The following is a 132,692-nucleotide window of genomic DNA, read 5'->3' as shown; positions in this document are numbered from 1 at the left end:
GAGGAACTTCTTAGGAAGAAAGATAAGAAGTTAGCGATATCCTTTAACTCTACTTTCTGCTATATGGATGATGTTCTTTCACTAAATAATTCAAATTTGGTGACTATGTGGAACGCATCTATCCCATCGAACTAGAGATAAAGGATACTACAGATACAGTTAAGTCGGCCTCATATCTTGACTTACATCTAGAAATTGACAATGAGGGTCGGTTGAAAACACAACTTTACGACTAAAGAGATGATTTCAGCTTTCCAATTGTGAACTTTCCATTTCTAAGTAGCAACATTCCAGCAGCACCTGCATACGGATTATATCTCCCAATTGATACGATTTTCCGGTGCTGGCATTCCCTATCATAATTTTCTTGATAGAGGGTTGCTGCTCACAAGGAAGCTATTAAACCAAGAGTTCCAAATGGTGAAGTTGAAATCATAACTTCGTAAATTTTGCGGACGCCATCACGAGTTGGTTGACCGTTATGGAATAACCGTTTCACAAATGATATCGGATATGTTCCTTACGTCGTAACTACAATCCCCTTCCCTTTCATGAATGTGACCTACCGAATTAGACTATTTACCGGATTTGTTATCAAATAAGCAACACGACGGGTGCCACATGTGGAGCAGGATCTGCTTACCCTTCCGGAGCACCTGAGATCACCCCCCTAGTTTTTGGTGGGGTACGTGTTGTTTATTCTTTAGTTTTCTATGTTGTGTCATGTGTACCATTGTTTGTTTGTTTGTCTTTTTCATTTTTAGCTATGGCGTTGTCAGTTTATTTTCGATTTATGAGTGTGACTGTCCCTTTGGTATCTTTCGTCCCTCTTTTAAAACGGAGAAATTAATACAAACATGCAAAAGGTATGAAAAAAACATATGTATCTAAACAAATTACATTAATCGATTACCAGTAGAAAAAGCAACTGTCGTTTCATCTTTTTATCATCTCTGAATAAAAAGGGAAAAAAACACCAATCAGACAGCGAAATAAATGTACCAACAAAAGTTTACTACAACGACATTTAGAAGCCACACCACGACAAAACTAAACAGAGCCCATACTTCTCAAATTAACATACTTTCCTCCTAATTAACTATACAAATATAGATCAACGTGCCCATACTACTGAGATCGACAGACCTTTATCTTATTTAACTCTATAGGAATGTATAATAACGGGTCATACTACCTTGAATCAACAGGCCCATACTACTAAGATAATCAGACTTGACTCCTTCGTAACTCAACTACGGGCCCATACTACTCCGATCAACAGACTTTTGTCCTATGAAACTCTATACAAATATAGCTTAACGAGCCAATATTACTCAGGTCAACACACTTGTTTCCGATTTAACTCTGTACACATGTATATCAACGGATCCATATTACATCATATCAACGGGTCCATATTACATCATATCAACGGGTCCATGGTACATCATATCAACGGGTCCATATTACATCATATCAACGGGTCCATACTACTCAGATCAACACACTTTTTTCATTTTTAACTATATACCAATGTAGCTCAACGGGCCAATACTTCTCATATAAACAACTTTTCTCCTTTTTCACTCTTAACAAATTTATACAAAAAGGTCCTTTCTACCACAGATCAACAGATCTTCCTGCTATTTAACTCTATACAAGTGTTCACCAGCCGGTTTCTAAAAGTCATTTCTAAAGAATTGTAACCTCTGCATCCAAAACAACAATAGTAAATAACTGTATTGTATTTTATTGCATTGTCTATTATTTTGTATTGTATTGTATTGTATTGTATTGTATTGTATTGTATTGTATTGTATTGTATTGTATTGTATTGCAGTATAGTGTATTGTATTGTAGTGTAGTGTAGTGTATTATATTGTATTGTATCGTATTGTATTGTATTGTATTGTATTGTATTGTATTGTAGTGCAGTGTATTGTTGTATTGTTATGTATTGTATTGTATTGAAAATGTGTATCATAATACGCTAGTGCAAAATAAAGTGCTTCAAATAATTGACAAAACTATAGTTTCAAATCAGTTTGCTATTTGAGGGTTATTGCATGAATAATGGTGTAAAATGTTCAGATTTGATTGTTATATATTTGAATTGCAAGAGCTGAAAATTGAATACCATTACAGTAACATCGATCTAAATGAATTGAAAAAAATATACACGAAATAGGTATCAAATCGCACTAAGTGATATAGCTTCAGGTTGTAACTTTAAGAAATGGTCAAAACAGACTTGTGTAACGTAAACGATGATAAGTAATCATCATCAATACGAAAAGATGGTGTTATGATCTTTTATGATGAGTCTTATGTAGACGAAACGCGCGTCCTGGGAAAATATAAAGTTTCAATACAGGTATCTATAATGAGATTATTTATACATCTTTATTCTCATATTCGCCAACATATACAGGCCATACATTATACCGCTTAGTGCAAGTGTAATTCCACAACCGGTTATATATTTACAAAATACAATGGGTAATAGATAGTTTTGCGTAAACAACTTTGATTCTTTTAATATCGTAAAAGAATTTAGATTTAAATTACTTTTTTGGTTTTTATTTTTAATGGTTAGATAACAGAATAACAAATATGGCTAATTTGTTTGGTATCCACTTCCAGTAATTCTATTCACTATCATCAGAAGTCCATACTCAAGTAATGGACTTCAGATATCATAAATTGTGATACAAACCTAAAGTATTTATACTTTTTTTATATGATTGGCAAAATTTCATCAAAATATATTATTGAAACGTCGTTCTTTACTACCACTAGATAATTTAGATGAATCAAAGGGGACAATGCCATATCAAAATGAATCAGATAAGAAAGAAACAATCGGCATAAATTCAGTTTTATTGTATCAAAAACATTTCTGGCAGTAAATTTTTATAAACTTATATTTATCTATACCGGCTACTGTTTCAACTTGTATATGTTTTATTTCTTATCAATGTTGTAATAGGAAACCGCATGGTCTTTGTCTAAGAATTATGCAAGTTGGATTTCAGGCAGTCAAGGTCAGCATGGTCATGTCATGATCAGGGTCAATACAAATTATCATTGGCCACAAATATTTTAATTAACTAATGAGAATAAAGTGCATGCTAACTTTTAACAAGCGTCTAGTCGCGGCCGCATTATCGCAATTGCACTGAATGCTACCAGACACTATTTTTGTTTTGCCAGAAAAGTGAAGATTTTCAATTTTCCACCAAGTTTATTTTTATTTTTTTATTTTATCTAATGTCTATTGTATAAATTTGTTTGTTTATGTTTTGTAATTTGTTTATTGATGGGAGGCGGTATTTATTCCCCACATTTGCAATTGTTGTCAATGATTCAGTTTTGTTTTATGACATAATTGTCCATCACTGTCAGTTGTATATTGCTTTATGATATTCTGAATAAATGACATATTTCACAAATCTTGAATTAGATATTCTACAGATCAACTCGCATCCTTTGTATCCCTTTACATGTCGATATTTGAACAAGAAGAAAAATTTAGCTGACAAAAATATTTGTCTTATTCCCTCTACAATTCCACGAGTATCAATTTTTGACAACAAAGTGTCTGTGGTGTTTTTCTAGTCACAACGAATGAGTCTCAGTCGATGCACATATTTGTTACCTTTGTCCATGAAATTCGTCGTTTACCGATTCGTTCATTCTGACATTCCAAAATGCAATCGATGAATACAAATGCCATTGTCTTCCTATCAACATTATGGAATACTTTCTCCACATGTTAAGGAGTGTTTATCCCCTCTTGAAAAGATGAACGGAGGATATATTGTGCTACTCTGTGTACACCATTTTGGTTTCGGTGCTCTTTTAACATTTATCTGTTTGGTTTTTATCATTTATGGTTAAATAAACGAAATAAAAATATAGCTTATTTGTTTAGTATCCGCCTCCAATAAGTCTATTTACTATCATCAGAAGTCTATACTCAAGTAATGGACTTCTGTTTCATAAATTGTGATACAAACCAAAAGTATTTAAACCTTTTCTAAGTGATTGGCCAAAATTTCTTAAATATAGTTTAATGAAACGTCTTTCTTCGCTACCCTAGATCATCTTGATGTATCAAAGCGGACAATGCCGTACAAAAAAGAAGTAGATACGAAATAAGAAATCGTCATAAATTTCTCTCTTGATCTCTCTATGATTCCATGATAGATATAAGAATATGAGACAACCATTCCTCGAAGTTACAATTTGTAAAAGTAAACCATTGTTAATGTATGTATCATTGTCATGTTGCTTAGTTTCTTTTTTTTTATCTATTCTAACATTGGACTCGGACTTCTTTTAAACTGAGTATTAATGTGCTTATTGCTATGTGTTTGTTTAATCTATATTGGCTAGAGGTATAAGGGTGAGGGGTAAGATCGCACTAAACATGTTTAACCATGCTGCATTGTTTGCGCCTGTCCCAAGTCAGGAGCCTTTGGCCTTTGTTAGTCTTGTATGGGTTCTTTTGATTTAAGTTCATTCATATTTTTACTAGTATACTGTGTATTCATTATTATTCGTCGGTTACCAATTTTCAATGGTAATGTGGGTACAGGTGAACCATAAATAAAAAAATTCAACGAATAGCATACTTTCAACAGGCTTTGTATACAGAGATAAGCAAAACCACGAAATCAAATGTATTCGATGCATGAATTTCATATAAAGTGTTGGTTTTTTTTTAAGCTGTCGTAACCCTAAACTCGTCTTCTTTTGCTCGAATGAGACCTACGGAATATGACTTGTTACTGGGATTGTACTTACATGAGCAACATGACACATGCCATATTTGGAGCTAAATATGCATACCCTATGGAAGCACCTGATATCACACCCGAATTTTTTTTTGGATTCGTGATTCTCAGTTTTTAGGTGTTTTTTTTAAACTTTATGTGTTTAGTTCGCTTTCCGTGTTTTACCATAGAATTTGTCCATGTCAATTATTTTTTTTAATTTCAGTTTTTATATTACAATTGCATAAGCCCCATAATTAGCATTCAAATAATACTACCCATAGTTAGATAAAACAAAAACAAAAAACACCGACATCATAAAAGATAACAAATATGGCACGCCTTATAACGTTGCAAGTTCAGTCTTAATAAAAATAATAAATTCTGACTCTATTAATAAAATATAACATAAAAAAGTATAACCTAAATACCAAACTCCTAGGAAACTGCATAAAGGCAACAGCCATAAAAAAAAACCTGACGAAATCAAACTTTTTATATTTTCATCTAACGGAACGAGTGGAAACAACTGTCATAATCCTGACCTGTGTTAAACCTGTTCTATAACTAGCTACATCGATATATATCTCCCATTTGTAATAAAATTATTACAGTTCGGTTATTTTTTGACAAAATTGGGTGAGCAACCAAAACATACATAATAGGTTGATGTGACACCTATAAGGATTCAGCAGGTATAACTGCATAAACATATATTACAAACAATACAAATCAAGTGATTCAAAATTCAAACAAACATACAAATAAATCTGACAGAGAAGGCACCAAAAATTGATAGTTGAATATCGAAGGAATATTGAATCACTTAGCCTGGTACCTTTGATAACTATTCACACTGGTAAACAGTAGATTATATGTAATCGTAATGAAATTGTTGACAATGTCAATATCATGACTTAGTGTAGATAGTGCAGGCTTATGAACATATTTCAAGATAAAACCTTTTTAAATCTCAATTCTCATCTTTTTAAGTAGGATTTTGAGGGAAAATTAATTTACTTTGATAAAATGACTGGCTAACCGAAATGAGGTGTATATAGACTAAGTTTAATGACCTAGTATATAAATCATCAATCACTTCCGTAACTGTATTGATCCTTTAAATATGTCATTAAATGGTGATAAATATAAAATAGGCCTAGTTCAAAAGACGAAAAAAAATATTGCCATTATGTACTTTTTGAATAGATTTTGCTCTTATTTAATGAACCAATTTGAGGGTGGGGCGTATTTCAAACTTAAATACCAAAAAATCTAACGGTTAAATTTTGAAAAAAATTGCAAGAACAACCGACTAGTTAGCACTCCAAATGCTTAGTTTTATGAAAAAATTAAACGACACACTTTTTTTCATTAAAAAAAAAAATCTTCTTCAAATACTAGAAGAACAGCATTCACTTTTCGGGGCTGATTCTGGTACCCCCCCTATTAAATTTCGGACAAAATTTTAAATCCGGAATAAAAAAACTTACAAGTAAAGGTATCAGTGAACTAATATTCACCTCAGCTATCATTATTAACTATGCTATTGTCAAATTAGGATTAAATTTTAAAGATTTAACATATTTAACCCTATACCCATATTTTAGAAACTTCCAATTTTGGCCGATACTAGTATGTAAAAGATGCCATATTTGAGTTGCCAAATATTTTCCGGTTGAATATTGTTATGTTTTATCAAATATGCCTATATATGTTTATTTTTTATATTCTTATTCGATTTTTTGTGTCTTAGAACAAATATCGTTTTTTATAACAGCAAATTCACCGACGGATATTTTTAGTGACTGAAATTCCACACTTATTCGTCAAGTACATTACATATTTGCGCTCTAAAATTTCATTGTTTCTAAGTACAACCTTTTCCATATATATAACGTTAGATTACTATCAATTTCGAACAAGATGATCGAATATCAAAAGAGGTCAACCCCATTACCAGGTGTTTTTCCAATTAATAAGTAATAGTTATCTAAGTTTTGTTTCCAAATATAATTCTTGAAAAAGAAACGAAAATAAACATTGCTTTTGATTCATGAAAATTTTCCCATTTATCACAACCTTTAAAAATACCAAATGCACTATTAGATTAATAATTAACTTGCTCTAGCTAGATTTTTACCCATCTCAAATTATAAAATGTATTTGTGCAAAATGACATTGACTGCATCTATAGTACACGTAAACACTTGCCATAAATATATTGCTTATAGATAAAGGCAACAGTAGTATACCGCTGTTCGAAAGTCATAAATCGATTGCGAGAAAACAAATCCGGGTTAGGTAACTAAACTAAAACTAATAGAGGAAAACAACGAAAAAACAGAAACACTGAAGTGCAACAAAAGCAAAACGACAATGCAACACACACAGAAACGAACTACAAGTACAAACCTGCTTCTAAATTAAATAAGTGTCTTGTAAAATCACTCCATATTGATGTAATGTTAAGAAAGCACTGATTTTAAGCACCTTTAAAAAAAGATAGACGTCTATATAAACCACCTTTATCGACTCTCTAAAATTTGGCTACAATTACTCCACAATGTCAAAATCCGTTGTCTCGATTATAATCGAATTGTGGACAACGAATCTTTATTAAAATCAGATTAGATTAACAAGTCTATAAGTAGTACAAAATGTCAAATTAGCTACTTAAGTATGGAGATCTATTTTCATTTTGTCGCATTCTATGGCGTGTACATTTGTTTACTGATATATTTTTTCCGCTTTTTAAAATGACCCAGATTTCATTAACTAACACAAAACTGTTACAGGATTAGAGATCCCACCGATGTTTTCACACTATAAAAATATATTCGATGTTTTCAATCTGTCGATTTTAAGTTTGTTGTGGTCTTCCACAAATACTTCCGAATTCAATTGATTTCATAATTAGTTTTTCATAAACATGTTACAAGTGTTGTTTCTCTTTTTTTTTTTATCTTATATCTAGCTGGTTTCTAAATAAATGAACACGTCTTAAAATATTTTTCAATGTAGGAGTTGTCTTTTCGACTGTATTTGGCAAAACCTTTCGAAAAGTTGGTTCCTCAATACTCTTCAACTTCCCACATCATTTCGAAATTTTCATTTTTAAAATCGAGCGTCACTGTAAAGAAACGCGCGTCTGTTGTAAATATTTTCAGCCTGATATCTATGATGACTTAATATTCAATGTAGCACTTCTTTGTTCCATTTTATTGGTGATTATATTGATAGCTAGAATTTGAATATGTGTATTACATTGCAAGTTTTACTGATGCCATATAAGGTATATAAAACCAAAAGTTGAGGATTGTGTGCATTTAACCTTCCCACCACTATCAACACCATAACACACACACACATATTGTATGAGTACCAAGTCAGATTCGGACGTCAAATCAATCTCGGACTATCTTTGACTTACGGTGTTGATTGGACCTTTGATATCTCCTGCTGAACTAAAGAATCAGTAGAACCATGCATAGTACTAAACACCTGTTAAAGATGAAATTATTTCTCAGAACACAAGCTTATTATTGCAGTATATTTTTATTCGTCTTACAGTTTATGTGTTTCCCTCGATTTTGGTTTGCAACCCGGGTTTGTTTTCTCTCAATCGGTTTATGACTTTTAAACACCGGTACTGCTGTTGCCTTTTTTTGTAAAACACTGTGAAACATCGACATAATTTGAAGTTATCAAGTGTGTCAACATTTCGTTATTACAGAAAGGTCCTTCAAGGAAAGATTTATTGGGAGATGTATTGAATTAAACTCATTACCGATATATTATATATAGGGATACTTAAAAGATGCTTAAATTTTGTATGATGTTGAATTCCCCGAAATAACAATATATTGTCTGCCAAACAATTATGCTTTATTTCTAAATATCTATGTCATATCGTCTCTGGTAGAGATTTTTCTCTTTGGCAATCATACCACCTTTTTTTATTTTTATATTTAGAATAATTTATCAAAATATCATTACTAAATCAAACAGAAAAGCCGGATTGTTTAGTCATGTTCTTTCAATTATAAGAAAAGGGAAAAGCTATAAAGTCAATTAATATTTGGTCGATTTGACATGCCAGTAAGATGTTTACAGATAAATTTTAATTTTCATTTGTTGCTTTTAAATCTGAAACGGTCCTTCAACTATGTCATTAGGATGCAATAAAAAAGAGCGACTTTTTTAAAACTCCAATCAAAGTGAAAACCGATTCAGCGCAGGTAAGTTTGTAAAATAATAGTTTGCTCAATAGTCAAAGATAAAGGAGGAAAAGTATAGCATACCTTAACCATAAAGATTTTAAATGATTAATAACAGTCTATTTTAGAGCAAATTTATCATTTCGGCTCAGAATCTAAGGCCACAAAGAGCCTCATATTTTCTATTTTTTATAGTGTCCATTAAACGAAAAGGTTCAAAAGCATCTGTTACGCCCTTTTTGTTGCCCTTTTGTCGTTTTTAACAATTTCAAACAATAGCGGATTTACTTTTAAAATTCATCAGTACTAGTATCAAAATAAGGAGATTTCCAATAATACAACTATTCATATTGATGAGATGACAAAAAGAATGATGAAATTAAACATGTTGAAAATATCTTTTTCTTTTCAAAATTCTAAGAACTAAATTACTCAAAAGACTTTCATCATATTTATTATTTATTCAAACAACTCGTGAATGATAATAGAAATGACGAGCTTTGCGATGTAGAATATTTTGAATTAGTTAATCAATCCCACTACCCCAGTCTCTAGAAAATTATTGCAATCGACACCCATGTTTCAATAATTAAATTACATGTATGTTTCATTCTAATACGTTATTTTGATTGGCTAACAATAATTTCGCGTCATTCTTAAATTAACGGCTTTATTTCAAAATTAAATGTAACATTCATGATGACAGGAGCTTCTACAATAAAGTGTAAATGTAAATAAAAGAAAAACTTGATACACATTGTGTATCCATTATCCTAGCAAACAAGTAATTAATAGGAATAGAATGCTTCTTTTGGTAATTTTATAGGGTTGTAATAGCGTTGACCGTGTGCATATTTTTAGAATGAAGCGCTTCCGCGAATCATACAAATTGTACTTCAGTCGACGCTTTTACATCCCAATAAATTTACAAAGACAAGCATTCAATTCTTAATTGAATGTTCTTTTTCTAATAAAAATATTTCTTACAAACGGCTAAATCTGAAATAAAATGTTTACAAACGGGATATGGTCATCGATGTAAATGGCAATCTCAAATAAAATAATAATATTTTTGTAACTTCAATGATGCGATCTTTCCTTACAGTTTCCTTTGTTGCATTTCTCGTTAGTTTCTCATTTTTCTATATAGATTAGACAGTTGGTTTTCTTGTTTGGATTGTTTTACACTAATCATTATTTAGGCCCTTTATAGCTTGCTGTTCGGTGTGAGCCAAGGCTCTATTACTTTGACCTATTATTGTATTACTTTTACAAATTGTGACTTAGATGGAGAGTTGTCTCATTGGCACTCGTACCACATCTTATAATATTTTTTAACATCGTAGTTATTTATCCACTAATTACAATTAACATGTTGTCTTTTCGCATTTTCATCCCATATGTCGTCATCACTACATATTGACATAGATTATCATTAATATGGTCAAAATGTTAAATAATCTGTTAAAAAAACTTTGAAATTTTTGGAAAAGATAAATATATAGTCTTTGCTGCTGTATTCTGCAAAACTTTTTGGAGTTAAGGGTCCTCGGTGCTCTTCAACTTCGGCGTTTGTTTTCTTTATTTGGTTTTTTTATTATTTTTATTCGTTGTTCACTAATGAGTGTTCTCTAAACAACACGCGCGCCTGTATACAATTTATATTCAGTTTATTCATACATATAACTATATAGAAATGTTTTTCATATTACCATAGACGGGTTAATAGATCCGACGTTATTAAAAATACAGTTGTGTTTATATCAAAAACATTTGTAGATACTTATAAACCCATTAAAATCTTTGCAACTACCTTAACGAATATTACTTATTTCATTTCGATCATTTACTGCATCTGCTTGTACAGATTTCCTTCGAAAGTATGCCATGTATATAAGTTTAAAGATTCTTTCAATTAAAATATTGTTATTGTAAAATAAAAGAAAATAAAATCAATTAGTACTACGTATAAGGTACGAGCTGGTTCGAGCTGGTACGATCTGGCATAATAACGGATACAGTAAAATTTCACTATCTGCTTTAAAAATTTGTGTAATTCCTCATCGAAAGGATTTATTTGTGTTTTTTTTTTAACCAAAGATAAAGTAAAAATAACTTCAATGCGACCTATACAAAAAAACAGCACTTAATACATTGCATGCGCATTAGCGTTTTCTGGATTTACCTTCATCAATTACGATGAAAACAAATTTGAAAGCCAAGGATATATTAGAACCTAAACATTGACGAGCTATATGACGAATAATAACCTAAAATGATAGCAAAATTCATCTAAGGTCAACTGTGCTGGGGAGAGTTAAAACTGGGCTTGTTATTTATTACCATTTTTTAAGGACAATTTAAGAACGACTTACGTTATGTTATATTGACTACTGAGCTGATGACACTAAGGGACTAATAGTTCATCTGCATCGATATGAAATTTTTTTTTTTTGAAATATGAAAAAATCAAATTATTCTACCACTCGTAGTATAGGTTTTGTTGATTTTTCATTGAAATCTCGATCAAGTGTTTCGGGGTGATCTGACACACCAAGTCCGAAAAGGATAACTAATTTACATCCCAGCTGTTTTAGATTAGACGAAAACCATTTACAATTCATAAAATTTAGTTTAGAACGCCACACAACCATTATAATATACTTTATATATATGTATACCCTTTATGGCCCCCGAACACGATGATTAAATATGAATAATGTCAACTCGCCCCACTGGCTAATCAGCCCGCACAATATCGCCACTTCATAAAAAATCGCCACACTCTTGTTTACCGACTCGCCCCACTTTTGAAAAAGTGTAAAATCAAATTGAAGAATTAGTCTGACAACTCACCTATTTACGAAAAGGGGTAAAACCCCACTGAATAAAGGTCTGCCAACTTGCTCAACTTATAAAAATATCTTGCTTCCTTTAAATATGTTAAATTACTGACAGTATCCAGTCATCCTTGTGTAGTGGTATGTGTCGTTGGTTGATATGCTAAAGGTCTTGAGTTTGAATTCCAGCATAGACACTGGATTTTTTCTACGTAAATTTGAATAGATAGTCTTTCCGTATAATTAATTATAAGTTTTATATTGGATTTGACATTCCCGCCAAAATGTCACAGATCAAAGGGAAGCATGCAAAACAAAGTAACTTAAGCTGGGGTGATCCGGGTCAGATCACCCCTGGTAGAACAAATGAGCTGGGATGTGATGATAAAGTTTGCGTTTCATTCATTCAAAATCTAAATGCAATTAGCAAATCATGTGCAAAGTTCAAACTGAACACGAGGGAACAAAAGCAACATCGCCATTAAAAAAGTTAAAAAAAGAGGAGAGGTCAACAAACAGATTTCGTTGGGTTGCACTCCTCGTCGAAGTTGCCATGCCGTCTTTGTTTCGAAAGATTTTCTTAATCAATTAGCACTATTTTAAGTTTAAACCAATGATACTTTATGCTATGTAAATGTAAATAACATTTTTTATTGAGAACTGAGAATGTCAAAAAGTCTTAATTTTTGGAATGATTATTCGTTAGTATGTTTGTATATATATAATAGTTTAATTATTGTATTTGTTTTTACTATTATAAAACCTCCCTATGAGATGTTCTGAAAAGATGCACTCTTTTCTAATCCTATTATGACAATTTTATGGAATTTAAGCAAATATATATACTTATAACCTACTGTGTTTGTGTTTCTTTTTACAAATTAGATATAAACAATGCCAGATGATATCTTCACTATACAACGTGAACAAACCACCATAGTGTCCCTCTCTTACAGTGTCCTAACTTTTGACCATTAATTCTTTTTTTTATCATTATTTTTTTATTATTATATATACAGTTTCCAAGTCTTTTTTGCTTGCCTGAAATAACATCAGTTAAAATTATTTCAATATTGTTTACACTATGAATCTAATTCACGGCCTTCCAATGTTGAAGGTAAATTTTAATACTGCTCATCTCTTTTTTAAAAGGTAAACTTATCTATACCACAATGTCTGGATCAATACCGAGTCTGTCAGCAGTCAGTAATAACAAGGTCCATTCTACAGAATCACCTACCGCATGGGGAACCAAGCCTAAACAACCTAAGGATTTATCGGTGCTTGTATTCATAGTTACTGTATTGTTTAATCACATATGTGGATTCTTCGCATACCATTTCAACGGTAAGATCATGATTCAATTCATTTTATTTTATTTTCAAGTGTAAACATATTATAAGTTTTATCCTAATGAACATCCACTTACTTTAGATAGACGTATGTGACCATAGATGTGGAATTCAACTGCCACTTTTAAACATTTTGTTTCCTTAGATTCGTAACCAATGTAAGATGAAACCAGTTTATTTGTCATTTGCCTGGGGTTTTATGTTCACCTGACCCTAGTCACCACTCGGCATTCATCGTCTGTCGTCGTCGTTTAAACTTTTACGAAGATTATATTATTATCTATTTTGAAACTATTTGGTCAAATCTTACAAAACTATACTAGGTAATCTCTCATTGACAATCATACCACATCTTTTTATATATATTCTACTTCAAACAAATATGTATCTAATGACCCTGCTGTCCGACCGACATGGCTAAAAATAGAACATAGGGGTAGAATGCGTTTTATTCAATTATTGAAAATTATTTTCAAGAGAGAAATCTGGCAGAGGCAAATATTTCGATCTTTTTTTATATCAACACTGTCAGACGTTATCAGGTAGTTATAGCTGCCCATAAATGGCGAATTGTATCATATGTTTTTAATATTAATCATGAAAATTATTATCGATAGACATAATTTATGATTCAAATTGATTAACACGACAAATTCAACAAATAAGTCCGAAAGAGCCAATCGGCTTATTATAACAAGTTCCTTTTAATAATGATTTTTACTAGTTCCTTTTTCTTTTCTTTTCTTTTTCTCTTTTTTCCTTTGACACTAATATAGATGTAAATATATATAAGTCAAATTGCGGAAATTGTCTCCCTAACAAATTACGATTTTTACCATTTTATATTTGGCGTTTTGTTGATATTGCTGAAATCGTTAGTTGATTCTTTATATTTATACCATCTTGTGTCGGTTGTAGTTATAGTGGTTTTAATGTGTGTTTCTGCATTTTAATCATAGGCTACGCTTCAGAACAGAAGATGATCAAATCTCGGATATGGGTTAACACTTAGTTTACATTGGAATTGCCCGCACCTGACCACTATGGTATAAGACAAATAATAGATTATTAACCGAAAAACTAATTGATGAATTAAAATGCATAGTTAGAACGATTGGTCCACACAAACGCATGAGTTAACCATCCGATAAATCGAGGCGCGTAGCTGCCTTTACGCAAAAAATCATTTGCTTGCACATGTTTTTCACAAAAAAAAAAATTTGAATTTCGGATAGTGTCTATATACTTTAGTTTAAGTCTTACATGCAGTATTAACATTTATTTATACAGGCTCAATAAAATCACCTTGAAAACATCTTAGATTTATTTCCCTTACTTATAAGTCAAGACTTAAAAGTAGCCGTTCGATTTCGTATTCCCATTGTCATTTCGTCCAAAAGACTATTGATTCACCTAGGGTATCTGTGTTACAAATGACCTTCTACCGTTGTCGTAGAAACCTCTCATTTGATTTTAAAATGACCCTCGTGAGAAACACCACGGGTGTCTTGCAAGAAGCAGGACCTGCTTACCTTCGGAGCACCGGAGGTCGCCACATTTTTTCGTGGTCCGTGTTTTTCATCTGTAGTTAGTTTTCAATGTTGAAAGTTTTTGCTTGTCATTTTGTGTCTTATCTGTTCCCGGGTTTCCAAATTACGAAACCCACTAGGATGTTACTATCGTTTCTTGAAATATGGTATAGTAAGAAACAGATAGGGTATTTATCATTTTCATCATAAAATGGTCCAAAAAAAATTTCGCCTCGATCCGCTCAGCGATATATGCTTGCACTTTATTTCAACTCAGCCACGCCCCTGTGTTTTATATATATTTATATATTTTAAGTGTAAGGTAAAGGATATAGAGGTAAATTTCTCTTAATTTGTACGTTAGCATCTGCCATGATTGATTGAACTTCAAGGGAACGTTCGGAGAATCAGCAGAACCTGTTACTTCTTTCTTAAATTTTATCCAAATAATTTCTGGCGGTTGCCATTACACATACAAAAAAGGGTTCAAACTAATAACCACAACCCTTCCTAAACAACTGGCTAAATTAAGATCAACATAATCAGTTTAAAATGCACCTTAAATTTTACTCTTTAAGCGGATTAATTTTAGGATCAAAGACTTTAAGTATCTTTACAAATTGGTAAATTTGTGTTTGCTATTAACAAATTTTAGTAGTTTATTCTAAAAAAAGGTTCTTTTTTGTCATTGCAATATTTTTTAAGAAGAAGTTAGTAATTGCACTAACAAATATTTCATAGTTTCAGCAAAGCACAGTTGGCACCTCCATGATTACAAAAAGGCAAGACGTCATTCCAAATACTCGGTTGCTCTGATCATCATTGGTATAATCATTGGACTGGCTACTTACGCTTTAGCATTCTCTCTATATTTCACTCTACATGGAGACAAAGCTTGTCCAGTTGGACAGTCGAATGACAATAACTCAGGACTAAACAACAACAATGTGCAAACTAAATGCTGTCAGTATGATCCAAGTAATCAGTTTAATAACCCAAATGAAGGTTCCCGAAACTTGTCATCGCCTACAGAAATTGAACTTTATTGTGCAACATCCGGAGATGGACCGATATATCCGGATCCGAACTTAAAATATTCTAGTTGTTGTTTTCATTTGGGCTGTTTTTTTGGGGCCAAATAATTCAGCATTGCTCGTGAAAAAAAGAAGTATGTTAATGGAGAATATTTTAAACGGAAAAATTAATACGGTCATGCAAAATGTATGAGAAAAAACATATTTTCTAAAATAAACATTAATTGATTACCATTAGAAAAATTAACTGTCGTTTTCATTTTTTTTTCATTTTTTTTTCTGAATAAAGGGGAAAAAACCAACAACTTTGATAGCGAAATAAATGCATAACCGAAAGTTTATCACAATGACATTTGGAAGCCACAACAAGACAAAAAAAAGAAAGACGTAGCCTATATTTCTGACTTTTCTCCTAAGTAAAAATACAGAAGTATAGATCAACTTGCACATACTCCTAAGTTAATCAGACGTGTCTCCTATTTACTATACAAATGTATATCCACGCGCCCATTCAATGAGACTACTTTTTCTGTTTAGTCTGTTTTTTATGATATACATTTGACGTGAAACTGTACTTATGTATCCCGTCATACTTTGAACCACACCATTATTTTATTTATTATTATTACTTTTACTGTTACATCTGGTTTTTGTTATATCTACTTTACGTGAGTCTGCATTTATGTATGCCGTCATACGACAAAATTATTTTTATGTCTACCTGTGCGAATTTCAAACGCGCAATTTTACACCAGTAATGAAAACCTTCTATCATTTATGGGTAGACTTTACATAGATAAATTCAGCCGTATAAGAAAAGCAAAATGAGAATGTTAAATTTGATGTATGCCTTTTTGTGCTACTTTGTTACATTTATTGTTTATGTAGTGATATTAAGATGATAACACAATATTGACTGTTGTACCCCTATTTTTGACATTTTTACTCTTTGAGTATGTTTGTTTTGTTCATGCATCGTTGACAATGTAATGGAATTTGATGCGACTGTCATACAAGTGAGAGGTTTAGCTAGCTATAAAACCAGGTTCAATCCACCATTTTCTACATAAGAAAATGCCTGTACCAAGTCAGGAATATGACAGTTGTTATCCATTCGTTTGATGTGTTTGGACTTTTGATTTTGCCTTTTGATTTTTGATTTTCCTTTTTGAATTTTCCTCGGAGTTCAGTATTTTTGTGTTTTTACTTTATACTACCACAGATAATCAGACTTTTCTCCTTTTAACTCTATACAAATGTATATCAACAGATTTTCCTCCTATGTAACTCTATACAAATGTACATCAACGGGTCTTTAAAAGTCGTTTCTAAAGAATTTTAACCCCTGCATCACAAACAGCAATAATAAATAACTGTATTGTTTTGTATAATTTATATATTGTATATTGTATTGTATTGTATTGTATTGTATTGTATTGTATTGTATTGTATTGTATTGTATTGTATTGTATTGTATTGTATTGTATTGTATTGTATTGTATTGTATTGTATTGTATTGTATTGTATTGTATTGTATTGTATTGTATTGTATATTGTATTGTATTGTATTGTATTGTATTGCACTGTATTATATTTAATAGGTACCAACCTTCACCCTTATCTGAAACAATAGTGTAACATCCCAACATAAAAAGACACACTACTTGTATAAAATATCAATTGAAATGGCTTAACTCATTCAAAAGACATATTAACACCAGTGAACATACACTGGAAGAATAGATTTGATCTATGATACAATGTAAATACAAAATCAATAAAATAAAATAAGGGATGAATAAATAAAGGCAACAGTAGTATATCACTGTGAGATGTTAAACAATTTAAAAGAATAACAATAACCTTGAACAAAAAGTCGCCAGTTTGCTATTTGGGGGTTATAGTATGAATAATTTTGAAAATTGTCCAAGAGTTGATTGTTATACATTTCTATTGCACGAGCTGAAAATAAAAAAAAACCATAACAGAAACATGTATCTAAATTAATTGAAAAAATAGACAAAAATTAAGAGGTATCAAAACGCACTAAGTGATATAGCATCAAGTTGTAACAAAACAGACTTGTGTAACGTAAACGCTGGTTTGTAATCATCATCAATACAAAAAGATGATTGGTTGATCTTTCACGATGAGCCTTTTGTTGACGAAACGCGCGTTAGGGGCAAATATATAATTGCAATCCAAGTATCTATGATGGGATTATTTATACATCTTTATTCTCTATTCCTCAACATAATCAGGTCATACATTTTACCGGTTTGTGCAATTTAAATGTATCTATCAAGTATAATGGGTAATAGGTATTTTCACATAAACAACTTTTTCTTCTTTAAAAACATCGTAAAAAATAGAATTTAAATTTAAATTACTTTTAGTTTTTATCATTTATGGTTAGAAAACTGAAATAAAAATATAGCTATTTTGTTTGGTATCCACTTCCAGTAAATTTATTTACTGTACTCTTGTAATAAACTTCTGCTTTCATAAATTGTGATACAAACCCAAAATATTTAAACCTTTTCAATATGATTGGCCGAAATTTCATCAAAATAAATTATTGAAACGCCTTTCTTCACTTCCCAGATCATCTAAAAGAGGGGCGAAAGATATCAGAGGTCAGTCAAACTCATAAATCTAAAATAAACTGACAACGCCATGTATCAAACGGTACAATGCCGTACCGAAATAAATTTAAAAAAAGAAGGGAGCAATCGGCATAAATGTTTTCCTCACTCTCTATAATTCCATGGGTATCAATTTTTGACAACATAGAGTATGTGGTGTTTTTCTCGTCCCATTGAGTCTCAAACGATGCACACAAATTTACCTTTGTCCATGACATTTGTTATTTCCAGATTCATTGATTCCGTCATTCTTAAATGCAATTGATGAATTCAAATGTCGTTTTCTTACCTATCAACATTATGAAATACGTTTGTCCCAAGTTCAGGAATTTTAATGACAACAGTAAACTTAAAGATGTTATCCCCTCTGGTAAAGATGAACGGAGGACAGATTGTGCTACTTAGTGTAGACCTTTTTGGTTTAAATGCTCTCTTAAAATTCATCTGTTTATGATTTTCAAACTTTTTGCCTTCGAGATCCTTGTTGAATTGCTTTCCATATTTCCAGATTTCGTGTGCTTGGGAATAAGTGTATGTGTATCCTTTACAACTAGGCTGAACCAAGTTCTTGTGAAATTGCATGATGACATATCACAACGCAATCTTGGACTAATGGCAAGACTTAAGAACACTGAAAAAAATTGAAAATGTATGGTTTTACAACTGTAATGTGTATGCCAAAACTTAAACTAGTAGCAGAATAGGATTTGGTCTATTTGGCAATATAGAAGAAAAAATGAAAAAGAAATTAAAAGATTGAAATTAATTAGTTATCATTTTAGTCTATTACACCTGTTAATATTTTTGGAAAATGTACAGCTTTTATAAATATAAATAGATAGATATAAATGTAAATTATGTTCTAATTCGCCAGACTTAAACGAACATAAATTATTAATACAATAAAACTCAACAACACATGTATCAGAAATGAGCTCTACTTGTGAGGGTAGCATGCTTTTTATTAACGAATATATTATAAATCTAAATCAAACAGTTCGTTTCAAAGTCATTCAAGCACACTACTGCTTATTTTCATTATTGAGACACTAAAAAACAGTCATACTGGCTCGATCACAGTCAGCCATCCATAATAAATACAAATATTAGCATATTAATCTATTGCAATAAAAAATCATAATATCTAATAAAATTTGTAGATTTAGCTAACAAAGTCCTTATATTTGTATAAAGTAACATTCGTTTATAGTGGAAAATTGTTTTAACGTTGAATAGGCTACAATTAAAAATTGCTTGCTGGTCACTCTCTGTGATTACCATTATATTACGCTGGTTCATTTTCCAATCAATCTGTCACCAAGGGAAGATAAATAATTCGATTGTCGTTCATAGTCTTTTTCAAAAATGATGAACGGTTCTTTATATTGGTATGTAATCATTTTAAACGTTTCAAATTTATGAAATTATATTCGTACATCAATGTTTTTGATACATCAATAACAAAAACTGAAATATATTGAATTGATACATTTTGTAATTATTCAAAATTATATCAGAACCCTAAACTTAATTATAAAATAATGAACCTGTTAAGGGGAGAGAATACTCGCATAACTTTTTCGAATTGGCACATAATACAACGAAATGTCACTCTTGCATACAAATGGCACATCAATATAATTAATTATCTGCGAAATCGTCCCCCACCTTCAATGATGATTCTAAATTATTAATATAACCAAAAGTTGTTAATCTATAGATAGTTAAGACTAATGAAAGCTAACCCAATGTAAAAATATTTCTTTGCAATTTTTTAAAACTTCCTCAGGAAAATACTCGAGCCACTTGACTTTCATAGCTCAAAATTAACATTTTTACACAATATTTGAATAAAGTAGTTGAAGATTATTCGCTTCTCAAAGTGTAAGACGCAATAAAAATCGTATGCTTGCACCATCCTACCGAAATACGGATTTAATTAAGTCCTGAACCTGAGTCCTGAACATTTCGACATTTCTTCGTATATTTTGAACAAAACCGGTTTTACCAAATCACAAGTACGTGTTAAGATCCGACTAAATACCTATTTTCCTATATGGTCAGGTAAAGTTGCTACAAATACACACCAATCTACAAAACAAAAATACAAGTTAAACGAATCATTGTAAATAAATCACTACTTTCAACATAAAAATAATAGATGGTCTTGTTGATAGTGGGTTGGGGGGGGGGGGGGGGGGGGTAATACAGGCAATACAGTAGTACGGCGTATGCTAACCGGCGTAAGGCAGAACTTCGAATAATAACATTATAAATTCCATTTAATGTATATTAAACAACAAGCACGAGAAACACGAGCCAAAATCATACGATACCTAGAATATATAGTGTTATATAAAGCCTTTAAGGTATATAGTGAAACCAAATTCTGAGACGAGTGCCTGTGGGTGTCATTCACAAATTTCTTATGATTAAGATTTGTCAAACTGTCTGACCAAAATCTCATTTCTGCTAATACACACTCAGTGAAAGCAATATCTAAAAATACTATCCCATGACTTTTTGTTCTCAATTGCAAAATATAAATGCCTCGTCATCAGGCTAGTGACATTGCCCATAACTGGGGACATAGCAATAAGTCTAGCTATGGACTGTGCTAACTGACGAGCACTTATAATGGGAATTTTTTTCAAAATATTGTCAAGCGATTCTTTTGCATCATTTAATCTACGTTCGGACACTGCTAAACTAAAGTTTACCGAATCCCAAATTAATCCAAGCCATTCCAAGCGTTGAACTGGATCAAAGATAAATTTTTGTTCATTTATCAAAAACCCAGCTAATTCTAATGAGGACTTTATGAATTCAGATATATTTTGACATTCTGAATAACCTTCTGACATACCTAAACCATCATCTAGATAAAGCACTATATCTACACCATTTTCACGCCAGTATTTAACCATAGGTCGTAAACATTTTTGTAAAAATGTAATGCGCTGAACTTAAACCAAAAGCTAAAACTGAAAAACAATAAAACTTTCCTTTCCAAGAGAACCCTAAATATGTATGTTGCTCTTTGCAGATATCCAAATGAAAATATCCAGATTTTAAATCAAATTTTATCAGGTATATATATTTCTTAAAAAAAATGCTAAGCGACTTTCCAATCTTTGAATTTTATTTTATTTTTCAAGACGTATAAATTCAATTCAGATAGATTTAATATCAATCTCTTTTTCCTTGACTTTTGAATGGCAACACTTAATGTATTTACTACAAAAGGCTGAAATGGTACTTCGTGTACGCATCCGTTTTTCGAAAGTTCAAGAACAGCTTCGTTTACAAAATCAGCATTATCAACTGCAGCTTTATTATTGCGGAATTTCATAGGGGTGGTAAACTCACAAAAGGAATCATATACCCTGATTTTATAGTATCAATAACAAATTTGCTTGCTCCAATGTGCTCCCAAAATGCTACATTTTTCGATAAACTACTTTTGACGCCTTTGGCCAATTTTGAAAAAACAACTTTATCAAAATACTTAGCATGTTCGAAAAGTATATGCATGTGCTCATGCAACACATATTCATCTACTAAATTAAGATACTTATCTTTCATCTTATGTGGCTGGGTTGTTTCTTGTTGTAAATTGTTTGCTACTTCTATTAGGACAGTTTGTCCTCCAGTGACCAAACTGGTGGCATTCATAACACATGTCATATGAAGACGCCTCACGGCGACTGTTTCTCCGAAAGAGCTGATTGTACTGATGATGAGACACATCTGTAGTATTAGTAGGAGGTCTGGAAACAGTAGCTGAAGGCTAAGGGTAAGGTTTTGTACGACTCTTCTTCTCCTTGATAGTTTTGAGTGCTCTGCTTTCAGCTTGACGTAGTCTTTTTCTCGTCATCGGAATCTGATGCTATTTCGTCACTCTCGTACTCACGAACTGTGGTCCAACAAGCAGGAGATTTATCGGCTATTCTGATGAGCTTATTTCTTTTGTTCAATTTTAAGATAAGTCAAGAAATTAAATTGATAGAAACGAAATCTTCCTGCAAAAGACAACCTTGCAGCTTATGTAGGTTAGCAAGGACTTCGGAATTGAAAGTAAATTGGATTTGGTTACCTTCACTCTTTAGTTGCCCGACACTAACTCGTTATTCAGTGCTGAAATCTTAGAATCGAAGTACGACGTAAACAGTTGAAAGGTGCTGTCACTTATCTGTGGCTGTGGTGTTCTTTGTTGGGTTGCTGTCGACAGTACTGGTACTGGCAAACTAGAAAGTGCAGCTTCTCTGTTAAGAACTGAAGGACTTGTGTAGTAACAATTCGTCTTCGTCTTCGGAACGGTGGTCTGTCATGGTGTTAATACAGGCAATGCAGTAGTACGGCGTATGCTTACCAGCATAAGGCAGAACTTTGAATAATAACATTATAAATTCCATTTAATTTATATCAAACAATTCCATTTAATTTATATCAAACAACAAGCACGAGAAACACGAGCCAAAATCATACGATACCTAGAATACCTGTTTTTAAGTCGCAAAGCGACACAATATTGTCCAATGGAATACATTGTAAATATTACAGGTATTCTAAAACACGTGTTGATGTAAACATTAGACAAACACACGTGTTTTACCAAAACAAATACATGTGCTCCCGTACTATTATTAAATATATAGATAAATACTGAAAAATCCTATATTTAGTAAATAATATAAGAGATGTTTTCTTTTTTTCTTAATATAAATTATACTGTCACTATAAAGTATATGGGAAATAACTCTAACATTTATTATGAAATAAATATGTAATCTTATCTCCCCTTAAAACATCTATTCCTTTGCTAGATTTATTAATAGCTATATAATGCCATACTGTAAATTAGTTTATACATTCAATGTTGAATGAAGAAAATAATATGCGACATCTTATGTTTGTAGTATGTGTGTATGTGTGTGTATGTCTAATTGTATATTTGTACTTATGAACTTGCTTATATGTTTTATAAATCATCACTTCAGATATAATCATGGATAATAATGTAACGATATTATCAATGAATGTGAGGGGTCTTTTTTCAAACTCCAAAAAGAGGGCAGATGTTTTTGATTGGGCTAGGAGTAATAATACTTCAACAGTGTGTTTTCAGGAAACTCATAGCAATAAAGACATTGAAAATACTGGTGGGATGAATGGGGAAATAAGTGCTTTTTCAGTCATAAAGACAGTAAAAGTGCAGGTGTCTCTGTTATGTTTAAAAAGGGTCTGGATTTTGTTGTGCATAATTCTATTATTGATGATAATGGTGGTTTCATTATTTTAGATATAACAATTTTTTCACAAAGATTAAGTTTTGCATGTTTGTATGGTTATAATACAGATGAACCTTCATTCTTTGACACAATAATGCAGAATATTTTTACCTTTAAAAACACCAGTGTTTTATTATGTGGTGACTGGAATGTTGTATTAGATAAATTTATGGATACATATAATATCAAACATTATAGAAACCCTAACTCCCGTAAAAACAATGATGAAATCATTCATGTTTTTGAACTACTTGATCCTTGGCGTGCATGCTATCCAGAAGATAGGAAATATACCAATAAAACAAAGTCGCCTTGATTATTTTTTAATTTCAGAAGACCTTTTTTCACTTTTTCCGGGTTATATAACATACCATTCGGCAATTCTTTTCACCTTCTCAGCTTGGTTAGAGAAACGGGGCAAAAGTTATTGGAAATTTAACTCTCAGTTACTTAGAGATGCAGATTATATACAAAAGGTTAAATCATGCATTAATGATACTATTTTGGAATACGATATGAAAAATCTTCTTTCTGTTGAGTTGTCATGTAATGATAAAACATTTTTTGAAATATTGAAAATGAAGATTAGATCCTTGTCCATAAATTACAGCATTAATAAATCCAGGAAAGAAAAAAATGTCACTCTCAAACTTCAAAAAGGATATTTTATATTTTGAAAGATATTCATTTGAAAAAAAACTTGAACTAGAAAATGGTTGACAAAAGAAAGTTGAAGGCTTGCTGCTTAGATCCCGAGCTAACTGGCATGAGAATAGTGAAAAGTGTACAAATTATTTTTGTAAATTATAAAAGAAAATTTTTATTAAGAAACCCATAACAGAAATAATAGATGATAAAGATCAGCATATTTCAGAGCAATCAAAAACTCTGTTGGAACAACAAAATTTTTATAAAATTTTTTACTCAAACAAAATTTGGATTGCAATGATACATCATTTTTAAAACATAAAATTAAGCTTACAGAAAAAAAAAAGAGATCTTTGTGAAGGAAATTTAACTTTTGAAGAATGTGCTGAATCTTTAAAGTTTATGACAAATGGTAAAAGTCCTGGTTCTGATGGGTATTCTTTAGATTTTTTATAATTTTTTTTTTGAAAGATATTGGCCTTTTTTTCTTTCGATCTCTTCACTTTGGATATGCCGGGGGGGGGGGGGGGGGGGGGGGGGGGGGGGGGGATTTCTGATTTTCAGTATCAAAGTATAATAAAAGAGGGACGAAAGATACCAAAGGGACAGTCAAACTCATAAATCTAAAACAAACTGACAACGCCATGGCTAAAAATAAAAAAGACAAACAGAAAAACAATATTACACATGACACAACATAGAAAACTAAAGAATAAACAACACGAACCCCACCAAAAACTAGGGGTGATCTCAGGTGCTCCGGAAGGGTAAGCAGATCCTGCTCCACATGCGGCACCCGTCGTGTTGCTTATGTGATAACAAATCCGGTAAATAGTCTAATTCGGTAGGTCACATTCAGGAAAGGGAAGGGGATTGTAGTTACGACGTAAGGAACATATCCGATATCATTTGTGAACGGTCAACCAACTCGTGATGGCGTCCGTAAAATTTACGAAGGGATGATTTCAACTTCACATTTGGAACTCTTGGTTTAATAGCTTCCTTGTGAGCAGCAACCCTCTATCAAGAAAATCATGATAGGAAATGCAAGCACGGGAATATCGTATCAATTGGGAGATATATACCCCGTATGCAGGTGCTGCTGGAATGTTGCTACTTAGAAATGGAAAGTTCACAATTGGAAAGCTGAAATCATCTCTTTTGTCGTAAAGTTTTGTTTTCAACCGACCCTCATTGTCAATTTCTAGATGTAAGTCAAGATATGAGGCCGACTTAACTGTATCTGTAGTATCCTTTATCTCTAGCTCGATTGGATAGATGCGTTCCACAAAGTCACCAAATTTTGAATTATTTAGTGAAAGAACATCATCTATATAGCGAAACGTAGAGTTAAAGGATAGTGCTAACTTCTTATCTTTCTTCCTAAGAAGTTCCTGCATGAAGTCAGCCTCATAATAATAAAGAAACAAGTCGGCAAGTAGAGGGGCACCGTTTGTTCCCATTGGAATGCCGACAGTCTGTTGAAAAACACGTCCTCCGAACGTAACAAATATGGTGTCAATCAAGAAATCAAGCATCTTGATAATATCAGTTTCAGAGAATTTTTTGTTCGAATCAGAGTGATCCTTTACAAAGTAGGATTTATCCCTCCCTAAGACAAGATACTTGTATCTACGTTGGTCATTCTTTTTTACGAAGCAAAGCAATACCAACTCTTTCAATTTGTCTTTTAGTTTGGAATGTGGAATACTAGTGTACAGAGTAGAAAAGTCAAATGTTTTAATACTGTTACAAGATGAAAGAGAGTTAGATTGTATGTACTCTAAAAGATCTTTGGAATTTTTAAGTATCCACATCTGATTCACGCCCCCTCTAGAATAGGCAGTTTCACAATAACTTTGAAGCCCGTCTTTGATTGCTGATAAAATAGATGTTAATAATTTAGAAAGAAGTTTCGTGGAGCACTTGGAAGACCCAGCAATATACCGTTGTTTGTAAGGACACTTATGTAGTTTAGGTATCCAATACAGTGATGGCAGATCCAGTTCTTCATCTTTGGTTGAAATTCCAAAGGAACACAGAACAGACCTATGATTATCCAGGATTTCCTCTTTGGTAAGTGTCGTGAGTGTATATGTTGAGTTTCCAAGTGAATTGTCAATACCTAATTCGTTTATCAAGCAGTTAATGTAATGAGTTTTACATACAAAAACGATGTTGTTTGGGGCTTTATCTGCGGGGACAACAACATATTTGTCATGGAGGTAGGATAGGTGTTTTGCAACATTTGGGTCTTTAAAGATTGACGTAGCATGGGCATTGATAGACCCATTCAGTTTCTTAATTCTGATTTGTATCAACGACCTCACTGCCTTGATCCATTCGGAAAGAGTGTCTATGTCTTCCTTCTCGCGTTTAGCCCATTGCCTGGCATAATCCTCAACTGAATCCATCAAAATTTTAAAGTTAAATTTCCAATTGATGGATTTAGGCTCACGATATTTCGGACCTTTCGATAACACATTTCGTAGAGAAGTGTTATTAAAAATGTTGAGGTCACCGGTAATAACGTGGCCAGCGGGATTATAAGTGAATTGGGAACTAGCACAAGTGCAATCGGGAGATTTAGACTTGAAGTCGTCAATATCGAGATCCTGCAAAACGTGTTTGTAATTGAAAATTTTAGTTGCAATAGGTTTGGTATAGGTATAAGAAATGATTGGTACAGACTGGTCTTTGAAATAAGGAGGTATTTTCGATTGAACTAATTTATGATGAAGGATATTGCCTAAGTTGACGCCATCGATACCTTTGTTGGCAAAGGAAAGATTAAGGAAAGATCTTTTCTCTTTTTCATCTTTGCCAATGCGGACTGGCTTGAAAAGTCTGTGACTTGCAATATCCGAAATTATAGCTGTAATTTTGTATAGGTTTGAATGAGGGTTTGTAACAGTGGATTCCAAACATAAATTGAACAGAGAATGAAGTTTTGAAAGGGGTAATGAATAAAGTTTCGTGCGAATGTGATGAATACCTAACGGCTTTCGTATAAATGGCAGCAAGTCATTAATAGAGACATCATGCAGAGAAGGTGATGTATAATGACGATGACCATGACTGCGTCTACGTCGAGGAGTCGAGTTGAAAATATTCATCACATTCACCGAGTTACACGAAGGACTAGATAGAATACCTATACCATCAATTTTGTCATTGCAGCCATACGGTGTTGCAGTTCCCAATAGTCTAATCCAGTATTCTTCTTTTTGTCTACGGAGAGTCGTTGAAAGATTAGGATTGTTAGAGCTATGGTATATCTTTTCGATAATGCGAACTGTCATAGAAACGATGGAATGATCGGGCTGATTAAAATGCTGGTATAGAATGTCGTTAGCATTGAGGTTAATGTCTGATCTATGACCGCACATACGTTTGTTTAGCCTTCCTTTCGTTTCACCGACGTATACCAATCCGCAAAGGTTGCACTCTAATCCGTAGACGACATTTATCGATTTACAATTCAGATCATCGTAACTTTTGGTAAAATATGACTTCTTGGTCAAATTGCTAGTGAATTCAGCATCTGTAATTAAAATAGCACAAGTTTTGCAGCCTTTGGTCTCACATTTTGAAATGCGACAGTGTTGTACTGTGTCATCAAAAACCAAAATGTCTTTAAGGAGAACTGAACATTGCTGTATATGTGTAATATTGCTATTGTCACTAGGACGATGATCTGAATGAGTCGTGTTTGAGATATTTGTCATGTCTGGTGATGAGGGGACACCTGCCATATCAGACGACACCGTGTCCATGGTGACGTCTGTTTCGGACCTTTTTATACTGGGCGACTTGCATTCCTAAAGAGGGAAAAGACAGACAGTATATTAGTAACTGGCGTCCTATTAGTCTGTTGAATACTGATATGAAAATAGCTTCTGCTGTTATAACTAATAGACTTAAACCCGTTTTACCATTTATCATAAGTGACACACAAAAAGGTTTCATTAAAGACAGATTTATGGGTGAGAACACACGCCTTTTATATGATTTGATGCACTATCTTGAGGAAAAATAATAAGACAGGTCTTTTATTACTTGTTGATTTTGAAAAAGCATTTGATTCCTTGGTTGTTTTTTTTATTCTTTGAAAAGCTTTAATTTTGGGCCTTCTATATGTAGATGGTTTGAAACTTTATACTCAGGGGCATCAAGTTGTGTTATAAATAATGGACACATGTCTAAGTTTTTTTTCATTTAGAAAGAGGTTGCAGACAAGGAGATCCTCTTTCTCCCTATATATTCATAATTGGGGTTGATTTATTATCTTTAAAACTAAAAGGTAATTCTGACATAAGAGGAATTACTATCAATGATAGTAAATCACTTTTAAGCATGTACGCAGATGACACATTCCTTATGTTAGATGGAAGGTAAGTATAATTGGAGGAAACACTTTCATGTTTTGAATCTTTTTATAAAATTTCAGGTTAGAAAATAGATGCTTCAAAGGACAAAAGCACTATGGGTTGGAAGTAAAAAATATTCTGATCTTATTTTATATCCCAACTTAAAACTTCATTGGTCACATTCAAATTTTAAACTTTTGGGGATTGAATTTTCTTTAGATTCAAGCTGTATCACAGAAATTAATTTTGCTAAGAAAATTAAAGAGGTCTCTGTAATTCTGAAGAGCTGGCAACATCGAAAACTCACATTATTTGGGAAAATTACAGTAATTAAATCACTTGCTCTTTCAAAGTTTTTTTATTTATTGACTGCATTACCAAACCTACCACACTCCATGTTAACAGAGCTCACTTCATTATTTTATGATTTCATATGGATGGAAAACCAGACAGAATTAAGCCAAACACACTTATTAGTGATAGTTCTCAAGGTGGACTTAATATGGTACGTCTTCATTCCTTTAATTATCTATTTGAAAATTAGTTGGATAAAAAGACTGCTGGCAAACCCTAGTGGTGGTTGGCAGCAGTTGTTACTGGCAGACCCTATGCAGTATGGAGGCGAAAGGGTTTTAAATCTTCAGAAGAAAAAGCTGATTGAGATTTCTAAAAGATATAAAAATTCTTTCTGGAAGGATGTTTTACTATGCTTTTCCGCTGCAAAACCTATTACTGAGATTTCTGTCAGTGACATTTTATTCTTAGATATTTTGAACTTTCCTTCTTTGGATGATTTCCCATATTACATTCAACGGGAAAAGGGGTGTGTGCAGTCAGTAAGTGACCTTATTAATCGTGAAAATATGATTTTTTTTTATAAATTTGAGCAATTTCAAGAAAAAGTACAAACCAACAATTTTATTAAATATTATGGTCTGATTTCAAAAATCCCTATATACACTATGAAAAAATGCTTTAAAGAGAACTGTCTAAATCAAGATTTAGATAAGTCTAACACTGGTGATACTTTCTTAAAAAAAATAGGTGTATTGTGAAAGCCAAATTTGTATATAAAAAGTTAGTACGTGAAGTTATTCCACTATCAACAATCAAATCTTTTAAATGGGAAGAACTGTTAGTTATTGATACTACAGAATGGTCAGAATATTTCATGATAACAAAAAAATCTTGTAGAGATGCTTATTTAAGAACCTTTCAATATAAACTTTTGCATAGAATTATATACTAATACCTTTTTGTACAAAATCCAATTAAAAGATACCAAGTCATGTACTTTTTGTAAACTTGGAGAAGAAACCATTGAACACCTGTTTTTTGAATGCCCAATAACTTTTCAATTGTGGCAGTCTTTTTCCAATATTGGGAAACCTTTTTTTGTAATCTTTGATCTCAACAAAGAGAATGTGTTTCTTGGTTGCATGCATGAAAGTTTATTATTGAATCTGCTAATCATAATTACAAAGAATTATGTATATAAATGTAAATTAAATGAAACAAAACCAAATATTCTTATTGTTAAAAATTAATTAGTCAGAGATACATTTCGTATATTAGTTTTTTTTTCTTTTTTTCCTGTATTTACTCCTTGATACCATTGTCAGGTGGTAGTGTAATGGGGGGGGGGGTAGAATCCTGACTATTGAAAAACAAATAACAGATTAAAAAAAATAAGTTCTTGTGGTACTATCCACCTAGAAAATCAGCAACACGTTCATTAAGGCTCTCCCTGAAAATGATCAGCATTTACGCTTGTGCTGTATCTAATTCTAAGGTATTTTTTGTAATCAAAGCTGATGGATAAATTGCAATTGTCTGCATTAAGACACCAACCCTGTGTTGGTTTTCCTGATAATGACATGAGTCCGTGGCGCAGGAAAATTGGTACCGTTAATGTCATTACTGCATTACTGCATACCATGTGTTTAGTAGACGGAGTATAATCCGATTTGTGATCTTTAAGAAATTGCTGTAGAAGAAATAGATGTATGTGCCTGTAGTATTCACAGTGGCGATTTTTGTAAAATAATGGAAATAAAATCAGTCTATAAATGCTGCTGTGATCCCCTTAACCATTGACCTAGTTGCTTAAAAACCAATAGGATTTCATGCCTTGACAATTATTAACCAAAATTGGTATAAACCGGATATATGGCTCATCAGATATTGTTTGGGATAAACTTTTCCAGCCTTACCTGATTTATACATTTTTAATTATTATAAACCTTTTTGCAATATGTTATGGAAAATACATTCAGAATGCTACTATGGATACACAAAAGAAGCTTTATATTTCACAGTATCAACTATTGGAAATCATACCTATGGAATATACTGTGAATCTAGAATTTTCTTAAAGGGAGAGGGAAATTCTAGAAAACTGAATATATTCATTATCCCTAAAAACCATTTTAATCATCAGAAACGTGTTCGTCAAAGAGGAGTGGTACACCGTTTAAGTCTTCCACTGTGCATATGTATGACACCAACAGTAACCTTTATTGTTTGAAGCCCAACAAAAAGAGGATGGAATATTTCCCCTTATTTCATCAGTAGCAGTTTTATCTGTTATATTTTACCCCAATTCAGCATTTTTTTCATGTTTGGTATAAGTTAATGTTGGAAAATTTGTTCAAAAGAAAAGTCTATAAATAGCTGCAATTACTTTTGACCTTTTATCAATTGCCCTAAAAATAAAAGACATCTTCGTCGTCTCTCAGGCATTATAATGCCAAGTTTGGTAGATAATTATTTTTTGCATAAAAGATTTCATCCTGAAACCAAAATGTTGTTGCCTGGACATGATACTAGTAGCATATTTCAAATATTTGAAAATTAAAATTAGCGTTTTCATTGCTTGATAAATAATGTAAGAGGGACAAATGAAACCAAAGGAACATTCAAACTCATAAGTCAAAAATAAACTGAGAACATCATGGCAAAACAAAAGACAAAACACAACACAACATAAATCAAAGTGTTTGTATTCACTGAAGTGTGAAAATTGCTTGAATTTATTAGTGAGAAGTTAAATTAAGCATTGCATCGTATAAAGCATTGGATGTCCTACAATTATGGACAAAGGAAGATAACTGTAATTTTAAAAATTACTTTAACAATGATATCATTGATATTCTTTTAACAGATATTAAATTACTGCACGAGTAATGTTATGTTCTTGGCAAGTATAATATCACTTTGTTACCTTAATATCTGAGCATATATTTCATTGATAAATATCTGGCAATCTTCATGGATAGGATGAATAGAATGTTATGATCAATGCACTATATTTTGTGTATCTCAAAAGTTATGATTAACCTTTGAAGATTTAGATATCAAGTCAGTTCTATAGGGTGTGATTGCATGTTACGCAATCTTTACCCAAAAATTACCTGAAATAGAATCAGCAACACAAAACCCCATCAAAAACAGCTGGAATGTCGTGTGCTCTATTATATGTGATTCATCAAATTCTAATTAAGACTAGTTTCAACAATGTCTTCTTTTGAAGTTTTTTTTAATTTACATAATGGGAATTTACATTCACATTAAGTACATAATAATATAAATTAATACACTAATATACTTAACTACCACATGTATATCACATTAAATATATTCATAATACTGCCATGAGTTTATTTATTCATCATTGTACTAAATGTAGAGATTAAAAAAAATATTATTGGGTGTCTAAAAATCTAGGGGAGTATAAAATGTCAGAACCAATTTATCAAAATGTTATTAATTTTTATTCATATGAAAATCTTTAGATCTTAACACTTGACTTTTTTTCATTGTCACAATAATTTTTATATATCTAAAAATTCTAAAAAAAAAAAAAAAGGGAGGGAACTCCAATTAACTTATTATGAACATATATTATTTTCATGTTTTTTTTTCTGAAGTCATGATGATTTCTTTATTGATAACACACATCTTAAGTTTGAAAATGAAAATTTACATTAACTAAGTTTTTTCTATATAAGACTATAGTAAAAAATATAGATTGAACTGCACTATCTTAAAAGGTTTTGACTCCATATTAAAACCATGACGAGGAATAAGGGTAATTTTTTTGCTAATTACAATTATACAAATTGATAAAAAAGCAAAACAAACAAAACGAGCTGAACCACTGACTCCAATTTTCAGTTGGTAGAGTTCCCTTAATAAATGGATAATGTTGGTATGCAAAATGTCAAACAAAAACAATTAAATGTCGCCAGATTGACAACACTTAAGCATGTTAAAAACTGCAATTTGAAAATGTAAATTTAGTGAGATAAAACTTAATGCAGTAAAGTGTATATCTTGTAAGGTAGTGTTGGACATGAAAAAGCAATGTACCAAAATAGTAATAATGTAATCAGGTGTATATGTAATTGTTATTGTTTTTTTTTGTTTTTTTAGCAATATCACCTTTAGGTAAGCATATACAGAGACCTGGAAACCTGCCAATAAAGTTTCTACTGTAGCATTATAAAGCAATATCTGGTATAAATTGATACACAATGATTTCACATATAATTTTGATAATAAACTCATGATCTATTACTTCCTTTTAAACAATAAAATTTCATATCACATAAATAATTCACTTCAAGTCACATACTTACAATGCAAAACTTTATTCTTTTAAAATGATATGACCCTGTGAGCATCATGCAAATTAGCATCAATAAAACATTGGTTTTTTTTCATACTTCACAGTGCTTTATAAGATATAGTAAAATGTGCTTATTATTACTCAACATTAAAAATTCTTTGAATGAATTTAGCAAAATTGTTGATACTGGTGTTAACAGCAATTAACCCAATCTGTCAAATCATAACTATTTTTTAAATGTGTAACTTAATTATATGACAAATAGTGTATGCAAAACTACTTCATGTATACATTTTGTATCTTTAGGAAAAACATTGAACTTATTCAAATAAACAACTGCTGTGTAAATACAAAATGATATGTTAACTATTACTTAACACACATGATTCATGTTGTAACAATATATAGACTATGTCAATAAATATTATGGTAACTTGATTTTCAGGAATTTTAGTTGAGATTAATCTAACAATCCCCAAGAAAAATCAAAAGTTTCCAATGAACTATTGAGTATGTAGCAAATCAATGTGTGTAGCATGTAACTGTGTTAATCCCAATAATGAGTATGAATATGAATATGAATGTGCATATAATTCCCACGTGTACATACATGTAATTACATTGCATGTATGTTTCATTATCATACGTAACAGCCATCTTATGTCCGTCTGAAATTCAAATTTTATCACACAATGAAATGTTACATTCATGATGACACAAGGTTGAACATTAAAGCGCACAGGTAAATTTTTAAAAAATTGATAGAAATCGTGTTTTCATGATCCTAGCAAAGCAATGATATTATAAGTATTGAATGTCTCTTTTTGTAATTTCATAGGGTTGAAAAAGAGTTGACCATGCACACATTTTAAGAATGTACTGCTTCCGTGCTTCATACAAAATGTACTTCAGTCAACGCTTTTACACCCCAATGAATTTACAAAAAGAAGCTTTCAATTCTTAAATGCAGTATCATATTATCTTCTATGAAGATCTTTTAGTATTATTCTGCAATTGTTTTATAAGCATCACTGTATACATTTTCTTTTAATTATCTTTCAATTTTAATGACAACTATTAGATCTGTTCACACAAAAATTATATAACTATGTTATTTTCAAAATATATCTTATTTAGACCTCTGAAAATCTTAACGGCTATTCCAGAAAAAAAGTATATGGGGGTTTGGATGGCACTTTGATTATTTTTGTATGGGTGGGGGCAGGTCACAACGTTCAAATTATTGTGTGGTTATGTATGCAAAATAATCTGCAATTGTATGGGTGATGCCTTTAAACCCAAACCCCCTACATTTCTTTTTCTGGAATGGCACAGTTTTCCACATTATTAAACACTCTTAAAATGTTAGTAGTTCTACAATAACACAATTTATACTACTAACATCTAATGGATTAAAAACAAATAGTTCTATGAAACAATGTTTATATATTATTATTTATTTCTTTGAACTTACTGACTGATAATTTTCTTTCTCAGCCCAGTAGAGTGATATGAAATATTATCGCTGGAAACTAAGGGTCCAAGTGTCGTTGTCAATGAAATTAGGTAAAATACTGATAAACAGATTATCATTGTCCAAATAAGTTGAAGCCCACTGCACTCATTAACCAGATGCTCCGCAGGGCGCAGCTTTATAAGACCGCAGAGGTTGAACCCTGAACGGTTGGGGCAAGTATGGACACAACATTCAAGCTGGATTCAGCTCTAAATTTGGATTGTGATTAAATAGTTGACACAGCATAGGTTTGGGACACAGAATGAATGGGGTCTAATGAACTTAAAATATTTTTTTTGCCTCTGAGCAATTCACTATGCTGTTGAATATTAATCCTCTCAAAAAAATGTTTGAAGAAATTTTCTTTTTATTTATGAAATCTGTAATGAGAAAAATTCCCCCCCCCCCATTTTTTTTCACACCCCCCTTTCCCTTTTTCCAAAACTGATCTCAATTCAAATTTCTAATGGAGTTTGCAACAATAACTGCTCATTTAAATACATCATAAAATATTAAAATGTAACAAAAGGTGCTTGTTATCACTGAATGGTAAAGATTGTTTTAATTTATCAATTGGTAGTAAAAGTGAATAAACATTGTATATTATATAAAACAATGATTTAAGTTGATTCAACTACTATTCTGGACAAAGAAAGATAACTCCAATCAATTGAAAATTTCTTGCTATTGCACAATATTGTACAATTAGATATTTCTTGCTATTGCGCAATACTGTGCAATTGAAAATATTTGCTATTGCACAATACTGTGCAATTGAAGATTTCTTGCTATTGTCCAATACTGTGCAATTGAACATTTCTTGCTATTGCACAATACTGTGCAATTGAAGATTTCTTGCTATTGCTGAATACTGTGCAATCGAAAATTTCTTGCTATTGCACAATACTTAATATAATAATTTTGGATATTGATTTGAACCAACTTGAAAACTGGGCCAATAATCAAAAATCTAAGTACATTTTTAGATTCAGCATATCAAAGAACCCCAACGATTCATTTTTTGTTAAAATCAAACTAATTTTAATTTTGGACCCTTTGGACCTTTATGTAGACCAATTTGAAAACGGGACCAAAATTTAAGAATCTACATACACAGTTAAATTCGGCATATCAAAGAACCCCAATTATTCAATTTTTGATGAAATCAAACAAAGTTCAATTTTGGACCCTTTGGGCCCCTTATTCCTAAAAATCAATTCCAACCTTCCTTTTATGGTCATAAACCTTGTGTTTAAATTTCATAGATTTCTATTTACTTATACTAAAGTTATGGTGCGAAAACCAAGAATAATGCTTCCTTGGACCCCTTTTTGGCCCCTAATTCCTAAACTGTTCAGACATCAACTCCTAAAATCAATCCCAACCTTCCTTTTGTGGTCATAAACCTTGTGTTTAAATTTCATTGATTTCTATTTACTTATACTAAAGTTATTGTGCAAAAACCAAGAATAATGCTTATTTGGGCCCTTTTTTGGCCCCTAATTCCTAAACTGTTTGAACTCAAACTCCCAAAATCAATTCCAACCTTCCTTTTGTGGTCATAAACCTTGTGTCAAAATTTCATTGATTTCTATTTACTTAAACTAAAGTTATAGTGCAAAAACCAAGAAAATGCTTATTTGGGCCCTTTTTGGCCCCTAATTCCTAAAATGTTGGGACCAAAACTCCCAAAATCAATCCCAACCTTCCTTTTGTGGTCATAAACCTTGTGTTAAAATTTCATAGATTTCTTTTCACTTATACTAAAGTTATAGTGCGAAAACTAAAAGTATTCGGACGCCGTCGACGACGATGTAGACAACGACACCAACGTGATACCAATATATTACCAAAAAATTTTCAATTTTTGCAGTCGTATAATAAATTAGAAATTAACTTTTGAAATAGTTATACTAACGATTTTCACATTTATAAAACTCATCTTACTTTTAAAAAGTGTTTTTACTACAATTCTGAGAAAAGTGAAGGAATTTAACATGGTATAATACACATTTAGTACTATATTTACTAAAGTTTGGACTAATATTATTTAATTGCTAAAAACAAACATCTCAAAACACTTAAATTAAACAAACTATATCTATTACAAACATCTGAAAACACTTAATTCTAACAAAATATTACTATTTTTAACAAGCCTTATACCATTAAATTTGGCAGCAATGGCAGAGGAATATTATTATTATTATTATTATAAACAAAGAAGGAGGTATGACCAGAGCCACTACCTTCCTCATTACAATAAATTTGTATTAATATCTCATTTACAGATTAATATTTTCTGTGACTATAAGATATCTTTTTGATAGATTTATGACACTTGGCATTTTATCTATTTTTTAACTCCCAAGCCAAAAAGTGGTGTCAATTTACAGGCCAAAAAGTGGAGTTATCATGTTTCTCTTTGTAGCAATCTAATTTCATGATTAAAAAAAAATAAAAATCATTTCAGATTGTATTTTGTAAACAGATTTTATTTTTTTAACATAAAAAATATAATGCAGGCACAAATAGGTAAAAAGCTGCTTCATTCAAATAAACACAGGTTAACTATGATTACAATCGTCTACGTTTCATCCCTACCACTGACATATTTTGGTATATTCACTCAATAACAATTAAACTATTCCTGAAGCTAACATCAATTATATATATAATAAAAGACTTAAAAGTTGCTCATAATTTCTATATGTGTGCCAGTATTTGTGATTTGATTGAAGCTAAAGTTACTCATTAATTACATTCAAAAATCTAAAGGGGGTTCCTAAAATAAAAATTTGTTTGTGACCTTTGATTGTTATATGGACAGTAAAATTTGATCTGTCTTATTTTTTAGGATAATGTCAAAATAATTGTCTAAAGGACTTTTGTGTTGGAATGTAAAAAAAACTAATCTAAAAAAATTAATTATCAATAATACTTATGAAAGACAAATTGATGCTTCAGTGTGCCATTCATTTTCCTATTAGTAAGTTATTCTTTTAAATAGTTCATATCCTTTGTTTTCCAATATAAAGCATTCTTATGCATGTAAATTGTATTATTATGTATAATTGAAAAAGAAAAAGGATAAACAAAAGTTTGCAGATGTGCAAGGATGCTTCAAAAACGAAGATTGAATATATTATGTCATACAGTTTTTACTTCAAATCTTTTAATGATCTAATTAGCACAGTAATATAACACAAACCTACAGGAAAATATGATTTTTTTTTCACAAACATAAACAAGTTTAAGCTTTACTATTTATAGCTGACAGTTTCAGAGATTACCCTGTATCAAAAGGATTAAACCTTTTACTGAATAGGAATGAAAAAAATGACAGGAATTCAACAAATAAATAGGATTTAATACAATATATAACACCTTGTCCCCTATCCCAAATCATGGCATCCAGTTACCAAAATCATGTACAGCCTTTTCTTCTTTAACTTTATGTTGGTGACTAGGTAACTGGAAACAGTCAACAGGGAATGCACTAACAGTACGATTATATAACATCAAACTGAACTCTAAACATCCCACCACATGAAGTTTATGATCTTCTTGTATACTAACTATTGATGTCACATTTAAAAATCTGGTACATATTGCTCCTACTTTAGATATTGATCCTAAGCAAACTGTTGGTGGCTGTTCAGCTGTAAGAGATAAACAATAAGTACATTGTAAAACAATTTGTACATTTTAAAACTATAAGTACATTGTAAAACAATTTGTACATTTTAAAACTATAAGTACATTGTAAAACAATTTGTACATTGTAAAACATAATGAACAAAGTTCGAATTATGTCCCTGTACTTTGACAACTTGTGATTTTTTTATGCCTCCACAACTGAAAGTTGGAGGCTATATTATTTTACCTCTGTCCATCCATCCATCCATCCTTCAGTCCATCTGTCCATCTTTTTGTCCATCTATCCCATTATAGGTATATATAGCTATTCCTCACTACTCCTTCTACAGTTTAAATGTTAGGAAGTTTTCACTTTGCTAACTGTATGTACATATATTGAAGGTGTGCATGTGGTCAGAGTTTTTGGCATTAGAGGTGCACAGCTATTCAGATAACTTCTCCTAGTTTGAATGATAGGAAGTTTTCACTTTGCTGACTGTTTGTACATACATTTATATTGAAGGTGTACATGTAGTCCGGGTTTTGATTTTTTTCAATATTTGCTCTTTTGGGAGACAGTTGAACATTGTCAGTTTTGGAGTACCAGGTATACAGATAATTCCTGCTACATTGATCCATAGCCCTATGAGCTCATATTCTCATCTTTGTGTATTTTAGAATAAAACTTGGCATCTGCTTGGCATCATTTGTGTCTCCTAGACAATAATATCTCAAAGAAACTCCTACAAGGACTTTGTTATAATACAGTTACTTCAGAGATGAGTGTGAATATCTACCAATTACTCAAACCTCTTTCAAATTATTACAGTTTGTTTAGTTGACACAGAATTGTTTGAAAAATGTTTTTATATATATTAACCAAATAATGAAACAGCAGAAATAAATATATGATAGTTCTTATGAACAGGTATATTGCCCACTTATTACTTACCTGATATAATCTGTTTATCCAACAGTTTTTTATCTAATGAAAATCTGTAGTCAAATTCCTAAAAAATAAAGCATCAACAATGATCATGACATTTGGAAATTAGGTGATGGAGTAGATGTTAGGACTCAATGAATGCTTTTAAAAATTATGTTTTCCAATTGGTAAAATGAGTAGTCTCCATGTCCGTTTTTATTTAGATTATATTAATTGCATTTATCACCATTTGTACAAATTTGTTTGTTTAGTCACCAGCATAACTTGATCATTAAAACTTCTTCCCAAAATTTGACTTGGTTGATTCTGTAAAGTCAGAAATGTATGTGTGCATTTATTTTTGCCAATACTTGACCTCTAGCAAAAAATGCAAGATCTAATAAATGTGATTATAAAGATTTTAAGAAGCAAAATAAACTACTCCTAAAATAATAAGTGTAATTTTTTATGATTGCAAACCTAATTCTGTCACATTTTTCATAGCAATAGTAACATCGCAATAATTTTACAGTAAACAAAATTAGAACTTATAACTCCTTAGAATAAACAAACATATAAAACTTGCCTGAGATTTTGTCATAAAAGTAAAATTGGCACATGCTGTATTATTGACATGCATTTTCTTCATCTCCACTCGACCACAACAAAAACACTCGTAATCTACACAGTCACAGAATCCCACACTGTTGGTCATAGTCAGATTCTTTAATGTTATTGTCTCATTCCCAACTGTCTCATTAATCTTCGATGACAATAATTTTGGATAATTAATACTAATTTTTTCTTCTTTTTGAAGATAAGCAGTATCTTTCATTATGCCTCCAACATCTTCCAATGATAAATTTAGAGGCCACATACCTTGCTGAAATTGTAATTTTTTGTACTGTTTTGGTTGAAATACACCAAATGCTGACAGTTTTTCCAGTGTTTTATTTTTTACAGCGTTTCCCATTTCTAAAGTTTTATTCTTAATTTTTTCCAGTACAATGTTTAAGTTTCCCTTTACTTCTGGTACTTTCACTGATGTTTTATTTTCAGATTTTTTCATTGATGTGATTTTAATATCTTTTTCAGAAGTTTTCTTTTCTAAATTTAGATTTTTTGTTTCATCTTTTTTCTCTTGTGTCTTCTCTTCTTTTTTCTTTTCATCCTGTTCTTTTTTCACCTCACTCTCTTGTGGTTTCTTGACCAGATCTGGTTTGGCAATAACATTATTGACAGTTCTATCTTTCAAGCTTTTCTCTTCATTTTTTCTTAGAACAACTTGAGTCTTTAATAATTTATTCGAAAAACTTGTTCTTGTTTCTGCTTCTGTAAGGCAGAATAAAGATTCAGATAATAGAAAAATATACAAAAAAAATCAATGCAAATTAGCGTTTTCTGCTTAATTAAAAAAACTAAATATTATTGTCATTCTAATAAAAATGAAAAACATATACACATTACACAAACCTAATGCATATTTACTTCTTTCGAAGGCAGATTGTGAGCTTAAATGAACTGTGACCACATATTTTTATTTTATTTTTTAATTAAGTATAGGATAAAGTTTATTTATAGAAAAAAATAGCGAAATTCTATATTCAAAATAAAAATCGATTTATACCCGCGAGCCCTCTTAAGTACATGCAAAAGTGACATTCATTCCAAAATCATACAGGTTAGGAACAAAGCCTCTATATGGTGGTTACACCTGTATAGAGGGATAACCCTTCTATAGAGGGTTAAAGTTATCACTCTTCAGAGAGAGATATTTGCTTAGACTGGATTTGAAGCAAAACATGGCATATGTGCATTTTCTACTTATAATCGCACTTACCCATACCTGCCAACTGTCAATATGTACGGAAGATTTCCCCCGTATATACTTGCAAATGGAAATTTTGAAAGAGCAATTTTATCCACAATTTACATTTTTATAACCTGCAACATTTGCACCAATTAATGACTATTGTACTAAATTTAATAAGCACATGTCTAGATTGATAAATTGACTATAAAATATATCATCTTAGACTTTTGTTTATCTCAATTAAAAGCTGTAATGATCATGTAAATTCCACTCAGTTATGCCTCGATAACGTTTGGAACAGATTTCTATTGTTAGATTTAACATAAATGTTCCTATAGTTCATAATAGATGGCATGTTCTGTCACTTTAAGATTAGAGTAGAAAATTGAGCATTCCAATTTATAGTAAAGAGAAATTATTAATACAATGCTATAGATTATAATCAAATATAACTAGAAAATGCCACTATTCCATCTTCCTGCTTTAAATTCATTCTAAAGAGACAATTTTATCCTTCTTTAAAAGAGTTAACCTCTACACAGGTATAAACACTATATCATGCTATATAGAGGGTTTGTTCCCAAACAATTATAGACATAATTATTTGTATATAAGATATCTTATACATGTATAGTTTCAAAGATATCTAATATAGTTTATGCAATATCTTATATAGTTTATAAGATATCTAATATAGTTTATAAGATATCTAATATAGTTTAAATTATAAGATATCTAATACAATGTACATACAATGTATTGTTTATAAGATAGCTTAAATAATTTATAAAATAACTCGATAATTACATGTACCGGTAAATGAGATTTCTTATAAACTATAGACAATATCTCATAAACTATATATAAGTTATCTTCTAAACTATATAAAATACCTTACAAACTATATAAGATATCTTATAATCCATATGATATCTGGTAAAGTTTATGAGATATCTTGAAGTTTGAATAAAAAGTAAAACGGCTAGCCAAAGAGTAGTTTTACATTTGTAACATGTTTAATATTGTATCATTATGATTTTCATTTTATTTAACAGTTTTCAGAAGTTTTTAGGTTATCAGTGTACCTGTTCATTGCATGGTAAATATTTTTTTTTAACATAAATCTTGAACAGTTGCATACAGGTCAGTATTCTGTTCAATAAGGATTATCACAACTGATGTGACATCTTAATATCTTAGATGATACAAAATTCTACAGTACAACTTTGCACCTACAATAATACACCTAATAGCTATTTGTCTGCCATACCTGGATATCACACAGGTTCCTGTTAAATTTTGATGTCATAAAACAAAATATCTGACGCCACAATGGAAAATAGTCTGAGATTACTCTGACGTCCAACGGCTGCTTTGCCAGACAAGCTGGGGCCGTGGGACATCAGAGCTCGTCCCATATCAAAAAGTGGATATTTGCCCACCCAAAATAGATGTGCTGCTTCGTTGCTTCTGGTGCCGACTGACGGCCTTGAAATTATATAAATCGGGCATCAATGTGTTCCTTTTTCATTTATCTTTTCATTTATGTAAGTTTCACTTACCTGCCAACCTTTATTTTCTCATTATTAGACAGTTTTCACAGTGACCCATCGATTTTAGGCATTTTGACTTTCACTTTCAAATGGATGTCAAGTTACGAGAGAGTTCGTGGTCTCGAGACTCAAAATATGCAAATATTTATATTTTTTCACCTCCTTTATAGCAAATCGATAATTAATATTTAGTAGCCAACCATGATTTTTCACCTCCTTTAAAGGAGATAGGTATGAAGCATTTAGTTCTGACATACGTTACAATCTGAAGCTCTCAGACATTTAGATAACTTGCATCGTAAATGAACGATGTGTTACATTATGGTCATTTGCATAAATCATCACTGTTTTCTCATGGTCACGTGATAATCTTTGAAAATGAAAGGCAAAATGTCGAAATCGATGGGTCACTGTGAAAACTGTCTAATGATGAGAAAATAAAGGTTGGCAGGTAGGTGAAACTTACATAAATGAAGAGATAAATGAAAAATAAACAGATTGATGCCTGATTTATATAATTCCAAGGCCGTCAGTCGGCACCAGAAGCGACGAAGCAGCGCATCTATTTTGGGTGGGCAAATATTCACTTTTTAATATGGGACGAGCTCTGACATCCCACGGACCCAGCTTGTTTGGAAAAACAGCCGTTGGACGTCAGAGTAATCTCGGACTAGATGGAAAAGTGATTGTGTATTAGGTCAAAAGTTTTAAGCAGAGGGGTCAGCCGGGATTAGCGATAAGGTGTATTGTTACAATGGCAAGAACTGCAGCCAATAGAACTATAGTACTATGTTAACAGTCAGTGACGGTAGTTCCAATACCGATATCATATTGATCAAAGTATTTTGCTTTTAGAAATTTAGTGTATATTTATTTGTATCATAGTGCCACACTAAAGTGCTTACTTGATGGTTGAGGCAAGGATAAGAAAATGTACATCATCCAGAACGTTGTTACACATAATATTGCAAATAGAAATTGTCGCTTTTTGTATAATAATCTCAAAATTGCCATGTTCCCAAAACATTCTTTTTCTCATTCGATGTCAAATTGAAGCATGTATAGCATTTTGAAATTTCCGTGAGTTTAAAACGCAGATGTGATTTCTAAGTGACAAGATTAGATTGGACTTACATTTTCGCCCCATGTATAGTTCGGCCTTTCCTCAACAGGTGCATAGGCGTGAACATAATATAACTTGGGTAGCTAGAGGCTCTAAAGAGCCTGTGTCGCTCACCTTGGTCTATGTGAATATTAAACAATGGACACAGATGGATTCATGACAAAATTGTGTTTTGGTGATGGTGATGTGTTTGTAGATCTTACTTTACTAAACATTCTTGCTGCTTACAATTATCTCTATCTATAAAAGTACTATGAAGGGCAATAACTCCTTAGGGGGTCAACTGACTATTTTGGTCATACTGACTTATTTTTAGTTCTTACTTTGCTGTACATTATTGCTGTTTACAGTTTATCTCTATCTATAATAATATTCAAGATAACAAAAAAACAGCAAAATTTCCTCAAAATTACCAACTCAGGGGCAGCAACCTAACAACCGATTATCCGATTCATCTGAAAATTCCAGGGCAGATTTTGGTCATGTTGACTTATTTGTAGATCTTACTTTGCTGAACACTATTGCTGTTTACAGTTTATCTTTATCTATTATAATATTCAAGATAATAACCAAAAACAGCAAAATTTCCTTAAAATTACCATTTCAGGGGCAGCAACCCATCAACGGAATGTCCGATTCATCTGAAAATTTCAGAGCAGATAGATCTTGACCTGATAAACAATTTTACCCCCATGTCAGATTTGCCATCAATGCTTTGGTTTTTGAAATATAAGCCAAAAACTGCATTTTACCACTATGTTCTATTTTTAGCCATGGCGGCCATCTTGGTTGGGCAGGGCAGGGCATCGGACACATTTTTTTAACTAGATACCCCAATGATGATTATGGCCAAGTTTGGTTAAATTTGGCCCAGTTGTTTCAGAGGCGAAGATTTTTCTAAAAGATTACTAAGATTTACGAAAAATGGTTAAAAATTGACTATAAAGGGCAATTACTCCTAAAGTGGTCAATTGACCATTTTGGTCATGTTGTCTTATTTGTAGATCTTACTTTGCTGAACATTATTGCTGTTTACAGTTTTTCTCTATCTATAATAATATTGAAGATAATAACCAAAAACAGCAAAATTTCCTTAAAATTACCATTTCAGGGGCAGCAACCCAACAACGAAATGTCCGATTCATCTGAACATTTCAGGGCAGATAGATCTTGACCTGATGAACAATATTACTCCATGTCAGATTTGCTCTAAATGCTTTGGTTTTTGAGTTATAAGTCAAAAACTGCATTTTACCCCTATGTTCTATTTTTAGCCATGGCGGCCATCTTGGTTGGTTGGCCGGGTCACCGGACATATTTTTTAAACTAGATACCCCAATGATGATTGTGGCCAAGTTTGGTTAAATTTGGCCCAGTAGTTTTAGAGAAGATTTTTGTAAAAGTTAACGCAGGACGACGACGACGGACGCCGGACGCTAAGTGATGAGAAAAGCTCACTTGGCCTTTCGGCCAGGTGAGCTAAAAAGGGTCTGGAATGAGACATAAAAAAAATTCGAATGTTCACACCATAAGTATATGTATTGAAATCTTTGTATTAGGATGGAAAATATAGTTTTTGTGACGGCGACAATCCTCGGACTCTCAATAGGCTGGGTTGATATAGAATAAAACCTATAAAAATAAAATCTGAAAAGATTCAGGAAGTTTGTGGAATATAAAAACGTATACAAAAGAAAAAGAAGGGGTTCTTTCTTTGTTCATATACAGAGTATAAAAACAAATCAAGTAAGTCACATATCCAGTACAGATAAATGAAAAAAACTAAGGGTAGATTATGATAGAAGAAAACAACAAAAAAAAACAGTTTAGTAAATATACAGCAAAACTAAATAATATTTTCTGCCCAAAATATAGTGTTTTTTTTTTAAATAACAATTTACATATATATGTTTATATAAGTGTTGTTGAAAGGAAGATTTTCAAATGTTGTATGTGTATATAAAGCTTTGACTCGGATTTTCAAATATTTTAGCTTCGTTCATCACAGAAGAGACATTTAAAATTGTCGAAATACACATCTGGTGCAGAAAAAAAATGGTATCGTTAATGTTAAAAACTACATGTATCACTTGGTCAGTACCTCAGCTGGTGGTGGACTGTTCAACAGTCCCCTAGGGTATTACCAGCCAAGACTTGAAACCAGTAATTCGGTCTTGCATGAAAATACGGTTATTATTCTAATGAAATGTGCTGTTTTCAGTTAAAGATTTACTTTGAAATAAGGAATATATATCACTCACATTGATCAGCTCTTTAATATTAAAAAAAAGAAGAGTAGACGTTGTATTATAACAAATAAGAGAACTATTCACCAAGGTTCAAATGAAGTGGAGATTAGCAATTATAGAAACCGTCAGAGGCAGTCTTCGGCAATGAGAAAAAAAAAACATAAGGTATAGTCGGCTATAATATGCCCTGATATAGCAAATACAACAGACATGAACAAACGATAACCACTGAACTACAGACTCCTGACTTTGGATAGGCACATAACGCATGTGGTGGGGTTAAACATGTTTGTGAGCTCTCAAACCATCCCAAACCAAGGACAATGGTGTTACAACACAACACAAGAACAAACTATAAACATGAATTGAAAAGCGCGTACCTCGTCAGATCGATACAAGACAGAGAAACATCTAACAAAAACACAACCCAGACGTGTCCGGGTATCTATACATTCACCACAACAAAAAATGATGCAAAGTACATGTATGAGAATACTCACAGATACTTACAGCTAGTTCAAAATTGATAACAACTTATAAAATAATCATGTATCTAAAACTTAAATGTTTGTATTAAGTTTTAGATTTTCAAATATTCTAGCCTCGAACATCACTGAGGACCATCAATGAGGAGACAGACAGACAGACACATGTGTCATAATTCGTCCCTGTAGATTGTATGTAATGTTAATATATAGAAAAACAGGAAATATATTTTACAAGATTTCCTTCTAGACACTAGCTCTTGATTATAAACAAGCTTCTGTCCAAGTTTGGTAGAAATCCAGGATAGTTTAAGAAAGTTATAAAACATTTAAAAACTTTAACCACCGAGTGAATATTTGTCGACGACAACGACGGAATGTATGATCGCTATGTCTCGCTTTTTCGACAAGAAGGGGTCTCGGTGGCCAATTGACTAGAATATTAAGTTTTTCTTTCAAAGGTCGGTGGTTTTCTCCGGGCACTCCGGCTTCCTCCACCCAAAAAGCCCTAAAGTGGCGCTTAATGTCGTTAAAACACCAACAATCAATCAATCAATTACAGAGGAAATATTTGTTTGACATCATTTATACTTCCTTATATTAATGTGAAATAATCAAACTAGAAAGAGAGATAACTAATGATATCTATTTTTGAAACAATTTTGTTATTAAGAAAAAGAAAAGTGTAATATACCGGTACCTAGGCGAATCCAGGGGGGGGGGCGCCCCCCCCCCCCCTTTTCGTGGGAAAAATTTGGTTGATTATATAGGGAATCATTGAAGCATGACTGGAGCGGGTACCCCTTTGGAAAAGTTCTGGATCCGCCAGTGCGGTATGAGTGTTAACAATATTTCATTATGAAATCTTATACAATATAAATCCACATTGGGGCAAATAAGATTCAGAAACATGGAACACGTGCGTATATTGGTCGGTTTCCTTGTTTCTGAATCTGATGCAATGTACAAAAATAACTAATAAATACATGATCTGTTAATACATATCAAAAATATCATTTAAGTTTCATGAAGAACTGAAAAAAGAAAAATGTGCAATTTATTAGATGAAATGCTAACAGGCATATTTGTTAAACCTTTTAAATTTAATTATGAGCATTTTGTACCATAAAAATAAAAGAATCTTTGCATTGGTAGTATGTCTAATTGTGTACAAGACATTTTCTTTTTAAATTAATGCTCAATTTGAATTTTTGAACATGTGAATGCAGGCAGAAATATTTAAATATATGAAATCAATTACGTTAGTCATGTAAATACTTGATGAATTATACCTGGATACAATTATAAATTAAATATCACATATATTGGTATTTGAAAATTTGAAGAACTAACAACCAGAGACTTGTAAGATCATATAACACAATTGTACTATATATGTATATGTAATTACTACCAATTTCGTAATAGATTTTATTTTGATTAAGAAAAACAATATTCATGTTAGGTGATTTTGTTTGATCTGTTACAGTAACATAATAAAATAACCTTTGATATATGTATCTGTCTGTCCCATGTCAGGAGCCTGTAATTCAGTGATAGATTTTATTTTGATTAAGAAAAACAATATTCATGTTAGGTGATTTTGTTTGATCTGTTACAGTAACATAATAAAATAACCTTTGATATATGTATCTGTCTGTCCCATGTCAGGAGCCTGTAATTCAGTGGTTGTCGTTTGTTGATGTGTAAATATTAACTTTGTTTTTCGTTCATTTTTTGTACATAAATTAGGCCGTTAGTTTTCTTGTTTGAATTGTTTCACATTTGTCAGTTCGGGACCTTTTATAGCTGACTATGCGGTATGGGGTTTGCTCATTGTTGAAAGCCACACAGTGACCTATAGTTGTTAATTTCTGTGTCATTTTAGTCTCTTGTGGATGAGTTGTCTTATTGGTAATCATACCACATCTTCTTTTTTATATTTGATACTTTTTTTTCTTAATTCTTGTTTTCTTCTTTTTAAGTCTTTCCAACTTTAAAATTAACGTCACTGAATGGCCAAATAAAAATATATGTGTGGTTCCAGTGACCCTACCTTCCCTACTTTTTCGTCTTGAAATTAGCCTACCCTAAAGATTTTATTGTCATTTTTCATTAAGCAAATGATGCTCCCATAGACTCAATGTAAAAAAAAACATAAAATAAAAAAAAAATCCCTACTTACTTACCCTAACTTTTTTTCAGAGGTAACTGGAACCACACCTACTATTTTATTTGGCCTAATTAACAAACTAAGAATTTGTATACTATAAAAAGAATCTTACTTAAAAACAATGCAACCAAAAAAAGTGAAATAGATTAAAACAAAGATAGTTTTGAATTAGATCAAGAATTTGATACTCATAAATCCTTGTGTGACATTTAGGCAAACAGCTACAATAAAATTGCAGTTGATTTTTTTTAATTCTTTTTAAACTGATTCAAGAGTAAATACTGGGACTAATGTTAGTATAATAGTCCCAGGAAAATATGAGAAATAAACCTATCAAAATTCATTTAATAATTTCAGTCATTTTATTTATCTTTTAGTCGATCAATAATAACTTTAAATTACACAATTCAGTCTGTTGCGAAATCCTATCGTCAGTAAAATTCTTATTTACAGTAGTTTGGACATGTTGGGGAGGGATTAACGAGATGATTTTATTCTAAAATCAACACACATTATATTTGAAATTTAATCTTGATTTTTAATCTTGAATATTATGAGTGTCAAAATACCGTTAATGATTATTATCACTATGGGACACGTGTAAACAAAATTACCGATGACATTTAAATATCTTGATAGACATTCTCGGGACTTTTCTTATTTATTTGAATGAAAAGTCCGATGATTTCGAATTATAATCTTGTTGTCCCTCACTTTCAACCAATAGAAAACCACCCTTTTGATTGCTGTTCCTAGCAACGACTTTGGATTTCGTATAAATACAAGAAGTTATGAAGCAAACATTATTATACCTTATTTCTCACACGACACCTCAAGTCACAGTGAGCGAAGGCCTTTTTGTTTTTATTTCAGTAACAAAACAACTAAATCGTCAACATGGTAAGTCAATTTCAATATCAAAACTTTTTATTGTTGGTTTTTTTTGTAATTATGTATTTCAGAAAATTTATTATTTCGATACCGAACAGTATAAAGGACAAGTTTCTTTTCTTTAATGTTGTTTTTTTTTCAATTAAAATTAACTGAAATCTAAAAAGAAAAGTAAAAGGAAAAAAAAACATAAACTAGGCATGAAATAGAAAATTAATCTTGGAAAGGGATAACTAATCTAGATACTGCCTTATATATCAAACATTTGATGATTTTTCATTGCACTAGTCGATTTGTCTGACTGTTCTTGAGGGTGTTTTATTAGTGTTCCTATGTGTAAAAAAAAGTATAAACCTTGATTTTTTAATAGTTTTGGTTCAATTCAGAGTTTTTGCTGATATAAAAATATAATTCCTTCATGTATGTCAAAGATCAGAATAGCATGATTGCTAAGAAGGTCATGTCAGCTGTAATTCATAAGAAAATGTGAATGCCAATTTTTATTGATAATGTCATGTTCATGAATGTTTGTATTTGCTTTTTCAGCGAGAATGTATTTCCATCCACGTCGGACAGGCCGGAGTCCAGATCGGTAATGCCTGCTGGGAATTGTACTGTTTGGAGCACGGTATCCAACCTGATGGTCAGATGCCCTCAGACAAGACCATTGGTGGTGGTGATGACTCCTTCAACACCTTCTTCAGTGAGACTGGAGCTGGTAAACACGTACCAAGAGCTGTCTTTGTCGATCTGGAGCCAACAGTAGTCGGTAAGTTTAAGATTCAGTACTTTTTTAAAATAACTTATTTTGGTATCACAGAAAAAATATAGTCGAAAGATATTAGCCTATGATACTTATTCCGTCATATGAGATGAGTGAACGTCAATATAAACTATTCAAATTATATACAACTATTATGTTTAATTTTGTCAAGATTTGTCAGTTATATCAAACTTGGTCATAAATCACGTGATACATTGATGAAATGGACACGTTTACTATCATGATTGTACATGTTTAAATTCTTTTGTAATTGTTTTCCATTCATGTTTTATTTAATTGATCACAGTTATTATCCGTATCGTCAAATTTACGCGTAAGTGGTTAATTGATTTTATTTAAAGGTAAAAGTCACAAGTTTATTAAACCATTATGATAAGAAATTCTTGATTGGGGTCTTTCATTTGTGATTCTTTAATTTTCTAGGCCATTTTTCTTTGGTATTTATCTGTTTTCCCATTGTTCTCTTTATATATATACCATGTATAAGTATCACATTACTTTCTGTTCTTATTTTTTTTAACCATTTTACTCTATTCTTTATATTTTTGCCATTATTATCTACTATAGTGTTCTGTAAACCACCTTCCATACACCCGATGACTAAAACTACCAGAGAAAGGTTCTTTTTATTAATCATTTTTTTATTATTTACAATTTCAGATGAGGTCAGAACTGGTACATACCGTCAACTTTTCCACCCAGAACAACTGATCACAGGAAAGGAGGATGCCGCTAACAACTATGCCAGAGGTCACTACACCATTGGTAAGGAAATCGTCGACTTGGTCTTGGACAGAATCCGTAAATTGGCTGATCAATGTACCGGTCTTCAAGGTTTCCTCATCTTCCACAGCTTCGGTGGTGGAACCGGATCTGGATTTACCTCCCTCCTTATGGAACGTCTCAGCGTCGACTATGGAAAGAAATCAAAATTGGAATTCGCTATCTACCCAGCTCCACAGGTTTCCACCGCTGTCGTCGAACCATACAACTCCATCTTGACCACCCATACCACCCTTGAGCACTCCGATTGTGCTTTCATGGTAGACAATGAGGCCATCTACGATATCTGTAGACGTAACTTGGACATCGAGAGACCAACATACACCAACTTGAACAGACTTATTGGTCAGATTGTCAGCTCAATCACTGCATCACTCAGATTCGATGGTGCTCTCAACGTCGATTTGACTGAGTTCCAGACCAACTTGGTACCATACCCACGTATTCATTTCCCATTGGCTACATACGCCCCAGTCATCTCTGCAGAGAAGGCATACCATGAACAGCTCTCTGTTGCCGAGATCACCAATGCTTGTTTCGAACCAGCTAACCAGATGGTAAAATGTGATCCACGTCACGGAAAGTACATGGCCTGTTGTATGTTGTACAGAGGTGATGTTGTACCAAAGGATGTCAACGCTGCCATTGCAACAATCAAGACTAAGAGAACCATCCAGTTCGTCGACTGGTGTCCAACAGGTTTCAAGGTCGGAATCAATTACCAACCACCAACTGTTGTACCAGGAGGTGATTTGGCTAAAGTACAGAGAGCCGTCTGCATGTTGAGCAACACAACCGCCATTGCTGAGGCCTGGGCTCGTCTTGACCACAAATTTGACTTGATGTACGCCAAACGTGCTTTTGTCCATTGGTACGTCGGAGAAGGTATGGAGGAAGGAGAATTCTCAGAAGCCAGAGAAGATTTGGCTGCTCTTGAGAAGGATTACGAAGAAGTTGGAGTTGACTCCGTAGAGGGTGAAGGTGAAGAAGAAGGAGAAGAATATTAAACAGTGATATAAGAACATAATATTTTGAAACTACGATAATATTACCATCACAACAGTGTTATAACAAAACCTTATACACACGGTAAATAAATAGAACTTTAAAGGATCGTTTACATCTTTGAAAGTTAAAATATGTTGTTAAATTGTTGACATAAACTTGCTATAAGACCAAAATTAAAAGTTTATTTTACTGATATATACTAGTATTGTTTATTTTCTGCTTGACTTGGTTTGTTTATGACTACATAACTAATTTGCCTTCTTCAACTAATTTGCCTTCTTCAACTAATTTGCCTTCTTCAAAATATTGGTATGCATTGGAATGGTTTATATTTTCCCGAACCTATGTGTTGTGTTAGTTTCTGTTGTTGTTGACAAAATAAAGGGCTAAAAGTTCGTTTCCGTGAGAAACTACTAATTGTTAACAGAATACACACAAACTAAGAGGTGCGATTTTTGGTGTTTTCAAGTGCAATCTTATCCTACAGTATATTGGTACAAAAGCTAGATTTATCTCTTTCAGTCTTATTAAACAGGACTTGTCTCACATTGTTCATGTCGGTTTCTTTTTAGGCTTAATATACGGTATAGGTTATCTCATTGTTGATGGCCACACGTTGATCTATATTTCCTTAACATCACGTCTTTTGAGCTTTTATCTATACCGTATACATTAAGAATAAAGTGCGAGTGCTCCCCTGCTTCGTTTTTTAATATAGTTGTTATGTAAAAAATAACCATTCTATTCACAAGAAGGCTAACAAGTACACATTGGCTTTTGTGAGATGTCGACAGTGTTTAAAAACAACTGAAAGTTCAAACATACTATTTTGATTGAGGACTAACAATCTTTTTTCGTTTTCGTATATTATAATATATCAATGCCTTGCACATTAGATTCGATATATTCACACGAAAAGACGAAGTAAACAGAACAAAAAGCTTTACCAAAGATCATCAATAGCATGACCAATGTCTTAAGTTATAGGAAAACGTATGATAAATTTAACAGTAACTACCAAATGTCTGCCCTGAACGGCAACTTCTGAACATAAACAAAACATTAACGTAACCATAAACGAGGTTGCCGATTTCGGAAATGTACACAAAAAGAACAAGGTTTTTGTGTACTCAGCCCTGGCTTCTAATATTTGAAAAAAACCAGCTTGATATCCAATACAGAGACAAAACGCACAATTAAAATCAACACGGAGAAAGGTACACCACATCATTATGTTATGAAAATAAGGGAGCGATATGATTACCAATGAGAAAACAATGCTCCAGAGAGTAAAGACGTAAATATAAGCAACTGAAAATCACCGTATAACCTTCAACACCGAGGAAACCATTGTAAAGTAAGATATAAAAGTCTCAGACATGACAAAACGTTAAACAATTCATGCAAACGAAAACCCTAAAGGCCAGACTTAATAATAATAATAATAATAATAATAAATTCTTTATTTAAAGAGGGTAACTCAATTAGAAATAGTCTAATTTTCATTGAGGCCCTCAAACAAAATACATGCATACAGTTAACATTCATACATTCATAATATATATTACTAGTATATACACAATTCAATCATTGAAATATACAAAGGGTAATAAATGACAATATTTGATATAGTTTTGTTAGAGGAAAACAAATTATTTGACTTGCATATAATTTTCAAGAAAATGATTATAACTATGTTTCTTGAATAATTCCTCATTAGGACATTTTTTTATTTCGAGTGGTAAATTATTCCATACTTTGGTTGCAGAATAATGAAAAGATTTTTTATAAAAATGTGTATTTGGTCTTGGAACAAAAAGATCATTATTAAAGACAGATCGTAAGTTGTGGCGTTGCACATCATCAATATTTAGCATTGCTCAGTAATCAGGTGTTAGCCCATTTACAATTTTATACATTAGAATTGATTGTTGGTATTTTATTCTTTTGGTAAAAGATAGCCATTTTAAAGAAGAAAACATGAAATTAGATGGAATAGAAATATCGCATTCCAGTACAATCTAATTAAAAACCGATCTCTCATGCTCCCGTTTTCTGATATGTCGCGTGGGAGATCTAACGAAACCCGCTTTGGGGTCACATGTGAGTGAACTTAAGTTATGAATTTTTAATGATATGCAAATGAGTTGACGACCTATCAGTAAGCCAATCAAAAAAGTTTTCCTTTAGCGTGTTTGGATTGAATGGGAAAATGGCGGACGATATACTGGATTCGATGATTACAGAAGTTTGTGCATTATTTGGAGTAGAAATGTTAAAATTTGAGCAAAGAGAAATAGTGTCATCACTTTTAGCGAGAAGAGACTGTATGGCTGTATTACCAACGGGATTTGGAAAGTCACTCCCGTACCAGATTTACCTTCCTTTGATACGGAGAATGAAAGCTGAGCCTGAACCAACTGAAGTGTTCACTCCAGAAACTGTCAATTATTTAGAGAAGCTTGACGTAGAAGAGAAAATAATTGTCTGTTGTCCACTTGTATCACTTATGAACGACCAAGTAAAGCGTCTAGAAACTGTACCTGGATTGAAGTCCGCCTTTAAAGGTATTATAACATAGGCTACATGTACATACTACATGTATCAAGTTTTTGAAATATTGAGGGGGGATAGGACCTTCATCAGAAGACAGAACTCCAGGATCGGGATTGACCCTTTCGGGATCCGGGTAATCTTTTTTTCGGATTTCGGGACGTTGTGATTTACTTTATTTAAATACGTTTCTCCAAAAGCCTGGTTTATTTTCGCAATCTATCAGTATTACTTTTAAGTTGTAAAATATGGATTATGGCCAAAGCCGCCATGGCTAATAAATGAAACATCAGTAAATTTAACAGTGCCAATACTAAAAAGCCAGAATTGGGAACTACAATGTAACCATACAGATACAGATATAGCTAGTATAGATAGTACAGACTAGCTATAGATGTTTATGTATAGACAAACCGAAGATGTGGTATGATTGCCAATGAGACAAGTCTCCACAAGACTCTATCATGTCTATCAACAGACCAAATGACACAGAAATTATTGGTTATTGGTTACGGTTCAACTTACCATAGGGCCTAAGCCCTTCAACCATGTCTATGAGCAAAGCCCATAATATATATATACCATTGTCAGCTATAATAGGCCGGAAATGGCAAGTTTAAAACAATTACAAACAGGAAAACTTACGACCTAATTTATGTACAAACATAACGAATAATTGAACAGAAACAACTATGTAATGATAATAATATTAGACATGTAAGCCAGCTGATGTAAGTGGGATCCCAACCCAATGATCTGAGACTGAGAGTACTCGCAGTAACTGACAGTTCAAAGCCACTTTAAACTAAAGTTCATATAAGATGAGCTACATGTTATCATGTAGTATGATTGCCAAATCAGTGAGACAACTCTCCACCAAAAACCAAATGACATGCAAGTTAACAATGGTCGACAACACACCTTCATTAATGATCAAAACAAATAGGCAATACGTATACTACATTACTGCATGTAGCTTTAAAGTCCCTGAAATTAAATGTACATTTTAACAAGTGAAAAACAATTCAAATTTAGAAAAACTTATCGTGTGATTACATGTACATTGTACAAAAGAAATAAACAAAAAACAATTGATTATATTCATCACACAAATGTTTAAATGATTACGCCATTTCATGCTCATGATGTTTAAATATATATTTCTTGTGTGGATTTTATATATTTCTTTTGTGGGAAATTAAAAAGAATTCAAAAATAGTTTTTCTTTCTCAATTTTGCAGGCAACTCTGAAGAAGGTGATCAACAGATAAGAAACGGATCAATTGACGTCATATTTGCATCTCCTGAGACACTGGTTGGCGATCCTTACTGGAGGTCACAACTCCAACAACTTTCAGTAGGGTTGATAGTTCTAGATGAATTTCATACCATAACAACATGGTAATTGTTATATAGTCATTTGCTACAAAACCTTATTCTCAAACGGGGGTGGTGGTGGTGGTGTGTGGGGGGGGGGGGGGGGGTTGGATAGGTAACCTTTCAAGCTTCAAAATAGGTCTAGGCAAATATTGGTAATATATATATGACTAGGTTAATAAAGTTCCCATATCTTCTAGGTCTGTCAATCTTAATTTTGTCTATCAATCTATTAAAAGTAAAAACCAAGCTGTCATTGCTCCTGTTTTCTTCTGTCCTCTGTTTTTGGTGTTCCTCTTTTGACACTTTGGTATACTACTCTTACATTGCATACCACATGCATTAAAACCCAACAATATGGGAAAAGGTAACATTTACTTTTGCAACATATAAAAAGGTATTGTGGCCCTCCCCCTTATTCTAGTATTGAGGTATATGATTATAAATGTCTGATAAATGATCCACAGGATGCCTACAATCTTCTGAGTGGAAGTACATTTTATATATACTGAACATAAAAAATATAGTACAACTATAATTAATATAAAAAAAAATAGAATGAAGCATAATTATTTATCATGTTTATTGGGTGGTGATTTTTGTGCAAATTTTGTAAAACAACTTTTTTTTTGCAGGGGAGGTGATGAAGAGACAGATGAGCAGGAAGCATTTAGGAAGTGGTTCAGATATATAGGAGAGATGAGGGCCATGTTTCCGAATGCTACTGCATTAGCATTAAGCGCTACTTGTACCAACAAGATTAAGAAGCAGGTCATGAAAATCCTGAACTTTAAAACAGACAATACTATGTTTCTGAATGTGTCTCCAAACAAGAGCAATATTAAGCTTGTTGTTAAAAAGATTGAAAATTCTGTTGACACTGCCATGTTTTGGCTTATAGACTCTCTTGAACGTTTAGGAAAGGATTTTCCAAAAACATTGATATATGCCAACAGCATCAACGAAGTTTCCAAATTATATACATACACTACAACTGAGGTGCCAATGTGTAAGTCTCTGGTAGAAATGTTTCATTCTGAAACATCTGACAAAAATAAAAAGAAAATAATAGAGGCTATGTGTCAAATATCTAGTGATATCAGAATTGTATTTGCAACCACTGCATTAGGAATGGGTATTGATGTTGTAGCTTGTCATAGCATCATACTTTACGGGTCACCCCGAAGTATTCTAGATTTAGTTCAGGAAATAGGAAGAGTGGGACGGGACAATTCCAACTCTGTTGCAATATTAATGCACAACTCCTATCATTTAAGAAGTGTCAACAAGGAAGTGAAGACAGTCTTCACAACAAATACATGCAGAAGACAGGTTCTGATGAGTAATTTCTTGCAAGATACTGAGTTGGAAGAACTTGCTAAAAAAGAATGTAACAAGCACACTTGTTGCGATAATTGTGCCAAAAACTGTTCCTGTGGGGATTGTGAAATTCTGCAAATTGAATCTTTGATTGAAAATGTTGAAACTGTGCCACATGACAGTGATAGTGACACAATTGAGTATGAATACAATGCTGCAGCTGATGATGGTGTTGAATTGTTCAGTTCTGATGATGATTTTTTGGCAGAATTAGATGAAAATGTTTGAAAACAAATGTAATCAAAATGTGTAACTACTATTTTTTCTTGTGTTGTGTCAAGGTTAACTGGGATTGCGTTTTTAAATGTGATGGCAATTGTTTAATGTTTACTATTTATATATATCTTATCAGCATTTGAAATGAAATTTAGCATCAGGAAAGCTTTGAAATGAAAGTGCATTCCCAACTGGCTGCTACACTTTTTAGTCATTTAGAGTCCATTATTAAACTTTTCATATGTATAGTGATCATATTAACAGAAAGCAATCAAACTTGGAAAATATATTTTTATTGACCTGATTATTTTTTATATTCATGTACATAATTTTCAGTGAACAGAATAGTTGTAAGTTGTACAGAGTGTGACAGACTTCAATTGATCTCCGTTTTGTGGTCCATTGGTTTTGTGTTCGGCTTGTCTCTCAGAAACAATTTACGTGTGCATAACAATCACACCACATCCCTTTTTTATACAACTCTTTTTCATGGTTTATGCAAACATATACTTGACATTTGATCATTAAATTTATCTGTAACTTAAAATCCAGTATATATATATTTGCACAGTGACAGCTTTATAACTTTTTGAGAATATAATTGATCTTTAATATATTTGGCCCATTTAGTGATTCATAAGCCTATGGAGGCTGGCTGATATTTGTATTGTAAATTTTACAACTGTAATATATGTATATAATCAAGTTGCACTATAACATGTATAATAAACAAATATATATATATATATATAAATGATATATGATCATTTATTAAATTTTTGTGTTGTTGTCTCAGATACTTGTCACAGGTCAACTTTATTCAAAAAATAAATCTAAGTGATTGTGAGGTGCACAAATAAATAAAATGAATACATGTGGTATAACTGCAAATGAGACATCAATCAACCACAGACTGAAAGACAAGAAAGAAAACAGTGGCAATTCACGTAAAAAAAAAGTTAATTCCGTTTCAGAAACTAAACCCTCCCTCCATCTAAAATTGGAAATTGGCTCCTGACTTGCAACAGGCACACTGAAATTGTTTAGTGGATTACCATATTTTACAAAATTCCCAACATAATCAGTCATTTTATGGGTTAAGATTAACCATTAAATTTGAGTATGTACCTAGAAAATAAATGAATCAACAGCAATGAGGGAAAAATAAATAAGCTATACATGTTTTAGGAATATTAAATATCCCCAACAACTAATTTGCAATTGGATACAAGGACAAGGAAAAGTACCAAAATTATTCAAAAGGTGCATGTGGGACATAATTTATACATGCTAGTATATATAGCTGATAATGCCTTTTCATTTTTGCTCATTGATGAAGGTCATACGATGACATTGTTGTTTTAACCTCTATGTTATTTGGTATAATGGGGAGTTTTCATTGGCAATCATACAAATCTTTTTATTTTTATATATTCTTACATGGGTTAGGAAAATAGTACATGTATGCAATCAGGTATTTAGCTTTAATATCAACAATTATCCTCAGTTTGCAAAGAAGAAAATATCATCAAGTTCATAACCATAAATAAGCTATACATAATAAATCAGATAATAATATAAGTATTAACTTGAAAAAGAAGTTAATTCATGAACAATGATGAATACAGATCACAATTATCATTTAATGCAGGCAACTGTCCTATTGATGTTTGTCTCTTAAACGGCTAAATGGTTCTTTTGGTTTGTGTCTGTTTATCATGGTCGATAAGCCTCTGTAGGAATTAATGAATGGATTTCTTTCGGTGGACAAGTCTTTACACACAAATTTTCGTTTTGGTGTATGTTCAAAAGCCCTTATCTCTGTCAGTTCTTTTGCTACCTTCATTACGTCTGCTTTATATTGTGGTAATTTGTGGAATCCTTTTCGTTGTCGGATTTCTGATATTATATCAAAGTGTTTGATGTAGTTTATCAAATGTGGATATTGTTTTGAGTGTGCAATAATGCTTTCCTTTGTTTGGTGACCTGTAACTATGTCCTTGCTATCTCTGTTCAGCATCTCAACATATTCGTCCAGAGCAAGGTTATTGTTCTTTCCCCCTTGAAGGTTAACTGTTCTGTTTAATATCAGTCTATCTCTTTGTTCTGGTGATAGAGTTTCTTCTGAAAGAGCAGTTAAATGAATGCAACCAATGACATATTTTAATTTATTTGTTGTATTGAAAATTGGAAGTTCATATTTTGCTGACCTCACAGATCTTCTTCCATCTGCCATATCAATAGCGGTATCTAAATTTTTGAGAAGTCCAGTTAATTTAAATAACAGAATAATGTAGTTAAATAGCTGATCATCATTTGCCGAAGTTTTTGCTTTCTTTTTCTTTTCAATTTTTGGTCCATTGTGCTGATGACAAATTCGTTCATGTGTTTTTAGACTTCCAACATGAGAGTAAGTTTTTATACAAAAATGACAGGGAAATCTTCCCTCTTCATTCAGAACCCAATAATTCTCTGGGTGATCAGGATCCTCCAAAATTTCTCTGAGCTCCTGAAACATATCAGTATTTTCAAAAAACCACTCCTCAACAATACTGGAACATACATTCAATAACCACTGGACCTTTTGTTCACTGTTCCTTTCTTTGAAGTCAGATGGCATTTCTATAACTCCCTCTAAGTCATGTGTATTGAATTGTTTCATGAATAAAATACAACAGCAGGCATCAAATATTGTATAGTACAACAGTTTATATGCTCGAAAAGCATTTTTAACTTCAGCTTTGACGTTCCTAAGATTTAGAAAATTTCTAAAATAACAGGCTGTACCTCTATCCATCGTTGATTGGGCGTATGTGAGTTTACATATTGCCTGAAAATAAAAGATACATGAATAAACAGAGTCCTATATTATAAAAATATTTTTAACATGTTATCAAATGAAATTGAGTAAATATATGTAAAAAATTACATTGATGGATGTTTCTATTCCTTCTAAAAAGTACAATTAAACTGCCATAGATATAGGAAGATGTGGTATGAGTGCCAATGAGACAACTCTCCATCCAAATAACAATGAATAAAAGTCAAACTATATAGGCCATGGTATGGCCTTCAACACAGAATCTTGGCTCACACTGAATAACAAGCAATAAAGGGCCCACAAAAAATACTAGTGTAAAACCATTCAAACAGGAAAACCAACAGACTAATCTATATAAGAAACTAGAAAAACGTATAAATTGCATAAAAAGTGACAACTACTGTACATCAGATTCCTGACTAAGGAACAGTTAAGAACAGCTTAACAGTTAAAGCACAAATCAATGAATTACCTGTCATTAAATTGATTGATTAATAATTGTTTAACACTACTACTATTGGCAGTCAGTTTTTATTGGTGAAAGAAACCAGAGTACCCGGAGATAGTCGAAAGAATTTGCCTCTTGTTGGATTGAAAATCAGTTTTTGCTAGAGATACTATACTTAAACAATTTCAGCCCCCACACCTCTCCCTATAATGAAACATAAAATGCCCAACTTAAGTTGCTACTTAGGTTGTATACCTCCAAAAAATTCATCATTCTATGCCAGTCTTCAATTTTGGAAATGAAACCTTGCAGTTTCTCTTTTGGAGTATCACCATTTGACATGGCTTGCTGAGCTGACTGGATTCTTTCGTCTGTTAATCTGTCTCCTGAAAATGATTAAGTTTTTTACAAACAGTTTTCCTTCATATCACATATGCTTCAGTCCTCCAAGAAATGAATATTAACAAAAATGAACCGTTATGCATAGGAACATATTTTTTTTTAATCACAAAATTGAACATTTTTAGCTATTCCATGTCTAACTATAATAATGCTGGTATCCGAAAATATTTCAATCATTTCTGACGTTTAAATAATCCACATTGTCACTTTGCATAATAATGTAAATTTCCTAATTATTGCAATGTTTTTATCATTGCGAAAAATGAGACAGGGTTATCATCGCAATAATTAAAACTAGCATTTTGTAATTATTTCTTTGAATCAAACATAATTTTTCTGAATATTGCAAAAAATAAAATCATATTTTAGTCTAAAATGACAAATTCTCTTTAAAAGCAAGCAATAAATTAATTTCTGAATTTACAGTAACATGAATAATGTGGCTTTCTTATTTGAATTGTTTTACATTTTTTTCATATATTTCTATCTTCCTATGCAGTTTGGGTTCATCTGTTTTGATCATTGTTGAAGGCTTTATTATGAGAAATACTATAGTTGTTAACTTGTACCTCCTTTGGTGTCAGGTAAGAGTTTCTCATTGACAATCATGGCACATCTATACATTTTTCTATAGATCTGTGGATCAAAGTAAATTGTTGTTTGAACAGAATATATTAATGTAAAATTACCTCCAAAGAAAACTTCATCAATCACTTCTCCATTGTCTTTTAGTGGCACATACTTTTCAGTCAGCTGCTTAAGAAGTCTGATCACCTGTTGGGTCTTGTTTTCATTACAGTCGAATAAGCCCAAAGGAAACTGAAAAGAATACATACCATTAAATATTTTATAATTTTCCTACACTTAACTTAAAACAACACGATCCTGTATATAAAAAAGAAGATGTGGTATGATTGCCAATGAGACAACTTTCCACAAAAGACCAAAATGACACAAACATTAACAACTATAGGTCACCGTACGGCCTTCAACAATGAGCAAAGTCCATACCGCATAGTCAGCTATAAAAGGCTGTATGTCTGTTCAATATGCTATATATTCATGTATATGTATACCATTGAAGATCAGTTAAGAAACATAGAGTGAAACTCCATTGTGCTTGTAAGGATGTTTATGACAAATCTCATCATACATATGCATGGCCATGTTAACTTGAACTATGATAAAAAAAATCAGTATGATTTTTACCCTTCTGATACTTTATAATAAATACCAAGCTCTATCCTTTTAGTTACAATAATATGTTTATGATCTGAATTACAATACTTTTAAACCTGTTTATACATTATATATTCATAACTCAATTTTAACAAACATATTTTCCAAACCATCAAAAGAAGTAATCATACCTGTTTTGTTTTGATTCCAGATGAATCACTGTTATCATGCTCTAAGTGTGATGGGAAAATAGATTCAAACTCAGTTTTCATTTGATCAATATTTTGAATTACTGATGTTGCTACGAGAAAGGAGAGCTCTTTCTTCAATTTCTCTTGTTCTGATATTGATGGTATAAAATCAGCATGATTCAGTTGTACCTCTTCTTCAACAACGGGTTTATTTTCTGGAACAATTCTATCTACAACTGCAATAACTTGAAACAGGTGCAGAGATAGCGTTTTATCTTGGGAAGTCCTGTAGGATGGTAAAATATTCTTGTCCCAATTGTCACCAATCATTTGGTACTTGACACCAACACCTTCTTTCCACTCCTCTTTTAACTGAACCAAATCTGTGTCTAAAAAATCTTCCCAAGATGAGAGCTTATTTTGAACAGATCTGGGGTTTACAGTTAAGCCCAACTTTGCCAAGCGTTCAATGTCCTATAAAAAACAGAAGCATGGTTAAAATCAAGAATATTTAAGATAGGGTTTCTATTTATGACATGAAATCAGTACATGTACAACAAGAAACACAACAAGTAAAGGAACAGCCTTTTATTGCTGTTCTTCATCTCAAAATCACAGTGGCCTTTAACACAGAGCTTTATTACCACCCGTGTCACCTGTATCAAAGTCCTCACTGTGATTCTATGATAAAATTTATATATACATTGTATTAATGAACATTGACACATTTTTGTTCAAATCTAAATAAAAAGTAATTTTTACATGTATGCAATACTTCAAAATTATTGACCAATGTCAGACAGAGGGAGAAATTCCATATGATCTCCATGAAAATGAGATATTTAAATCCTAAATCAACTACACATGAACATTTGTGTGTGCCTACAGTATATCACTAATTTATAATGTAAATATTCAATTTATTAGACTGACTCACAAACTTCAGCATATATATATATATATATATACAGCTGATGCTGCAAGTTGCATCATGCAGTCTTCTTTGGCAAATTAACTTAGCAAAGACAAAAATTATGTATGTAGCATGTTAGTTTTAAAAAAAAAGAAACAGATCTTTCAGGCATATTTCAATAACCATAACAAGCTCTGTATTCATGCAAAAGCTTAACAGTGAGGGCTTGTGGGGGAGTGTGTTGGAACATTTTTTTTTCTAATGAGCAATGCATTTGAATAGGCACATATAGCATGTATAGTTGGAACCCCCCCCCCCCCTTCTTCACCTTTATTTTATAAAAATGGATTCACCCCTGATTTCATTAACTTTTTTTCATAGTTAAAAATTTAGTCATATAGCATTCAATGAGTTTATATAATTACCCTTTGTTTGCAGGCACCATGTGTCAGAATGAATCCAATTTGATAATGAATAGAGGACATCTCTTGGTTCCTTCCATGCAGTGCCATTGAAATAATGTGCATTAGTGTTGTATACTTTTTCTCTCCTGGTGCTATTGGTATATTGTTTAAAGCTGAAGATATTACTTTCAATGTCTGTGGTGCTTTAAGTTGTATTTCATCATGAAATTTATCCCAATGAAAGTTAAATATTCCAGAGTAGGATCTATCTTGTAAAATTGAACCAGATCCCCGTTTGCAAATGGCTTCACATTCAGCGGAAATAATATTGGATGTAGCAGAGGTCAAAGTTTCTGGATGGGATTTACTTATTATGTCTATAATACATTTTTCAACATTTTGTCCTCTATGAATAGCCCTGCAAATATTTCTGTGTCTAATTTCTGGTACAAAAGCGGTCCTTTTCCCACTGGGGTAATACACTGTCATCTATAAAATAAAGAGGGACCTTTAGAGACTTGGGGTGATTGATAAAACATTATTATGATTAATTGATTTTTTTCTTTATTGAAATAAGACGAGATATCATATCTATTGGTTTTGGAGAAACTATATAAATTTTAAAAAATTGATCACATTATACATGTTATATTCCATTGAAAAATATTCAGCACTACTTGATGAAACTGAAGTGATCTTTCAACTTGTTCAATGATCGTTAAATAGAATGCAAAATATTATCATTTAACACAATATGTATTGCTTTTAATTTATTAATGATCGATATCTAAACAGATTTAATCATGATACAGTTACTCATCATTCCATATACATTTTTTCAGTAACCGTGGTAACAGTGCCAAATCAAATTTCTTATTAAGTATGAGGCACAACTCCATTTTCAGATGCAATATGAGTTCTTCCATTTTCCTTTAACTTATTGGAATCAAAATTCATATCTTTTTTAATAATTAACTTTCTTGACATTTATTGATCTTGAGAAAAAAATAACAACTTTACCTGTTTTCTGCAATAACATTTACTGCAGTCAAATGAAAAGTCATGTAAATCCAACCACATTTCAAAGTGTAATGTTCATATATGTTAAAAACAAGTTCTGTACATGTATGTAGACCTGCAATAAAAACTAAAGATGCAAACTGCAATTGACATGCAAAATTTAACAATTTGACCACAAAAAAATAACTGTGTGCAGTGTAGTTAAACAGATCTTTTGAAAATCAAAGCTTATGACTACAACACTAAATACAAAATGTATCCATGTCTGTCCATCTGTGAAAAAGAGTTTTCTGTACCTTTTTTTAGGCTTATTATATTTTCTCTTTTTTTCTTCTGTAAATGTAAACAGGATGTTTTTAAAGTTCCCATGTAAAAATGTAAGCACTTTTTTTGCATTCAAAGGATTGCAGACAGACTGAAGTCCTCTTACTTTCCCAAACTTTGATACAATTAAAATTAATCCAGTTTCCATACTATACATGTACATACAAATGTATATATATATAGTCTTTTTAAAATTTGACACAACTATATTATCAGTTGATGCTTTTGTGGTCATTGGTAACAAACAATTAATATAAACAACAAGCAAATTCAATTGAACTTATAACATGTTAAAGTTAACTGAAAAAAGAATGACAGCAACAGTTTACCTTTTAGCACATAGGCAAAAAGTGTACTTGGACGGAACAAAAAAATGAGCAAAATAAATGTATGACTCATGAAATTTCAATCCTTTAATCATGTTCATGATGTTAATGAAATACAAATGATTCAACTCAAATCAAGTTTGTTGCTGTCATTTTTATCGAATTAGTACAAAATTAAAATTTTCTAAAAACTACAAACTTGAGGAGACAATCATTTGATACTGATGTGGGTGTTCGGTGATGGCTATGAGAGTTGAAACAAATACATTTGTATTTATAATTTATGGATCATTGATTTTTTTTACATGCTGAAAACCATTAAAAAAGAAATAATGCTGATAAAATCATCACCCTCTGACAGTATCAAATGGTTATACCTTTTTAACATTTGGCAACACAGCCTTTATTATCTATAAACTAAATGATAGAAAACATCTATCTGATCCAACTATAGTTTAATTTGTAATATTTAACTCATGTAATTTTAATATTTGAAATAAGAAATTATGAACATATGTTTCAAGATGAATATAAAATTAACATGTACATTTGTACCTCAACTTCTCCCACAAGACTGCTTTGCTCATGTTTCTGTTCCTCCTGTGATGCAGTAGTCTTTGGCGGACTAATAAATGACAGCGATCTTCTTGTTTTTTTTTGGTGTTGGAACTATTTCAGCCACTGTATGGTCCGTCTGTCTTCCACTGAGAATCTGAGGAAAGGTTGGCAGTGTCATCATTGTAACCACTGACACAGCAGTTGGAAAGTCTGTCCTTTGTTGTTTACTTGGCTGTTGTGACAGTGGTGACCTCAATAGTCGTTTTTCATAACTTTGTCTTTTACTTTCCGACTTTGTTTTTGAACACGTCAAGTTGTAGGTCATGCGTACACCACTTCTAGTGTCATTTAAGTCTTTCTGTAACGAACCCAACTCTTCCTGCAGTTTAAGCACTTTCTCTATGTGTCTATAACATTTTTTACATACACCATTTACTTGTTCATGTTCATGTTCAAATACCTCAATAACCTTCTTAATATTGTCTACCCTTTCTCTTGTCAATTTGAGTTTATGATTTGTTAGCTTTTTCTCAACTTTGTGGCCAGATGGGGTAATGTCAGTCTGGACAAATGAAAAACCACAAATTACACATATATTTGAGAGGTAATAAACTCTTCTGGGGGTGGCAGGACTCTTCAAATCCATAGCGATAGTTTTATACTTCACACATGTGCAATGACAATGTATTTGACACTAAAACAGTCTCCAACTTCCATAAACATGTGGTTTTGGTTGCATACAAGGTAAAAATTTACAATTGAGATCTTGGTGGCTACTCATACATCATAGCAAGACCATTTAAAACGTTATCAGAATTGTTAAAAATATACGACGCCAAAAATTGAAGTAAACAAATCCTTTCGTAATTTCGGGTGTGATCAAATAATTAAAGAAAACCCGAATGAATTGTTTTGACTGACGATTTCTTCGTAAAAAAATGAGTTACATCCCTTTACCTCAGGATAAACTTCCATTATCGTGGAAGAGTTATTTTCATTGGTCGAAAAAGACACACCTACGAGGTCACTCACATGTGACCCCAAAGCGGGTTTCGTTAGATCTCCCACGCGACATATCAGAAAACGGGAGCATGAGAGATCGGTTTTTAATTAGATTGATTCCAGTATAATTCTTGCTACTCTTTTTTGAAGTTTTATGATAAGACTTAAGAGAATAAACGAAAAACAAATATGACAGACATAAAAAAACGACTTCCTCCGAATCTCGGGCTTCTGAATTGGTACAAAAACCAAAAGGGGCGGTGTTTAATATGTATTAGAAATCTCAACCCTTCCCTATCCAGAGACAATGGTGTAACAGCACAACAAACTGTAAATTAGATTATCTAGAAGCACGTACAAAAATAAGTACCGATATAAGAGTACTCGCTTTCTTCCCCATGACCTCTTCGTCAAAACCATTGTAATAACTCTTAAAGGTGTCTTATTGGTAATCATATCACATCTCCAAGCCTTATTTGCAATTATTATATTTTCTTTTATAAAAATTATGACGAAAAAAAACGAGAATTCATTACTTAACTAGCTTTGCCGGAATTCGCATGCTTTACAAACGTGATTATTTTATATTGAGGGTCTTACTTTAAGAATCTAATAAAATTAACATTATCAATGGTCGGTGAAAACGAAGAGAAAAAAAACCAAACTAGACAGACATTAAATTACAATCATTCCATACACAACATATAGTTGACATATTGCTTATAGTCAGATGAACCAGACCAGATGGACATGTACGCATAAGCATAAAACATTTATTTAAAGTCGTTTATTTATATTAGTATTTTATGCTTATGCTTTGGTGTACTGTCCATCTGTCTGTGTTCATTTTTTAATCCAGAGGCGGATTTAGCAGTTTTGTTTGGGAAATTTGGTTGATAATATTGGGAATGACTTAAGCATGACTGGAACGGACACCCTCTTTTGGCAGTCAATGCCCCTCCTCCTTTATGAAAATTTCTGTATCCAACAATACAATCAGTCCAGTCGGACATACTGCTTATGGCATTATTAGAAGAGGGTCTAACTATTGTAACTTGACATTGACAAATGAAATGTGAAAAAGGAGAGGTCAAGATCTGAATGATGACCCTGACTTAATTACTTACCTTAAAAATATTATAGTATAAGATAAGTGTGCACACGCTGAAATGTTCCTCTACTTTACTGACTAGATTTTATGTTGAAAGTCTTTTTAAAAGATAAAGGTTGTACTACAAACTTGACATTTTCAAAAAGATCCATGACAATATTGACAATGTCATTTAAATCCTGTCATACAGACATGAACACCTACAAGCAACTATTCCTTATACCAAATATAGTTGACCTATTGATTAAGGTGATTAACAATTATTAACCAATGAAATGTGAAAATGAGGCCAATGTCAGATCATACCTGCCAGACAAACATGTATACCCTTCAGTGATTCCATACATCAAATATAACTGACCTATTGCTATTGGTAGCAATACACAGTTAGGAAAAAAACTTTAAATTGACACTCATAATTTTTAAACACCCTCTTTCCCCTCCTGTCTAACAAAGAAGGCTTTATATTTGTGTTATGCATGTATATACTTATAGAAAGAGAATCTTCCATAGATTTGATTTCTAATGGTCATAAGGGTGAAATATAATCCCTCTTGGGTGTAACCATGGCAACAATCTGCATTTCTTAGATACAAAATATAGCAAAAAAGGGGGGTGAACATGTCACAAAAGTCTCCAAAATTTGGTCTAAAGGAAAATTTCAATCAATTACAGTAATACCTTTCCTGAATCCATAGGTTTATATCTATCAAGTGGTCCCAAAAAAATCATATGCTTATCTGCTCGTTTTTGAGGTCCATAAAATTGAATTGAAAAGAGAGGCCCCTCATGGGGGGGTCCTAGTAATCACATAATCACCATTTTTTTGCCAATATAATCACATAATCATTAAATATTTGCTTATCTTTAGTAATCAAATAATCATAAACTAAAAATACAGTCCTAGGTAATCAAATAATCATGAAATATTTGGCTTAATAATCAAATAATCATTAAAAAAACGGCCAAGTAATCACATAATCAAAAACCCCATGAGGGCCCTCAAAAGATCGAGCGCAAAATCTTTGTTGATAAACACTACAATAATGTATGGACCTATGAACGGTACGGATAGGAAAATACGGACTGTCAATCATATAAATGGCCTATAAAGCATGTTAAAAACAATCTTAATGTTCATATAAACCCACTAAGAAGGCTATATTATTCTTCAATTATCTAAAAATCAATTTTATTGTACAAAAACTTTCATATTTAAAAAATTCACAGGGGCCATAATGCGAAACTAAACTTCTAACTGTGTATTGCTACCATTAGTAATTGAGAAACAGACCAAAACCAAACCAGATGCTCCGCAGGGCGTAGCTTTATACGACCGCAGAGGTTGAACCCTGAACGGTTGGGGCAAGTATGGACACAACATTCAAGCTGGATTCAGCTCTAAATTTGGATTGTGATTAAATAGTTGACACAGCATAGGTTTCTGACACAGAAAGAATGTGTTCTAATGAACTTAAAATTTTTGTTTTCTCTTAGAGCAATTCACTATGCTGTTGAATATTAATCCTCTCAAAACAAGAATGTGTCCTCAGTACACGAATGCCCCACTCGCACTATCATTTTCCATGTTCAGTGGACCGTGAAATTGGGGTAAAAACTCTAATTTGGCATTAAAATTAGAAAGATCATATCATAGGGGACATGTGTACTAAGTTTGAAGTCGATTGGACTTAAACTTCATCAAAAACTACCTTGACCAAAAACTTTAACCTGAAGCGGGACAGACGGACGGACGAACGGACGGACGAACGAACGGACAGACGGACGGACGGACGGACGCACAGACCAGAAAACATAATGCCCCTCTACTATCGTAGGTGGGGCATAAAAATGTTTGAAGAAATTTTCTTTTTTATTTATGAAATTTCAAATGAGAAAAATTGAACCCAATTTTTTTAATCACATCCCCCTTTCCCTTATTCCAAAACTAATCTCAATTAAAATTTCTAATGGAGTTTGCAACAATAACTACTCATTTAAATACATCATAAAATATTAAGATGTAAAAAAAACTGCTTGTTATCACTGAATGTTATTTATTATAATTTATCAGTTGGTAGTAAAAAGTGAATATACATTGTATATTGTATATAACAAAGGTTTAAGTTGATTCTGGACAAAGAAAGATAACTCCAATTAAAAAAAAATCTTGCTATTGCACAATATTTTGCAATTAGATATTTCTTGCTTACTATTCTGGACAAAGAAAGATAACTCTAATTCAAAAAAAATTTGCTATTTCACAATATTGTGCAATTAGATATTTCATGCCATTGCACAATACTGTGCAATTGAAAAGACTTGCTATTGCACAACACTTAATATAATAATTTTAGATCCTGATTTGGACCAACTTGAAAACTGGGCCCATAATAAAAAATCTAAGTACATTTTTGGATTCAGCATATCAAAGAACCCCAAGATTTCAATTTTTGTTGAAATCAGACTAAGTTTAATTTTGGACCCTTTGGACTTTAGTGTAGACCAATTTGAAAACAGGACCAAAAATGAAGAATCTACATACACAGTTAGATTTGGTATATCAAAGAACCCCATTTATTCAATTTTTGATGAAATCAAACAAAGTTTAATTTTGGACCCCGATTTGGACCAACTTGAAAACTGGGCCAATAATCAAGAATCTAAGTACATTTTTAGATTCAGCATATCAAAGAACCTAACTGATTCATTTTTTGTCAAAATCAAACTAAGTTTAATTTTGGACCCTTTGGACCTTAATGTAGACCAATTTGAAAACGGGACCAAAAGTTAAGAATCTACATACACAGTCATGACAGTTAGATTCGGCATATCAAAGAACCCCAATTATTCAATTTTGATGAAATCAAACAAAGTTTAATTTTGGACCCTTTGGGCCCCTTAATCTGTTGGGACCAAAACTCCCAAAATCAATACCAACCTTCATTTTATGGTCATAAACCTTGTGTTTAAATTTCATAGATTTCTATTTACTTATACTAAAGTTATGGTGCGAAAACCAAGAAAAATGCTTATTTGGGTCCCTTTTTGGCCCCTAATTCCTAAACTGTTGGGACCTAAACTCCCAAAATCAATACCAACCTTCCTTTTGTAGTCATTAACATTGTGTTTAAATTTCATTGATTTCTATTTACTTAAACTAAAGTTATTGTGCGAAAACCAAGAATAATGCTTATTTTGGGCCCTTTTTTGGCCCCTAATTCCTAAACTGTTGAAACCTAAACTCCCAAAATCAATCCCAACCGTTCTTTTGTGGTCATAAACCTTGTGTCAAAATTTCATAGATTTCTATTAACTTAAACTAAAGTTATAGTGCGAAAACCAAGAAAATGCTTATTTGGGCCCTTTTTGGCCCCTAATTCCTAAAATGTTGGGACCAAAACTCCCAAAATCAATACCAACCTTCCTTTTGTGGTCATAAACCTTGTGTTAAAATTTCATAGATTTCCATTCACTTTTACTAAAGTTAGAGTGCGAAAACTAAAAGTATTCGGACGCAAACGACGACGACGACGACGACGACGACGCCGACGCCAACGTGATAGCAATATACGACGAAAAAATTTTCAAATTTTGCGGTCGTATAAAAACTTAATAATCATTGACCAATAAACATTGAAAATGAGGTCATGGTCAGATGATAAATGCCAGACAGACAAGTTCACCTTACAAGCATTCAATAAACCACATATAGCTGGCCTATGGTTATAGTATCTGAGAAACGGACATAATCACATAACTTTAATCATTTGCTTGATCACCGATTCGTAAAATGAGGTCGAGGTCTGGTTAAATCTGTCAAACATACAAATAGATCTTGCAAGAATCCCCTGTATACAAGTTGATGCTTTCCGAGTCTTCGTCCTCTGAAATATTAAGCTTCATACAAATAGTTTACAGCCGATCCTAGCTGTCACTTATAATGACATTTTCGTAGCAGGCGAGATAATAAGTAAAATTAGCTTCACCTGGTGAAAATGGTATTCGTCTACTGGTGAGAATATCTAATTGCACAAACTATAAAAAAGAAGATGTGGTATGATTGCCAATGAGACAACTATCCACAAAAGACCAAAATGACACAGACATTAACAACTATAGGTCACAGTACAGCCTTCAACAATGAGCAAAGCCCATACCGCATAGTCAGCTATAAAAGGCCCAGATAAGACAATGTAAAACAATTCAAACGAGAAAACTAATGGCCTTATTTATGTAAAAAAAAAAAAATGAACGAAAAACAAATATGTTACACATAAACACACGACAAACACTGAATTACAGGCATCTGACTTGGGACAGGCACATACATAAATAATGTGGCGGGTTAAACATGTTAGTCAGTATTACTTGTGCTCCTGAACATTTTGCGATTTACACTTTGAGCCTATCATCTATAGTTAATCGATACTACAGGGGGTATAACCCGAAAGGGTATTGCCTTTTTATATTTATTGATGATCAAACTTTATAGTCGATGTACTTTAGATGGAACAATAATCTGTGTTTTAGATGAATACTTGAAATTTATAACCTTGATTATTGTTTAATTACTAAAAAATAGTTGCCCTGATTTTACAAGTATTGTATAGCAATATAATATTTCCCACAGAAAGTAACCAAAAGTTAGCGTGCAATAAATCTTAAAAATTCATGACGTCATCAAAGACAAAATCTTAGTTTAAACCAATTTTTACTTTTAAATATTATATTGCTATACAATAAAAGAGTTATCGCAAGCTCGTGCAATATAAAATTCTACTCTGGACAATATTCCCCAATATTCATGCAATAACCCTATATTGGTGCATCTTTATTTAATAGTATACATATTATACATTTTTTTTTATGTCTGGCAATCCCTCGATTGAACTTTGTCCTTCTTTTCTGAGAAACAACTGTTGATTATTGCAGTAAATATGGATACATGGCCTTGATGAACATCTAAATTGGATATTTACAGTGAGGGAAATAAGGAAGTCAAAAAGAATATAGGGTTATTGCATGAATATTGGGGAATATTGTCCTGAGTAGAATTTTATATTGCACAAGCTTGCGAGTGCAATATATGTTCTACAAGGGACATTATTCCCAGATATTCATGCAATAACCCTTTTATTGTATAGCAATATAATATTTGAAAGTAAAAATTGGTTTAAACTAAGGTTTTGTCGTTGATGGCGTCATAAATTTTGATTATTTATTGCACGCTTACTTTTGGTTACTTTCTGTGGGAAATATTATATTGCTATGCAATAACAGAACTTTCTGCACACTATATACAAACTTCATTGCATGTGGCGGTATGGATTATGACATCTTTACATAACTATTTGAAAGTCATGTTCAGTCTGTTTTATTATTATTATTTGGGGCATTTCAGAACACATACATTTAGAAACTGTTCAAATCAAAGCGTGCTGATACTAACTGGGTGCTTCAAGAACTCTTCAAATCTAGCTATAAATAGAGATATTGGATGGTCCACAGTCAGACACAACAATATGTTTTTTTTAACTCTTAAAATATGACCTGACAAAAAGTCAATGATGTAAAAGACAAGTTAAACAGTACGGATGATAAAAATGGTAAAGTTACTTTTCTATCAATAGAATCTGTAAATACAGAAACAAAATAAGAACGTTCAGACAGTACAAAAATTATCTTCAACCAAGCAATTGCGTAAATCCGTAAAGTTTAGAGACTATCGTAGAACTCTATCAAACTTTTGTTGTGGCTCTGAACCAATTGCTATTGAAACAGGACATTACACCAGGCAATGTAATCACTTAGACATTTCACAAACATCTCCACAATATTATACAGACATCCAAACAGAGTTAACGTTTCTTTATTCTACATTGGCTAGAGGTATAGGGGAGGGTTGAGATATCACAAAGCATGTTTAACCCGGCCACATTTTTGTGACTGTCCCAAGTCAGGAGCATCTGGCCTTTGTTGTCTGTTCTATGGTCGGGTTGTTGTCTCTTTGACACATTCCCCATTTCCATTCTCAATTTTATTATATGTTTTTTATTTTTATGTTTTAGAGTTAAGTATGATGTCCATTTTCACTGAACTAGTACACATTTTTATTTAGGAGCCACCTGAGGTGCAGGATTTTCTTGCTGCATTGAAGACCCATTGATGGCTTTTGAATGTTATTTGCTCTTGGTTTGGGTTGTTGTATCTGACATATTCCCCATTTCCATTCTTAATTTTATTAACTAGTAAGGTCTAGAAAGGAAAAACATTTTAAAACATTGACCAGGGAGCATTCTTTTATAAATAGTGATGTAACAACACATGTACATAACTGTGGCACCGTCAAACATGTGTAGTCAATATAATACTCTAAAAAAGGCTCATCAATAACAATAAAGAATCACATGAAAAATATTAATTTATTATCCTTCACAACTGTGTGAAGGGTTAACTGTACATTCTCTCTCTCACATTCACACTTAAAACATTGTCTGGTCCATTAAAATGAAAGACTTATATAAAATACCAATAAACATCGCGTCAATACATATTTTATTATTTTGATTCCATATACAGTTGATTCTTTAAATAAACTTCCATTACACCAAATCTAATTTCCCAGATTTCAATAACTATTTTCTAAGAAGAGAATTTCATTCTTTAAAGCATAATAGGGAAGTTACCATTGACACTAGCATTTAAAACTGCTAATATTATTGTCAGTCTAACAAAATCCTTAAAAAGAAAATTGAAATTAAAATTCTTTTTTTTTCTCTCTCAAAAATCGATCTTCAGAATACTTTAATGACATATTTATGAACACAATAAAAATGTTTTTTACCAAATGAAATTAGTATCATTCAACTGATACACTACTTTACAATGATACAAAAATCTACAAGTTACTTACAGACTCCAAAAAGACAATTTCAAAGGAAGAAAATAGAGAATAGATAAGAAAATGTATAGAAAAAGTGAAATAAGTTCAAAGGACTGTGGATTTCTATAGTAAAGGAATAACACTGAATTGAAAATTTGTGCGTCTTCCTTCTTTAATCAAGTTACCAATGTCAATAGGTGAATGAATTTGGTCACCCTGACCATTTAATATCACAAGTGGATGGATTCAAAGACCAACACATAAAAGTTGCATAGTTTTTCTGATCAAGTTTTGATTCTTTGTACTATATTTAATCCTATTCATAAGCCCTTTATCTTAAAAGAAAAAATAATGTCCCCCATTGATGTTGGTTGGAAGGAGAGATGGGCGATATAAAGGCTTATAGAGTGACAAGAACAGTAATCTATATTCCTAATGTTGTTACTTTAAATAGAAGTTTATAAAACTGACAACAAAAAACTTTCTATTCAGACAATAAATATTTTGGCATACTTGCCACAAATAAAATGTGCTTCTTTTACAGCTGAATATATAAAAGTCTTAATATTACAAGCATAATTCTGTAAAAAATTTCTTAAGATATACAACATTTAAAATCTCATGATTAAGAAACAATTTCTCTAAAATGTAAAGGACATGATTGACCAGATTGAAGAGGGACCAACTCACACTTTTGCATAAAACGTGAATCACACAATCACACATTACCCTTCATTTTACACAAACAACTGACACATTTCACTTTCTGTACAATCATTTCATAAAATACAAATCAGTAACAATTCTCACATATCAAACAGCTTGCTCTTCGGGAGCAAACATAGGGGGAGATAATATATTGTAATTTGAAAGACATCTAGAGTTCTCTCCCCTCATTTGCCTTTCTTCCTCATTTTGGCAAAGAAATAAAATTAAATTAAAATTTTCATGTAAGACAACCTAATTACATCTTAACTTGTAAAATCTATTGGGACAATCTTGGCACCAAATATTAGGTTGTACCAGATAACTTGCACATCTTAAAAAGTAAAATCTTTTCCAGATCACCATCAGGAGTGTATAAAAGGATGTGCAAATCACTGATTATACAACACATTCTAGCACTTATTAACTAAAATAAATCTTATTGCTTAAATATAAAAATTTCAATAAAAATTGGACAATTAACAATCTTCATCACACCTATTATTTTCTGGTGTTATTCTAAAAATACAACAAATAAAACCGATGTCATGCTGATGCAGTATAGCCTAGATTCACATCTTTATTAAAGATTTATAATATTGTGACGGGAGTTTAGTATGTTCAACTGCCAAGTTTGAATAATGATCTAATGTGTGCTTTTTTGAAAATAAACCCCTTGACTTACTTGTTTTCTTGAAAACTTTTTTTATTCAGTAGTGAGCTGAGTTGTATAAGAAAATCTATTTTCATGAAATAAATATATTGAACTACATAACTGATGGCAAATTGCAAATTTAACTTCAATTTTAAATTCAATCAAGTTAAAACTAATTAATAATTTCATTCAACAAGACATAATATGAGCTACTGGTAATAATCATAAACTTCCAGAGTCCAATATTTGATGCAAACAAAATTTTATAACTTGCACATGTGCATGAAAATATATGTAAATATAGATGTATATACTAACAGGAAGTAGCTTAAACAGATATTCCTCAGCATAGCTTTCTAAGTTGAAATCCAATATGGAATATTCAAAAGCACTAATTTTGAGTTAAAATGTATAAAAGATTTAAACATGCATGTGTAAAAAGAGAGTGAAAATGCAAAAGTCCTGAAAAAAAAATAATAATAACTTTGGGTTATATTTTTCCAAATGGGATATAATATATATGCTAGGAATGTTATTTGCCAAAAGCTGGAATACATTATTTTCTATGCAAAAATAGATTTTCTTATAACAAGATTTTTTGCAGCTTAGAATTGTTCACAGTATTTCCTAATTACAGAAGTTTGAATAATGAAATGTCAAAATAAATACCATAAGAAGCTTTGTAAGAAAATAACCCCAAACAGACTTGATTTTATACCTCTTTCCAATTATACATGCTGCTTTACCTATCATTCCATCCCATACCCTTCATTTTCCCCTCTCAATCAAAGTGTGCATAACTAACATGTAAACAGACAATTACACAAGCAGCTAATTACACACAGTCATCAGATTCATGTAACAATTAAATGTCCACATTTTACATGGCTGTATTTATATTCAATCAATAGTTTACCTTTGAGAAAAAAAATGACATCAATTTAGCGTTTGACTTTTTTTTTTAAACTGAAAATGTTCATATATTCTAGATACTGTGTATATGTTTTCCAATACCTGATTAAAAACTTTTTTATCAAGAAAAAACCTTCTAAATGTTTTCTTTTTTTTTATGTTTCATTGTGTTTAAAGTTTTATTATACTTAGTATGTATAAAATCTATTGTGAATTATTTACAGACGCTGTTGCCACCTGCATAATACCAAAATATGATCCAAAAATATTATATATGTATATATGTGAATTAATTACGGTAATCATGCTGAAAATAAGCACAGCCATGAATAACAATTTACTGGACTTCACAATTTCATGAATTCAAAACAACAATTAACGCTTTTTTGGTTTTCTCCAGGGTAAAGTTCCCTGAACAAAAGAGTCACAGATTGGCAAGTGTCTCTCCCCGTCACAGTTTATCCCCAAATGTGAACGAAGGCTGACTAGGCTGATTAATGCTAGAATTACTGTTTATTCCAATGTGGTTGTAACTACCAGTAGGTCCTTCAATAGGATGTCTGAAATAGAAACATTTTTTTATAAATCATACTTCAACAATAAAATCTGTTTTTGTAGCATGGCAAATGTAATTCTTATTGATACATCAATTACTTGATATAAACATATATACCTAAACAATTCTCATGAAGATCGGTTTTTTTAAACAAGTTCACAATAAAAGCAATTCTCCATAAAATTCATGATGTTTCTGAGAAATCAACTAAAATTGGTATACAACGAATCATAATTAATCCACAGTAAAACAAAACCTATTAACATTTTCATGCATAAGCTGATTTAAATCAAAGCACAACATCGCTGTAAAAACAGTTGACACAAAGTTATGTTTATGCGACAAGAAGTTTTCATCTTTATGTAAAAGAACAACAACTGACACAAGATAAATACAATCAAATTCACAGAAAAGACTATAAACATCTGTTTTTATAATATTTCAGAATCATAGGGTAAAGTGGTGAGGCTTTAAAGAGAAGCAATTGTTTTCTCAATGGCTCTAAAATGGTTGATGTTATCTTGCTGTCTGCATCCTATTTATATAATTCTTTATTTATATTGTTCAAATCCAATGTTATTTCATGCTTGGGAATACCATTACAGTTGTTTCAGTTTATGTCCTAAATTGTCATTTATAGTTACATAATATAATTTATCCACTTGTCAGGAGCTACCAACTAAATATCTAGCACTGATGCATATCTAAAGAAAAAAAAAGAAAAAGGAAAATAAATTATCGTCTAGAAATTAAAGTAAAATAAGGAAAACCAATCTGATATATTGATTGTGTTTAATTACAAAATGTATAAATTTAACAAATGTAAGCATCATAAATTGAAACAACATAGTGGCATGAAAGTATATACTTGTATCTGAGGAGATAAAACCAGTCTTTTAATGTACAGTGAATGCCTTTTTTTTCATTTTGTACTCCCAGTCATCTGTGCCATACATATGTCTTTATTTATTAGCGTAAGAATACAGATTGTGGTCATTGTTAGTCTGCCTCAGATCTGTGGTTTGAATGAATTTTGCAATGATGGATGAAGGAAAATTTACAAATTGTTTACATTTTTTATTTGAGTTGGACAGGAATATGATGCTTTAAATGCAATAATGGATAAAAAGTTAAGGTGAAAGGTAGTTACAATAACATCTGATGAAACAAAACACTTTGCAGAAAAATTTGAACGATTTGATGTACTCTCAAGTTACAACCACATGCATTGTCTTGAAATTAAATTGTTTCTTAATACATTTCACTAAATAACACAAAACTTTTATCATAAAAGAATCTCTATTTTTTTACTTTGACCAGTGTGGCATGATTTTTGTCACAAATATGTCAGTTTCATGATAGCATAAAGGCAAAAGCAAGGGTAGGTTTAAGATAGTCATGGGTACTGTAAATTCAGAAATTATTGCAATGTTTTTATTATTGCCAAAATTTGTGACAGGGTTATAATGGTTAATGGCAATAATTTAAACTCACATTTTGAAACATTTTATATGAATTAAACAGGATTTTCTCAATGTTGCAAAAATAGAAATCCCATTTAGGTCTAAAATGACAAAATCGCAATAATAAATGCACGCAATAATTTCTGAATTTACCCTAGTTTTACGATACTTACCCTTTAGATCTTATAGATGTAGGTTTAAGATAGTCATGTAATGACAACTGCATCACATCTGGTCTTTCCTCTTTCTTATACCTGAGACATGCCCTAATAAAATTCTGCAATTCAAAAAGAATAATATGATACAAATTCTCAATACTCTTGGATATTACTGGTAACATATCTTTCATACCGGACACTATATTTGCATGGTCTGATTAAAAAGTTCAAATGGGAGGGGCAAGGCATAAGGTTTTGCCAAATTTTCTGTATAAAGGTTTGTCACATAGAACTGTGAACCACTAGCCCACCATTTTATCTTTCTTTTTTTTTTTTTTTTTTTTAAATATTTCTATCTCTTTAATATTACAATCCATTACAATTCCTTTTGAACTAACTAGAACTGTGTGTCAACTTACAAAATGATACATCACCATTTACAGGAGAACAGTACTAAATATTGCAATATTGGAATAAGTAATTTTTTCATCTCCCATTTAACAGATGGGACAAGGATTATATTCCTTTAAATGCATCCTAAGGTAATGATCTACATGCAAAATTTCATCAATATCCATTTAGCAGTTTATGAGGAGTCTCATTGCCAATAGAATGCATTGTTGAAGTAAATTCCACTAACCCCTTATTGCATGTAGTCACATCCTTAGATAGTGTTCTTAAATTTTATCAATATTAATCTAGCAACTAATGAATTAGGCTGACAAAGCACATGCAATTTACTTTTTTAGCCTAGCTCTTATAGTTTTTGAAAAAATAGCAGGAAAAAGTCACTAAAAAATAATAATCAACTTTTATGAGGGGCGATAACTCATATACAGGTGGATAGATTTAGTTTCCATTTCAGAGTGGATAGACTTTGTTATGCTGACAATTTTTACCAGTTTTATCTGACTGCTGTAGATTTAAAATAATAAGTCAAAACTGTTGCTCTACTTTATGAGATGGTGGCCATGTTGGTTGATCAACCTTGATGAAATCACAAACTTTATAGTTATAATCAATATGTACACAAATATGATATACCTATAAGCTGTATAGCTTCTGGTTTGAACTAAACATTAACATAGTTGACTTGACATCCTATTTATGAACCATAAAAACTTCAATCGAGTGAAAACTTTCAGAGGAGAACATTTTGAAAGAGGGTTTACAGACAACAGACACTAAGTGATTACAAAAGTTCAGTTGGCCCTTTAAGCTAAAATGTTCAAAGCATCACAAGTTTTTTTATGAAGTGTTGACAAACAGATTACTGTATACAATAAAAATTCAATCTATGAAGGACTCACAAAAATTGTTTACACTACAAATCAACAGTATCAATGTCTTAAAAGGGAATGAACTATAACACATAGAGTCCAGCAGTTGGTAGACATGCATTTGCTGTTGGCGATACAAGTTCCATGTGTTCAAAGAGGTTGATGTTACTGGTTTTAATTGACTGGACCATTTTCAAAACACTATGTTAAACTTAAATTTGTCTACAATGGGGAGATTTTTAAAATTACCTTTGCCTCAGAACTGACTGGAGGTTTTGATGGAAAATCCACCTCTGTTGCTTTAAGAATTGTATTTTCTTCTAAAATGGCAGCTTGGGATAAATTATGGCCAAACGGCTGAAAAGATAAGAACATTAAATGTAGTATGACCAACACATTTTATAAATGTAACAAGACTACACAGAAAATAAATAATCATGAGTTAATTAATCTGATCTTAATAACCTTCATGCATTCCTAAAATCTGAAATCATACATTTCTAATATAAAGCTTGAAACAAAGTGCTTGTGAGCACTGAATGTAATGATTGCATTTATTTTGCATTGGAAATGAAAAAATAAAAAATTGCATTGCATTGAACTTTGGAAGGCATAATGTTCAATAAATTGAAGGTGTAAATGTATTTTGTTCAACTACTATTATAGACAAAGGAAGGTAACTTCAATTTAAATATTATTCAATAATATTTTTAAAACAGATACTAGATTAAATGCACCATGCACAATTCATATACTTTTCTTGACAGATATGATTATACACAATAAGCATTTTGTTACTTGAATATCTGAGTATATATTTTATTGATAGATTTCTTGAAATGTAGATGAATTTGCTGTATAGAATGCTGTGTTCTATGCACTGTTTTGTGCATCTCAAAAGTAGTGATACAATTTTTTACATTGACAACTATCATGCCAGTCATATAAGGATTTTATTTCTTACTTTAAGAATAATTTTATTCAATCTCCAAGCAAACAACTCCAACACAAATGTCCATTTTGATCTTGGGCTGTGTATAAAGTACAACTAACCTCTATCACATGTATAACATGTTCTATTGTGTTCGTACAAGCTAAATCAATATGAGATGTTAGTTTGTTTACAGAATATACTCCTTTATATTTTCTTTCAATGTCCTAATATTAGACTCATGTTTTTCTTTTACATCATGTAGGCCTTAGTTTAAATTTATAGTTTTTATCCTTTATTTTTTTCTACCATCTAAAATATCTTTCTTCTATTGCCTAGTAAACTTACCTTTTTACCATATAAACATTGATAAAATATGACACCAACTGACCACACATCCACCTTGGAAGATATTTTTGGTGGATTTTTCCCAACAACAAAACATTCTGGTGGCAAGTACCTAAAACAGATCAAAATAATTGGTACATTAAAATACAAGAAAATGTGTCCATAAGACACATATGTTTGTAAAAATATCCAAAAGTCAACATGCTTATTTTAACCTATTGATGCTTTTATTCTTTGAAACTAAATAAAATTTGTCATTATGCTAAAATTAAAGATTGGTTAGGGGTTTGAGTACTCTCATTGTTAATAAACAGTAAAAATTTGCGAACAGTGAAGGTGATGCAGCCAAAACTCTTTTTTGATCTGTGGTTGGTGGTTATGAGCATTGAATATACTTTTCAAGACATTTGGTTGTGGCAAGGTCAAGTGAAAATATTCCTCGATCAATTTAAAAGCAATTTTCCTGTGAAGTTTTAGTCAGGGATCTGGTCTGGAGGAGTTGATGACACAAATTAGGAATCTGCTTCTATAACCCCTGATCTTTTCATTGATCTCTCTATCATGGGTGTGGTCATCAGAAAACCAGCTGGCTGGACCATTATCAATATTTCTTAAAACTGCTTTTTTTTTTTTAAATTCATGCACATTTATTCATTGCTAAAAAAGGTATATTTTGGCAAAAGAATCATTTGGATATTGCAAATAAAAGATCTAAATATAGCAACAAATTGTCTTTTGAAATATTTCATTTCCCTGCAAACTGAACTATGACCTACCAGTATGTTCCTGCCCCTTGAGATGTGAGATCCATGCCATCAGAGGTAATGTTCTCATCATCCATAATTTTACTGAGACCAAAATCAGTGATTTTGATCTCACCGCTAACAGACCCGCTACCAAGTAATATATTTCCTGTAATAAAAAAATCACCAATTAACGTAGACAATGACAAATTATGATGTACATACAATACTTTTAATATTCATTTTACATATTATACTATTCAACTCCTTTAAGAACAGTGGTTTATTGTGGCAAGGATATCCAGTGGTTAAGTTCATGAAGTATTCATTTTGAGAAGGTTTATCTACTAAATCCTACATCCTTACAATTACTACATGAGCAACATATACACATTCTAAAGGTATATGGTAAGAATTGTCAGTTAGCTGTCTATCTGAGGATCTCTTTGTCATGAAAGATCATTAATATAAATACTGACTTGATTTACAGTTGTAGTTTAATATCCAGTAGCATCAATACAAAATCAACTATACAATACAATTGGTAAGTTTTGTAAAACATGTCAACCTTCAGATCACATCCGTTGTTAAGTGTATGGCTTTCTTCTTACGTAAGGTATTGAATTAAAACCCCTTCTGACCACATATTTAATGTATAGAAAGCTTCTGTTTTCATCTGTGTATTCAGATCAAAGAAAATAATTTAACTCTGCAGTGTGAAAAGGTAATTAAAATTGTGAATGGAAATGGGAAATGTGTCAAAGAGAATACAACCAGACCAAAGAGCAAATAACAGCCAAAGGCCACCAATGGGTCTTCAATGTAGTGAGCAAATCTCACAACCGGATGGGAGCTTCAGCTGGCCCTTAAACAATGATGTGTATATAGGTGTATTTAGAATAAAGTAAAGAATTTTTTTCTTCAGTAAATATTGGCTTATTCATTCCAAATATTGATGTATTCAGACAAAAAATAAGGACTTCACTCTTCAGTGTTGGTGTATTGAGATAAAAGCAAAGACTAAACTTAATAACATTGAACTAACCTGGTTTAAGGTCATAATGAATCACAGGTGGTTTGATCTCATTTAAATATTTCAGAGCACTAACAGTTTGGGAGACGATGGACCGAGCCTCTTTCTCCGGAATGGATTTATTTTGTTTAAGATAAAAGTCCAGATCATTCCCTTCACAATATTCCAGTACTGTACAAAATCTGAAAACATTCAATCCAAATAAGTTACATAAGCAATTCTTTTTCATTCTTTGTTTCATTTTATTATTTTTTTTATAATTCATGGTGTTCTTTTAACCAAATCTTGTGATCTTGAAAGACAAGTAATATCTATACTTAAACAATACCACAATTTCAGACAAGTAATATTTAAACTTATACAATGCAATGTTTCAGACTATCATTTCAAATAATATTTGTATGTTTCAAATCTAGACCATGTGCTGTTGTTTAACATCTTTGGTTGACTTAACCTGTCTGCACTTGGACTAAACCATATAAACTTCTTAACACTTAATGTACATTAAAAGATTACTAGAGCACACCCGTGAAATCGTGGGCATTTAGAGCTTGGTTGAAAGTATGCTGTAAACTGTTGTAGGGAGAATTTTTGTAAAAGATTTTTTGTCTGGAAAATTTCAGAAAAGGTATCAAAATTCATGAGTATTTGGAAACAGTTTAAGCCCTCTCCCTTGCTTCCAAAGTCCGTTATTAATTTTTCTGTTGAATTCCATTATTTTCGTGTTTCTGTATACTACGAACATACATGTACTATAATTAAAGTGTATTTGATATTAACATATGAATCTATATTATAAATATTAAAGTGTATTAAATTTTCTATTAACTATTAATTCTAAGTTTCTTCTCTTAGGCGATCACTGCTTAATTAGGGACGACATCAAAAGTTCAATGAAGGATAAAACAAGAGGCTGTCACAACGACAGCAAACCGGATTTATTAACATTTATTTGTGTCCTGGCAATATCACAAGAACCATTACTGATGAATGGTGAAAGTGAAAATCGTCATTATTGAACTTGACCTCTATTTTGTCATCAGTAACAACATATTAAAATTTCAAAAGCTTTGGTTGAATGGTTCATGAGAAAATGCACGGACACGACGGGAAAAACCATTTTTCAATCTTTCAAGAACCATAACTCCTGAACGGTAAAAGTCAAATTCGTCATTATTGAACTTGACCTCCATTCTTTCATTAGTAACAACATATTAAAATTTGGGAAGCTTTGGTAGAACAGTTCATGCGTAAATGCACGGACAACTCAATTTTTCAATCTTTCAAGAACCATAACTCCTGAACGGTAAAAGTCAAAATCGCCATTATTGAACTTGACCTTCATTTAGTTGTCAGTAACAACATATTAAAATTTTAAAAGCTTTGGTTGAACGGTTCATGAGTTAATGCACGGACAACATTTGATTGCCGCCCGCCCGCCCGCCCGACTGCCCGCTGTACATCCCCAAATCAATAACCGACATTTTTGTCACAAAAATCCGGTTAAAAAACTTAATTCATATAGTTTTTTCACTGACCCCCCAGTTTTTTTTTATCCTACATTGATCTTTTGATGTCGTCCCTTATATATAGGGTCTATATCAAATTGACTGATGATAATTATTGTCCTGTCCTGGAGTACTCTTATGAAATTTATGTGCAAGTTTAAATCTGGGAGTCCTGTTTGACTTAAAAGCGAAATCGCAGGCATTTTAAGCAATATTTTTAAGCCCTCTCTCTTTTTTTCAAAGTCCGTTATTATTTTGTTTTCTGTTATATTGGATCAATTTCATTATTTCGCGTTTCTGTATACTATGAACATATGAATCTATATTATAAATATTAAAGTGTATTAAATTTTCTATTAACTATTAATTCTAAGTTTCTTCTCCATGGCGATCACTGCAAAATTATATAGACAGTCTCTATATATTAAAGTAGTATATTAATCATAGTATACATGCAGATAAACGCTAAAATAATTGTCCTGTCCCCGTCCGAGTAAAATTATGAGCAAGTTTAAAGCGAGGTATAATAGAGAAGTGGTTCTTACGATCTATACACCATGATATGGACAACTTCCTGATTGGCTTATTTATTCTTCATTTTTGTTATCTATCATACAGTTGGTTCTCAATGTTAAATCCGGAAGTCATATCTGATTTAAAAGTTGGTATTCAATTTAAAAGTTGGTTTGAATACGGAATCAATATCTGGACGCCTTCATTTTCGTTTTTCTCCCAAAATAACCCAAACTGAAGTCATAAGACTGGATTTGCGACTATGCACTGTACCTATAGGACACAGAGTTATGATGATTAATTTATTAGGGGAGGAGGAGAAGCGACACAAAAAAATGAGGTCTTCTCGTTTAATAGTATAGATTCTCATTTTCAAAACACCCTTGCTATGATCATGATGATAAGGAATTGTAAAGTCAGAAATGTCACTCCTAAATTAGCAATACGTAGGGTATTCTCTCCATTAAAAGATAATTCTATGAGGTGTTTAGAGTAATTTAAGCATCTTATTGGTTAAATTAATATAGAGAAATCCCTATCTGGTATTTCTTCATTCCAACATGTCTTAATTAAAATGGCAGATGATGTAGTTTTCAGACATGAATATTTTTGGAATTCCCACTCAAAAATCTATAATCAGGATTCTGATGCCAGATTCTGATGCCAATGCTAATACAACTGAATATTAAAAATCATTGCCTGACTGTAAAGTTACCTCATTGTATATATTTTAATGTTATTCATTAACGGACACATATTATGCCAAAAACTTAACTTTGTTATTAAAATTAGATACTTACGAATTATTGTCAATCTCAAACACATCATATAACTTGACAATTCTGGGGTGATCCAGACTTTTGTGTATGTTATACTCTCGAAGAGCATGTCTGAAATAATTAGATAATATACAAATTGAAATATTGAATCTGATAATTTATAGATGTAGTCGGACCTTAAACTAAGAAAAACATGAATAAAACGATTTTGTATTATAAGCTCTACCTAAGTAAAAATTAAGTTTGGGATGTGTAGTAAAACTTTGTTAACAGTTACATGTGAAGTACCACTTAGTTTAACGAACAAATACAGTTCTTTCCATTATAATGTAAAAATAAACAAAATACTGACCAATATTTTCATTTTAAAATTTTATAAATCACTAATTCCGGAAATCGTTCTCATTTTCATGTCATTGGTCGCCTATGGCACAGACATTCAAACATCCAACCTTTTAAGGGCTTTTGATACCCTTCAAAATATTTGACTGTGTTGTATTTTGAGTTTTATTTGTTTGATTTGTATACTAATTGCCAACTAATAAATGCTGTAATGGTTTCATCAAATCTTATGCGTTCTAGTATTGAAGTAGTAATTTTATTTGAAACATAAAATTAATTTAAATACTTCGAAAATAATGAATATTTAACAAGATTTTTTAGCGCCTAATACTTGACTGTCATGTTTTAACCAAAACTTGAACAACTATCTTTTACATTGCTCAATGTCAGTCTAACAATACTCAGACTTACTTGATATAGTTAGCCTTTTTGTCATCCTTCCACTCTCTATTGAGTTGGTGGATTTTACAGGCCACATATCTCTGCTCCTTCAAGTCAAATCCCTAAAATATTTGAACAATTCGTTATTATTACAATGATTACTGAATTCAAATAGTGTTTTGTCTCAATTCTTCTTCACATAAAAAAACTCAAATATTTTGCAAAATGAAAGTGTATCTTAATAGAAACAATATTGTTATGAATCATGCTAAAATAAAACAAACTACATCTTCACAATTTATTTTGAATGAAGACAGTGTAAAAATAAATGGAAATATTCTAGATCTAGAAAAGTGACTGAATTTACTACAACACTTTCTTCCTTTGGAAATCTGATTTGGATTATTTCTAATGTCCGTAGATAAGCGTATCTGTTGAATATCAACATAAGTTTGTTCATAAATTGACTTCTGTGTGATTGTACTGTATTACAATAGAATAACAAATCCCCTAACTTAAATTTGGAAAAACATTCCAAGAGTGACCTAGCACCACATTCATTTATGAATGTGTGTAGTGCACAAGTTATTTATCAGTGGGTATTTTTAAGGTAAAAAAAATGAAGATTTTTCTTTTTTTTTTTTTTTTAATTCATGGATAATTTATCCTTTAATTACATTGTCATTGACCATGTGGACTTTAAATAGAATCAAAGTACTTTTTCATAAGCATTCTCAATTGTTTTGAAAAATCATTCACAAAATTCTGAAAACACCCAATGTTGTATGTCAGAGGAATGAAAGACCGAAAGAAAGCTGTTTTGATAAGAGATAAACTTTTCATAGAAGGAGAATTGTACAAAACAAACGATGACAGAGTAAAAAAATACATGGATCGCAAGGAAATACCGAACAGAAACAGCCAAATTTTTGAAGCCGATGAATTATCGGATAAATGTCCATTAATTAATTCGAATAGAATTAATTCTGACGAACCTGATACGTAATTTAAAGCCTGGCCTATACAAATTAGTACGAAGTGCATGAACTCTATCAATAATCTATCTTGAAAAATTAATTCTACGCTAGTACTATCTTAAACTTATTTCACAGATACTGAAAACTTCTTTTTCACCCGTAGTGATAAAAGGTTTGCGTTATTTTTTATTTGTAATATTTATTGAGCAATTTATTATTTTGTATACTACATAATGCTGCTCTTGTTGCACACAATATGTGCCTGAGTGTATTAATAAACTTGTCTTGTCTTGTCTTGAAATTAGTGCATATGCTTCACATGTAAAATTATTGGTGAATTATTATTAACCTTGAAAAGTCACAGTATTTCATTACACCAATGTAATAATTACTGACTAAGATCATTTTTGACAAAAATATGTGATAAAATTCAATATTTGATAGGTTCAAAGTTCTGATGCTAAGCAATACACTACTGACAAGTTGTTACCAGTTAAGATAGAGTAAAAATTTGCAGCTATTCCAGTAATTGTACTTACTTTATGGACCTCACTAAATCCTCCTTTCCCTAATAAGTTAAGGAGAAGATATCGGTCATTCAATATAGGATGATCTTTAAATCTGTAAACATATAATCACCATTTATTACTTTTACATTTAGGGCAAAACTTTCTTCTCTTCTTCTTTTCAGTATTGAACAGACTTGGGGTAATTGTTATTGTAATCGTTAATCAGCAGTAATTGATTACAATTTTTCAAGTAATCATTGTAATCATTAATCAGCCAAAAATCTAATTACATGTAATTTAATTTAATCAATTACTTTTTAAAATGCCCTGTAATCCTGATTACTTTATGATTACATTCTGATTACAATGGAAAAAAATCTTGAACTGTGTTTATGGTCCAGAAATGATCCTTTTTGTTATTCTTATTTAATGAATATTTCACAAGTTTAGATAGTTTGGTTTACTTCATAAAGCATGTTAATTGATTTGTATACTTTAGTAAAATATAAACTGTTACAGTATTGAAAAGTCAGCATTAGCCTAAGAAGAGACATATATAATTCAGTTTTATGTCTCTTGCCATAGTAAAAGATATTGTTCATATATTCACAATTTTAAGATGTAAATATATATATATGTGGTAAAAAACTGCTATATTTAAGTTATATTATACTTTTCTTTAACCCTGCATTATAATCTTTTGTTAATATTGTGATACTAACTCGTTTTTTTTTTATTTATATTTAGTTATCTATGTTTGTAAAGTGTTTAACAGTAATTTTTGATAAGGTAAAGCATGGAATTATTAAATATTAATCCTAATTGACACAGAAATTCATGAACTTATCAAAGCTACTACGTATGATGAGATATATGTTTTTCTTGAAAATCTACATTTTTTTTAATGTATACAAGAATCCCTAATTTATTCTATATATAAACCTTCTTACCTAGAACTATCTTCATTATGAATTCTTTTTAATTCCCTAATATGTAAATTTCTTTCTCTTTCTAATTTTTCCAGTTCTAACTGTACATCAGAATCTTCCTTCTTGAGAGACGCTTGCCGTAACTTTAGAATCTCATCCAATTCATAATATTCTGGTACTGATAAACTGTTAAAACAAATATTTATCAAATATTAACATATATGGTAAGCATAAAAACATAGTTTCTTAAGGTGACATAACACTAACAAGACAACTGTCTGTTTACTTGTCTTAATCTTGTTGGTCGATTGGTTAAGACAGTGATATTGTTGTCTTTTTTCAAAACTACCTCTACCGTTTTTTATTGGGAAAATTGCATATTTTTTATTGAAATTGGGAAATTTTTATATTTTTGATTCTAAACGCATCTCCGATTTTTTGCTGACCTTTGCTGTCTTTTTTGCACTGTTTTTTCATGTATATTTTGGTTGTCAGACATTTTCAACCTGAAAGGTACTTTTCGAGAGGGGAGTGAAACCAAAACAATGATGGTACTTAATGCATTGAAAACCATGTGTCTTACAAACACCATGATGATTCTGATCAGAAAACTGGATCTCAAAAGTGCTTTCTAATATCAAAATAATAACATGAATACGAAATTTACAAACATTACTACCAATGCCATCACTGTTTTGGGAAAATGTTGAACTTTTTGGGAGGAATTTTAAGCCATTTTTTTTAGTAATTGGGAATTTTCTCGAGGGGAAAAGGCCGAATTTCGGCTGTAATTTGAGGCAAACAATATCACTGTAAGAAAGCTGGATTTTCCCCTATAACTACCACATTTGACAAGCAAACAAGAATGTGTCCCAAGTACACAGATGCCCCATCCGCATTATCATTTTCTATGTTCAGTGGACTGTGAAAATGGGGTAAAAACCCTTATTTGGCACTGAAATTAGAAAGATCATATCATAAGAAACATGTTTACTAAGTTTCAAGTTGATTGGACTTCAACTTCATCAAAAACTACCTTGACCAAAAACTTTAACCAAAACTTTAACCTGAAACTGGATGAACGGACGCACAGACCAGACAACATAAATGGGGCATAAATATGCAACATTAACTTTCTTGTTCTTGTTTACAATTATAAACAGTAACATGATGAAGTTAAATAACAAGATTCTTACAATATCTTAAAAGGAATGTAGTCACAAAACAAGATTCATGAATAAATGTCCAGCCAGTCAGGAGGAGTTGTGCATACAAGGCACATGGACAGACAGCTGAAGATGCAATCTCTTTTTGTGGCAGTTTTCAAGATAAACGACAAAACTTGCAATTAACCAATATGCTCTACTTATAGCAATGTTGGATAGCAGTACATCAGAAACAATTTTTTAACTAGATACACCAATATTGATTGTCGCTGAGTTTGGCTACATTTGAAACCATTAGTTTCAGTGTAAAACTTTTGTATTAGTGCACAGACAATGTACACCATGTGATGAGAAAAGCTAACTTGGCACTTCCGTCAGGTGAGTTTAACATTAATCTCATTACTGAAATGGACATCATTAATTAGTTGTTCATACCTTCTTTCTTGACCAGGTTTTATGAAATCTGGCTTTATACTTTTTGGTCCAGCACCACCGGGTTTCCGTTTTGTTAAAACTTTTCTTTGCCTTTCAATTTCTTCACGATCTGAGGCAACTCTTTCTTGCTGCCTACAAATATTAAATCATGTATAATTTGAACAATAGTACTGGTAAAAATCATTTGAACAATAGTACTGGTAAAAATCATTTTAACTATTGTACAACTCAATTCACACAAATAACATTTGGTAAAGTATTCACAACCCTGAACTCCCTATAAAATTTGGTGAACTTAAACCTTGACATTTTCTAATTAAAATACTTTGAACTCAATTTCAGAAAGGAGCATACTTAATCCTAAAAACTCAAACAAGTAATCTAATCCTGAAAACTTTAACAAACATTCATGTATCTATTTCTAAAAACTTATCACTGGAGCAAGACAGAGGAACCTGTCATTTGTTAGTTTTGTCACCACAATCATTGGGTACAGTGCTTTTAGATTTTCTATACCACATATCCTTATTTTATACAAGCCAAGGTTTTTGAAACACTAATTTGTTTTTCAACTCTAAAATGTATTAAACAAGAGGCTCTCAAGAGCCTGAATCGCTCACCTGAATTTTTTTGGTTTAATCTCATATCAATGATTATTTTGGCTTTTCAATTTATTTAAATGTTCTTTGAATCGTCCTATTTTCTTCAAAAGCAAAAAAAAAATCATTTTCTCCTATGTTCTATTTTAGCCATAGGAGCTATGTTTCTTGACATACAAGGAAATGAAATATAAAATTTATACTAGATACTCTGAAACTCAAAAACTCATTTAGCCTAAGTTTGGCTGAAATTGATACAGCAGTTTCAAAGGAGAAGATTTTTTAAAGTAAGTCAACATGATGAACAAATTGTGAAAAAAGTCTTTAAAGGGCAATAACTCCTTAAGAGGTCAATTGACTTATTTGTAGATCTTACTTTGCTTAACATTTTTGCTATTAACAGTTTATCTGTATCTATAATAATATTCAAGATAATGACCAAAAACTGCAAAATTTCCTTAAAATTACCAATTAAGTGGCAGCAACCCAACAATGGTTTGTTTGATTCATCTGAAAATTTCAGGGCTGATAGATCTTGACCTAATGAACATTTTTATCCTGTCAGATTTGCTCTAAATGCTTTCGTTTTTGAGATATAAGCCAAAAACTGCATTTGACCCCTATGTTCTATTTTAAGTAACGGCGGCCATGTTTTTTGACGGATCAAAAATCAAAGCACACACTTTGTTCAGGATAATCTAAGGAACATTCATGCTAAGTTTCATCCAAATCCATTCAGCAGTTTCAGAGGAGAAGATTTTTTAAAGTTAGCAAATATGATGAACAAATTGTGAAAAATTGTCATTAAAGGACAATAACCCCTTAAGGGGTCAATTGACAATTTTGGTCATATTAACTTATTTGTAGATCTTACTTTGCTGATCATTTTTGCTGTTTACAGTTTATCTTTATCTATAATAATATTCAAGATAATGACCAAAAACTGCAAAATTTCCTTAAAATTACCAATTAAGTGGCAGCAACCCAACAATGGTTTGTTTGATTCATCTGAAAATTTCAGGGCTGATAGATCTTGACCTAATGAACATTTTTACAACATATCAGATTTGCTCTAAATGCTTTCGTTTTTGAGATATAAGCCAAAAACTGCATTTGACCCCTATGTTCTATTTTAAGTAACGGCGGCCATGTTTTTTGACGGATCAAAAATCGAAGCACACACTTTGTGCAGGATACTCTAAGGAACAATCATGCTAAGTTTCATTCAAATCCATTCAGTAGTTTCAGAGAAGATGTTTGAAAAATTGTTAACGACGACGACGTCGACGGACGCCAAGTGATGAGAAAAGCTCACATGGCCTTTTAGGCCAGGTGAGCTAAAAAGGAATAGACAGGCAATATCTTGGAGACATGAAAAATTAGGATAAGTCTGTCTAGGCAATGGAACCGTTATATAGATAAAAGCAAAATTTGGACTGATATTTAAAGAGTCATACTTAAGCAAATCTGTGAAAGCCCATCCATCATTCCAGTTCTCTACAAATGTAGCTCCCTGTCTCTGTGTAACAAACTGACCCAGTCGCAACCTGTTACTCATACTCTTTTGTCGTGTCGTCTTCTTTTCTAATTTACTCTGTAGAAATAAAAACATATGTTTTGAGCCTCCAAAATTTAGACTAAAATGCAGAGGAACTATTAACCAAACTGTATTACTTACAATATTAAAAGTTAGCAAACACAATTGTTCCTTTACATGTATATAATTTCATTTCAAAATCACAATAGATTATTCTTTAAGCCGAGAAGCTACAACTTTCAGAAAGCAGTATTTTTTTTATTTTTTTCCATTGCAAATTAATACAAGTCTCTTGCATTTGGCTATAACTGATAAATATTTGGAACAGTATCACAGTTTCTGTGTGTAATCATTTACAACAAAGAGCAGCGCTATCAGGGGTTTATCTGGGTATTTTGGGAAAAAGGACCCTGGCCAGTTTAGGGAATTTTTTAATGCGGTTTTCTATGAAATTGGGAAAAACAACCAATATACCAGATGTTAGTTTTAGTGTGATTAGTTCATAAAATTATTTTTTGTTGGTGAAAATAAAGTAAGGACTACACCTTCTTTGTTTTTTTAAATATAACAACATGGCATTTCAGTTTATTTGAGTATCAAAATAATGAGTTCCAACTTCTTAAAGGATTGTTACATTTTTTTGATTTTGACATGAAAATTTGTGAAATAAAATATTTTAAGTTCTGTATAAAATATATCCTGTTTCTATTTTCTTTTTTATATATCTTTTAGTTTTCAATTTTAGTGTTGCTATGATAGCTGTCACATGTTTGGTTCTTTTCATTTTTTATTTACTGTATTTGATTGACAAACCCGGATTTATATACTTGTCTGTTTCCAGATTTGACCTGGTTTTAGTTTATTCTCACACTTCCTGTTTCTTTATTTATGGCAGCCATTGTTTGTCAATGTTGTTTTCATTCAATATGTTTCAACTTGGATTTACACATTACTTGTTGGCGATTTTTTTACATAAAGCTAGCGGTTGAATAAAATAAACATCTCTGTCATGAATAATAAAGATTAAAATGAATTTTGTGATCATTTGGGAATTTTGCTGCCAAAATTGGGAAAAATGTAGGGTTTTTGACGTTGGGAATGGGTCTGAATACCGGACCCTGTGGAATGCTAGAAAAATCCATGGCTATAAGCACATGATACGCCTGTTGCCCTTTTAGCTTGTTTTTAAATGATTTTTTTTTTACATTATTTAGGCTGTTAGTTTTTCTCATTTGAATTGTCATTTCAGGGTCTTTTATAGCTGACTGTGCGGTATGGGCTTTGCTCATTGTTGAAGGCCATACGGTGACCTATAGTTGTTAATTTTCATTAAATTTTGTTAAAAAGTGTTTACGAGTGATTTTACGAAAAATGGAAAATCCCCCCTTTTTTAAGTATAAAAATTCATAACACAGAAACGTGAAATCTGAAATTTATAAAAATAGAAAGGGAGCATACGTCAATAGAAATAAACAATCCACATAAGTTTCATTAAAGTTGGTTGAAGTGTTTTTTTAGTAACTGTCTGAAGTGTGGTCGACGGACGGACAGACAACGGTATACCATAATACGTCCCGTCTTAGACGGGCGTATAAAAATTATTCAACTACAATTCAGATGAAATTGGTTACATATTTTAAACTACGATTCAGGTGAAATTGGTTACACATTTTTAACTACAATTCAGAATAAATTGGTTACATATTTTTAACTACAATTCAGATGAAATTGGTTACATATTTTTACTTATTGATTAATAAAAGGCTCACTGTGTGTGAAGAGCCTTACACACTGCTTGTTACTAAGAGGCAAATATTTTGCGTTCAATGACCAAGTGATTGGTCAATGGTTAAAGGAGAAGTGCTGCCAAAAATAAAAGGTTGCTGTCTCTTTGACATATTCTCCATTTCCATTCTCAATTTTAATGAAAAAAGTTCAAAAAATATATGTAGCATTCCTTCTTTCACATCAAAGTACAATGTGAATACAACTTCATTGGCTTCCCTTTGTTTTGAAATACTTTGGATTCAAGTATGGTCATTGGCACAGAGTTTTTGTGGAAGGAGGAAAAACTACATTTGCTTGATGTTTGGTTTTTCAAAAGTGGATAGTGTAGAAAATTTGTACTTCATTAAACAATTAAAATTTGTGGATCACATTTACCTTCAAAAAATTATCAGGGATAGTGTGTTCATGTTGAATAATTTCTACATCAATATGTACTTACCTTTTCAATGAGGAGAGATTTATTTACATTTAAACATTTCTGAAGATTTTCTTTATGTTTATCTATTAGTTTCTGTTGTGCAGTAATTTGCCGTCGCTGTTCATCATTTTGCTGAAAATAAAATAATAAACAGATATATTTCTTCTGACAAATTTAGAATGAAGCAAAGAAAATACAGTACAGTGAAACCTGGGTAAACCGAACCCTGATAAAACCGAATTTTAGTTTAAACCGAACAATTTTCAAAGTCCCACAAAATTTCCCTATCAATTAACGTTAATCTAACCTGAAAAAACCGAACCCTGTTAACACCGAATTCCAAACGCTTTTTGAAGGCTCGTTAGTAAATTATTATCTAAAAATTACCTGTCAAAATTGATCAATACCAATCAAAACAATAAAATATTATTAATTATTTGAATGATCTAATTAAACAAACACAGGATGGCAGAGTATCCCCGAAGGTATTTGAGGTTTAATGAACTTGTGAGTTGTTATTACAAACTAATTAGCATGTCTGTGTCCATGTGTAAAGTGATTTTTTGTACAGAAACGTTAAACTGGTCAGCTACCCCCATCGCCGATAATGACGAGAAAATAACTTTCCCTCAGATCAATTAAATGCACCTTACTCAAATAATTACGGCCACAAAATCGAAACTGCCATTCTGTAGCTAAACTGTTTAATTAAATAATAGTTTTAAAGCCTTTCATCGGATTAAGAAGTCGTGCAACACAACAAGGTCAATGGATTTCGATTGTTGGATTCCCTTTATAGGCCCTATATATTTGATTCGAATGCCCCCGAAGACTTCCGTTAGCTATTTGGCAACGATAAAGTCCGAGAATAAACTGGACCCCTGCTGTTGTTTCACTGTTATCGTCTGCCGAAGTATCAATCAGCGGGTGACCAGTTTAGTCCGAGAACTCGTGTGTACAATGATGTTCCCGATTCAACTACGGAATCGTCATTTGACATTGACTGTGAATCTGAATTGGTCAGTGAATTAACGGATGAGAAAATAATTATAAAAAACAAAATCGCTCAACGTCGGACATCTCCCAACGACGAGCGTTATTGACGGAGTGGCGTTTGATTTTTAAACAAAAATGTAGCAAAACGTCTATCTTCTTTTATTTTTACATTTACATCTAAATCAACACAAAAATAAACTGTCGTCTGTTGTGTCACCTATTATCCCTTGTCAGTATATGCCAAAATTATTTGGTGTCGACTTCCGTTTACCTCTACAATCCGAACACCTGTAAAAACCGAACAAAACGCAAAGTCCTGTGGGTGTTCGGTTTGGACAGGTTTCACTGTATATACATGGACGCCCAACTTAAGCAAAGGTTTTAGGTTCTTTTAATGCAGATTCGAAGAAGACCAAAAGTGATAATATTTTTATTTCCCAGTCATTCTTGAGGGTCTTTCTTATTATACTAACCAAATTAAAATATGTGGTACAATATCTTTTATATTTTAGTCAGATAAAAGATCATAACTATACTGAAAAGATAAATTAAACTTGTTAGAAAACAAATTATTGACCCAAAATGTGGTGTAAGGGAAATAACTCTTTCTCAAATTAAGTCAACTATCTATAAAGAAGATTTCAAAAAGTTCACCTCACCTGACAATATAGTATAAATATAAAAAACTATTAGAAGACATCAGCAAATCAGTCATATTTATTTTCCAAACGAGCATTGTCAACTGATAATATATATGTAAAAAATTACTAATATTTTCAGCGTTATGGTCAATCTCCATTTCTTTATTTCATTTAAAAGATCAATATTTTTTAAGGATTCAACCCAATTTATTCTTAAGTAATATCCAGTTACCATTGGCTTGCATGTGAATCTAAATGAGTTTTGACAACACTGTTCCTTGTGGTCAGCAATATTGCAAAGCATAGAGGTATAAAACCATCTATAATATGGAGACTATATATGGAGTGGACACATTTGGTGTGTATTATGAAGTGACAAAGTCATGAGCATTCTCAGTGACTGTTGATGTTAAATGTTCAGCATGAGAAAGGTGCATACAGAAGCAATTGTCTGCTTTTTTTATTTTTTACATGTTCAATCAAGGATTTTTCCTTTGTGAGGAATGTTTAAAATCAAGTGTTCCATATTGCTCTATTAAGGAAGCCATCACCATGAAACACAGATTTAACTTGTTATATAGAGTTTTCACTCTATGTGTGTGCACTGTCCATTAAGCTATCACAATTCAAATTTTTAGATCAGAGTAAGCAATTTTTCTGTGTTACTAACAGTACAGACATTCATATATATTGATGTATAAAGGGAGTAGTGTACGGCGGGGTATAAAAATGTAAACAAGATATTTCCCCTTTTTCTGACCATAATATATAGATAATCTATTATTATTATTCTAGTATTCAATATACAGAACTTACCCTTATTAATTCATCTATCCTAGTATCTTTCTGTTCTATATCTGAAGATGCTTTACTTTCCCAAATCTGTATCTGTTGCCATGTTAGTTCAGTCTAAATGGTAGAAACAATATTTTTATCATTTATATAATAGCACTGAATGAAAATGTTCTATTAAATTTTCATCACCAAAGTACTGCTTCATTGATAATTTTAAAACTATAGATTTATACATACATTTCACATTGGTTTACAAGACAAGAATATACAAAAGTAAAATGCAGTACAAAATATTAGTTTTCTAAGGCAAAAATTCCACGTACTAATGCACACAAGCTTTGGTGAGAAAACAATCATTGTATACAAGTCTACTATTCTCTGAAACATTAAATATACAAATCAACATAGTTTACCAATCAATGATTACTTTAAACCAACAAGCTATCTTTTTTTAATATAAAAATAATGCAAAATGTATTCTCTGTGGAAAATATCTATCAAATAAAACTTACCTGTAACCCTTTTGAACACTGGTACAAAGGTACAGGAGGAAAGCCATGTAAGCTGTCAGAGTTACTATTGTATATACTGCTTGGTGATGGTGCTGTATATGACTGAAAAACCAAGGGCTATTTTTATCTAAAGCATGTCCAAATATCCACTAGGTTCATGAAATCTTATGGAACCTTGCTTATTCAGGGATTATCAAGTATTTTATGTCATGTGAGCTATCAACATAATTCTTATAATCTGATTTTAGTTTAAATGTAATAAATAAATTGTTATTTACTATTTGATTGTGTTTAATGCTACTTTCACCAACTTTTACAATATCATGACAGCAAATGTCTATAGTGGAAGATTTCAGAGTACAGGAGTGAACTGTATGCATTGAAGGATTTGTAGTTTATAGTAGAATTGATGTAAATTTTGAATTGCTGGTATTTTTTTTATTTTTTTTCAGTTTCAACCAGATAACAGGAAAACACTTGATAATCACCATTCCAGAACATTAACTCCTTTAAGAATTTATCCGATCATTTGATTATACAGGAATCAATTTCATATAAAATCCAACGAGAAAAACACTTTTCATATTGGTCATGAAATTTCAGAACTTACCATCATTTTTTTTAGTAATATTTCTTGTCAAGAGACCCTTCCATTTTGTAGGATTTGTAAAGCTGTTCATTATGTTGCTGGTAGTTTCTACCAATCTATAAGTTTTTTTCAAAATGGTAATATACATGTAGGACATAGTGAACATAAAAGGGGACATTGAAGACTTCCACCACATAATTTGATATACACTGATAAGGCCAACTAAAATTAATTAGTAGATTTTCATCCAAATTTTTGAAAAAAATGGGGCGGGTGGGAGGATTTTATTTTTTAAATTTTATTTCATATGAAACCCTCGTCACGAGTTCTTCATACTGCGGGGTATATGCTTGTGGAAAACAAGCTTGTATAATGTATAGACATGATGTATAAGGAATGCTACATTATTTTTTAAACTCTTATATAAAAATCCCTGATCGGCAACCACTGTTATACATGTAATTGCCGCTTTAGAAACCTATTTATAGTATACATCAAAAAGAAGAGAAATGCTCTCTTCAGTTGGACTATACCTACACCAAATTTATTTTGCTTTCTAAGCAATGGTCTGTAGTCCCCATTAAATCAAAAAAATGTATTGGTACAATTGTATGCAACACAAGTATTATGAGTACAGAATAAAATGTAAACTCAGTGTTGAAAGTAATTATGACGTAAAACATGAACTTAACCAAAAAGTAGTTGTTTAATGACTAAATTGAGGGTATTTGGACAGTTACAGAGGGTGTGTGCTGTTTGTCAACAAAAACAACAGCCATGGGTAAATATAAGGGCTTGTTATAATTAAAATGCGTGTTTGTCGACTTTTTTTCTCAATATACGGTCATAAATCAAACAAGTTCGTGCTTGTGTCAATTTCTTTAATCCAGTCATGTTTTTTGTACCAATTTGTTCTACGATTCTTGCGCTTTGGATATCATTCACAGTCCAAATTTCCTGACACAAAGTCATTGTATAAATAAAGAAAAAAACACGGTTTTCGATTCACTTGTGACTACCGCAATTTGCGTTCAAGGACAAGGCGTTTTACTCGTAACTCGAATATTTCATGCCCTTCTAGTTATCAATCTCTATTCTGGGTAGATGATGTTGTCATCATAGAGCAGCAGAATATGTCGACTCAATCATTTTCGTTAGATTACTCGAAGAAATACAAAAACGAAATTGAAACGTAAATAGGAAGTTTTGAATTAAATGAAATTATCGATGGTTCCCGGTAACGGACATGAACAAAACCCGGAAATCTTATTTTTGTTAAATAAAAAAAATCGGGGCGGGACGATTTCAGAGGGGCGGGCGGGGATGAAAATCTAGCAATTAATTTTAATTGGCCTAAGTAAACTTACATAGGATAAACCCTGTGGTGAGGGAGATTTAGCTCCTGTCGTTGGATTTATTGACCCAGTTCTGTTTGGTGACTGGTTCTACAATATACAAAAGATAAAATTAATTAAAAAAAATCTTTATATCCAAGGTATTCATTTCAAAAAGATTTAGAGCTTATATCGTCATTTACAAAATTTGAATAACCAGAATAAGCTAATATTAATTGGTGAAATAATCCCATATCCTTTCTATTCTATCCATATAAGGTTCTTTTATTCAGACAGGAAAACAGTCAAAGTATGATTTGTATTGTTTGTTATCTATCTTTAGCAAAAGGAATACTGTATTGAAATCGATAAAAAAAAAATCAGGTTTATTAATATGTGTTAAGATATTAAAACTGTGTTCATGTTTGGGCAATTATCACTTGTTCATTGTTTCTCCCAGATTTTTTTTAAAGTTTAATATATTAACACTGCTATACTGACCTTGAAATATTCATTGATTTTCTTTCCATTTGCTTCTGGTCTTGTTTTTGGAGTATCTACAATTAATCATAAAGGCAAAAGATGAATTAACATGTAATCAAATCAAAAATGATTCCAGTAAAAGTACAACTTGAAGGTTTCTACATTTGATTCACAAATAAGTACTACCACAAGGTTAAACATGTTACAGAATGAGTCAAATATTGAAACTTTTTTTTATTATTTATTTTATTTCACATTATTGCTGTAGTCATGGTAGTAGCATGCAACAAGTAATGCTAATTCATTTCAAGTTGGAGAATCCCAGTTCTAAATGTATGTTCTAACTTCTTAAACTGAAGTGTTATATTTATTTTTTATAAACTTTTATTGTGTTATAATGCTACTTTTAAGCACACCCTTTAGGTTTTTTTTTTGTGGCTGCCAGTTTTTATCATTGATCAGAGAAAACCATGACCTTCGATGGGAAAACTGACAATCCTAGGAGCCCTAGGCTGGAACCCCCCCCCTTTTTTTTTGGACAATCAATGCATTTGATAGGGGACATGTAGTTGGAACCCCCCCCCCCCTTTTTGTCCTGGGTTAGGACCCCCCCTTTTTAAAATGGCTGGATCCGCCCCTGCCAGACAAAAACCGTTTTGAAATTTTATCAAACTGGCTGATAATGTTTAAGACTGGAATTTACACAACATTACAACTAAAAGTTTAATGCTATGTACACAATGCTATGTCATTGCTTGTATTCTTCATTCCTCCGAGCACAAACATAGTCAAACATTGATATTTTATGACAGATCTTGGACATAATTATAACTCATTTATATATTATAAGAATGTATTTATTCATACCTGTGAAACTTTGTGTATTAATGAAGTACACTTTACTAAAGATCACGCCTATTTTACATTATTTTAACCATTCTTAGCAAACCTTGTCCCTACTCAATAATTTACCAAACAAAATATTTGTCTCGATTGGCTACACAATGATATTAATTTCAACCGTCAAAGATTATATATAAGAAAATATATAATTTAGCAACAGAAACTTATTAATAATTCTATTTTTTAGAATTCAAGTCCCATATAACTTTTATAAGTTAAACGTTAAACAATTTCTGTTACTTCATACTTTAAAATACAAGTGGTTTCACAACTGTAGACTGGTTTTATACTGGACAAAATGGGCTGCTGTCCATGCTCAGAATAAGTTAAAAGTGATATGTAGGTGTAAAAAAATAGCTATTGATATCAAAAGCTTAACACACAAGGATGTGTCCATAGTACTGGAATACCCCACTCGCAATATCATTCTCTCTGTTCAGTTGACAGTGAAATTGGGGGGAAAACTCTAATTTGGCATTCAAATTAGAAAGATCGTATCATAGGGAACATGTGTAATCATTTTCAAGTTGATTGGACTCCCAACTTAATCAAAAACTACCTTGACCAAAACTTTAACATGAACCGGGACGGAAGGAACAGACACAAAAACATGATGCCTCTTGGTGGGGCATAGAAATTATATGTAATCCGTAAAAGGCTTTAAAAAATTAAAGATCACACAAAGATAAATTTGCTCTTTCCTCCTTACTTGTTATTGTGTTTATACATGTTATATGGAACAAAATGGTGGGATATACATACTACTTTCACTTCCGTCACTTGTTGCTTTTCTTTTCCTTTTCCGCTCTGTTGGTGTACGAGGTTGCTTTTCTGGGGTGCTAACACTCACGCCCTAAAAAGAATAAAAACATGTATTAATTTTGTAAAATTTGATGGCATAATTTTTAAACATAAATTACAGCGGTTTTAAAGTCAGCTTTAAATCTGAATGTCCTGTATCTTTTTTTAAGAATAAAGGCATTGGAAAGTAGCATCAGGCCTTAATAGTTTTGAGTTACGCAAATATAGTATCTTTAATACAAGCAACTACCTCACTCACTTTTTTCATAAAAATTTGTAAACGTACGTGTGAATACTCCAACAGACTATGATTGTTTTTATAGTGGCAATATAATACCTTATATGAACAGATGGAAAACCGTTAAAATCTGAAATATGCATTGATTTTTTAATTACATAACATTCACTCAGGTTATTTCAGAAATAAATACAAACAGGAGGGGGGAAATGCCTTTTTTCTACCCCTAAGCACAAAATCAATATGCCTTTGCAAAACAACAAGAACAACAAACAATCAAATAATAATAGATTATATAGGAGTGTCTTCACAAAAAGAAGCCTTTTGTACAAGTAGCCTGTTTACCTCATAAAATTTCAAGGATCTGGATTGATAATTGCAGTATAAATTTATTTCATGAAATCAGTACTGTCTTTTGTAACTTTTTCTCAAAAATGACTAAGTTCCCAAGTTCAGAATAATGGGTAAAAAATCCTCAAACAGTTCCATAATAGAAGGTGACATAACTTTAACAAGTGTGCATCTGTGTGTGCATCTGTGTGTGCAATTTCAAGGACCTGAGTTGACTGCACAAATTTGGTATCAATTTTTTCCTGCATGTCTGTCCATTTGCCAGACAACCCCATATACATTTTTTTGTACAATAAGCTTATTTTGGTCTAAGTCGAATCCCCAACTCAGTCAAAAAGTGAGAAAACCCCTTCATTAACCCTTTCACCGATTGCTGCCCAGACTGAAGCTACTCTGAGACGATGGCTTCCCTGGCTACTATAACTTAAGTGGGAGATCTTCATAATAAATGTCAATAAAAACTTGTTTGTAGTTATTTATGTATTTATTTCTTTCACTTACACTATGTTCACAGTTTTGTTCATGTTTTGATAATTTTTTCTTCATAAAATATTCAAATTTTGAAATTTTCGGCATTATTGAGGTGAAATTCTCAAAATTCTGCTCTTTGACCCCAAATCGTAATTTTTTAACCCAAAACGGCAAAATTTTGAAAAATTTTACGAGGCTGTACAAATTCCTCACACTGAACGATGTCCATTCCAAGTGTTTTGTACATAAAACGACATTTTATGTCAAAAAAGTATACTAGTTTGGCTTCAATTCTTCCATATTCTTTCAAAAAAAATGTTCCCTCATTTCAAATTCTCGTAAATTCCGTAAATTTCCTCTGATTTTGACACGGTTTTCAACAAACGGAAGCGCCATGTTTACCCTTTCATCTGGGTATTCATCAAAGAAAGATAACTCATGTTTGCACTGTTTTGAGCGGGAAATATAAAAGAGGTATTCCGATCCCGGTAAAACGGGACTCATCGTCAGCTGTCTGAAGCGTGAATCCCGGTAAACCGGGACTCATCGGCGAAAGGGTTAATATCTTGAAAAACACTTTCACCTGCCACAGTAAGAATAGTTCCTTTTAAGCAAACACAGAACCTAGGAAAGGGGCTTTCAAAATGGTTAAGCCATTGATAAGAGAATTTCACTGTACTTGGCACCTATCTATATAGTTGAGATCAATGCAGGTCTTTCAATTGAAATTGAAGTAGAAGGCTCAATAAAAATAATAGCCAGATGTAACATGCGTTCGGCGAAGCCGGACGCCACCAAGCTGTAAGCTTAGTGCCTTACGGCAGGGGGTCTGGGGGCCGCTCAAGGCCCCCTGAAGCTCTGGCATAAATAGAGCAAAATCCTGCATTCTCGCAATCTCCTGGCACCTAATTTCATCTTTCAAATGACAATTTTTTATGTATGAAATTAAAGAAAAAAAAAAAATCTCAAAGAAATTTTTTGTTATAGTTTTTTATTTTATTACCTCATGCTTAAAATTCATTTACTTTTATAGGAGTTTTATTTATATAATAATTCGGTTTGTTAGAAATCTTGATCGATTTATTTTGCATAACTACTTGCATTTGTAAACAAATGACCCCCCTTTTCTCTATAAAGACTGTTACGCGTATTTAAATCATACAATTGTTTCTCAAGCATTGACAGAAAATTGATATATCCTCTGATTTTCGCTTTTTTTGTATACTGTATAATAAGTCGGATACATAAATCATTTGAAAATGTTATTTATTTGAGGTCGAGTCGACAATATTCTACCTTGATTCTCTGAACACCACATGGGTTTTGAAAAATGAACTTCAAAACTTTTTTAAAGATAATGTTTTCCAGATTCTGAACAATATGATCTACTAGATTTTCTTTAATTTGACTGCTATTATTCCATAACATAAGATTGTCATCCTATCTGATTGTCTTCACGTTTTAAAAGCAAAAAAAAAACAAAAAAAAACAACGAGTTAATGACCATCTGAACGTCTCTATTGTTATCGTTCAATGACCACCTCTCTCTTGTTATCTTTAAAAGAAACGTAACCCGAATTCTGACTTTAAATAGACAACCAATCATTGACCTGAATTCATGTGAACTATATTTAGCCCAAGGTAAACACTGATTTTCAGCCTTGTTTATCGTGACCGCGACTTTGCGACAAGACGTCTCTCGGCTGCCTGTAAACATTTGAAAAAGATATTTTTGTCATTTTGAATTTATATTTTTGTCAGTGAAGTAGCCGGCACTGGAATCTACCGCAAACGGCGGATTTCCGCCAGCTACCGGCTTCAATGGAAAGCCCTGTCAATGCTGCCCCTGGTAACCATGTATGTTATTATGGAACAGTCTCAAGTCATAAATCAAGTAAAAGAAATCTCCTGAGAAGTCATGTACAAATGTATGACCAAAGTTTTATTCTACAGAAATTAGGATGTATTTATTATAGTAATCTGCAGATCAAATAGTTCCTCAAGATGAGGTGATCATGGTACAATAAACAAATTAAACACTTAAACAAACAAGAATGCATCCATAGTACACAGATGCCCCCCTTGCACGATAATTGACTATGTTCAATCAGTGAAATTGGGGACAAAAATATTATGTGGCATTGAAATTAGAAAGATCATATCATAGCGAACATGTGTAATAAGTTTCAAGTTGATTGGACTGCAACTGCAACTTCAACAAAAATTATGTTGATCAAAAACTTTAACCTGAAGCGGGACAGATGGACAGACAGAAAAAAGGACGCACATACCAGAAAACGTAATGCCCATAAATAATTAAAAGCATTGGGATTGTGTTTGATACTGTAACAAATCCAGCATTGCACTTAACCCAAACTGATATTTACAGTGTCAAAGACAACTTATTTCATTATATTCTTCCATAACATTGATCTAACTTATTTTGTTCACTTTACCTCATCTAACTGTTCCACTGATCCTGCACTGTGGTTGCTGTTGTCTTGAGATTGTGTAATGTTTAATGGCTGGAACTATAATGAGAAAAGATAAAATGTTGATCATGTACATCATGTACATACTGAATCAATCTCAATCAGCAGAATACTTGGTTTGTATTTATCTGTTACATTCTTTGCAAAACACTTTTATCATTCACTTCATGTTTCACCCAGATTTTATTTCTGAATTTTTTAAGTACTGCAGTTTATATTCATGATATTAAAAATAACTGTGTTATGTATGTTTTGGAATACAAAATTTATTTAAAATCAGTCCTTACTAGGATACAAATGCTAATCAGTTATTGTAACTTTTACTTATAAGAAACAGCAGGACTTTAATAACTTGATCAAATTAACAATGACATGTACAAAATAATGATAAAGTGTGTGCCTGTCAGGCCAAATAATAAGTCAGATATCTATGATTATTGTTTTTCCAGATACTACGTATACACGTATGCTGAGATTTGAGAATTGTGCATTGCATATCCCATCTCCAGACAATTCTTCAAGACCTATAGTCAATACAGCTGAATAGTCCACATATGACTAAAAAGGTTGGACAAATTAAAAATCTACAAACCCTGCCTCCTAAAAACCGTGCCTCTAGTAACTCTTGCTTTCTTGGGTCTAATGATGAATGAATGTTTACATTTTCCATAATACTCCCAGCTGAAATATAAAATAAACAACATGAGATATAAATTACTTTTTAAAGAAACATCACAGGCTCGAATAAAACATGTACATTCTATCATGGTTTTTATCTTTAGGTGTGCATTCATTGTACTGTTCTATTGTAAGATAAATGTAGTTTTTTGTTTCCTGTTTTGTGTACATATAATGGGTAAAATCTATAACTGAACATGGGGACTGCATACTTTTATTTCATATAAATAACAATAAGAGCAATTCATCTCTAATTTCATGCATATAGTGGTAAAGTAAATTATTTATTTTTCAGTATTTCAATTTCCTAATCAGTAGTTTCTACAAGAAAGGACTCCTGGGAATCTGTACATCATACATGAATGATAGATCTACCAATTCCTTGACATGCTTTTGATGTTTATTTTCAAATATAACTTTGAGCACAAATCCACTAGCTACACTTTCTACATAGTAGTCCTTCAATAAAATGGTGTATTATGCCATTGTCAACTGTGGTCTGTTGGAGATATATTTGGTTGAATATTTCAATATATGGACATGTTACTGATCAGTGAATAATTTTAGGTAAAAGGTCAGTAGCATAACATCTATGACTCAATATAGATGGATTTACATGTGTAGAATATATATATATATATATATACATGCATGGAACAGCTTACTACATGTAAAAATACAGACTGTATACATGTATATCATCTACCAATCTGTAAACGTTACACATTTAATAGATTTGTATCAGACAAAACTGGTCCAGTTTTGGATCGCAGAAAATTGACCAGATTTCAGGATCATGAATTACATTTCTCAAAAATTTATTTACCAAAAATGTATTAAATTTTCAATGCAACTTTTCCAAAACTGCTTGCTTTTCGCCTATAGTCTAACTTTCTACAAGGTTGTGCCAAATTATGGATAACAAAAGGGTGGAAATGGTAACAGGCAACAAAAAGTTTAAAATAGAGGGCATATTGAATTTCAATGATTGGCACAAGCTTCATTTCATATATTTTTCATACCCTTGTTGTTATGTCAGCTATTAATATATCTTTATTTACCAAAGTCATAACAACTATAGGCATACAACATATAAACTACACAAGTTATGTACCAGGTCTATTTTCTTATCCAAAAGAATAAAGTGATATGATACATTTAGAATCACATGATTGGGAGCAATAAAGTTAGTAAATATGCCCTTCGAATAGACAAATTTACACTTGTATGCAAATTTGTCTGCCATTATGTAAATCACACAGGTTCCCGTGAACTTTGACACCACAATTAAAAAGTAATTGTTGCTTCACGCCAGAGGGTTATTTCGAACAAATCTTCAGGTCATTCGATGATAAAAGTGTAAATATGTTTATTACATTATACATTTTGTATCTCAAATTACAATTATATGTACATTTTTACTTGAGTAAAAATCATGAATAAGGATTCAAGAATTGCTATGTGATTGTCATTCAAAGATAAAAGGGTTGTTTCTTGCAAAAATTTTCTGTTACAAATGAAGTAATTCTGCTACTATGGTCTTGTTTCATGGCATTGGGCATCTCTACGGAAAAAAAAAATCATTCTGACACTCATTTATATTTCAAGTTAAAACTCAGGCAATGTATGCTGTATTGAGTGTATAATTTAACAATTTCACTATCATTTATTTAATATCACAACATATTACTCCAGTCTGGCCAAATTGTAATATCAGATAATGATATTTAGCAGATACACTACAGCTCGGGTGGATTTTGCTTTGTCCACCGGCCCACCATGGGAGTGGGCACCGGGTGGACAAAATTTCTACCTTGTCCACTCTGCCCACCCATAGGAGTGGGCATGCAATTTCTTTTGTTTAATCTAAAGACTTGCTAGTACAATCATTTGAAAAAAGCAGATAAGCATTTGTAATCAATATTTTTACAAAAAAAGAGATTATAGCTAGAGTGGGCACAGGTGGGCAGGTGGAAAAAGCAAAATCCACACGGGCTGTTGTGTATCATATATCAGATGACTGATATTCTCAATGATATTTCAAATTGTAACAACCTTAGACTATATACATGTAGCTATTATCTCAAAATGCTAGTTTCAATCCAAATACAAAGGCAGGCAGGTTTACTTTATCATATTATAAATTTCAAGACAAGAATCAAGTAGCCATTAATATGGCAGTGCCTGTGGCCACATAGATTTCTAGAACATCAGACCTAAACTGCTTAAAAAACTGCAATGGAAAAGAAAATGTAAAATAATGGTAATGAAGAATTTTATAAATAATATGGCACCTGTTCAAGATGGACGCCTCACCAAACAATTATGTGGTGTTACGTTTGTGAAGTGACAATTTTATTTTTCATTATTTTGTTGTTGATTAGGTCAATACACATCACCCTGCATCTACCCTAGGGAAACTACACAGCACAGTTGCACTGCGTTAGAACTGCGGGTTTCTCATATTTCAAACCATGGAGAAATTAGTTGATCAGTATCGTATGATCTACAAAATTAATTGCCATTGCAGCAATTGTCAGTATGCCCGAGAATATGGTAATCCCTTTGAAGGAGGCCATTTTAGGGGGGAAATCACGACTCCATTTTGAACGACTAATTAAAGAAAACGCACGGTCATGCAATCAATCTGACGCTATGGTGCGATAGATGAATAAAAAATGTGCCAATTAATTAATAGAAAGAAATAGTTTATGCATACCCTCCATCATATTCGAGCGAGATGTCGGCCCACTAGCAGAGTTGGATGTCCAAGATGGCGGTCCCCCGCCGATATTATTGAACATTTCTAGTTAAAGTCAGCTATTGACCGATTTGGCCATTTTTGACTCGCTTCCTTGTCAGTTAAATCATCGATCTTTCATCACAAGCAAAATTAACTTTTTTATGACAAAGATAAAAGGTCCTGAAACCACGGTGAAAGATGCTGCTCTCCTGAGAAATCAACTTTGTTGATCACCCTCGTGACGTCACACTGAATTTTAGTCCGCTAAATGTCGCTAAATTTTGACATTTTACATCTAGAATTATGCTTAATTGGTTGATTAATTTCGTACATCAGTCACTAATAGACTACTTTTAATTTTAGGACAAAATTGTCAACATAAGTCACCCAGGTAAACATGCTTATTTTCGGTATATTTCGTTTGAGATCGGACTTAGGTGCCCTAAACCAATCATTCCCGCCTTACAGTTAGTTTCGTAAAAGTTTGTTTACGTGTTATGCAGTTTGCATGTCTGGAAAAAGGTTGTCAATTTATTTTAAATGCAGAAAAAAACATTAAATCATAGCATTTCTTCAATATTTAAAATGTAATTGAGGATATGGAGAAGTATCCAAAGGACTGCCTTTGAGATGACTGTGATTGGTCATATAATATACAGAACCCTCTCTATAATTGTAAAATTGTTCATGTTTTGTATAATTAAAAAGCATCAGGTCATATTTTGCGCTGTTTATTAAAATTAATAACTTTAATTAAGCAGTCCTTTCCATAATTATTTGAAATTTATTCAGCTCTTTTTTTAAATTTCTTGTTTTATTCTTAAAATTTTAGCGATGGTAAATTTTTGTTGACACATCATTACATATTTGAAACGGGATATACTTATAAACCGGAAATATAAATTAATATGCATTTCCGATTGCACTTTTTTTCTAATTCCCTTTGAAGTTGCAAGGGTACAGAAAGTGAGAAATATGATCTCCCATGCTAATCATAAATCTATTTGACGAGGAGGTCGTATTTAAGGAGAGAAAAAAACCAGGCGCTATAGGGAATGGACCCCCCCCCCCTTTTTTCTATTTTTTTTTTAATATTAAATATTCATCGGCTTGTATATTTAAAGTTATATTCAATTCTTAAATATGTACTAACTCTTATCCATATGATAGTTTATCAATATTCTATTTTACAATTATTTGTTTTTATTTATTATTTATATAATTATCAATTACAATGATCAATCAATCAAAAAAACAAAATACACAGAATTTGTTATACACTATAAAGATTAACCAAAGAAATGCGCTCATTATGGCATTGACAGAAACGTATAATACAATTTTGCACTACATCATACATGTATATGAGGGGGATAGGACCTTTATCGGGACTCCGGGATCGGGGTGTTTTTAAGCTCGGGATTTCGGGATTGACCCTTTCGGGATCCGGGAATTCTTTTTTTTTTTTTTAAAGTTTATTTAAATTCGGGACCTCGGGATTTGGGTATCAGGACCCTTCCTACCCCCCCCCCCCCCCCCCCCCCCATAATCCCCCCGGTACATGGTTTTGGTATCCCAGACTACAGGCATAGTTTTATTTTTTTAGAAAAAAATAATCATATTACTAAATGTTTAAAAGGATACCCGTCATGTGATCAATTTTAACGTACACATTTGTCTCTTTCCTTCAGAGGATTTCAGTCCTAACTCCGAAACAGATGATATATTATTTAAGGATACTAATTAACTATTTCCAATATTACACCAAAATACCTTTATGCTTCTAAATTTTGTCCAACCGCACGATTAACTATTAAAAATCCCAAATTAAAATTTATATGGGAATATCATAATCTGCTGAAACTTTAAAGGCAAATACATACTGACGGATCAGTTCAGAGATATTTGGATTTTTTTTTTATTTCGTCGACTTAATAAATTTCATTTCATACTTATTTACGATTATGTAATATTACTGATTGTCGTTGTTTATATTGTCAATCAGAGTTGTTTTTATCAATGGTTTATAATTTTGTCTTTATTTGAGATCCTGGTAACCTGGGATTATAACCGGCTTAATCTGTTATGTAAAATATTACTCAGAGCCGTTTCCTTCTTACTTTATTAGAGTTTCTTTATCATTATTTTATAAGCTAGAGATATAAGATATATTCTTTATTCCTATAAAACTAAAAATTGAAGTTTGTATAAACATATATACTGACTGTTATGACCATTCAACACTGTTCCACACAATCTTATCAAACAAAAGTTTTCTTGATAACATTAAAGTCATTAATTGGTGCTTTGAAAAAAATAATGGAATCGGGAATCAGTGACAGATCCAGAAATTTTCAAAAGATGGGGCCAACTGACAGTCTAAGAGGACGCCCGATCCATTCATGTGTCAGTGATTCTCCATATATCCAACAAAAAATTTCCAACAAAAGGGGACCCGTGCTCCCTGCATCTCTAAACCCACCTCAGGGAATGCGTCTTTGAAGAAACAACAAAAAAGCAGCAAAAGACGACATTAAGTCATCAATTGTTCTTCAACTCATTGCAATTTTTCCGGCAAGTAGAGTCTGTAGAGTAAGTAGAGTACAGCTGTCCTTTTTAAACACTAATGTATACTCGTTCAGGGAAATGGACGCCTGTAAGCCTTCTTCAGTCAGGAAAAAAAAACCAAATTATGTCATTAAACCTGTTGAAACTATGACAACATTCATGATCATTTATGTACGTTACAGGCAAACAAAGTTTATCGATAGGTTGTTGTTATTCCTATGTAAGTGTACACATTGTGCCCCTTAAATAATTTATAACACACTTGTTCCTATATATATATATATATATTGTTATGAAAAAAGGAAAATCACAAAAATACTGATCTCCGACGAAAATTGAAAAAAGGAAAGTCCGTTTTCAAATGGAAAAATCAAAAGATCAAACACATCAAACAAATTGCAAACAACTGTAGAAAATGGTAGATTAAACCTGGTTTTATAGCTAGCTAAACCTCTCACTTGTATGACAGTCGCATCAAATTCCATTATATTGACAACAATGTGTGAACAAAACAAAAAGACATCATAGGTACAAATGTCAAAAATAGGGGTACAGCAGTCAACATTGAGCTATAATCTTAATCATCACAAACACAAACAAACATGTAGCAAAGAAGCATAAAATGGCACACAGATCAAGCACACGAGCAACAATTAAAGAGAAGAAAACACAAATTTATCATAGTCCCATAACACAATGACGGGGTGTATAAGTACAGAGCCACGTCATATATTTATTAAAGAAACATAAAAAGACATAGACAAAGCACATTAGCAAAAATGAAAGACAAGAATACAAAATGTTTTACAATAAATCATAATAACGGGATGTATAAGTAAAGAGCCAGGTCAATGTATCAAAGAAACACCAAAAGGCATACAGACAAAGCACATTAGCAAAAAATATAAGACGAACATACGAGAATTATCAAAACACAATAACAGAATGACGGGCCACATCAAATGGGTACCAATAAAAACAGGTCAAACAGTTAACGCAATATTCACTAAGACAAACAAATGAACAGTATAGACCGTTATTAAGATGATAATCAACGTCAGTACCCAGAATCTATACTTCGACAGGGCATCACCAAAGATATATTTATTGTTGAGATGCCCGTGCATTTGGTGCAAACACTTTGTATACTATCAATGTTATTACTATACCATTGGGTCGATACCTCTTCTAGTGGACTGTTCGTCTCCGAAGGTATCATCAGCCCAGTGGCCAGTACATCGGTACTGTCATGATAATACGGATATTGTGATATTTATATTTGCACATACAAAATTTGGGAAAGAATTTGAATAATTAAGGAATTTCATATCTCCCTTATGCAAAGGTCAGCTTACTTGACCCGCTTTGGCTATACGTTTTGTCCTTTTTGGTTTATATAAGTTCTTCATTTTTTAATAAATTCGGATTTAAAAAAAAAATGTTGGCCTCAATCATAACTGAAGAGACATTTATTGTCAAAATGCAGAAAATGTGTACAGTGTACAGTTAACGTTATTACCTTTATCTTGATGATATTTGTTTTATATATATTCAAGAATACTGGCTCATAATATAATACCGACATTTATCCAAAGGAACTTACTTTAGATAAATTATTATATAAACAGCAAAACTTGTTTGGACGATGGTGACCCTTTAGTTCCATCTTACGGAGTTTATATAACCTAGCTCGTTGGCTTTGGCCTTTTCAATAGTGAAGTTTTTGATTTTAATGAACGTAATCTATGTATTGCTGATAAATTATAAAGTCAAGGATTTCTTTACCACAAATTACTTAAAACTTTAACTAAATTCTTTCATTCATACATATATATTTTGGGTTTGAAGTTTGGCTGTACTTGTAGAAAACATATTACACATCACAATTTTTACGGCCATGGTAATATTGCTTATAAAGCCCGTATATTTGAACATACTACCTGGGTAAAGTTATCAATCATATGTATAGACTAAATATTCTAAAGGGTTACACATTTAATACTGTAATTATATCTTTGGATATTGTTTATATCGGTATAATATTGATTTTGTTATCTATAAATTTAAACCAATTTAAATAGTATTGCTTTACATATCCAGGGTCCACAGTAACGAACAATGGAATGGGTAATCTTATATAATATGTTAATTTATCATTAAAAATTACGTTATATCAAATCAAAACAAATCAGGTTATTTATTGTTTGTTTAACCTATTTTTCATTTACTGTTATATATTATGTTTGAAAACATTATAGTGTACTTATTCTGCCCATTTTGGGTACCTGCAAACATGTTTAGCTTTCCACAGTCATTGTGTGCTTGTCATTTGTGTTTGTTACAGCTTTTACATTAATGCTAGCAAGACAAATCTTTGTTTGGCTTGCTTGCTTTGTGCATGTGTATCAATGTTTGCTCAAGCATGGCAATTAAGATAGGCGGGGCTTCAGCTTGTATACATCATACTTAAATTTTATTGGACGTTACGTTTGAGGTTTAGGACACTTAATTTTAAAACATCACATGACAAATATTCTCTCATTGTTTCCTCACCTGTAAAAATACAATAATTGGTCAATGAAAGAAAAATATAAACTTAATATTATTTTTTTTATAACATATCAATCTATTAGTTCAGTTGTTTCTGTGTCTGCCCTTTCATTTATGTAACTCAAGAAAAAATTCCAATAAATGGGTAACAATTGTATCGAAAAGAGAAAATCGAGTGCACCTTTTTTTATGTTAGGGTGTGTTTGAGATGAATATTTTGTCTTGAAAACGTACAAAGGAAGAGTATTTGATACATCATCTCGCTTCAGATTCTATCATTTCTATATAGCAAAGCTACAGGTTGACTTTATAACATAAAAAAAATCACAATACTAAAAGATGAAATGTAGGGGTCAAGTGAAATACCTATCCAATGAATCACAAAATCAGAGTAGGTGTGTTCGAAAAGCTGTTTTACTAAAAGTATTGGACGACAATCTTTAAGTTGGATGATGAAAATGCATATCTTCGAAAAAATTTTGGTTTCCATTTCTACGATTGTGAAAATGAACTGCCGTAATTGGGAGATAATTTTGACGAAGTAGAATCCTGACTGTATTGTATATTTACAGGTAAGGAAACATGTGAGAATATTTGTCATGTGATGTTTTAAAATCTAGTGTCCTTAACCTCAAACATAACGTCCAATAAAATTTAAGTATGATGTATACAAGCTGAAACCCCGCCTATCTTAATTACCATGCTTGGGCAAACATTGATACAAACAAAGCAAGCAAGCCAAACAAAGATTTGTCTTGCTAGCATTAATGTAAAAGCTGTAATCATATTTGTTTTTTAGTTTCTTGTTTTCTGTAAATAAATCATGCAGGCTGTTAGTTCTCTTGTTTGAAATTTTTTACATTTATCATTTAGATAGAGTCCGTCTATAGCTTTCTGTTGAGGCCTCGCAGTGATCTAAGTAGTTCAACAAATGTATCACATGTTTAGCTATTGAGGTGAATGGCGACATTTTTGGGCTTTGCATATATAGAATATTACCCTTAAAGGATTGGATGTGAAATAAGTGAACGTATAAGAAGTCTGCATGTTGATTTATTTTTACGAATGATGTCCTTGTACCAATGATAATATGGGGACGGAGTCCCCAATTACGGTAGAAAAAAAAAAAAAGAAAAAAAAATCGGGAAAATTTCCCGAATTTTTCATTGTACTAATGAACTCAAAATCGTTAACTTTTTTTTATGTCATGTTTTGAAATCCCGGACCGGCGCAGAAATCTACAATGTACTTCCTTTTTCCGGTCTCGTTTGAATGAAACTTTTAGTATTTAATATATATTTATCGGTCTAGTATAAAATAGGAAGGAACGCAATACCAATTTCATTTTTAATAATTGTTTGATATGAAATAAACGTTACCTGATGAAAGCGTTTCTTTGTTTACATTGAACATGACGTCATAACTAAAATAACGTCACAACTAAAATCCCTAACAACAGAACCAAAATCGGAAACGTTACGGTATTTCCGTTTCTTTTAATTTAAACATGTTTGAATTGAAATAAAAACTAATTTATACAAACTTCGTCCCCATTCACAGGTTATGCCTGCCTCATATTATTAAGTTAAATTTGTTACTAGTTACACTGGTGTAATTATTGTTCATTCTAACATGACGTCCTTCAAACGCTTTGAGTACACACCCGTGGTAAAATATGAATATATTGCCAGTGCTGTTCCGATTGTACTCCCACGTCATATGCTTTTTTATGAATGAGATACCCGACGTCATAGAACAATGACGTTAGAATGTAAGCATTTTACGGGAAAATACACGCTTGTGAATCCGAAAATCATCACAAGGAAACATTACACAAATGATGCTAAAATGTGGCAAAAGCCCTTTATTGTACATCATATAAGACATATAAATAAATTATCATTCAAATTCATCCAAAACTGTCTAAATACATTATTTTAAATAGTTTAAGCATGTCACTAATGCAGTTTGCTCCGTTCTTTTACGCTAGTTTATTTATGGGAACGGCAAATATTTGCCTACACCTAGAGCGCTTCGATCCAAAAGAATTGCCGTATGTGTCCTATCAGAATCGAAATAATTCATGGGGGCTTGAATATATCTAGATTTTACCACGGGTTGTCCCTTTATGCCGATATTTTACCCCTCGCTATCGCTCAGGGGTAAAATATTTGTCATAAAGGGCCAACCCGTGGTAAAATCACGATATATTCAAGCCCCCATGAATTATTTCTTAATTCTAACATGACGTCCTTCAAACGCTTTGAGTACACACCCGTGGTAAAATATGAATATATTGCCAGTGCTGAGTGTAGTGTTACAAAGTATTGAACGGAACGGATATGTGATCTCTGCGCCGGAGATTGTTATTGTACATCATATAAGACATATAAATAAATTATCATTCAAATTCATCCAAAACTGTCTAAATACATTATTTTAAATAGTTTAAGCATGTCACTAATGCAGTTTGCTCCGTTCTTTTACGCTAGTTTATTAGTGCGTTTATTTATGGGAACGGCAAATATTTGCCTACACCTAGAGCGCTTCGATCCAAAAGAATTGCCGTATGTGTCCTATCAGAATCGAAATAATTCATGGGGGCTTGAATATATCTAGATTTTACCACGGGTTGTCCCTTTATGCCGATATTTTACCCCTCGCTATCGCTCAGGGGTAAAATATTTGTCATAAAGGGCCAACCCGTGGTAAAATCTAGATATATTCAAGCCCCCATGAATTATTTCTTAAGTAATACACAATCTAATTAAAAACCGATCTCTCATCGCTCCTGTTTCTGATATGTCGCGCGACATATCAGAAACAGGAGCGATGAGAGATCGGTTTTTAATTAGATTGAGTAATACAGAGATTTTTTTCGTTAAAATTAAATACGTTGTTACATGCCTGAGCGAATATATAGTGGAGTCACGGCCTTGCATGCGGTCATAGAACTTTCGAGCACGATTTTTGTACTCAGACTTGCCGAGAATCAACCAATCAAAATGCTTGATTTCATGTTTTGAGCATGATTTTTGTGCTCTGAGCACTGAGCAAAGTTTTTTGACTCCAACCCACGGTGTTAGAGAATATAATACCATAAAATGGCAACAAGTTAACGTCACCATCTAAAAATGGATCAACAACGTTAGGAAATGAAAACATCTCTTTTATCGTAAATTTTTGTATTAAGCTTCTCGTTAAAGTTATATTATATTCATCAAGATCCAGGAAAGGGTAGTGTTCATGATAAGTATTAGCTTAATTTTAGTGTACCTACTGAAGTCGTCGACTCATTATTGAGAGTCAATATATCATCCAAATATCTGAAGTATTATATGTATCAGATATTGTTTCAATGGAACTTTAGTCATAGTTTGTAGCTCATAATTTTAAGTATGACACGGTGTTTAAATTATAACACCTACAAACCAAATCATCAGTCTATCAATAACTACTCTGCTCTTGACTGTTAACATCAATATCAATTATCCTTCCAATTTATTTTTTTTTTTATGAAAGTTGGATATATGGTTCTAAAGATAACATCCAGACACCAACATTTTGCCCAAATATTAGTCTATCGAGCCAGATTTGGATGAGACATCCTTTTTGGATAAAAAAAAAACATTTTATCCAGAAACCCAAATATTATGTGTCCAGATGACTGGACAGTATTCATCACATTATCATAATAAGCCTTTTATTTCATCCCAAAACTACGGAAGCCTTTTAGGACCATGCTAATTTATTCTTTATAATTTGATACAATTTGAATAAACAAATCATTAATTTGATATAACAAATGATTTGTTTGATATAACAGATTATCAATTTGATATAACAAATTATAATTATTTGAATAAACAATTTATTAATTTGATATAACAAAAAAGGAAATTTGATATTGGAAATTACTTATGTATGGATTGGGGTTATCCCCCTTGTTTATTTGACATAAATGATATACAAGTTAAACGCTTAAACTGTTTATAGATATAGACCAAAATGTTTTTGCATTGCTCATGATCTGAAATCCTTATTCTATATATACAACGTTATTAGGGTGCTCAGAATATACTCGTGTGGTCTTTTTTTTTTTAACAGAAATTGCAAGTCCACAATCATTCAAAATCTCATGCATGTTTCTTTATATTAAATTAAAAATTTCAAAATCAAAAATTAATGTTGAAACTTTATTTAAGACTAAAATGCAGTGATGAATTGAAGGATGTTTTAATAATATATTATTTACCAGCAATTTAAAAAAAAAACATATTTGAACAATACAACAAAGAATTTTTCAATACAGGATCGGGATATTGTAACTTGATAAAGGGATTCGAATGTGGAATTGTGGTAGCTAACCACTGATCCAAGAAAAGACACGAATATGTCAATAAACATGATATTAAAATAGGAAGATGTGGTATAATTTCAAATGAGATGTCTGTTTATTACAAGCTATAGCTACTGGTAGAAAAGGTTCCAGTAAAATTAAATTTTATCGGATGGGAGAGGACTTGTTATCTGAAAGACAGAGAAAACACAAAATCCTTCAACTTCATTTTTAACAGAAATTGCAAGTCCACAATCATTCAAAATTCTCATGCATGTTTCTTTATATTAAATTAAAAATTTCAAAATCAAAAATTAATGTTGAAACTTTATTTAAGACTAAAATGCAGTGATGAATTGAAGGATGTTTTAATAATATATTATTTACCAGCAATTTAAAAAAAAAACATATTTGAACAATACAACAAAGAATTTTTCAATACAGGATCGGGATATTGTAACTTGATAAAGGGATTCGAATGTGGAATTGTGGTAGCTAACCACTGATCCAAGAAAAGACACGTATATGTCAATAAACATGATATTAAAATAGGAAGATGTGGTATAATAATTTCAAATGAGATGTCTGTTTATTACAAGCTATAGCTACTGGTAGAAAAGGCTCCAGTAAAATTAAATTTTATCGGATGGGAGAGGACTTGTTATCTGAAAGACAGAGAAAACACAAAATCCTTCAACATCATTTTTTTTATATATTGATTCAATGTCACGATTCAGGAACTTTTCAATATTCCCAACTATAGCATCCGACAAACGAACGAAAGTTTTTTTTTTAGTGAGAACAACATTTTATCAAACCACATTTATATCTTCAATATAAAAATAAGGAGATGTGATATGATTGTCAAAGTTCAAAAATAAATGGATTTACAGCTTTTACATTAATGCTAGCAAGACAAATCTTTGTTTGGCTTGCTTGCTTTGTTTGTATCAATGTTTGCCCAAGCATGGTAATTAAGATAGGCGGGGTTTCAGCTTGTATACATCATACTTAAATTTTATTGGACGTTATGTTTGAGGTTAAGGACACTAGATTTTAAAACATCACATGACAAATATTCTCACATGTTTCCTTACCTGTAAATATACAATACAGTCAGGATTCTACTTCGTCAAAATTATCTCCCAATTACGGCAGTTCATTTTCACAATCGTAGAAATGGAAACCAAAATTTTTTCGAAGATATGCATTTTCATCATCCAACTTAAAGATTGTCGTCCAATACTTTTAGTAAAATAGCTTTTCGAACACACCTACTCTGATTTTGTGATTCATTGGATAGGTATTTCACTTGACCCCTACATTTCATCTTTTAGTATTGTGATTTTTTTTATGTTATAAAGTCAACCTGTAGCTTTGCTATATAGAAATGATAGAATCTGAAGCGAGATGATGTATCAAATACTCTTCCTTTGTACGTTTTCAAGACAAAATATTCATCTCAAACACACCCTAACATAAAAAAAGGTGCACTCGATTTTCTCTTTTCGATACAATTGTTACCCATTTATTGGAATTTTTTCTTGAGTTACATAAATGAAAGGGCAGACACAGAAACAACTGAACTAATAGATTGATATGTTATAAAAAAAATAATATTAAGTTTATATTTTTCTTTCATTGACCAATTATTGTATTTTTACAGGTGAGGAAACATGAGAGAATATTTGTCATGTGATGTTTTAAAATTAAGTGTCCTAAACCTCAAACGTAACGTCCAATAAAATTTAAGTATGATGTATACAAGCTGAAGCCCCGCCTATCTTAATTGCCATGCTTGAGCAAACATTGATACACATGCACAAAGCAAGCAAGCCAAACAAAGATTTGTCTTGCTAGCATTAATGTAAAAGCTGTAAGCAATTATATATATAGTCGGCTTTAAAAGGTCCCGACATGAAAAATAAGAATCAATACCTTTCGAATTTAACTGACGGCCTAATTCATAATAAAACAATTTACGAAAAACATATATGACAGACATGAACCAACGACAACAACTGAACTACGGGCTCTTGACTTGAAACAGGTACATAAAGAATTTGGCAGGGTTAAACATGTCCTTTTGCGCTCATTTCTCCCCAAAACTAGCACAGCACAAGACCACTGGACTATAAAAAATCAGTTGAATGATCGGATCATCATTTATTACTATCATTGACGATATCAGACCGGGTGCGGATCCCGCCTTTCTGCAAAAGGGGAATCCAAACCAGGGAACACATTGAAACGTCCACAAAATAAAATAAAATCGAAGAAAACATCAAAACTCCCTCTCCCCTCATACCGGATTCGCTAATGCAGGCTGCATCCATTAAAAAAAGATCCATTGGTGGCCATCGGCTGTTGTCTGCTCTATGGTCGGGTTGTTGTCGCTTTGACACATTCCCCATTTCCTTTCTCAACTTTATTCTAACATCAGTAACACTTTTGAGTGTGTTATGTAGGTTTAAAAAAATGATAACAATATCAAGTAACTAACTAAATCGTAAAAGAAAAAGGAGAGAAAAATCATGCCAGACATATATTGTAGTGGATTGCAGTAGTTTTGATAAATATTTATAAGACAAAAGTATCATGGAAAACATAAACTCATCATGAATGTGGCAGAAGAGGTAATAGTAAGCATTATCTACTTAAGAGTTATAATTAGTCATATGCCACTAGAAACTATTACAGCAAAATGCAATGAGTGTGTAGGTAAAGGATAATACCTTTGACTATAGCTTGCTAGCTGGACCGTGAAGAAACAACAAGGTAAAGTAGGTTACCCTCCTTTTGGAGTAGTCTAGTTGGCCAAACGATGAAAAGAAAAGCTCCAAGCGATTGTAGTCAATAAACAAGAGGCTCTCAAGAGCCTGAATCGCTCACCTGGTAAACAATGCCTGCAGCCATGTTTTTTGACGAAATAGAAAATAAAACACAAACTTTATTTTATACACCCTACTGATCATTCAAATAAAGTTTGGTTGAATTTGGTTGAGTAGTTTTAGAGGAGAAGATTTTTTAAAGTTAGCAAATATGATGAACAAATTGTGAAAAATTGTCATTAAAGGACAATAACCCCTTAAGGGGTCAATTGACAATTTTGGTCAGATAAACTTATTTGTAGATCTTACTTTGCTGATCATTTTTGCTGTTAACAGTTTATCTTTATCTATAATAATATTCAAGATAATGACCAAAAACTGCAAAATTTTCTAAAAATTACCAATTAAGTGGCAGCAACCCAACAATGGGTTGTTTGATTCATCTGAAAATTTCAGGGCTGATAGATCTTGACCTAATGAACATTTTTACCCCATGTCAGATTTGCTCTAAATGCTTTCGTTTTTGAGATATAAGCCTAAAACTGCATTTGACCCCTATGTTCTATTTAAAGTAAGGGCGGCCATGTTTTTTGACGGATCAAAAATCGAAGCACATACTTTGTGCAGGATAATCTAAGGAACTATCATGCTTAGTTTCATCCAAATCCATTCAGTAGTTTCAGAGGAGAAGATTTTTTAAAGTTAGCAAATATGATGAACAAATTGTGAAAAATTGTCATTTAAGGACATTTACCCCTTAAGGGGTCAATTGACAATTTTGGTCATATTAACCTATTTGTAGATCTTACTTTGCTGATCATTTTTGCTGTTTACAGTTTATCTTCATCTATAATAATATTCAAGATAATGACCAAAAACTGCATAATTTCCTTAAAATTACCAATTAAGTGGCAGCAACCCAACAATGGTTTGTTTGATTCATCTGAAAATTTCAGGGCTGATAGATCTTGACCTAATGAACATTTTTACCCCATGTCAGATTTGCTCTAAATGCTTTCGTTTTTGAGATATAAGCCAAAAACTGCATTTGACCCCTATGTTCTATTTTAAGTAATGGCGGCCATGTTTTTTGACGGATCAAAAATCGAAGCACACACTTTGTGCAGGATAATCTAAGGAACAATCAGTTTAAGTTTCATTCAAATCCATTCAGTAGTTTCAGAGGAGAAGATGTTTGAAAAATTGTTAACGACGACAGACGACGACGACGACGACGGACGCCAAGTGATGAGAAAAGCTCACATGGCCTTTTAGGCCAGGTGAGCTAAAAATATCCGACATGGAGAAAATGAATATATTTGGATTTTTACTGGGACAATGGCTTTGAAACTTTCAGACAGGTAAGACTATATATCAGAAAAGGTACATGTGAAAATTCAGGTAGCAAACATTGATTTTTGCAGAAACGTTATATAGTAACACAAGAGTTCATCAAAGTTTCCATCAAGCAGCTCGTTATTTTGCAAATGTCATAGCCCCGCTTGACAGTCTCCCGAATGACCAAATTATTAGAAAACCGTTATGTTCTGTTCCCACACTAATTATGAACAAGTACACATTTTTTTAGGGGCCAGTTACAGCATGCCTTCGGGTGTAGGATTTTCTTGCTGTGTTGAAGACCCATTGTGGCCTTCAGCTGTTTTCTGCTCTTTTAGTCAGGTTGTTGGGGTGTCTTCGACACATTCCCCATTTTATCAATATTCAAAAAGCTTTATGAAATTTTGTTGATTGGTTTCAGAGGAGTTGTACTTACAAACTGTTGCAGTAGTATTTTTATATGGCAAATTTCTGAATTCCAAAGGGCATAAATCCTGGAAAAATCATTGAATCATTATTTTATGTTGATTTGCACATCTACACAGTATGTCTTAATTTCTTCAAAGCTTCATGAATTCATTTTTGTTTGGTTCAGCTGTTGCAATCGTATATTAAGGCCAAAATTATAGGTTCAAAAGGGCAGGAATCCTAGAAAAAATATATGAGGAATGTGTCCATGGGACACATGATGCCCTCACTTGCATATCATGTAATGTTATAAAGGGACATAAACTGAAAAACAGTAAAAGTAGCGCTACCCAAGTTTGTACTTGATCTGTGTTTTGTGTATAAGTTTCATAACATTTGGTTGAGGCAAATTAAAGTTAGAGAATGGAAACAAAAAATTCAGACATTTTTCTATGGTAAAGGGGTGTAAATCAAGATTATTTAAGTGACCCCACTAAGATTCAAACTTAAACTGTTTTTTTTGTGGTAATAAGGATTGTATATAAGTTTCATGATATCAGGTTGAGGCAATCTTAAGTTAGAGGACAGAAACAAAACATCAGCAATTTTTATACGACCGCAAAATGTTGTCCGAAGACAAATTTGGTTTTTGACAATAACTTAAGTTTAAGTGGGTGGATCTCTATGAAATTTTACCAGAAGGTTTAAAACCAAAACAAGAAGGTTGGGATTGATTTGGGGGTTATGGTCCTAACAGTTTAGGAATAAGGGGCCAAAAAGAGACCATAACAAGCATTTTTTAGTTTAGAGGCCAAAAACTGTTGGTACCATTAAATCACAAATCAATCACAACCTTCCTTTTGAGGTATTGAATCTTCTGATAAAATTTCATAGAGATCCATTGACTTAAACTAAAGTAATTGTCTGGAAACTAAATGTGTCTTCGGACGACAACGACAATATCATAGCACTATACGGTTTGCAGTCATATAAAAATTGTGAAAAAAATGATTCCCCAGACTGAGACAGACAGACGGAGTGCAAACCTAAAGTCCCCTCCATTTCGTCTGTATGAGACTAATTACTATGATTCACAGTACTTGGATGAAGTATCTATAATACTAAAATAACGAGGACCAATTTGTCAGCCGTCATCGGGTAAAAACGACAAATAAAAGAATTCAACTTTATATATAGCTAATATAGGACAATGGTGTAGATTAAAAATTACACCACTCCAGACCCTTTTGTTTTCCACATAATTAATATTGCCAATAATTAACAAGTTCCGGGTCGAATCCGATACCGATACTAATAATATATTCATCTGTTACCTATTAAATATTTATCCAATATGTATGACAAGACAAGAGAAATTGTATGACAAAAAACATTCTCATTCAACAATCACTTATAGAAATTTTAAGACTTTTAATGAGCAAAATTATTTAAAAGATTTAAAAAGTGCACCTTTTCAACATATTGAATTTGAAAATGACCCATCTGTTTGTAATGAAATGTGGTACAACATTTTTAATAACATTTTAAATAAACATGCCCCTATTGTGAAAAAGAGGGTAAAAAAAGACAGACAGCCTGAATAAAGAAATCTCATATGCAAGAAAAATGAGAGATAAATATCACTCACTGGGAATGTGGGCTGAATATAGATTCTAGAGAAACAGAACAAAACATCTATAATACTAAAATTACGAGGTCCAATTTGTCAGCCGTCATCACGTAAAAACGACGAATCAAATAATTCAACTTTATATACAACTAATAAAGTACAAAGGTGTAGATTAAAAATTACACCACTCCAGGCCCTTTTGTTTTCCACGTAATTAATATTGCCAATAATTAGGAAGTTCTGGGTCGAGTCCGATACCGATACCAATAGTATAATCACCTGTTACCTATTACCTTATCTGTACGTTCCGCATCTGACAGGCACACCACCAAACGGTGTATTCAGGATTAATATGCTATATACACGGGTCATAATCACAGGGTTGACACTACTAAATTGTCAAATTGTTACCTATTGTAGTATTTTAATCCGTAAGACTTTCTAAGATAACAATACGAATACTAAAAATCTGGACTAAAAATAAGTTTCAATTTGTTTAACGGGCATGACGTAAAACAGCGAATCAAAGAATTCAACTTTATTTATAATTAAAAACCAATTGTTCAGAGAACAATTGTAGGTCTTTCCACTAGAAAAGATCTTTTTTGATATTGAAATATTAAAAATCAGTTTAAAATGTTAGTTCCTATGGCTGTATGATGTATTTATATGAATTTAAAGCAAAGGTCAAAATCTAGAACGTCATATTAACCTATGACCTTGACCTCAATTTCAAGTTCACAAACCAAGGACCTTAAATCAAAAGACCCAAGGTCTTTAATATGTTTGGTTTATTAGTAATATCACTTTACGCGTAATTCTAAATGTAAGATGGGCAAAAACTCCTATTTATTGTCTGCGCACCCTTTCAATCAAAATATACAAGTAAGGACATGTCGCAACTAACAATTTATGAAAAATTATTTGTCGATATGTCATAAGGTATTTGAAAATAAATGAAAATAAGCCAAAATCAAAATTTAGAATATGACCTTGACCTTTGACCTTGACCTCATTTTTATTATTTTCGACCAAGGACCCCAAATCTAAAGACCCTATGTCTTTATCACTTATGGTTTACCATTTAGAAATGCATATCACTTAATTTAAGGGAAAAGGGTGAATAACTCTCATATGGAGTCTCCGTAAAGCTTCGGTCCAAATGAATATCCTAATCCTGAAGATGTAACGAGCAATTTGGTAAAATAAATTTGTCGTAATCTTTAACGGTTGCGAAGGAGTAGTGGCCACAAGAAAAACAGTGTTTGGGGAGATAACTCTTACAACGTAAAGTATTTTGTTACACAGTTGTAAATTTTTAAAGCGTATAAACTATACGATACCATATTCCAAATATCTAAGCGACATCTTTTGAAACATCAATAATACGCAAGAAAAAAAATTAGGCGGAAGAAAAAAAAAAAAAAAAATAATAATAATAATAATAATAATCAGAACAAATTCAATAGGTCTTTCCACGGAAAGGTGGAAAGACCTAATTAAAGAACCTTAGTGAGCACGCTCACATACCACTGTGTCTAAACCACACCGGCAAAATTTGCTCGGACTTGATGGTATCTAACATCCGGCACAATGACGGAACACCAATAGACAAAAGAAAGGTAGGTTTCTCCTTATTTTTTTAATTTTTTTTATGATATCGAAGAATATATATACATATACAACTATTTTCTATTGTGAGATGCAATATTTTCTACAACCGTTCTATATTAACGGAGAAATAAGTCAAAATGCATGTTAAAATGACGAATTGAGTGAACCTTGCCTCGAAATTGTTTAATTTCTCGTTAAATTGTTCACATTGTACGAAAAGAAAGGTACGGTAAGATAGATATTGACACGGAGATTGCAAATTTAGTTATTATGAACATCTCCATAATTGTATCTCTGTGTATGGAACGAAAGAAATAGGTTATGTCAAAATGGAACTGGCCGGTTTCGTCAATGTTGTTACTACACAATCACCCGGTTTCGTCTATATATATCACCCGGTTTTTTTTTTTTTTTTTTAACAAACAATTTATGAAAAGAAACTTTGGCACGGATCTGAACATTGTCTTTCGAGAATTTAAATATATATTTATTGTAAAGTAAACTTGGCGTGTTAAAATCTATTTTAAACGGGCACTTTTGGACATAGTTAATTATGATAATACACATTTTCCTAATGAAAGGCGTATCCCTTATTTCACTTAACTTCAAACTTATTTTAAATGGAATATAAATACTGAATAGCAAACACTGGTATCTAATTAATTTGTAACATTATTATATTTTCTTTGTTTATAATAGTAGTATGTAAAGATGAAAAATAAAAGGATGTGTTTTGATTGTGCCATAATTTTAATTTACTATACTATATTATATACACTTAGTTTACAATATTTACTATCACTCATTAATACATTTATGCATTCAATCATTGACGAACAGTCCCAAACCGACTATAGTCTATACTGTTCTGCACAAATTAATCATGCATGCAGTCCTGCCAGATTTTCTGGTACTATATATACTGTGTTACTTACGCACTAAAGCGAGTTTTCACACTTAAGCATCCATAACATAGCAGTGAGATTTGTAACTTTCTCCCCGTCTGTTTATTTTCATAGGCATGTTTTTCACATTATTTTTACAGTTCAAATTCATTTTTTGTACAGTTTAAATTCAATTGAAACTTCAAGATAACTTTCGAAAACAATATCTGACAGTTTTGTATTTTCAATGTGAATAAAAGTTGGTTTGCAAAACATGACCGTCATTTATATCTAGGTCTTATTAAGAAGAAGTGACGGTAACCACTTATCCCATAAACATTGACAATGAGACAACTTTCTTTTAGACACAAAAATTATGTTGAAATAATCAAGTTTAGGTCAGCGTATGCCTTAAACAATGAGAAAGACACACAAACTGCATGAAAGCAAGCTATAACAGGGCCCTAAATTATAAATGTAAAACAATTCAAACAAGAAAATTACCTGCCTATTTTATGTTCAAAACGCATATGGTATAAAGCAACCAAAGACAACCATGGAATTACAAGCGTGTGATTCGGGAATGGACTGAGTCAAAGTGTTGTCGAAGACACAAACAGTACAACAAAAGTACAAATAAAAAAAAATGATGAAAAAACCTTAACTCGTCCGATGACAGAGCCTGTATAGTAAATGCGCGATGTGTGCCAAAACTTGTATCGTAGTTAAAAGTATCCCTTAAATATAATAAATATACATGTATTCACAGTTTACTATAAAGTCCATTATCACTGAACTAGTATAAATATTTATTAAGGGGCCAGCTAAGGACGCCACCGGATGCGGGAGTTTCTAGCTTCATCGAAGACCAATTGTGGCCTTCGGCTGTTTTCTGCTCTATGGTCGGGCAAAAAAATAATCAAAATATTGTTCTACTCGCTACGCTCGGCGGTATGTAAAAATTGTTCGAATTACGTCCACAGACTATTATACTAATTTGTACATAGCAGTATAGTTACAATAAGGGATAAAAAAAAATATTTTAATGCATGGTAGTTGTAATCCTACATTCATTTTCTATGTCGATTATGCATGCAAATACAGTTGTCTTATTATCAACGTTTATCCTTAAGAAGATTTTTTTTAACGATTGTAGAAAAGATTACATACATAGAACGATTAGATTACTTATAAAGGTGTCCATCCTTTTGTGCGAGAAAATCACATATCAATTTTGTGTTTCGATTTTTAAGACCGTAAACTTTAATTTCAAGTTTAAACATGTTCAACATATTTTCCCATAACTCATATAGAAAACGCATATTAAGAGAGCTTAATCTCAATATGCTGTTAAAAAATTTCGGAATGCAAAGTAAATTAAAATATTTGTGTTCTATAAGAGTAGGAATTCAAGTTTTTGCTTATTATTTATTTGAATCTGAGATTCATATAAATAATAAGCCGTTGTCCGGTGAACGAACTTGTTTTCCAACGACCCACAAAACTCCCTTTGAACGCTGAAGTTAAATAATCAATTATAATGTAATGCGATTATGATTTTTTTTATTTGACCAAACCGGGTTATGCATTTTGAAATCTATGACGAAACCGGGTTGTATACATTGACGAAACCGGCCAGTTCCATTTTGACATGACCCATTTCTTTCGTTCCATACACAGAGGTACAATTATGGAGATGCTCACAATAACTAAATTTGCAATCTCCGTGTCAATATCTATCTTCCTGTACCTTTCTTTCCGTACAATGTGAACAATTTAACGAGAAATTAAACAATTTCGAGGCAAGGTTCACTCAATTCGTCATTTTGACATGCATTTTGACTTATTTCTCCGTTAATATAGAACGGTTGTAGAAAATATTGCATCTCACAATAGAAAATAGTTGTATATGTATATATATTCTTCGATATCATAAAAAAAAATTAAAAAATAAGGAGAAACCTACCTTTCTTTTGTCTATTAGTGTTCCGTCATTGTGCCGGATGTTAGTTACCATCGAGTCCGAGCAAATTTTGCCGGTGTGGTTTAGACACAGTGCATACCCCACGTCCCCACATTGTCATTGGAGAAATTAAATAAGTATAAGAAAAAAAAAATGTATAAGAAAAAATATTGAATAATAATTTCCTGTCAATATACATAGTATGTCCTTATTATCTACAAAATTTCATGAAATTCTGTTGTGTGTTTTCAGAGGAGTTGAGATGACAAACTGTTGCAGAAGTACATTGAAGCAAATAAGTTCAAAGGGGCATAACTCCTAGAAAAAAATTGAACCGTAATTTCCTGTTGATATGCACATCTACATAGTATGTCCTTATTATCTACAAAGTTTCATGAAATTCTGTTGTGTGGTTTGAGAGGAGTTGCGATGACAAACTGTTGCAGTAGTACATTAAAGTAAATAAGTTCAAAGGGGCGTAACTCCTAGAAAAAAAATTGAATCGCAATTTCCCGTCAATATGCACAACTACATAGTATGTCCTTATTATCTGAAAAGGTTTCGTGAAATTTTGTTGTGGTTTGAGAGGAGTTGCGATGACAAACTGTTGCAGTAGTACATTAAAGTAAATAAGTTCAAAGGGGCGTAACTCCTAGAAAAAAAATTGAATCGCAATTTCCCGTCGATATGCTCATCTACATAGTATGTCCTTATTATCTGAAAAGGTTTAGTGAAATTCTGTTGTGTGGTTTGAGAGGAGTTGCGATGACAAACTGTTGCAGTAATACATTAAAGTAAATAAGTTCAAAGGGGCGTAACTCCTAGAAAAAAAAATATCGCAATTTCCTGTCGATATGCACAACTACATAGTATGTCCTTATTATCTGAAAAGGTTTTGTGAAATTCTGTTGTGTGGTTTGAGAGGAGTTGCGATGACAAACTGTTGCAGTAATACATTAAAGTAAATAAGTTCAAAGGGGCGTAACTCCTAGAAAAAAAATTCAATGAATCGCAATTTCCCGTCGATATGCACAACTACATAGTATGTCCTTATTATCTGAAAAGGTTTCGTGAAATTCTGTTGTGTGGTTTGAGAGGAGTTGCGATGACAAGAAACAGGACTGACGGACGGGTCAAAAACATTATACCCTCCGCAACTTCGTTGCGTGGGGTATAATAATATAGGACAATGCTGTTGATTAAAAAATACTCCATTCCAGGACCTTTTGTTTTCCAAATAATTAATATTACCAATAATTTCAATAAGTTCCAGTTCGACGGGTTCAAACAGAAAGATTTGAAAGCAGAGAAAATTGTGTATCTTATAATCGGCATGACTTTCTCAGATGATAGTACTAATACTAAGATAAGGCTTGCGCATAGTTATATACTTTAATTCAGTCACGGACCCGCGATATCACGGGTGTGTTCTAGTATTATTGATAAATCTAAACAGAAATATTATAATGATATGATAAAAGACTCAAAAGATTCTAAAACACTATGGAAATGTATTCAGTCTAAATCCATCTAATCCATCAAAACCACATGAACTTATTACAACTGGAGACAATAAAACAACCGATCATAAAGAAATTGCTAATACGTTCAATAATTATTTCACCTCATGTGTTGAAAAATTAAGGCATAGTAGGGCACCAATCAACTCAAATTTTAATACTCTGACAAACTATGTACAAATGAAATTCTTGAAAAAAAGGCATAATAAATTCATCATTCCTCCAGTAAAAGTTTCAGAACTATTTGCTGAAATAACTAAACTAGATGTTAAGACATCTTCTGGTACTGACAATATAGGTCCTAAGATTTTAAAACTTAGTGCTCCTTTCATAGCATCTTCCTTAACATACATTTTTAATCGAATGATTGATACTGGTATTTATCCATCTGTTTTAAAAAATGCCAAAGTAGCTCCAATTTTCAAATCTGGTGAAAAAAATGTAGCTAGCAATTACAGACCAATATCTGTTTTGCCAACATTATCAAAATTAATTGAGAGACATGTATCAAAACATCTGTATAAATATTTGACAAAGTTTGATATTTTACACCCTTCCCAGTCTGGTTTTAGACCCAACCATTCATGTCAAACTGCCCTCTATTATTGATAAATGGCAATGAATAATGGAAATATCAATTTGGCAGTCCTCTTGGATTTTAAGAAAGCTTTTGATGTTGTTGATCATGAAATTCTATGTAAAAAACTTCTAATTTATGGCTTCCATGAAGATACTGTTGATTTTTTAAAATCATATTTGAGTGAAAGAACACAGCAAGTCCATATAAATAATCAGTTTTCTCATAAAAAGTTTATAAATTTTGGTGTTCCACAGGGCTCAATACTTGGTCCCATTTTGTGTTTTGTTCATAAATGACCTTCCATTACACCTCAAAAACTGTCATACAGACTTGTATGCTGATGACACAACTATGCATACATCAGGAAAGACTATTGGTGACATGC

General features: G+C 32.0%; 5 protein-coding genes and 1 long non-coding RNA gene across 9 annotated transcripts; 3 read left to right on the top strand and 3 right to left on the bottom strand.

Annotated features, from left to right (window-relative positions):
* The first annotated feature begins 8,905 nt into the window (after window positions 1-8,905).
* Window positions 8,906-16,258, top strand: LOC139513452 (uncharacterized). Its single transcript, XR_011662448.1, has 3 exons — window positions 8,906-9,019; window positions 12,991-13,185; window positions 15,461-16,258. It is a non-coding gene; the product is annotated as an uncharacterized lncRNA (long non-coding RNA).
* Window positions 16,259-33,106: 16,848 nt separating this feature from the next.
* On the bottom strand, window positions 33,107-43,852 carry LOC139513451 (uncharacterized). Its single transcript, XM_071301939.1, has 5 exons — window positions 43,689-43,852; window positions 40,004-40,749; window positions 39,445-39,502; window positions 36,693-38,515; window positions 33,107-35,233 (listed from the first exon to the last, which is right to left on the bottom strand). The coding sequence occupies exons 1-4, from the start codon at window positions 43,795-43,797 to the stop codon at window positions 38,259-38,261; spliced, it is 1,170 nt and encodes a 389-aa protein (XP_071158040.1). The 5' UTR covers window positions 43,798-43,852; the 3' UTR covers window positions 33,107-35,233; window positions 36,693-38,258.
* A 5,668-nt stretch (window positions 43,853-49,520) lies between these two features.
* LOC139513450 (tubulin alpha-1A chain) lies at window positions 49,521-52,474 on the top strand. The gene is made up of 3 exons (XM_071301938.1): window positions 49,521-49,713; window positions 50,251-50,473; window positions 51,149-52,474. The coding sequence occupies exons 1-3, from the start codon at window positions 49,711-49,713 to the stop codon at window positions 52,276-52,278; spliced, it is 1,356 nt and encodes a 451-aa protein (XP_071158039.1). The 5' UTR covers window positions 49,521-49,710; the 3' UTR covers window positions 52,279-52,474.
* Window positions 52,475-54,296: 1,822 nt separating this feature from the next.
* Window positions 54,297-58,547, top strand: LOC139513449 (bifunctional 3'-5' exonuclease/ATP-dependent helicase WRN-like). Its single transcript, XM_071301937.1, has 3 exons — window positions 54,297-54,846; window positions 56,074-56,233; window positions 56,845-58,547. Exons 1-3 carry the CDS (start codon window positions 54,492-54,494, stop codon window positions 57,815-57,817), a joined length of 1,488 nt encoding a protein of 495 aa, XP_071158038.1. The 5' UTR covers window positions 54,297-54,491; the 3' UTR covers window positions 57,818-58,547.
* A 16-nt stretch (window positions 58,548-58,563) lies between these two features.
* On the bottom strand, window positions 58,564-67,504 carry LOC139513448 (uncharacterized). Its single transcript, XM_071301936.1, has 7 exons — window positions 66,389-67,504; window positions 65,184-65,298; window positions 64,185-64,652; window positions 62,847-63,320; window positions 62,166-62,295; window positions 61,330-61,460; window positions 58,564-60,635 (listed from the first exon to the last, which is right to left on the bottom strand). Exons 2-7 carry the CDS (start codon window positions 65,241-65,243, stop codon window positions 59,466-59,468), a joined length of 2,433 nt encoding a protein of 810 aa, XP_071158037.1. The 5' UTR covers window positions 65,244-65,298; window positions 66,389-67,504; the 3' UTR covers window positions 58,564-59,465.
* Window positions 67,505-74,910: 7,406 nt separating this feature from the next.
* On the bottom strand, window positions 74,911-110,552 carry LOC139513447 (serine/threonine-protein kinase tousled-like 2). Of its 4 annotated transcripts, none has more exons than XM_071301933.1 (22): window positions 110,059-110,552; window positions 107,254-107,342; window positions 106,626-106,700; window positions 103,071-103,161; window positions 101,424-101,479; window positions 100,956-101,033; window positions 99,000-99,101; window positions 98,509-98,601; window positions 96,077-96,187; window positions 93,770-93,906; window positions 91,714-91,845; window positions 90,134-90,298; window positions 89,214-89,295; window positions 87,728-87,819; window positions 86,996-87,085; window positions 84,187-84,356; window positions 83,175-83,310; window positions 82,399-82,510; window positions 81,369-81,476; window positions 79,855-79,958; window positions 78,863-78,922; window positions 74,911-78,222 (listed from the first exon to the last, which is right to left on the bottom strand). In XM_071301933.1, exons 1-21 carry the CDS (start codon window positions 110,141-110,143, stop codon window positions 78,898-78,900), a joined length of 2,133 nt encoding a protein of 710 aa, XP_071158034.1. In that variant the 5' UTR covers window positions 110,144-110,552; the 3' UTR covers window positions 74,911-78,222; window positions 78,863-78,897. The 4 variants fall into 4 exon arrangements, with proteins under 4 accessions (XP_071158034.1, XP_071158036.1, XP_071158032.1 ...); XM_071301935.1 differs by lacking the exon at window positions 110,059-110,552 and adding an exon at window positions 109,634-109,906; XM_071301931.1 differs by lacking the exon at window positions 78,863-78,922.
* Window positions 110,553-132,692: the final 22,140 nt, after the last annotated feature.

The sequence above is a fragment of the Mytilus edulis genome, chromosome 2 (assembly GCF_963676685.1).
Source record: "Mytilus edulis chromosome 2, xbMytEdul2.2, whole genome shotgun sequence".
NCBI lineage: Eukaryota > Metazoa > Mollusca > Bivalvia > Mytilida > Mytilidae > Mytilus > Mytilus edulis.
Note: the sequence above shows the minus strand (reverse complement) of the source record. Positions and strands in the feature narration are given on the sequence as shown.

What these genes read in the sequence shown, in the direction of transcription:
- LOC139513451 (XM_071301939.1), bottom strand. Translation starts at nt 43,797, where the DNA reads ATGGCAATTTTGAGATTATTATACAAAAAGCGACAATTTCTATTTGCA. An exon ending in ATCCTTGCCTCAACCATCAA is followed by an intron (nt 40,750 to 43,688) that starts GTAAGCACTTTA and finishes TCTGCCTTACAG; the next exon opens with AAGCAGAAACAAGAACAAGT. An exon ending in CTTTTATGACAAAATCTCAG is followed by an intron (nt 39,503 to 40,003) that starts GCAAGTTTTATA and finishes TTTATTTTTTAG; the next exon opens with GAATTTGACTACAGATTTTC.
- LOC139513450 (XM_071301938.1), top strand. An exon ending in TCTGGAGCCAACAGTAGTCG is followed by an intron (nt 50,474 to 51,148) that starts GTAAGTTTAAGA and finishes TTACAATTTCAG; the next exon opens with ATGAGGTCAGAACTGGTACA.
- LOC139513449 (XM_071301937.1), top strand. Translation starts at nt 54,492, where the DNA reads ATGGCGGACGATATACTGGATTCGATGATTACAGAAGTTTGTGCATTA. An exon ending in ATTGAAGTCCGCCTTTAAAG is followed by an intron (nt 54,847 to 56,073) that starts GTATTATAACAT and finishes TCAATTTTGCAG; the next exon opens with GCAACTCTGAAGAAGGTGAT. An exon ending in TTTCATACCATAACAACATG is followed by an intron (nt 56,234 to 56,844) that starts GTAATTGTTATA and finishes TTTTTTTTGCAG; the next exon opens with GGGAGGTGATGAAGAGACAG.
- LOC139513448 (XM_071301936.1), bottom strand. Translation starts at nt 65,243, where the DNA reads ATGTGGTTGGATTTACATGACTTTTCATTTGACTGCAGTAAATGTTAT. An exon ending in AATGTTATTGCAGAAAACAG is followed by an intron (nt 64,653 to 65,183) that starts GTAAAGTTGTTA and finishes TTTATTTTATAG; the next exon opens with ATGACAGTGTATTACCCCAG. An exon ending in GAATGATGAATTTTTTGGAG is followed by an intron (nt 60,636 to 61,329) that starts GTATACAACCTA and finishes TTTTATTTTCAG; the next exon opens with GCAATATGTAAACTCACATA.
- LOC139513447 (XM_071301931.1), bottom strand. Translation starts at nt 110,143, where the DNA reads ATGTTCAATAATATCGGCGGGGGACCGCCATCTTGGACATCCAACTCT. An exon ending in TCGCTCGAATATGATGGAGG is followed by an intron (nt 107,343 to 110,058) that starts GTATGCATAAAC and finishes TTTATATTTCAG; the next exon opens with CTGGGAGTATTATGGAAAAT. An exon ending in AAAAAGGCTAACTATATCAA is followed by an intron (nt 87,086 to 87,727) that starts GTAAGTCTGAGT and finishes TAATTATTTCAG; the next exon opens with ACATGCTCTTCGAGAGTATA.